Source organism: Heptranchias perlo, chromosome 5 (genome assembly GCF_035084215.1).
Source record: "Heptranchias perlo isolate sHepPer1 chromosome 5, sHepPer1.hap1, whole genome shotgun sequence".
Classification (NCBI taxonomy): domain Eukaryota; kingdom Metazoa; phylum Chordata; class Chondrichthyes; order Hexanchiformes; family Hexanchidae; genus Heptranchias; species Heptranchias perlo.
In genome coordinates, this window is record NC_090329.1 from 82,507,700 (window position 1) to 82,651,878 (window position 144,179).

Below are 144,179 nucleotides of genomic sequence, written 5' to 3' on the forward strand. Positions count from 1 at the left end.
TGGTGAGTATGGAGAGAGCTGTGAAACTGAGGGAGAGGGAGACCCGGTGAGTATAGAGAGAGCTGTGAAACTGAGGGAGGGGGAGACCCGGTGAGTGTAGAGAGAGCTGTGAAACTGAGGGAGAGGGAGACCCGGTGAGTGTAGAGAGAGCTGTGAAACTGAGGGAGAGGGAGACCCGGTGAGTCAAGAGAGAGCTGTGAAACTGAGGGAGAGGGAGACCCGGTGAGTGTAGAGAGAGCTGTGAAACGGAGGGAGAGGGAGACCCGGTGAGTATAGAGAGAGCTGTGAAACTGAGGGAGAGGGAGACCCGGTGAGTGTAGAGAGAGCTGTGAAACTGAGGGAGACGGAGACCCGGTGATTATAGAGAGAGCTGTGAAACTGAGGGAGAGGGAGACCGGGTGAATCTAGAGAGAGAGCTGTGAAACTGAGGGAGAGGGAGACCCGCTGAGTGTGGAGAGAGCTGTGAAACTGAGGGAGAGGGAGACCCGGTGAGTGTGGAGAGAGCTGTGAAACTGAGGGAGAGGGAGACCTGGTGAGTATGGAGAGAGAGCTGTGAAACTGAGGGAGAGGGAGACCCGGTGAGTGTAGAGAGAGAGATGTGAAACTGAGGGAGAGGGAGACCCAGTGAGTATAGAGAGAGCTGTGAAACTGAGGGAGAGGGAGACCCGGTGAGTATAGAGAGAGCTGTGAAACTGAGGGAGAGGGAGACCCGGTGAGTATAGAGAGAGCTTTGAAACTGAGGGAGAGGGAGACCCGGTGAGTATAGAGAGAGCTGTGAAACAGAGGGAGAGGGAGACCCGGTGAATATGGAGAGAGCTGTGAAACTGAGGGAGATGGAGACCCGGTGACTTTAGCGAGAGCTGTGAAACTGAGGGAGAGGGAGACACGGTGAGTGCAGAGAGAGCTCTGAAACTGAGGGAGAGGGAGACCCGGTGAGTGTAGAGAGAGCTCTGAAACTGAGGGAGAGGGAGACCCAGTGAGTGTAGAGAGAGCTGTGAAACTGAGGGAGAGGGAGACCCGGTGAGTGTAGAGAGAGCTGTGAAACTGAGGGAGAGGGAGACACGGTGAGTGTAGAGAGAGCTGTGAAACTGAGGGAGAGGGAGACCCGGTGAGTATAGAGAGAGCTGTGAAACTGAGGGAGAGGGAGACCCGGTGAATATGGAGAGAGCTGTGAAACTGAGGGAGATGGAGACCCGGTGACTTTAGCGAGAGCTGTGAAACTGAGGGAGAGGGAGACCCGGTGAGTGTAGAGAGAGCTGTGAAACTGAGGGAGGGGGAGACCCGGTGAGTATAGCGAGAGCTGTGAAACTGAGGGAGAGGGAGAACCGGTGAGTATAGAGAGAGCTGTGAAACTGAGGGAGAGGGAGACCCGGTGAGTGTAGAGAGAGCTGTGAAACTGAGGGAGAGGGAGACCCGGTGAGTCAAGAGAGAGAGCTGTGAAACTGAGGGAGAGGGAGACCCGGTGAGTGTAGAGAGAGCTGTGAAACGGAGGGAGAGGGAGACCCGGTGAGTATAGAGAGAGCTGTGAAACTGAGGGAGAGGGAGACCCGGTGAGTGTAGAGAGAGCTGTGAAACTGAGGGAGACGGAGACCCGGTGATTATAGAGAGAGCTGTGAAACTGAGGGAGAGGGAGACCGGGTGAATCTAGAGAGAGAGCTGTGAAACTGAGGGAGAGGGAGACCCGGTGAGTGTGGAGAGAGCTGTGAAACTGAGGGAGAGGGAGACCCGGTGAGTGTGGAGAGAGCTGTGAAACTGAGGGAGAGGGAGACCTGGTGAGTATGGAGAGAGAGCTGTGAAACTGAGGGAGAGGGAGACCCGGTGAGTATAGAGAGAGCTTTGAAACTGAGGGAGAGGGAGACCCGGTGAGTGTAGAGAGAGCTGTGAAACTGAGGGAGAGGGAGACACGGTGAGTGTAGAGAGAGCTGTGAAACTGAGGGAGAGGGAGACCCGGTGAGTGTAGAGAGAGCTGTGAAACTGAGGGAGAGGGAGACCCGGTGAGTATCGAGGGAGCTGTGAAACTGAGGGAGAGGGAGACCCGGTGAGTATAGAGAGAGCTGTGAAGCAGAGGGAGAGGGAGACCCGGTAAATATGGAGAGAGCTGTGAAACTGAGGGAGATGGAGACCCGGTGAATTTGGCGAGAGCTGTGAAACTGAGGGAGGGGGAGACCCGGTGAGTATAGAGAGAGCTGTGAAACTGAGGGAGAGGGAGACCCGGTGAGTATAGAGAGAGCTGTGAAACTGAGGGAGAGGGAGACCTGGTGAGTATGGAGAGAGCTGTGAAACTGAGGGAGAGGGAGACCCAGTGAGTGTAGAGAGAGCTGTGAAACGGAGGGAGAGGGAGACCCGGTGAGTATAGAGAGAGCTGTGAAACTGAGGGAGAGGGAGACCCGGTGAGTATAGAGAGAGCTGTGAAACTGAGGGAGAGGGAGACCTGGTGAGTATGGAGAGAGCTGTGAAACTGAGGGAGAGGGAGACCTGGTGAGTATGGAGAGAGCTGTGAAACTGAGGGAGGGGGAGACCCGGTGAGTGTAGAGAGAGCTGTGAAACTGAGGGAGAGGGAGACCCGGTGAGTGCAGAGAGAGCTGTGAAACTGAGGGAGAGGGAGACCCGGTGAGTCAAGAGAGAGAGCTGTGAAACTGAGGGAGAGGGAGACCCAGTGAGTGTAGAGAGAGCTGTGAAACGGAGGGAGAGGGAGACCCGGTGAGTATAGAGAGAGCTGTGAAACTGAGGGAGAGGGAGACCCGGTGAGTGTAGAGAGAGCTGTGAAACTGAGGGAGACGGAGACCCGGTGATTATAGAGAGAGCTGTGAAACTGAGGGAGAGGGAGACCGGGTGAGTCTAGAGAGAGAGCTGTGAAACTGAGGGAGAGGGAGACCCGGTGAGTATAGAGAGAGCTGTGAAACTGAGGGAGAGGGAGACCCGGTGAGTATAGAGAGAGCTGTGAAACTGAGGGAGAGGGAGACCTGGTGAGTATAGAGAGAGCTGTGAAACTGAGGGAGAGGGAGACCTGGTGAGTATAGAGAGAGCTGTGAAACTGAGGGAGAGGGAGACCTGGAGAGTGTAGAGAGAGCTGTGAAACTGAGGGAGAGGGAGACCGGGTGAGTGTCGAGAGAGCTGTGAAACTGAGGGAGAGGGAGACCCGCTGAGTGTAGAGAGAGCTGTGAAACTGAGGGAGAGGGAGACCGGGTGAGGGTCTAGAGAGCTGTGAAACTGAGGGAGAGGGAGACACGGTGAGTGTGGAGAGAGCTGTGAAACTGAGGGAGAGGGAGACCCGGTGAGTGTAGAAAGAGGTGTGAAACTGAGGGAGAGGGAGACCCGGTGAGTATAGAGAGAGAGCTGTGAAACTGAGGGAGAGGGAGACCTGGAGAATGTCGAGACAGCTGTGAAACTGAGGGAGAGGGAGACCTGGAGATTGTAGAGAGAGCTGTGAAACTGAGGGAGAGGGAGACCCGCTGAGTGTTGCGAGAGCTGTGAAACTGAGGGAGAGTGAGACCTGGAGAGTGTAGAGAGAGCTGTGAAACTGAGGGAGAGGGAGACCTGCTGAGTGTTGCGAGAGCTGTGAAACTGAGGGAGAGGGAGACCCGGTGAGTATAGAGAGAGCTGTGAAACTGAAGGAGAGGGAGACCGGGTGAGTGTAGAGAGAGCTGTGAAACTGAGGGAGAGGGAGACCCGGTGAGTATAGAGAGAGCTGTGAAACTGAGGGAGAGGGAGACCCGGTGAGTGTAGAGAGAGCTGTGAAACTGAGGGAGAGGGAGACCCGGTGAGTGTAGAGAGAGCTGTGAAACTGAGGGAGAGGGAGACCCGGTGAGTGTGGAGAGAGCTGTGAAACGGAGGGAGAGGGAGACCCGGTGAGTATAGAGAGAGCTGTGAAACTGAGGGAGAGGGAGACCCGGTGAGTGTAGAGAGAGCTGTGAAACTGAGGGAGACGGAGACCCGGTGATTATAGAGAGATGTGAAACTGAGGGAGAGGGAGACCGGGTGAATCTAGAGAGAGAGCTGTGAAACTGAGGGAGAGGGAGACCCGGTGAGTATCGAGGGAGCTGTGAAACTGAGGGAGAGGGAGACCCGGTGAGTATAGAGAGAGCTGTGAAGCAGAGGGAGAGGGAGACCCGGTAAATATGGAGAGAGCTGTGAAACTGAGGGAGATGGAGACCCGGTGAATTTAGCGAGAGCTGTGAAACTGAGGGAGAGGGAGACCCGGTGAGTGTAGAGAGAGCTGTGAAACCGAGGGAGGGGGAGACCCGGTGAGTATAGAGAGAGCTGTGAAACTGAGGGAGAGGGAGACCCGGTGAGTATAGAGAGAGCTGTGAAACTGAGGGAGAGGGAGACCTGGTGAGTATGGAGAGAGCTGTGAAACTGAGGGAGAGGGAGACCCAGTGAGTGTAGAGAGAGCTGTGAAACGGAGGGAGAGGGAGACCCGGTGAGTATAGAGAGAGCTGTGAAACTGAGGGCTAGGGAGACCTGGTGAGTAGAGAGAGAGCTGTGAAACTGAGGGAGAGGGAGACCTGGTGAGTATAGAGAGAGCTGTGAAACTGAGGGAGAGGGAGACCTGGAGAGTGTAGAGAGAGCTGTGAAACTGAGGGAGAGGGAGACCGGGTGAGTGTCGAGAGAGCTGTGAAACTGAGGGAGAGGGAGACCCGCTGAGTGTAGAGAGAGCTGTGAAACTGAGGGAGAGGGAGACCGGGTGAGTGTCTAGAGAGCTGTGAAACTGAGGGAGAGGGAGACGCGGTGAGTGTGGAGAGAGCTGTGAAACTGAGGGAGAGGGAGACCCGGTGAGTGTCGAAAGAGCTGTGAAACTGAGGGAGAGGGAGACCCGGTGAGTATAGAGAGAGAGCTGTGAAACTGAGGGAGAGGGAGACCTGGAGAATGTCGAGACAGCTGTGAAACTGAGGGAGAGGGAGACCTGGAGATTGTAGAGAGAGCTGTGAAACTGAGGGAGAGGGAGACCCGCTGAGTGTTGCGAGAGCTGTGAAACTGAGGGAGAGGGAGACCTGGAGAGTGTAGAGAGAGCTGTGAAACTGAGGGAGAGGGAGACCCGCTGAGTGTTGCGAGAGCTGTGAAACTGAGGGAGAGGGAGACCCGCTGAGTATAGAGAGAGCTGTGAAACTGAAGGAGAGGGAGACCGGGTGAGTGTAGAGAGAGCTGTGAAACTGAGGGAGAGGGAGACCCGGTGAGTATAGAGAGAGCTGTGAAACTGAGGGAGAGGGAGACCCGGTGAGTGTAGAGAGAGCTGTGAAACTGAGGGAGAGGGAGACCCGGTGAGTCAAGAGAGAGAGCTGTGAAACTGAGGGAGAGGGAGACCCGGTGAGTGTGGAGAGAGCTGTGAAACGGAGGGAGAGGGAGACCCGGTGAGTATAGAGAGAGCTGTGAAACTGAGAGAGAGGGAGACCCGGTGAGTGTAGAGAGAGCTGTGAAACTGAGGGAGACGGAGACCCGGTGATTATAGAGAGCTGTGAAACTGAGGGAGAGGGAGACCGGGTGAATCTAGAGAGAGAGCTGTCAAACTGAGGGAGAGGGAGACCCGGTGAGTGTGGAGAGAGCTGTGAAACTGAGGGAGAGGGAGACCCGGTGAGTGTGGAGAGAGCTGTGAAACTGAGGGAGAGGGAGACCTGGTGAGTATAGAGAGAGAGCTGTGAAACTGAGGGAGAGGGAGACCCGGTGAGTGTAGAGAGAGAGATGTGAAACTGAGGGAGAGGGAGACCCGGTGAGTGTAGAGAGAGAGCTGTGAAACTGAGGGAGAGGGAGACCCGGTGAGTGTAGAGAGAGCTGTAAAACTGAGGGAGGGGGCAACCCGGTGAGTATAGAGAGAGCTGTGAAACTGAGGGAGAGGGAGTCCCGGTGAGTGTAGAGAGAGAGCTGTGAAACTGAGGGAGAGGGAGACCCGGTGAGTGTAGAGAGAGCTGTAAAACTGAGGGAGGGGGCGACCCGTTGAGTATAGAGAGAGCTGTGAAACTGAGGGAGAGGGAGACCCGGTGAGTGTAGAAGGAGGTTTGAAACTGAGGGAGAGGGAGACCCGGTGAGTATAGAGAGAGCTGTGAAACTGAGGGAGAGGGAGACCGGGTGAGTTTTGAGAGAGAGAGCTGTGAATCTGAGGGAGATGGAGACCCGGTGAGTGTGGAGAGAGCTGTGAAACTGAGGGAGTGGGAGACCCAGTGAGTACAGAGAGAGCTGTGAAACTGAGGGAGAGGGAGACCCGGTGAGTGTGGAGAGAGCTGTGAAACTGAGGGACAGGGATTCCCGGTGAGTGTGGAGAGAGCTGTGAAACTGAGGGAGAGGGAGACCCGGTGAGTGTCGAGAGAGCTTTGAAACTGAGGGAGAGGGAGACCCGGTGAGTGTAGAGAGAGCTGTGAAACTGAGGGAGAGGGAGACACGGTGAGTGCAGAGAGAGCTCTGAAACTGAGGGAGAGGGAGACCCGGTGAGTGTAGAGAGAGCTCTGAAACTGAGGGAGAGGGAGACCCAGTGAGTGTAGAGAGAGCTGTGAAACTGAGGGAGAGGGAGACCCGGTGAGTGTAGAGAGAGCTGTGAAACTGAGGGAGAGGGAGACCCGGTGAGTGTAGAGAGAGCTGTGAAACTGAGGGAGAGGGAGACACGGTGAGTTTAGAGAGAGCTGTGAAACTGAGGGAGAGGGAGACCCGGTGAATATGGAGAGAGCTGTGAAACTGAGGGAGATGGAGACCCGGTGACTTTAGCGAGAGCTGTGAAACTGAGGGAGAGGGAGACCCGGTGAGTGCAGAGAGAGCTGTGAAACTGAGGGAGGGGGAGACCCGGTGAGTATAGAGAGAGCTGTGAAACTGAGGGAGAGGGAGACCCGGTGAGTGTAGAGAGAGATGTGAAACTGAGGGAGAGGGAGACCTGCTGAGTATGGAGAGAGCTGTGAAACTGAGGGAGAGGGAGACCCGGTGAGTATAGAGAGAGCTGTGAAACTGAGGGAGGGGGAGACCCGGTGAGTGTAGAGAGAGCTGTGAAACTGAGGGAGAGGGAGACCCGGTGAGTGTAGAGAGAGCTGTGAAACTGAGGGAGAGGGAGACCCGCTGAGTATAGAGAGAGCTGTTAAACTGAGGGAGAGGGAGACCCGGTGAGTCAAGAGAGAGCTGTGAAACTGAGGGAGAGGGAGACCCGGTGAGTGTCGAGAGAGCTGTGAAACGGAGGGAGAGGGAGACCCGGTGAGTAGAGAGAGCTGTGAAACTGAGGGAGAGGGAGACCCGGTGAGTGTAGAGAGAGCTGTGAAACTGAGGGAGACGGAGACCCGGTGATTATAGAGAGAGCTGTGAAACTGAGGGAGAGGGAGACCGGGTGAATCTAGAGAGAGAGCTGTGAAACTGAGGGAGAGGGAGACCCGGTGAGTGTGGAGAGAGCTGTGAAACTGAGGGAGAGGGAGACCCGGTGAGTGTGGAGAGAGCTGTGAAACTGAGGGAGAGGGAGACCTGGTGAGTGTAGAGAGAGCTGTGAAACTGAGGGAGAGGGAGACCCGGTGAGTGTAGAGAGAGAGATGTGAAACTGAGGGAGAGGGAGACCCGGTGAGTATAGAGAGAGCTTTGAAACTGAGGGAGAGGGAGACCCGGTGAGTGGAGAGAGAGCTGTGAAACTGAGGGAGAGGGAGACACGGTGAGTGTAGAGAGAGCTGTGAAACTGAGGGAGAGGGAGACCCGGTGAGTGTAGAGAGAGCTGTGAAACTGAAGGAGAGGGAGACCCGGTGAGTATAGAGGGAGCTGTGAAACTGAGGGAGAGGGAGACCCGGTGAGTATAGAGAGAGCTGTGAAACTGAGGGAGAGGGAGACCCGGTGAGTATAGAGAGAGCTGTGAAGCAGAGGGAGAGGGAGACCCGGTGAATATGGAGAGAGCTGTGAAACTGAGGGAGATGGAGACCCGGTGACTTTAGCGAGAGCTGTGAAACTGAGGGAGAGGGAGACCCGGTGAGTGTAGAGAGAGCTGTGAAACTGAGGGAGGGGGAGACCCGGTGAGTATAGAGAGAGCTGTGAAACTGAGGGAGAGGGAGACCCGGTGAGTATAGAGAGAGCTGTGAAACTGAGGGAGAGGGAGACCTGGTGAGTATGGAGAGAGCTGTGAAACTGAGGGAGGGGGAGACCCGGTGAGTGTCGAGAGAGCTGTGAAACTGAGGGAGAGGGAGACCCGGTGAGTGTAGAGAGAGCTGTGAAACTGAGGGAGAGGGAGACCCGGTGAGTCAAGAGAGAGAGCTGTGAAACTGAGGGAGAGGGAGACCCGGTGAGTGTAGAGAGAGCTGTGAAACGGAGGGAGAGGGAGACCCGGTGAGTATAGAGAGAGCTGTGAAACTGAGGGAGAGGGAGACCTGGTGAGTATAGAGAGAGCTGTGAAACTGAGGGAGAGGGAGACCCGGTGAGTATAGAGAGAGCTGTGAAACTGAGGGAGGGGGAGACCCGGTGAGTATAGAGAGAGCTGTGAAACTGAGGGAGAGGGAGACCCGGTGAGTATAGAGAGAGCTGTGAAACTGAGGGAGAGGGAGACCTGGTGAGTATGGAGAGAGCTGTGAAACTGAGGGAGGGGGAGACCCGGTGAGTGTAGAGAGAGCTGTGAAACTGAGGGAGAGGGAGACCCGGTGAGTGTAGAGAGAGCTGTGAAACTGAGGGAGAGGGAGACCCGGTGAGTCAAGAGAGAGAGCTGTGAAACTGAGGGAGAGGGAGACCCGGTGAGTGTAGAGAGAGCTGTGAAACGGAGGGAGAGGGAGACCCGGTGAGTATAGAGAGAGCTGTGAAACTGAGGGAGAGGGAGACCCGGTGAGTGTAGAGAGAGCTGTGAAACTGAGGGAGACGGAGACCCGGTGATTATAGAGAGAGCTGTGAAACTGAGGGAGAGGGAGACCGGGTGAGTCTAGAGAGAGAGCTGTGAAACTGAGGGAGAGGGAGACCCGGTGAGTATCGAGAGAGCTGTGAAACTGAGGGAGAGGGAGACCCGGTGAGTATAGAGAGAGCTGTGAAACTGAGGGAGAGGGAGACCTGGTGAGTATGGAGAGAGCTGTGAAACTGAGGGAGAGGGAGACCTGGTGAGTATAGAGAGAGCTGTGAAACTGAGGGAGAGGGAGACCTGGAGAGTGTAGAGAGAGCTGTGAAACTGAGGGAGAGGGAGACCGGGTGAGTGTCGAGAGAGCTGTGAAACTGAGGGAGAGGGAGACCCGCTGAGTGTAGAGAGAGCTGTGAAACTGAGGGAGAGGGAGACCTGGAGAGTGTAGAGAGAGCTGTGAAACTGAGGGAGAGGGAGACCGGGTGAGTGTCTAGAGAGCTGTGATCCTGAGGGAGAGGGAGACCCGGTGAGTGTAGAGAGAGCTGTGAAACTGAGGGAGAGGGAGACCCGGTGAGTATAGAGAGAGAGCTGTGAAACTGAGGGAGAGGGAGACCTGGAGAATGTCGAGAGAGCTGTGAAACTGAGGGAGAGGGAGACCTGGAGATTGTAGAGAGAGCTGTGAAACTGAGGGAGAGGGAGACCGGGTGAGTGTCGAGAGAGCTGTGAAACTGAGGGAGAGGGAGACCCGCTGAGTGTTGCGAGAGCTGTGAAACTGAGGGAGAGGGAGACCTGGAGAGTGTAGAGAGAGCTGTGAAACTGAGGGAGAGGGAGACCCGGTGAGTATAGAGAGAGCTGTGAAACTGAGGGAGAGGGAGACCTGGTGAGTATAGAGAGAGCTGTGAAACTGAGGGAGAGGGAGACCTGGTGAGTGTAGAGAGAGCTGTGAAACTGAGGGAGAGGGAGACCCGGTGAGTATAGAGAGAGCTGTGAAACTGAGGGAGGGGGAGACCCGGTGAGTATAGAGAGAGCTGTGAAACTGAGGGAGAGGGAGACCCGGTGAGTATAGAGAGAGCTGTGAAACTGAGGGAGAGGGAGACCCGGTGAGTATAGAGAGAGCTGTGAAACTGAGGGAGGGGGAGACCCGGTGAGTATAGAGAGAGCTGTGAAACTGAGGGAGAGGGAGACCTGGTGAGTATAGAGAGAGCTGTGAAACTGAGGGAGAGGGAGACCTGGTGAGTATAGAGAGAGCTGTGAAACTGAGGGAGGGGGAGACCCGGTGAGTATAGAGAGAGCTGTGAAACTGAGGGAGAGGGAGACTCAGTGAGTATAGAGAGAGCTGTGAAACTGAGGGAGAGGGAGACCCGGTGAATATAGAGAGAGCTGTGAAACTGAGGGAGAGGGAGACCCGGTGAGTATAGAGAGAGCTGTGAAACTGAGGGAGAGGGAGACCTGGTGAGTATGGAGAGAGCTGTGAAACTGAGGGAGGGGGGAGACCCGGTGAGTGTAGAGAGAGCTGTGAAACTGAGGGAGAGGGAGACCCGGTGAGTGTAGAGAGAGCTGTGAAACTGAGGGAGAGGGAGACCCGGTGAGTCAAGAGAGAGAGCTGTGAAACTGAGGGAGAGGGAGACCCGGTGAGTGTAGAGAGAGCTGTGAAACGGAGGGAGAGGGAGACCCGGTGAGTATAGAGAGAGCTGTGAAACTGAGGGAGAGGGAGACCCTGTGAGTGCAGAGAGAGCTGTGAAACTGAGGGAGACGGAGACCCGGTGATTATAGAGAGAGCTGTGAAACTGAGGGAGAGGGAGACCGGGTGAGTCTAGAGAGAGAGCTGTGAAACTGAGGGAGAGGGAGACCCGGTGAGTATCGAGAGAGCTGTGAAACTGAGGGAGAGGGAGACCCGGTGAGTATAGAGAGAGCTGTGAAACTGAGGGAGAGGGAGACCTGGTGAGTATGGAGAGAGCTGTGAAACTGAGGGAGAGGGAGACCTGGTGAGTATAGAGAGAGCTGTGAAACTGAGGGAGAAGGAGACCTGGAGAGTGTAGAGAGAGCTGTGAAACTGAGGGAGAGGGAGACCGGGTGAGTGTCGAGAGAGCTGTGAAACTGAGGGAGAGGGAGACCCGCTGAGTGTAGAGAGAGCTGTGAAACTGAGGGAGAGGGAGACCTGGAGAGTGTAGAGAGAGCTGTGAAACTGAGGGAGAGGGAGACCGGGTGAGTGTCTAGAGAGCTGTGAAACTGAGGGAGAGGGAGACGCGGTGAGTGTGGAGAGAGCTGTGAAACTGAGGGAGAGGGAGACCGGGTGAGTGTCTAGAGAGCTGTGATCCTGAGGGAGAGGGAGACCCGGTGAGTATAGAGAGAGAGCTGTGAAACTGAGGGAGAGGGAGACCTGGAGAATGTCGAGAGAGCTGTGAAACTGAGGGAGAGGGAGACCTGGAGATTGTAGAGAGAGCTGTGAAACTGAGGGAGAGGGAGACCGGGTGAGTGTCGAGAGAGCTGTGAAACTGAGGGAGAGGGAGACCCGCTGAGTGTTGCGAGAGCTGTGAAACTGAGGGAGAGGGAGACCTGGAGAGTGTAGAGAGAGCTGTGAAACTGAGGGAGAGGGAGACCCGGTGAGTATAGAGAGAGCTGTGAAACTGAGGGAGAGGGAGACCTGGTGAGTATAGAGAGAGCTGTGAAACTGAGGGAGAGGGAGACCTGGTGAGTGTAGAGAGAGCTGTGAAACTGAGGGAGAGGGAGACCCGGTGAGTATAGAGAGAGCTGTGAAACTGAGGGAGGGGGAGACCCGGTGAGTATAGAGAGAGCTGTGAAACTGAGGGAGAGGGAGACCCGGTGAGTATAGAGAGAGCTGTGAAACTGAGGGAGAGGGTGACCCGGTGAGTATAGAGAGAGCTGTGAAACTGAGGGAGGGGGAGACCCGGTGAGTATAGAGAGAGCTGTGAAACTGAGGGAGAGGGAGACCCGGTGAGTGTAGAGAGAGCTGTGAAACTGATGGAGAGGGAGACCCGGTGAGTATAGAGAGAGCTGTGAAACTGAGGGAGAGGGAGACCCGGTGAGTGTAGAGAGAGCTGTGAAACTGTGGGAGAGGGAGACTCAGTGAGTACAGAGAGAGCTGTGAAACTGAGGGAGAGGGAGACCCGGTGAGTGTGGAGAGAGCTGGAAAACTGAGGGAGAGGGAGACCCGGTGAGTATGGAGAGAGCTGTGAAACTGAGGGAGAGGGAGACCTGGTGAGTATAGAGAGAGCTGTGAAACTGAGGGAGAGGGAGACCTGGTGAGTGTAGAGAGAGCTGTGAAACTGAGGGAGAGGGAGACCCGGTGAGTATAGAGAGAGCTGTGAAACTGAGGGAGAGGGAGACCTGGAGAGTGTAGAGAGAGCTGTGAAACTGAGGGAGAGGGAGACCGGGTGAGTCTCGAGAGAGCTGTGAAACTGAGGGAGAGGGAGACCCGCTGAGTGTAGAGAGAGCTGTGAAACTGAGGGAGAGGGAGACCTGGAGAGTGTAGAGAGAGCTGTGAAACTGAGGGAGAGGGAGACCGGGTGAGTGTCGAGAGAGCTGTGAAACTGAGGGAGAGGGAGACGCGGTGAGTGTGGAGAGAGCTGTGAAACTGAGGGAGAGGGAGACCCGGTGAGTGTCGATAGAGCTGTGAAACTGAGGGAGAGGGAGACCCGGTGAGTATAGAGAGAGAGCTGTGAAACTGAGGGAGAGGGAGACCTGGAGAATGTCGAGAGAGCTGTGAAACTGAGGGAGAGGGAGACCTGGAGATTGTAGAGAGAGCTGTGAAACTGAGGGAGAGGGAGACCGGGTGAGTGTCGAGAGAGCTGTGAAACTGAGGGAGAGGGAGACCCGCTGAGTGTAGCGAGAGCTGTGAAACTGAGGGAGAGGGAGACCTGGAGAGTGTAGAGAGAGCTGTGAAACTGAGGGAGAGGGAGACCGGGTGAGTGTAGAGAGAGCTGTGAAACTGAGGGAGAGGGAGACCCGGTGAGTATAGAGAGAGCTGTGAAACTGAGGGAGAGGGAGACCCGGTGAGTGTAGAGAGAGCTGTGAAACTGAGGGAGAGGGAGACCCGGTGAGTATAGAGAGAGCTGTGAAACTGAGGGAGAGGGAGACCCGGTGAGTGTAGAGAGAGCTGTGAAACTGAGGGAGAGGGAGACCCGGTGAGTATAGAGAGAGCTGTGAAACTGAGGGAGAGGGAGACCCGGTGAGTGTAGAGAGAGCTGTGAAACTGTGGGAGAGGGAGACCCGGTGAGTATAGAGAGAGCTGTGAAAATGAGGGAGAGCGAGACCTGGTGAGTATCGAGAGAGCTGTGAAACTGAGGGAGAGGGAGACCCGGTGAGTGTAGAGAGAGCTGTGAAACAGAGGGAGAGGGAGACCCGGTGAATATAGAGAGAGCTGTGAAACTGAGGGAGATGGAGACCCGGTGACTTTAGCGAGAGCTGTGAAACTGAGGCAGAGGGAGACCCGGTGAGTATAGAGAGAGCTGTGATCCTGAGGGAGATGGAGACTGGGTGAGTATAAAGAGCGCTGTGAAACTGAGGGAGAGGGAGACCTGGTGAATATGGAGAGAGAGCTGTGAAACTGAGGGAGAGGGAGAACGGGTGAGTATCGAGAGAGCTGTGAAACTGAGGGAGAGGGAGACACGGTGAGTGTAGAGAGAGCTGTGAAACTGAGGGAGAGGGAGACCTGGTGAGTATAGAGAGAGCTGTGAAACTGAGGGAGAGGGAGACCCGGTGAGTATGGAGAGAGAGCTGTGAAACTGAGGGAGAGGGAGACCCGGTGAGTATAGAGAGAGCTGTGAAACTGAGGGAGAGGGAGACCCGGTGAGTATAGAGAGAGCTGTGATAATGAGGGAGAGGGAGACCGGGTGACTGTATAGAGAGAGCTGTGAAACTGAGGGAGAGGGAGACCTGGTGAATATAGAGAGAGAGCTGTGAAACTGGGGGAGAGGGAGACCTGGGGAGTATAGAGAGAGCTGTGAAACTGAGGGAGAGGGAGACACGGTGAGTGTAGAGAGAGCTGTGAAACTGAGGGAGAGGGAGACCTGGGGAGTATCGAGAGAGCTGTGAAACTGAGGGAGAGGGAGACACGGTGAGTGTAGAGAGAGCTGTGAAACTGAGGGAGAGGGAGACCTGCGGAGTATAGAGAGAGCTGTGAAACTGAGGGAGAGGGCGACCCGGTGAGTGTCGACAGAGCTGTGAAACGGAGGGAGAGGGAGACCCGGTGAGTATCGAGAGAGAGCTGTGAAACTGAGGGAGAGGGAGACCCGGTGAGTGTAGTGAGGGCGGTGAAACTGAGGGAGAGGGAGACCCGGTGAGTATAGAGAGAGCTGTGAAACTGAGGGAGAGGGAGACCCGGAGAGTATAGAGAGAGCTGTGAAACTGAGGGAGAGGGAGACGCGGTGAGTATAGAAAGAGCTGTGAAACTGAGGGTGATGGAGACCCGGTGAGTGTCGAGAGAGCTGTTAAACTGAGGGAGAGGGAGACCCGCTGAGTATAGAGAGAGCTGTGAAACTGAGGGAGATGGAGACCCGGTGAGTGTAGAGAGAGCTGTGAAACTGAGGGAGAGGGAGACCGGGTGAGTATAGAGAGAGCTGTGAAACTGAGGGAGAGGGAGACTCGGTGAGTGTACAGAGAGCTGTGAAACTGAGGGAGAGGGAGACCCGGTGAGTGTGGAGAGAGAGCTGTGAAACTGAGGCAGAGGGAGACTCGGTGAGTTTTGAGAGAGAGCTGTGAAACTGAGGGAGAGGGAGTCCCGGTGAATGTAGAGAGAGAGCTGTGAAACTGAGGGAGAGGGAGACCCGGTGAGTGTAGAGAGAGCTGTGAAACTGAGGGAGAGGGAGTCCCGGTGAGTATAGAGAGAGAGCTGTGAAACTGAGGGAGAGGGAGACCCGGTGAGTATAGAGAGAGCTGTGAAACTGAGGGAGAGGGAGACCCGGTGAGTATAGAGAGAGCTGTGAAACTGAGGGAGAGGGAGACCCAGTGAGTGTAGAGAGAGCTGTGAAACTGAGGGAGAGGGAGACCCGGTGAGTGTAGAGAGAGCTGTGAAACTGAGGGAGAGGGAGACCCGGTGAGTGTCGAGAGAGAGCTGTGAAACTGAGGGAGAGGGAGACCCGGTGAGTGTCGAGAGAGAGCTGTGAAACTGAGGGAGAGGGAGACCCGGTGAGTGTAGAGAGAGCTGTGAAACTGAGGGAGAGGGAGACCCGGTGAGTGGAGAGAGAGAGCTGTGAAACTGAGGGAGAGGGAGACCCGGTGAGTGTAGAGAGAGAGCTGTGAAACTGAGGGAGAGGGAGACCCGGTGAGTATAGAGAGAGCTGTGAAACTGAGGGAGAGGGAGACCGGGTGAGTTTTGAGAGAGCTGTGAAACTGAGGGAGAGGGAGACCGGGTGAGTGTCGAGAGAGCTGTGAAACTGAGGGAGAGGGAGACCCGGTGAGTGTCGAGAGAGCTGTTAAACTGAGGGAGAGGGAGACCGGGTGAGTGTCGAGAGAGCTGTGAAACTGAGGGAGAGGGAGACCCGGTGAGTGTCGAGAGAGCTGTTAAACTGAGGGAGAGGGAGACCCGGTGAGTATAGAGAGAGCTGTGAAACTGAGGGAGAGGGAGACCGGGTGAGTGTAGAGAGAGCTGTGAAACTGAGGGAGAGGGAGACCCGGTGAGTGTAGAGAGAGCTGTGAAACTGAGAGAGAGGGAGACCGGGTGAGTTTTGAGAGAGCTGTGAATCTGAGGGAGATGGAGACCCGGTGAGTATGGAGAGAGCTGTGAAACTGAGGGAGAGGGAGACCGGGTGAGTTTTGAGAGAGCTGTGAAACTGAGGGAGAGGGAGACCCGGTGAGTGTAGAGAGAGCTGTGAAACTGAGGGAGTGGGAGACCCAGTGAGTACAGAGAGAGCTGTGAAACTGAGGGAGAGGGAGACCCGGTGAGTGTAGAGAGAGAGCTGTGAAACTGACGGAGAGGGAGACCCGGTGAGTGTGGAGAGAGCTGTGAAACTGAGGGAGAAGGAGACCCTGTGAGTGTGGAGAGAGCTGTGAAACTGAGGGAGAGGCAGACCCGGTGAGTGTGGAGAGAGCTGTGAAACTGAGGGACAGGGAGACCGGGTGAGTTTTGAGAGAGCTGTGAATCTGAGGGAGAGGGAGACCCGGTGAGTGTGGAGAGAGCTGTGAAACTGAGGGAGAGGGAGACCCGGTGAGTGTGGAGAGAGCTGTGAAACTGAGGGAGAGGGAGACCGGGTGAGTTTTGAGAGAGCTGTGAATCTGAGGGAGAGGGAGACCCGGTGAGTGTGGAGAGAGCTGTGAAACTGAGGGAGAGGGAGACCCGGTGAGTGTGGAGAGAGCTGTGAAACTGAGGGAGAGGGAGACCGGGTGAGTTTTGAGAGAGCTGTGAAACTGAGGGAGAGGGAGACCCGGTGAGTGTAGAGAGAGAGATGTGAAACTGAGGGAGAGGGAGACCCGGTGAGTGTAGAGAGAGCTGTGAAACTGAGGGAGAGGGAGACCCGGTGAGTGTAGAGAGAGCTGTGAATCTGAGGGAGAGGGAGACCCGGTGAGTATAGAGAGAGCTGTGAAACTGAGGGAGAGGGAGACCGTGTGAGAATAGAGAGAGAGCTGTGAAACTGAGGGAGAGGGAGACCCGGTGAATACAGAGAGAGCTGTGAAACTGAGGGAGAGGGAGACCCGGTGAGTGCAGAGAGAGCTGTGAAACTGAGGGAGAGGGAGACCCAGTGAGTGTAGATAGAGCTCTGAAACTGAGGGAGAGGTAGACCCGGTGAGTATGGAGAGAGCTGTGAAACTGAGGGAGAGGGAGACCGGGTGAGTGTAGAGAGAGCTGTGAAACTGAGGGAGAGGGAGACCCGGTGAGTGTAGAGAGAGCGGTGAAACTGAGAGAGAGGGAGACCGGGTGAGTTTTGAGAGAGCTGTGAATCTGAGGGAGATGGAGACCCGGTGAGTTTCGAGAGAGCTGTGAAACTGAGGGAGAGGGAGACCGGGTGAGTTTTGAGAGAGCTGTGAAACTGAGGGAGAGGGAGAACCGGTGAGTGTAGAGAGAGCTGTGAAACTGAGGGAGTGGGAGACCCAGTGAGTACAGAGAGAGCTGTGAAACTGACGGAGAGGGAGACCCGGTGAGTGTGGAGAGAGCTGTGAAACTGAGGGAGAAGGAGACCCTGTGAGTGTGGAGAGAGCTGTGAAACTGAGGGAGAGGCAGACCCGGTGAGTGTCGAGAGAGCTGTGAAACTGAGGGACAGGGAGACCGGGTGAGTTTTGAGAGAGCTGTGAATCTGAGGGAGAGGGAGACCCGGTGAGTGTGGAGAGAGCTGTGAAACTGAGGGAGAGGGAGACCCGGTGAGTGTGGAGAGAGCTGTGAAACTGAGGGAGAGGGAGACCGGGTGAGTTTTGAGAGAGCTGTGAATCTGAGGGAGAGGGAGACCCGGTGAGTGTGGAGAGAGCTGTGAAACTGAGGGAGAGGGAGACCCGGTGAGTGTGGAGAGAGCTGTGAAACTGAGGGAGAGGGAGACCGGGTGAGTTTTGAGAGAGCTGTGAATCTGAGTGAGAGGGAGACCCGGTGAGTGTGGAGAGAGCTGTGAAACTGAGGGAGAGGGAGACCTGGTGAGTATAGAGAGAGAGCTGTGAAACTGAGGGAGAGGGAGACCCGCTGAGTGTGGAGAGAGAGATGTGAAACTGAGGGAGAGGGAGACCCGGTGAGTGTAGAGAGAGCTGTGAAACTGAGGGAGAGGGAGACCCGGTGAGTGTAGAGAGAGCTGTGAATCTGAGGGAGAGGGAGACCCGGTGAGTATAGAGAGAGCTGTGAAACTGAGGGAGAGGGAGACCCGGTGAATATAGAGAGAGCTGTGAAACTGAGGGAGAGGGAGACCGTGTGAGAATAGAGAGAGAGCTGTGAAACTGAGGGAGAGGGAGACCCGGTGAATACAGAGAGAGCTGTGAAACTGAGGGAGAGGGAGACCCGGTGAGTGCAGAGAGAGCTGTGAAACTGAGGGAGAGGAAGACCCGGTGAATATAGAGAGAGCTCTGAAACTGAGGGAGAGGGAGACCCGGTGAGTATAGAGAGAGCTGTGAAACTGAGGGAGTGACGCGAGAGTGGAATCATGAAATGAAGAAAAGTCAAAAAGTGACATCGCAGCACAAGGCGGAGCGCAGTAAATGATTAGTTTATTGATTCATGTTTTTTGTGATTATTGTTCTTCGTGGTTAGTTTCTTTCGTGGATGGTTTGTACTGTTAGTGGATCGTTAATGTTTTTGGTGGTTAGTGTTTTAGCGTGAGCTAAATAGTAAATTGCCTTCAAGCTAAACAAACAGTTTAAATAACTGTAGCTAACATGGCAGGACAGCTGGGGCCCGTCGCACGCACATCCTGTGCCATGTGGGAACTCCAGAAGACTTCCTGTGTCCTGGAAAACCAGGTGTGCAGAGGATGCTGCCAACTGCTCGAGTTCGAGCTCAGAGTCTCTGAGCTGGAGGGGCGGCTGACGTCACTACAGAGCTTACTGGAAGCTGAAAGTTTTGTGGAAAGCACGTTTCAGGAAGTGGTTACCCCGCAGCTACAGAGAGTTCAGGCAGAGAGGGAGGGAGTGGGTGACCACCAGACAGATTAGACGGAACAGGCAGGCAGTGCAGGAGTTCCCTGGGAGTGTGGCACTCACAAATCGGTATGTTGAATCTCAGTGAGAGTGTTGGCACCTCGGGGGAGTGGAGTCAGGAGAAAATCCACTGCACCGTGGGAGATTCAGCTACACAGGGGAGCACAAGAAATGCAGTTGTTTTATCGGGAATTCAATAGTCAGGGGGATAGACAGGCGTTTCTGCAACCACCGACGTGAGACCCCCATGGTGTGTTGCCTCCCTGTGCCAGGGTAAAGGACATCAGTGAGAGGGTGCAGAACCTTTTGAGGGGGGAAGGGGAACAACCAGAAGTTGTGGTCCAGGTGGGAACCAATGACATAGGAAGGAAAAGAGATGAGGTCCTGCAGTCATAGTTTCAGGAGCTCGTGAGGAAGTTAAAAAGCAAGAACTCAGAGGTAGTAATTTCTGGATTACTCCCAGTGCCATGCGCTAGTGAGTATAGGAATAGTAGGATAAGACAGGTTAATGCATGGCTGGAGCAAAGGTTGCAGGAGGGCGGGTTGTAGATTCCTGGGGCATTGGGGCCAGTTCTGGGGCAGGAGGGACCTGTACAAGATGGATGGGTTGCACCTCAACAGAGCTTGAACCAATGACCTTGCGGAGAGGTTAACTAGTGTTTTGGGGGAGGATTAAACTAATTTGGCAGGGGAATGGGCACCAGGATGAAACACCAGAGAGAAGAAACAAGGTGCACAAAGGACTAGGAGGGAGAACTAGCACCAGAGTAAGGAATTGTTCAGAAATAGAAGGGATCAGACAGGGGGCAAATGCAAGGTCGTCTAATATGAGTTTGGAGTGCATGTGCGTAAATGCACGTAGCTTTGTAAATAAAGTTGGTGAGCTGCAGGCTGAAATCACCACATGGGACTATGATATAGTGGCAATAAGAGAGACTGGCTCAAGGAAGGGGAGGATTAGGTGCTTAATATTCCTGGCTACAAGGTATTCAGGATAGATAGGGAAGAAAAGAAAGGAGGGGGGTGGGAGTGTGGCAGTATTGATCAAAGAAACTATTATAGCACTGGAAAGGGACGATGGAGTTGAGGGGTCAAAGTCAGAATCTATTTGGTTAGAATTAAAAAACAAAAGAAGAGCTGTTACGCTCTGGATGTACACTATAGGCCACCAAATAGTGGGAAGGAGACAGAGGAGCAAATTTTCAGGCAAATTTCAGAAAGATACAAGAACTATAGAGCAGGGATAATGGGGGATTATAAATGAATTTCAACATAGACTGGGACAGGAACAGTATAAAGAGCAAAGGGCGGGGAGGGGGGGGGGAAATTCCTGAAATGAACTTTCTTGATCAATGTATTTCTAGCCCAACGAGGAAGGGAGCAGTGCTGGATCTAGTTCTGGGGAATGAAGTGGGGCGAGTGGAGCATATTTCAGTGGGGGAGCATTTAGGGAACAGTGATCATAACATCATTAGGTTTAGAATAGTTATGGAAAAGGACAAGGAACAATGAAATGTAAAAATACTTAACTGGAGGAGGGCTAATTTCAGTGAGTTGAAAAGGGATCTTGTCCAGGTATTGAAATCAAAAATTGGTAGGCAAAACAGTAATTGAACAATGGAAGGCCTTCAAGGAGGAAATGGTTCGGGAACAGAGTACCCTCTTTAAGGCCTTGACATCCTTCCTACAGTGTGATGTCCAAAATTGAACACAATACTCCAGCTGAGGCCTAATCAGTGATTTATAAAGGTTTAGCATAACTTCCTTGCTTTTGTACTCCATGCCTTTATTAATAAAGCCCAGGATCCCCTATGCTTTTTTAACAGCCTTCTCAACTTGTTCTGCCACCTTCAAAGATTTGTGCAGGTGAACCCCCAGGTCTCCCTGTCCCTGCACCCCCTTTAAAATTGTACAATTTAGTGTATATTGCCTCTCCTCAGTCTTCCTATCAAAATGCATCACTTCACACTTTTCTGCATTAAATTTCATCTGCCATGTATCTGCCCATTTCACCAGTCTGTCTATGTCCTCCTAAATTCTGTTACTATCTTCCTCATTGCTTATTACATTTCCAAGTTTCCTGTTGGCTGCAAACTTTGAAATGATACCCTCTCTAGTGCAGTTGATGTTGTGTATATGGACTTTGAAAAGTAATTTGATAAAGTACCACATAATAGGCCTGTTGGCAAAATTAAAACTCATGGGATTAAAGGGACTCTGGCAGCATGGATACAAAATTAGCTAAGGGACAGAAAGCAGACAGTAGTGGTGAATGGTTGTTTTTCAGACTGGAGGGAAGTATACAGTAGTGTTCCTCAGAGGTCTGTATTCGGATCACTACTGTTTTTGATATATATTAATAACCTAAACTTGGGTATAGAGGATATAATTTCAAAATTGGGCTGTGTAGCGTCTGTATTGTAGGCGCTACGTGGACTCCTAAGCCCCGAAAATGGCGTCCGAGATACACGCCCGAACTTCCAGCATGAAATGCACAGGACATCTTGGTAAAGGTAGTGCGCACACCTAACAACCGCCAGGAGCATGTAGAGTAGGGAGATTATGACATAAATCAGTATGCAGCCGGCGGCATTTTGGAATGACAGGCTCCAGCTGAACAGGACTGAAATGGCATGAAGGAACCCCCAACAGTGCTATTTAAAGGGATCACGCCGGAGTTACAGGTTGGCTGCTGGTGCAATTGTGCGTGTTTGTGAAAGTTTCCTATACTTGGAGAAAGTTGCAATATCCTATAGAGAGTGGTCTGGCTGGTCTTGCAATATTGTTAGTGGTATTTAAAATAGTGTGCTGAACAAAGTTGCTTCCAGGCATGGGTGGCCTGCTAGGGCTTCCTCTAGGAATTGAACATGACTGGGAGCATGCAAAGAGGCCATGCAGAGCAGGACAAGCTGCCAGAAGAGGAAGGAGGAGGAGGAGGCAGGGAGGCGACAAGGTAGACAGGCCCTGTCTGCCAGGGCTCTGCGTGATCAGATGATTAATGAGCGATACCAGTAACCTCAACGACAACTCCCGATCAACAGTCCCACAGTCCTTAACTTTCGTCTCCCACGTGACCATCAAATCATCCTCCTTATGATTACACATTGCTTCCTCCCTCAGCTCATCACAGAACTGAAAACCAACACCAAATACAAATTCATAACCACATTTATAGATTTACACAACAAACTGATACTATTCACACTTGTGCATTCCCTTAGTGCCTGATTAGGCCGCAGCTGGAGTATTCTGGGCAATGCACTTTAAGAAGGATGTCAACGCCTTAGAAAGAGTGCAGAAGAGATTTACTAGATGAGGGACTTCAGTTATGTGGAGAGACTGGAGAAACTGGGGTTCTCCTTAGAACAGAAAAGGTTAAGGGGAGATTTGATGAATGTGTTCAAAATCATGAATAGTTTTGATAGAGTAAATAAGGAGAAACTGTTTCCAGAGGCAGAAGTGTCGGTAACCAAAGGACACAGATTTAAGGTGATTGACAAAAGAGTCGGAGGTGACATGGGGAAATATTTTTTTATGCAGAGTTGTTATGATCTTGAATGCACTGCCTGAAGGGGTTGTGGAAGCAGGTTCAATAATAACTTTCAAAAGGGAATTAGATAAATACTTGAAGGGAAATTTTTTTACAGGGCTGTGGGGCAAGAGCAGAGGAATGGGACTAATTGGATAGCTCTTTCAAAGAGCCGACAAAGGCACGATGGACTGAATGGCCCCCTTCTGTGCTGCAACTATTATGGTACTATGATAATGTATTTTCATTCTGTGGTTTCTAATGAAACTATTTTATTGTTTGTGTATCTTAACCGGAATTAATGCTGACTACAATCCCCATCACAGAAAAATCTGGTAATAGAAGGTCTGCAACATCGAAGTGGGAGAATTACATAGGGATTTCTATTCAGTACAATACCGAACTATCACTTATGATTAAATCTGATGAGTTTTTGTTTAGTCAGACAATTAAAACAATTTAACTCTTTGATATTGAAATGACTTGCTCCTGAACCCAGGTGCCAGTTTGCTTGGATGTGAGTCCGGCTCTTGTCAGCAGTTACCTCATACAAGCAGCACTAGCAGCTTGTGAGAAAACATAGTTCCCTCATAGAATCATAGAATCATAGAAGTTTACAACATGGAAACAGGCCCTTCGGCCCAACATGTCCATGTCGCCCAGTTTATACCACTAAGCTAATCCCAATTGCCTGCACTTGGCCCATATCCCTCTATACCCATCTTACCCATGTAACTGTCCAAATGCTTTTTAAAAGACAAAATTGTACCCGCTTCTACTACTGCCTCTGGCAACTCGTTCCAGACACTCACCACCCTTTGAGTGAAAAAATTGCCCCTCTGGACCCTTTTGTATCTCTCCCCTCTCACTTTAAATCTATGTCCCCTCGTTATAGACTCCCCTACCTTTGGGAAAAGATTTTGACTATCTATGTAAAACACAATGACCAGCTCATATGCATATAACGCATGTCCAATATGACTGGCACTACTTACTTGCATTTGAAATAAAAGTAGAAAATGCTGGAAAGATAGGTTACCATTTCAGGTAGAGACTCTCAGTCAGAACTCACAAAGGATCTGTACCTTCATTTGTCTTTTCTGTTTTCAGACTGATAGACTTGCAGTAGATTTCCAACATTTTCTGTTTTTATTTCAGATTACCAGGATTTGGTGTATTTTTTTTCTTTTAAGTACTCTATTGCATTCCCAAAGTATGACAGGGTAACATTTTTCACGTTTTTCTAAACATACCTTTTGGTGAGGTGCATTACCCAATTTAATCCTCACATCCTCCCATGTAACAGAGCTGCTTTAATGTCTCTGGACATCATGGGAGGCAGTCTTGAAAAATCACTTTCAACTTAGCTAATTAGCTCTGTGTACTATTTTTATTAACCTTTTGTCAATATTGTACTTATTTTAAAATAATAACTTTTATCGATGAATTATAGGGTAGATGTTCTTATTTGGCACTCCTGGCACATGTTGGGAACACTGAAGCAGCAAATCTCCTCATTTCTTTCTTTCTGGCCTGGTCTGCCCAGTTCCACATCCCAAGACTTTTCTGGCCAGACATGCCCAAGCACTCCCTGGCCCAACCCACCTTTGTCCTTCCTGGGTCGATCCACATAGAGCCCTTCTGATCTAACCTACCCCAAACCCTTCCTGGCCCACCCTACTTGAACCCTTAAATAAAAACAGAAAATGCTGGAGAAACCCGCATTGTGGAGAGAGGAAGGCAGGGTTAACTTTTCGGGCCTACGACCCTTCATTAGAACTGCAAGATGTCACAGATGAACAGCTGAACCCTTCCTGGCCCAATTCAATGCATAATTTGCAATGAAAATGAGTTAAAACCACAACCCAAATGTACACTTGTAAATAAGGGCTGGTTTTATGAATGAGCGCTACTGGTCGAGAACCCAACAGGCACGACTCTCTACACATTTATAGAATTGGTTTTTATAATGTTAATTTTAAATTCCACATTTATTAGATCTAAAGAAAGAATTGCACAAATCATGACTTTGTAAGCATTTGGTAAATGGAGGCTTGTGTAATAAAGTTTTAATGTACAATACCCAGATATAAAGGGAGAGGGAGAGAAATTTATGGCATAGGAGATCAACCATTAATCTGAAAGAGTCTCATTGGGAGAGGTAAAGCTCGGGAAAAAAATATGTGCGCTCTAAAGCATCAAAGGACATACAGCACTGACGGGGTGAAAATGCAGCCTTTTCCTTTGAAGCTAATGTGCTTTGTGTAGCAGACATAATTTGTTAACAGATGGCTAGAGGTTTTAGGAGATGACACAGTTTTTCCCTTTCATTTACTGCACCAGATTTCTTCTGAATTAAATCAGTGCCACTGAATTTTCCATTAAGGACATCTGCTGGGATCTGAGATGTTTCTGTCTTAATGTTTGAAAATCAAACACTAATGCAAGCATTGGTGGAAGCTCTTTATAGGTTTTTGAACATTTCATTGCTTACTCATTTGGGGAAATAAATCAACCTGATCCAAAAGTGACAGAATAGTTTTAAATTTTGAGCCACAGAATCTTTTTTTCAAAATAGTCCAGTGAATTAGATTTAAATCTTTTGCTTGGGATTGGCTGTTGTAATTTAGTAAAGCTCTCATCACGTCACTACTAGTTGCTTTGAAGTGACCTTTCAACTTCATTGCTTATGTAAGGAAGATGCATCATCAATTAGCACGGTGATACTGCTTCGATCCATGATGGTGGCGGGGAGATCAAGTTCTCTGGGATTTTATTTTTACAGTGAACAGTTTTTACAGCTCTAACAGTTGTCGTTAGATTCCATTGACCCCTTATTGGAAGCTTTACGCTTTAAAATTGCTGTTTAGATGTACCATAAGAACAGACATTTTACAGATGAGTCTATTGCTAGTGGTACTGTCTTTAAATGATAGGAAATGTAGTATATAATATCTATGCCACTGACTCATTCCTATTATTTGCTGGGGATTTTCCAGCATCAGCCAACTTGCCCTATGCGATGCCATCATACATGCCATATTGGTAAATTGAACAGGTTACTGTACTTGTCTCCCTAGGATACCTGAGCAGCAACAGAAGTTCCAAACCAGTTCTATAATTTAACTTCTGCACTACAATATACCTGTGAAGCTTGCTTCCATACAGGGTCAGGATATTCTTAGAAAGAATCTTGTCAGGCTCCTCTGTGGGAAAGTATTAAAGTAGAGGTTGTGCTAAAAGTATGAAGGACAAGTTACATTTAAGGAAATATGGGTGGACTGGTGTTACAATGGTATGATTTTGACTTGGAACCGAGAACAGAGAGGGTGGGTAGAATTTTGCGTGGGAAACCCGGAAATGAAGTGAATGTGCAGGAATCTGCGATCGCAACTCAATTGAAGACAATTATTTTTGCTTCTGGGTTTCCCATGGGACAGTCAGCCAGATTGACAGGCTGGCTGTCTGTCAGGAGGGAAAGCAGCTGGGGATCGGAGAAGAGGGAGAGGGAGGTCGTGGGCCGTGGAGGACATCGGTGGGAGGGGTTGTGTGGAGGATATCGGGGGGTGGGAGGTGCGAGGCTGTGGTGGATATCGAGGGGGGGATACCATAAAGGCGATCAGGGTGGGGGTAGGGCTGATGCCAGAGGTGAAGATCGGTGGGGGGGGGTCCGATGCCAGGAGGACCTCGGGTGGGTGGGGGTCTGATGCCGGGAGGACGTCGAGGGGGTGTTGGGGGGAGGGGAGTGGGGGGGTTGCGTGGAGAAGGTCATGGGCCAGGAGGTGATCAGCTCGGCAGAAGAGCCGGAGGTCAAGAGAAGAGTGAGAGGTCGGGAGGAGTAGTTGGACATCGGTGGGGGTGGGGGGGGGTTTGGGTCGGCCGATCGCAGCAGGTAAACTACTCCTGGTCCACAAGCAGTGCAATGAAGGCATTTACCTGATGAACCAGCTCTTCTCGCCTCCTTTAAACTGACAAGATTTACGAACCCCAGGAAAGCTGTCTTGGAGGCGTTAAATTTAAATTAACATTAAATAATAAAAAACCTACCGTAACTGTTTCAATTAGGTTAATTGCCCCATTATTGACACGCCCGCCAGCACTACATTACTATTCAGCTGCACGCACGCATCCAAACATGTCCATGTTAAACCCGGAAGTGGGCGCGTTGGAGCTGGGTTGCAGTCGTGATCGCAAAAACAAGTATTTTCACCCAACTCCAACCCACACCTTCTTCGGGGTTAAGATTCCCCCCAATGTGCTGGTGTACCAATTTCATGAACCACAGATACGTTGTGATTTCTTTCTCATAATTCCCACGTGATTAGTTTTTCATTGCAAATGAGTTGTCAGGAAAAGTGCTGAACAGAGCAGAGGCTCTTCCTAAAGGGAGGAAAAGAAATTTGGAAGGCAAAAAAAATCTGCCATTTCAATGGATTTTATAGGGGACAATTGCAGAACATAAACCAAATGGTACAATTTTAAAGAGGGCGCAGGAACAGAGAAACCTGGGGGTTCACAGACACAAATCTTTGAAGATGGCAGGACAGGTTGACAAGGTTGTTAAAAAATCATACGACATCCTTGGCTTTATCAATAGAGGCATAGGTAAACATTTATAAATCACTGGTTAGTCCTCAGTTGGAGTATTGCATCCAATTCTGGGCACCACATTTTAGGAAGGACATCATGGCCTTAGGGAGGGTGCAGAAGAGATTTACTACAATGGTACCAGGGATGAGGGACTTCAGTTATGTGGAGAGACTGGAGAAGATGGAATTGTTCTCCTTAGAGCAGAGAAGATTAAGGGGAGATTTGATAGAGGTGTTCAAAATCATGAAAGGTTTTGATACAGTAAATAAGGTCAAACTATTTCCATTGGCAGGGTTGCCGATAACCAGAGGATGAAGATTTAAGATAATTAGCAAAAGAACCAGGGGGGAGATGAGGAGAATTTTTTTTTACACAGTGTGTCCTTATAATCTGGAATGCACAATCTGAAAGGGTGGAGGAAGTAGATTCAGTAGTAACTTTCAAAAGGGAATTGGTTATTTGAAAAGGAAAAGGAAAAATTTGCAGAGCTATGGAAAAGAGCAGGGGATTGGGACTAATTGGATAGCTCTTTCAAAGAGCCGACACAGGCACGATGGGCCAAATGGTATCCTTCTGTACTGTCAGATTCTATGATTCTATGAACAGCAATACCAGAGTCCTGGAAGCATCCTTCTGGTCAGGGAAATGGTGAATGGTGTAATAGAGAGGTTTGGATTAAGAATGCGATAGGTTCGAGGATTTCAGTTCCACATTCACCTGAGGAAGGAGGAAGCCTCCGAAAGCTTGTGGATTTTAAAATAAAATTGTTGGACTTTAACTTGGTTTTGTAAAATTGTTTTACAATTGGATTAAGAAGGTCTGGTGTCCCATTTGATTTTATCCTCTAAAATACTGACTCTACTCTCTTCCTAGTATAGCATCTAACTATTTCTTAAAGTTCATTGTCAACATTTACATTTTCTTTTTCTCCCTGGTTAAATAGTATTCCTTGTTCAAGGCACAGAATTATTGTTTTATGAAAAGACTAAAAATTTACAACTGTAAACTTGAAAAAACTTAACCATACTCAATAGTTCAGCAATAATTTAGAATATGCTCAGCCACTATTACACCTTTCTCAGGCATTCTGACTGAAAAAGATAGCTGACTCAAAGAATAGCAATTCAGAGGCAGATACAAAATCATGTGACCTTCATTTCTGGGAGATTAAACATTTTCAAATATGGATTACATTACTGGTTTGACAATCATCATGCTGGATGGTCTTCTACCAATATGCTGCTGGATGAATACTATAGTTTAAAGATCTAAGCCTAGGAATTGATGTTAGTATGCAATTCTGGGGTTAGCTGTGAGTTACTGCACATTTTTGCAAGCATTTTCTCCTGTTCATTAACCCCCACCCAATATTGCTGTTTGTGGCCAAAGGAATGAATTGTGCAATGTCCAGTCTACATAAGCTGATCAATGGTGTGGCATGAAGGCATAAAACACATGAGCTATACAGTGCCAGATCAGAGTCTTTGTAAACTTCTATCTAGAATGTACAGTACATTCCCCAATCCTGCATTCCCACCAGGGAGCTGCATTTGAATGGAGCACAGGACAGAGATATGTTTATAACAATGCAGCATTAATTCTCTGACCCCACCCTGGCCCCCACTCCCTTGAAGCACAGCTCCACACTGGGGCCACAGAATCAGTGGGGGAAAACAGTTGGATAGGGCCTATCATTGGGCGCGGGTAGTGCAATCCGCTATTACCCCGCGCCCAATGGCCCCCGTGCAGGCATACGAGACTTTCGGGAGGACTTACCTTCAAGCAGAGTTGCAAATCAGCGTTGACATAAGGATTCAATGCAATTTGCACTTTCCACCAGCAGGGGGAGTCCCAATCTATTAAAGGTAACTTTTAAAAAATATTCGTTCATGGGATGTGGGCGTCGCTGGCGAGGCCAGCATTTATTGCCCATCCCTAATGGCCCTTGAGAAGGTGTTGGGAGCTGCCTTCTTGGACCGCTGCAGTCCGTGTGGAAAAGGTTCTCCCACAGTGCTGTTAGGGAGGGAGTTCCAGGATTTTGACCCAGTGACGAAGAAGGAAAGGCGATGTATTTCCAAGTCGGGATGGTGTGTGACTTGGAGGGGAACATGCAGGTGGTGTTGTTCCCATGTGCCTGCTGCCCTTGTCCTTCTAGGTGGTAGAGGTCACAGGTTTGGGAGGTGCTGTCGAAGAAGCCTTGGTGAGTTGCTGTAGTGCATCCTGTGGATGGTACACACTGCAGCCACAGTGCGCCGGTGGTGAAGGAAGTGAATGTTTAGGGTGGTGGGTGGGGTGCCAATCAAGTAGGCTGCTTTGTCCTGGATGGTGTTGAGCTTCTTGAGTATTGTTGGAGCTGCACTTATCCAGGCAAGTGGAGAGTATTCCATCACACTCCTGACTTGTGCATTGTAGATGGTGGAAAGGCTTAGGGGAGTCAGGAGGTGAGTCACTCGCTGCAGAATACCCAGCCTCTGACCTGCTCTTGTAGCCACAGTATTTACATGGCTGGTCCAGTGAAGTTTCTGGTCAATGGTGACCCCCAGGATGTTGATGGTGGGGGATTCAGTGATGGTAATGCTATTGAATGTCAACGGAAGTTGGTTAGACTCTCTCTTGTTGGAGATGGTCATTGCCTGGTACTTGTCTGGCACGAATGTTACTTGCCACTTGTCAGCCCAAGCCTGGATGTTGTTCAGGTCTTGCTGCACGCGGGCACGGACTGCTTCATTATCTGAGGGGTTGCAAATGGAACTGAACACTGTGCAATCATCAGCGAACATTCCCGTTTCTGACCTTATGATGGAGGGAAGGTCATTGATGAAGCAGCTGAAGATGGTTGCGCCTAGGACACTGCCCTGAGGAACTCCTGCAGCAATGTCCTGGAGCTGAGATGTTTGCCTCCAACAACCACTACCATCTTCCTTTGTGCTAGGTATGACTCCAGCCACTGGAGACATTTCCCCCTGATTCCCATTGACTTCAATTTTACTAGGGCTCCTTGGTGCCACACTCGGTCAAATGCTGCCTTGATGTCAAGGGTAGTCACTCTCACCTCACCTCTGGAATTCAGCTCTTTTGTCCATGTTTGGACCAAGGTTGTAATGAGGTCTGGAGCCGAGTGGTCCTGGCGGAACCCAAACTGAGCATCGGTGAGCAGGTTATTTGTAAGTAAGTGCTGCTTGATAGCACTGTCGATGACACATTCCATCACTTTGCTGATGATTGAGAGTAGACTGACGGGACGGTAATTGGCCAGATTGGATCTGTCCTGCTTTTTGTGGACAGGACATACCTGGGCAATTTTCCACATTGTCAGGTAGATGCCAGTGTTGTAGCTGTACTGGAACAGCTTGGCTAGAGGTGCGGCTTGTTCTGGAGCTTGTACCTGTTATTTCCTGAAAGTAACAGTCTGCCATCTGCACAGAGTCTGAATGGGGGGCAGACATTGCACATGGAAAATACAGATGCAGGTCCCGTCCCTATGTTCACAAACTGATGAGTTATGTTAAAACACTGAATAAAGGTTGCGCACTACTAAATCACACATCCTCCAATTTGCATGCCAGACCTCACCAATCTGCCGATCTGTGTTTGTACCAGGCCTGTGAGAGTGCGTGCACCAAGGTTCTCTGCTGATGCACTAGAGGCCTTGGTGCAAGAGGTGGACAGAAGGAGGGACATCCTCTATCCGCAGGGGGTTGGGGGGCAAGAGGCCCTCCAGACATATACCCAAAAGGCAGTGGGAGGCAGCAGGGGACAAAGTCAATGACAGGCGCACAGCATCATGAACATGGATGCAGTGCAGGAAGAAGTTCAATGCTTTGACACGAGTGGTCACGGTGAATGAGGTCAACTGTCAAGTGACGTCTCCTACCAACTGCACCACTAGCCACATCCACTGCTTCAGGCACTATACCCCCCATCACCCACATACCAACAAACTGTTTCCATCAGTGCTCAACTCTGCCAATCAGATGCTTCCTCTCACCTTTACACATTACCACAGTTGCAAGGCGCCCACCCACAATTCACAGGCCACACACACTGGCAGCTATTCGACCATGATAGGCACATCACTCAGACATACGTCCCGCTTTCTTGCAGGAGAAGCTGGCGCATATCAGGAGGCAGCAAGTGGCAGTGGCATTTAGCCCCTCGAGCCTGTTCCGCCATTCAATGAGATCATGGTGGACCTGTGACCTAACTCCATATACCCACCTGAGCCCCATATCCTTTAATACACTTGGCTCACAGAAATTTATCAATCTCAGATTTAGAATTCACAATTATTGAGTGAGCATCAACTGCCATTTGCAGAAGCACGTTCCAAACTTCTCCCACCCTTTGAGTGTAGAAACAATTCCTAACTTCACTCCTGCATGTCCTGGCTCTAAATGTTAGGCTATGTCCACTAGTCCTAGTGTTCAAGTCTAGGAGCCCCCCAAAAACAGTTACAAATGTCTCGGCAACCAGAAGCAATAATCCAGCCACTAACCTGTAAATCATGCATGGTCCTTTTAAATAACGCTGGTGGGGGTCCTCCGGGCACTCTAAGACATGTTCAGATGGTCGAGTTTAAGACTGTGTGTTGAGTTTGAGCGTTAAGTCCCAAATTGGTGTCTATCACTTTAAATCAGTGTTGCACACTGATTGTATCCATTTTCTCCTTACTTTACATGCTTCTGGCGTTCGGTATTTGCGCATGCGCTAACCTCTATACCAAGATGGCGTCCGGCGCACATCACGCTAGAAACGTGTGAGTGCAACCAAGACGCCATCTTGGATGTTGGAAAGGCTGCGTAGCGCCAAAACAACGGGCGCTACACGGTCCAATTTAGCGCCCAGTATAATGTCACTTACAGTCATCTGAAGTTTCAGGAATTGCCACTGACTCCAGTACTGCTCCATGTACTTGCTTGGAGCAGACCAGATAATATCAAATTTATCTTCCCAAGCTCAGATGTTTAGTAAAGAAGATGAAAATGTTTATATCTTTGTGTAATTTTTTGAAAAGGAAGTGATTTTGCACAGGTCTAAAGATAAAGCATACAGGCTGTGGGCATTGTTTTAAAGTCAGTTTTAAGGATGTCACAACTCTTAACCTGTCTCAAAATGATACAGTGAGGATCTATTTTCATCCCAGGCTGAACTATTTTCATCCCAGGCAGCAAGGTTGAACAGGGATGTTAAGCAATTCATTATCTTGTCTCAAATGGCCAAAAAAAATATTTACACCCATTGTGATAGGATGATTCTATTCATGTGGGCATAACAGGAGGTCTTTGCGTAAGATGTAGTCCTGGAAGACACGTAGTCAGTTTAGTTGACAGATTTTCTGGTGAATTTCTGCACAGGAATGTTTTGCAAGCACTGCCCCTTTGTTTTCTTGGGCCAGAATTAGCACAAAAAATGGACAAAGGTGCAGTGAACCGAGACACAGCCCTTGGCACCTCGCCCTGTGCAAACTGCCAATGTAATAGATCCCAGAATCAGGACATCTCTCCTTCAAAGGAAAAGGACCCCGGAATGGCAATGACCTCGGAAAACCAACGAACAGAAAATGAACTGAAATCACATTCCATTGGCAGGGCTCCAGATTTAGGCACGATCGCAGGCTGAAGCTGCAGATTGTCTGTTTTTGCAGTTAGAAGTACAGTGAAACCTACAAATTACGGACACCTAAGGGACTTGCATCAGGTGTCCTTTTTTTGCAAGCGTCCTTATTTTCAAAATGGTCATTGTATAGTAAGCCGGATGAGCCAAGTATCCCGGCTGGAACTCCTGCAGCGTTCCTTCTTTTTTTCGCCCTCACCTGGGATCATGCCTGGATCTGGAACCCTGGCAGCGGGATGTTTTCAGTTCATTTTCTGTTTGTTGGGTTTCCCATTTCATTGCCATCCTGGAGTCCTTTTCCAGTGAGGGAGGGTTGTCCTGATCCTAGGACCTGCTACGTTGGCAGCCTGCACAGGGCAAGGTGGCTGCTGTCGGGCTGGAGTGCCTGGGAGATCCCAGCCCAATTGGGTGGATTAATATTCTGCAGACCCCTGTCCGAGACCTCCTCCCTCCGTGTGCTGCAGTTGCTAATGTTTGATATGGTGGAGGGTGGGGTAGAGGGGGCTGTTAGCAGCTGATCAATATCTGATGTACTAGTGGAGTGAGATGTGGTGTTACCTGGTGCAGTTCCCAGCTTTTGTCAAATGGGGAGTTCTTTACCCAGCATCTGTAGAGGCAGAGAAACCTCTCTATCTCTGGGATCGAGCCGCGCAAGCATTCAATCCCAGAGATAGAGCAGTTTCTCTACCACTGTGGATGCTGGGTAAAGAGCTCCTCCTTATACAAAAATCATTTCTTTCACCTGCTGCTGCCACGCACTTACTTGCATGTCCTGTGATTTAAGTAACAAATGGACTTGGTGCATTGAAGGCTGTCTGTAGTTCGTAATTTGCGAGTGTCCATGGTTTCATGTGCAACTTGTTTCTGTTACAATGTAAGTTATTTGGAACTGTCAATAAGTGGCCATTTTTTGCAGGTGTCCACTTTTTGCAGGTGTCCGTTTGTACAGGTTTCACTGTAATCTAAAAGACAGGTAATGCCAAAAACCAGTAAGTCATCCCATAAAAAGGGCAGGGCACGTGGTTTATTATTTAGAATCTTGTAGCACAGATGGAGGCCATTCGGCCCCTCAAGGAGCTGTGCCGGCTTCTTGAAAGAGCTATCCAATTAGTCTCACTCCCCAGCTCTTTTTCCATAGCCCTACAAATATTTTCTTTTCAAGTATGTATTCAATTTATTTCTCATGTTTTTGAGGAAAATTTGAACCAAGTGGAATTTACATTGACTGTGACTCTGTATGTTCACTTGCTATCTGTGAAATAAAGCTGCTTAATGATTCATATCTGGCCTTGTCTTAGTCCATTTTCAAAAAGATTGGAGAAAAGCATGGGTGCCAATCACATAATATCCAATTTAGATTACAAGGTTTTATGATGAGGCCTGTAGACTAATCAAGGACTCGGGACTCTCCGTTCAGGCACGTCTTGGTGATTTTGGCGTTAATGAATTTAGGCCCCATTATTCCCATTATCAGGGTTATAAAGAGATCATTTTGTGTAAGAAAAAATGTCATATTTTTTTATCTGTTCCATGGTTGTCGCTGCTGAAATGCTTCTAAGGGACAAGGAAAATGTAAATATTCCAGGAGCTTTGTTAAAGCAATGTCTACACCAACCAAAGCATTCTTGGTCTTCCCATGCACATAAGCTGTTAATGCTGTAACTACTCGTTGTTCCTTCTGTATTAAAATATTGGCTGCAGCTGTAGTGCAAGCTCCTTTGCCTCTTTACTTTATTTCTGCCCTACTTTTGCTCTCAGACTCTCTGCTCTCCTCCCTGATGTAGGACACCATATACACATCGATCTCCTATTATGGTGTCATACCAGGATCTTGTCTGTCCTGGATAGACCCAGGGCAACCTCCCTCACTCCCGCTGTTACACAAGCTGCTGATTGTTCCTAAGCAGCCACACTAGTTACCTCATTCAACTTTTCCATGAGCTTTTCCCTTCCACTACACTTCATGGGGTCAACTTCTTCAATTGTTTGGATTTCAACCTGCACATGAATTTTCCCTGCTCTGCCTCCTCATTTCTCTGTCCTTGTCTCCCTCAATTTCAGCCCCACATAAGTCATCCTTATCATCAGACAAATCCTCACCAACTTGGACAATTGGATGGGGCCATGTCAGAGGAATGTTGATGCCAATTTTTTAATTTTGCAGAAGCATATTTTTAAAAAGTGAATAAATTGTACATTTAATCCAACAGTGAATACAGGCTGACTAGTTTATGACCACGTTTACAGCCAATATAGCGTATGTTGTTAACAACTATGAAGTCTACCTAATCTCATGGAAACAACTAATGTTAAAATAGTTTTGAAAGTCACAACATATGGGAGAGGTCCAGATGTACTTAATTTCAAAATAGCTTTAAATCAATGTCTAACAATGTGCATTAAATAGCTTTAGTGCCTTTGCTTCCCTTCCCTGCTGTCTTGTAAAATTTGTGGGGGGAAGTTTTTGCATTTTTATGTGGGTCTTTTGCATGGAAACTCTGACTGTGAGAGTCGCCTGACTGGGTTTAATTTGTAGGTAACTGGTAGATGGAGAGATGTTTAAAACTTTTTTTTTTAAATTTAAAGGGCCAGTGTTACATACATGTCAATTGACAGTGCTTTGCACTGTCAGCCAGTGTTTTTGGGGTCCTGGACACCATTTCAAAGTTTGCCAACACAAATCAACGACACCTGGTCCACTTCTGCTCTCTGTCCCCAGTCCTCCTGCGCTCCCCCATTCCACTCCTGGACCTATTCCCTCTGCCTTGTCTCGCTCCTCCTGAGTCTTATACACCAGACAGGCTCCACTCTGAGTGCTAATGGCTGCGACTGCTGCTGGTGTATTAGTGTAGGTGGAAACTCTTGGGAGAACAGGAACCCGCCTACTATAAACACAGACAGCAGCCCCGGCTATTAGCGCTGGGAGCACACAGCCTGGAAGAGTGGGGTCTGTATAAGACATCAGATTCAGGTAGGAATGAGCAGAAGGAAATGGCTGGCAATGGAAAAGGAGGAAATGGTTGTTGGAAGGGAAGGGGGGGAAATGTTTGCCAAGGGAAGGAAGAATCGTTTGGCGAGGAATGGTGGAAATGGTTAGGAAGGGGGGATTGGTTGATAGGCGAAGGGGGAATGGTTCGCAAGGGGAGGAGAGAAATAATTAGCAAGAGGAGGGAAGGTGAGAAATAGTTAGCAAGGGGGGGGTGCAGAATATGTGGCAAGAGTGAATAGATTGAGGGGGAAATGGATTGGGAGGGGAGAAGAGGCGGGGAAGAGAATAGATATCAATGAAAGGGGAGTGAATGGCAGTGAAAAAGGGAAATGGAAAGAGAAAGGTGAAATGGCTGGCAATGAAGGTGGAGATACATGAATGACAATTAAAGGAAGAGGAAATGGATAGTAATGAAGGGGAGAAGCACAGAGTAGAAGTTGAGACCCATGCTTGGGGTGGGGGAAGAGGACAGAAGCTTGGAGATGGTGCTTTGTGATGGAGAGTGCCAGCATTAACTGAGAGAAGGAAGAATGCCAGTATGAAATGGAGTGGGGGTGGGGGGGGGAGTGCCGGGATGATCTCAGGTGGGGGGAGGGGGGAGTGAGTGAAGTGTATCAGCTTGAATGGGGGCAAGGGAGTGGGAGAAAAACACCAGCTGAACTGGGTTGGAGGGGGAGAAGAGTGTCAGAATGAACTGGGAGGGTGGGAGGAGAAGAAAGTGGAGTACATTTAATTTAAGCAATAAGGGCTTCTGCCACGCCAAGGTCTTATGCACGCGATGGGAAGCGGGGGGGAGGGGGGAGGGGAGGGTGGTTGGATGTGGAAGAATGACTGTTAAGGCAACTTTTGAGTAACTGATGGTCTATTGAAAATCTAAATGATTACTTTTCTTTCTTTAAGATAAAATTGTATTCATTGTGAAGTATGAAAGTGCTTAAAATGAACAATAGCGCATTATTTTTAATGTAAAAACGTAAAATTAGCATAACCTTTCATTCATTTATTTTTAACTTCAGTGCAAATTAAGGAATGTTTTGTGTACCTACAGTTTAAGGAACAAAGCTTATCAAACTACTTGTTTTCACATCCGAGCCATTCTTGAGTCATTAGATTTTGGGGCCTGTGTGGTTTGAAGCTGTTGGTCAGCTTTTGCTACGTTTTTAGATTGGCACATATGGCGTTATCTGGTTTGGGAATTTCTAGACAGGCTTGGATCCCAGAACAGGAATTCACGTTGGTCACTATGGAAATTTTCCACCACGTCAAATGGTCAGTTGGCTGCAGTTATTTCTATGAGTTATTTTTGGACAATTTTCATTCATTTCGAGGATCATTTCTTAACGTTCACAGTGCATTTTTGATCTCTGATGACTGATAACATCAACATGTTTAGTATACTTACTAATGCTTTATAATGTTTATTGAGTTTTTATTCAGTTATTGCAAAGACAGAAATCATAGCATATCATGGTTAGCATATTAAACAGTATATGAAACATCACCAGAGAATTGGCAGAGCTGTACAGATAAGATCGGTGCAGCTGATGTCTGGTCCAAAGGAGACCTCCAGTAGAGCTGATTAAATTACATTTACAGAATCTGATTAACAGGAGTGAAACACAAATTTAAACACAATTACCATGGGATACTGTGTCTGCATAAATAAATTCTATTATGTATTCCCCCAACTAATGCCACAAATACTTTCTTGACGATAATAATTGACCTATTAATGGCCAATTACTGAAGAGGCCTGCTAGTGAACAAAGCTTGTTGCCTGCGGCCATTAGAAGTGATCTAGCTTCACTGGGGACCAAAGCGTTAAAAAAAAATCTACCCACATACATAAGGTAAGCATAATCCTTTCCATTGCCAGAGTCTCTCATAGGAGGTGCAGCTATGTAAGTGGCTGTGGTGCTCATGTTTTCTTCCATATGTTATGCATTGGTGCATGGCCAGCAATACGCCTTGGAATCATATTCTGTTACATGTATTGGCTCCAAGGGGAAATCCAGCAGACGTATGACAGGGTATATAAGAACACACTGACCTGTCACTAAGGAGATAGTGGAAATAACCTCGTCAGAGCTACAGAATCAAAACATACAGCAGTGTTATAGCAATTTTAGAAGTAGGTGTACTATACATTATGGACAAGAATATGGGGGTTAAATTCGATAACCCCCAAATCCAGGTGCGGGTGTCGCGATCTGTGATTAACCTGCGCCTGGTGCTTCCAATGCAAGCAGTACGTGAGATTCGTGCTGCCTGGTCATTGACACGATTTGTGTGTGCAGCCAGTGCTACCTGCACTGTTGAGCGACTGCATGCACAAGCAGGAGGCCCGAAATGGGGTGTGGCCAGCACTAATTAAAGGCAGCCTGCACCTCTTAAAGGGGAGGTGCACTGTCAATGAGAGCAGTGCAGGATGGCAGGCAGGATTGCTGGACCGGCAAGACATCGTGCCCCAAGGCTCTTGGATGACACACTGGAGGCCCTGATGGAGGGAGTGGATGAAAGGAGGGCCATCCTGTACCTGCAGGATGATAGGCGACCCTCCAGATACCAGCTGCAGAAGTAGTGGGAGGCAGTGGCCCAGGAGGTGAATGCCAGGAGCGCTGCACTGCACACGTGGGTGCAGTGCCGAAAAAGTTCAATGATTTGACACAAGTGGTCAAGGTGAATAAATGCAAGTGTCAAGTGGCACATTCTACCAACTGCACCACTCACGACAACCCTAGTTACCCACCCACCAACAAACGCTGCCCATCCGTACGCAACTCTGCACTCCGCATAGTACCACATTTGCAGACCACACAACCATCACTCACAGGTCACATACACTGGCAGCTATTCAACCATGACAGGCATATCACCCAAACACCTTGCACGATACTCACTGACACACTTCCCTCTATCTTGCAGGAGAAGGTGGCATATAACAGCTGGCATGAGGAGAGACCTGAGGGAGGACAGGCATGCCTACATGTCGAAACCCCCCCTGGAGGAGACAGTATTGCGTGTCATTGGGCGGGCTGTCACTGCGGCCGTGGCCACTGGCAGCACTGGAGATCCCGATGAAGGGGGTCTCTGCATACCTAGTCATCCTTCTCGTTTCCCATATCTTCCTCATCCCACAATCTTATCTGACTCACATGCTGCAGACGGTGTCAGCACACACGTCTTACTTGCTCCTCTCCCCACTCCACAACTCAACCCATCTGCCTTTGTCATTGCAGATACATAAGAACTGGAGTCAGCATCATCCAAGGTGGAGGAGGAGGAAGACACCGATAATGAAGCCACATCGTCACTTGATCTGACACTCGCATCCACCAGCTCAGATACTGACACTGCCTGTAGTGTAGAGGCTAGGTTAGAGGAGGGATCTGCACATGGTGAGACACCGGGCACAAGTGCACAGGAGCCGGGGCAGGGGGTACAGTTACCACAAGTGCAAGCCCACCGGAGGGCGAGGTCACACAATGGTTCTGCTGTTGAAGGGTCAGATGATGAATTCGATGGCCAGACTGCAGAGGACGGCTGATGGGTGTACACAAACAAATGCTCGGTGCACTGGAAAGCCTACCAGAAAGCCTGCGCACAATGTCAAGGGGCAAGGAGGAGTCCACCTCGAACTTGGCACAGGGCTTTGCGCAGAGCTTGGAGCCCATCCTTACCCATATGGAATGGGTGGTCACCTTCATCAGCACACCTGGGAACCCACCATGATGCAGCATCTGATGGCCGATGTCGCGGCTTCCATTGCAGCACAAACCAATGTGATTAAAGGACTGCAAACTTCAATTGAAACGCAGACTGCTGCTATCATGGCTCTGGGTTCCACTGTGGAACGGGGCTTCCAGGGCATCACAGCACTCCAGCAATCCATTCTCCAGCTAATCACCAGGATTGCTGAGGCCCCAACCTGTGCGAGTGGCAGTGGCGCCATGGCAATCGAACCTGCTGTCCTCTGCCTGGACGACAGCATTCCTGCTCCCACCCCTGTCACTCCGCCAGTCCCCTTGTTGTTGCCGATCAGCCAGCCAGACCAGACTGCTGCAGCCCAGGCGAGATGGTGTAGTCTGAAGCCGGGCCCTCCCGGCCCAGAGCTGCTCGAGATCATCCTCCAAGGTCATCTGCACAATCCTCAATTGGAGGCCAGCAGCCTCCCATCACCCATGCTCCAGCCACTGGGGATGCACCTCGTAGGAGCACCAGGCAAGGTGAAGGCACACGAGCAAAAGGCACCGAGGGAATGCACAAGGGTGAATAGTCTTATTTTGTTTGCATCATTTCATGTGTTCATTTATAAATATGAATTTGAATTTGCATTTGATGGTGGTTTTTATTTCTGCGATGAGCTGAGGGAGGAAGCAATGTATAATCATATCGAGGGCGATTTGATGGTCAGGTGGGAGAGGATGGGTGGGGAGGGTAGGACTGTTGGTGACTTGGGAGATGTCAAGATGCCGTTCATGTTATTGATATCGCTCATGGATCAGGTGAGCACGCAGAGCCCTGGCAGACAGGGCCAGTGTTCCTTGTTGCCCCCCTGCGTCTTCCTCCACTTCCCTCTCCGTCTCCTCCTCCTCTTCCTCAGCCTCTTCCTCCTCCTCTTCCTCAGCCTCTTCCTCCTCTTCCTCTGGCTCAGGTCTTGCTGGATAATCGGTGGCAAGGGCTGTTCCCTCATAATGGCGAGGTTGTGCAGCATGCAGGATACCACGATGAATCTTGACACCTGCTCAGTTGAGTATTGCAGGGCTCCAACAGAATGGTCCAGGCAGTGGAAGTGTTGCTTTAGGACACTTAGGGTATGCTCAATGATGTTGCACGTGGCAGCATGGTTCTCGTTGTGGGCATGCTGTGCAAGTGTGGGGAGGGAAGAGTGTGGGGGGTGTGGGTAGGGGAGTGGAGAGGTGGGTGGGTGGAAGCAAGAAAGAAGAATTGGGAGCTGGAAGCCTTGGGGCGGGGGGAAGCAAGAGAGAAAGATTAGGCGCTGGAAGCCTGGGAGAGAGTTCAGCCCCCTGACTTGTGGAACAAATTGAAAAACAAATTGCAGAAAACGAATTGTTCCAGAAAACAGCCTGGCATAATGGACCATTATGGAATACAGATAGTGCAGAGATGGGCCACCAATGAAATGAGGCTGGAAAGCAGCACTTCAAAGTGAGACTACATGCACCACAATGGAAGAAACTTTGCTTCCATCCCAGTCAATTCCTCAATCTGTTCCCCCACCCCCCAGGCCACTCCCACATTTCCCCCTCTCTCTTCCCCTCCCTTAACTGAGCCCCACCATAGCATCATGAATCAGTCCTGTTCCACCCCTACACAAGTCCTGCTGGATCTTAACTTGTCCTGTTGCTGCAGCTGCAACGATTGAATCCTGCCCTCAATACATAGTCACGTTTAATCAGTTCAGCTTTTACTACAGCAGCAACAGGACAAAATAGGAACTGGAGGGACTTGGACAAGAGGTGGGACAGAATTAACTCAGAGAGCTGTGGCAGGTTTATTTTAGAGATGGGATGGGGAGTGATTGACTGGGGAGTCGTTCTACAGTAGCAGTCGATTGACAAGTGTATGCCGTCATTTCTAGCTCTTCAAAAATGAGTATATGCTTGTCAACAAAAATGTAAAGTGAATATATGCTATCTACCTGTGTATATCCTCCACTATACCCTTGAAAATACATGTAGCAGTGACCTTAACCTCCATAACCTCTCCAACAATCGACAGGAAAGTGACAGGTGTCCAATAATTTGTTCTCAGGATGTGGCCAATGCAAACAAGGCCACATTTATTGTCTATCCCTTGATGTTCTGAGAAGATGCTGGTAGACTGCCTTCTTGCATTCCTGCATTCCTTGTGGTGATGGTGTTCCCATGATAGTGCTAGGCAGGGAGGGAATTCCAGGATATTGGCCCTTTGATATATTGCAACAACAGTAAGAATTACTATATTCATATAGTACCTTTAATGTAATAAAAGATTCCACGATGTAAAAAAGAAATTGCAAATTTTTTGTCCTTTTTAAATCTCTGCATCTTCTCATTGATGATTACTTGCTTTCTATGAAGCAGCTGGCTGGTTATTTAACTTGCCTCCTTTCTGTGATTGGTGTATCTCTTGGTGATCTCCACTTCCCTGCCCCTTTTGTTCTCTTTATTTTCTTCTATCCTTACTAAAATGCCTGTCTATATTTCAGTCTTAACTTCTGACGAAAGGTACACATCCAAATTGTCACAACCTGTCTTCTCTTTAAAGATGCTGACTGATCTGCTGTGTATTTCCAGTATTTGATGTTTTAGTTTCAGTTTTTCAGCATTTACAGTTCTTCCATTTCATTTTGTACGCATTTAGGTTGATTTAAAAACTTTTACATAGTAATGAAATGATAATTCAACTCGCACTGAAGAGGGAACATGTGACAGTTATGAAACATTGGTAAAACTGTTTCATGCCTGAAAAAATAAAACATTTCTATTTAATATTCAATTTGTTGGCATTGTACAAATCAAAACTAGATCAGAATTTCATATTTTGGATGTGTTGATGACACTCTTCATTTCCCCCTGGCCAGTATTTTTCCCCCTTCCTTTCCCATGAATTTGCCTCTCTCTCCTTTCCAAGTATTTTGCCCCCTCTCCTTCCCTTTTCTTACCATGTATTTTCTCCCCTCCCCTTAGCATCCATTTCCCCCCTGTGCTCCTACCTGAGTCTGCTGGCTAATGTACTGGACATGAACTGCTCCTCCTTGTTTGTGTGCTTCTAGTTCAATAGTTTATGTCCTTTACTTGTTTTTGCACTCAGGTGAGAGTTCTCAGCCACAGCATACAGAGGTGACAATCTGGACCATATTCACTGAAAGTGGCAGGAAGAGGAAGAATCTGAAGAAGAATCGGATGTGTGTAATGCACCAGACTCAGGAGGAGCAGGGCATGTGAGGACCTGGTTTTGTTGATTTATGTTGAGAAATGCTGACATGCTGACCATGCCCACCAAATGCTAGTTATCTGGCATTTTAGAGGTTTCTGTAAATCTGCCTTTAAACCCAAATCTAATTTCTCCTGGAAGGGTTAGAGATATTTTAAATGTGAAAAGAAATGCAGTTGTATAGATGACAATAAGTCAAAATGAAAGGGTTAACAACATTTGTTAAAATAACAGATAGAAGAATGTCAAATTAACGCATTAAACATTCATCCACAATTATCACCAACAGTGACTTCTAGCCTGTGTGCTCTTTTAAACCTGTACAAAAAGGCTTATTTTCTAATACTGATAGTAAAAATCATTGAAGACTACAACCATTTAAAAAAATAAAACGCACAAAAATGTTTTTTCAGAAGCAGTGCGAGCTGCACTTTGTGCTTTCAGGTGCACCTGACTGATTGCCTCCATATTATGCCCTGATTGATTACTAATACCACTTTTTATATTTCCCCATTGGTATTGATCGCTTTAATATGATGGTGCGTGCTCTTTCCCTGGTTACACCATAGGGCCTCAGCCATGTGCATGTAAACAAAATGAAATAAAAACAAAGTTACAAACATAACCAGGCACCGTGATTCAAACACAAACAAGCTGACAGTCCACATCACACATCATAGCAGAACTCTGTAGCAAATCCTAAATACAGACATCTCAGTGTAATTTATTTAAATTAAGTAAAGCTTATCACCATTTACTCTACTCTCGAAGGTGAAAATTTCTTCCTTTATGTCCAAACCGTGGTGATTTCACCAGTGCAGTGACAAGAATGCCCAATAAAGCCAGTTAATGCTTTCACACCAAAGAACATTTTCCTTATCACTAAACAGCAGCTGCAACTAGTCTTGAAAAGCCAACCTTCATATAAGATATTAGCCAGGCATGCCCCAGATAATTTCTTTGAGTAGGATTAAATGTTTTTAAAAACTGTATTTTAGCAGCTCGTTTGTTACATATCACTTCTTTGGGGATGAACATTAAATAAAAATAAAAACCATAACTGTGATATTTAGAAACCATCAGCTCATCTTAAAACTTTGCTGCCTCAAGTTTATGCACAATGAACAATGACTGATCTGGTTGGTTCATATTCACAACTTCCAACCCCAACTGATTTTTCCTACTAAACGCTCATAAGCTGACAGTTGGGACGTATGAGGATATTGGATTTACTGAGCTGTTCTTCAAGGTTATCAAAGAAGAAAATAACATTTAGGATAATATGCAACCCAATCATTGCCAGATGTTGTATTCACGGGTTGCAATTTGGGATTTCTGCCATTTAAATAAAAGTGAAATTAAGACAAACTGGGAAAAAAGGGGGGGAATCTTTTTGCAAAAGCCTTCATCTTATGCCTGAAAAATTAAAAATTACTAAGTACTTAGGGAAAATAATGGCAGGCTGATGCAACTCTGCAGTGATGCATACAACATAGCAGAGCAGTTGAATGGAACAATGTATTTTCAGTACTCATAATACAAGTGGTATAATACTACCTGAACTTCTCTCCCAAATGATAAAAGAAGCTTAAATCAAACCAAATTCTGCAAATTTTCTTCTATTGCTGTTAATCTTTATACAATGCAACATGCTCTGGTATTTTAATATTTATGGCTATTGGAATTACTTAGTTCAGCATTGATAGATAAGCTTCTAAGAAAGTATATTATTTAGCAAATATTATCCTATAACATAATCCATGAAAATTATTTTCTAATGCCCTGTTAAATAGCTCACACAACCCTTTGTATACAAGAAGAATTCACTGGGTACATCCTAGAACAGGATAGTCAAGCACAGGGCTAGAGACAAGGAGGCTGATATTTCTGTGTCCTCAAATCTTCTCAAAAAAGTAAATTTGAGTGAAGGGTTGTGAAATATTGGGAGGTAGCATCAACAGACACTTTTCAAATGTTTAGTGCTGTTGCGACCATTCCTATACCTGAAAAGGAGCAAAAAAGTGGAGTGAAAGCAAGAAAAAGGACCAATTTAACCAGGTAAGATTTTGTTTGTTAAAGGTCACCTCATGATGAACTAATGCAGTATTCCACAGCTGCAGAATCACATTCAAAAACAAATATTTTACTCCAGCTCAGACCCTGCATTAGTGAGTTTAATAAAAGAGATGATTTTGAAGAATCACTACTGTAGTGAGAGAGGTCTGTGGGGGAGAATTTCCATGTGGTTTTCTCAATTCCCAACTGTAACCCTGGAGAAACAACTGTTTTTAGCTGTTTATGCTATTTCTCCAGGGGATCTGCTGATCTTCTTCAGAAGTTATGGCAGAAGACTGGGAGAAACCCCATGGAAATTTCAGGTGAATTTTGCACAGGAGTTTAATAAAAAGAAGAAACTGCAAACACTGGAAATCTGAAAATGCTCAGCGTGTCAGTTAGCCTCTGTAATGAGAAAAGACTGCTCACTGAGGCTTCAGTTGTGTAATCCTTCTGAAGACTGGAAGATAGACATTTTAATAAGGTTGAGAAAAAAAAAAGAAATGTAAAGGGGGATGGGGAGAGAAAGAGAGAATCAACAGATAGGCCAATCAGGGAAAAGGGGTTTTAGAGCAAAGTTTATTTGAAATGGCATTAAGTTTTTTTTTAAATGGCATTAAGGTGGAAGGAGATTAAAATATTAATACGTTGGTTCCACAAAGAATACAAATGATAAGGAATACACTAACCTGCTTCATTAATCAATAAACATCTCATGCCCATTGTGTTGAGAAGTCTCTAGTCCCATGCGCTTAGCTGAAGTTTTGTTCTGGCAGCTGATTGTGAACACAGGATAATAAAAATGAATCAGAGACACAGTCAGTCAGTCGGGTCATTAAACAGAAAGATTTGAGGACAGAAGAAGAATGTAATCAGGTAGTTAGCAACTATTTTGTTTAAGTCAAGCAAGGTGACCTACTGATGTACAGAAGCAGAGCGTGTTCATTATTTTTGTATTATTATGAAAGGCAAGTGCGAATACACTTTGCTTTAAAAACACAACCATACAAAGTAAATCTATTTTTGTGGAAAAAGTTTTTTTAAAAATCCAAAAATGTGACAAATGTCTTCCAGATCTCTTCCCTGAGCTGCTTGTCTATATCACCCCCCCCCACCCACAACCCCATTATCTACATCACTAACTATTAAAACACCAAACAGCATGGGTGAATAAATGAATAAACTCTCACTTCTGTGACCCCTGTGTAACCAGAGTCCTCCAGCCAAACTCCTGACCATGGATAACACTGTGGTCATCCACAACCCCGAAATGCAGTCTACGTTTCTTCACATGGTCACCATGTATTATCGTGAAAGAGCAGCCAGTGTCTCGCAACTCCTTTATGTGCATCTCATTCAGCATTTCCGGGTTAAGGTAAGGAGCAAACCTATCTATATCAGGGGTCACCATGTAAATGGCTGATTCATACCATCTGAGCTCACGTGGCCTCCAGGTTTGCATTGAAAGATTTCTAAGAGACCAGCTGCGGCCTTGTGACCTACCTCACCACTTTTGAAGCACTTGATGTTGACTTCAGAATTCTGCTTGGCTGCAGAACCACTCCAACCATGCTGAGCGCAGGCTGCACAGTTGGCTTGCTGAGTGCTTCATCCATGAGACTGCGTGAAGCATCTGGTCTCTCACCATGGCTCACCAGTGCTCAAAAGGGCATAAAATGATCAGTACACGTGCTTAGCTCCTTGAGAGTTTTACAAACCTGACAAAGTAACCAGATTCTTAAATCGTCTGGAATTCTTTCCATAAACTTGTCCCTTAGTGTTAAATGTGACAAACCTGCATAATCTGTTACGCCTTTGTTTTCTAACCATATATCTCCAAGCTGAATAGCCAATTCTTAATAAGTAATGCCAAGAATCTTACTTAGTTTCATAAATTTGAGCCAAATTGACCTGAGAAAATTTAGTGAACGCTTTTCTACGTAGTGACATTGTGAGTCAGCTGGCCATTATTTTTTGTCCCGCTTGGGTGATTAGATAATAATTCAAAAGCCCAGATAATACTATCAATATCATCCCTCTCTTTAAAATTTGAATTAAGATTTAATTGAATAAAATGGTGGGCCCCGAATTCCACAATCCCACATGCTGGATTCACTGTTGATGTATATTTCTCTGCCAGTTAGAGGGCATGAAACATTCATTTTACTTCTCAGCAGTTTCATGCTGGCAACAGTCTCATTCTTGTTGGCCTCATACTTAGGTTGTCTTGCTTCATTGTTGGCCTCAAATTTGTATTATTTACTCTCTTCTTCCTGTCTGTGTGGCTTTTCATCCTGTGTTATGTTACTTAATCTCTAATTGAAACTCATGCTCTTTTAGCTGAAACTTTTGGGGGAATTTTCAACTGATGGCCCCCCCACCCCATTTCTCACCAGGCAGAGGAAAATCTGGTGGGTACCTTGGACCTCTTTAAATGGAGACCCAGCGTTCCTGCCCAAAACAGGCGAGAGGCTATTTAAATATGCAAACTTTTTTTATTCGTTCATGGGATGTGGGCGTCGCTGGCAAGTCCAGCATTTATTGCCCATTCCTAATTGCCCTTGAGAAGGTGGTGGTGAGCTGCCTTCTTGAACCGCTGCAGTCCGTGTGGTGAAGGTTCTCCCACAGTGCTGTTAGGTAGGGAGTTCCAGGATTTTGCCCAACAACGATGAAGGAAAGGCAATATATTTCCAAGTCGGGTTGGTGTGTGATTAGGAGGGGAACGTGCAGGTGGTGTTGTTCTCATGTGCCTACTGCCCTTGTCCTTCTAGGTGGTAGAGGTCGCGGATTTGGGAGGTGCTGTCAAAGAAGCCTTGGCGAGTTGCTGCAGTGCATCCTGTGGATGGTACACACTGCAACCACCGTGCGCTGCTGGTGGAGGGAGTGAATGTTTAGGGTGGTGGTTGAGGTGCCAATCAAGCAGGCTGCATTGTCCTGGATGATATCGAGCTTCTTGAGTGTTGATGGAGCTGCACCCATCCGGGCAATTGGAGAGTATTCCATCACACTCCTGACTTGTGCCTTATAGCTGGTGGAAAGGCTTTGGGGAGACAGGAGGTGATTCACTCGCCACAGAATACCCAGCCTCTGACCTGCTCTTGTAGCCACAGTATTTATGTGGCTGGTCCAGTTAAGCTTCTGGTCAATGGTGACCCCCAGGATGTTGATGGTGGGGGATTCGGCGATGGTAATGCCGTTGAATGTCAAGGGCAGGTGGTTAGATTCTCTCTTGTTGGACATGGTCATTGCCTGGCACTTGTCTGGCGCGAATGTTACTTGCCACTTATCAGCCCAAGTCTGGATGTTGTCCAGGTCTTGCTGCATGCGGGCACGGACTGCTTCATTATCTGAGGGGTTGCGAATGGAACTGAACACTCTGCAATCATCAGCGAACATCCCCATTTCTGATCTTATGATGGAGGGAAGGTGATTGATGAAGCAGCTGAAGATGGTTGGGCCTAGGACACTGCCCTGAGGAACTCCTGCAGCACTGTCTTGGGACTGGGATGATTGGCCTCCAACAACCACTGCCATCTTCCTTTGTGCTGGTATGACTCCAGCCACTGGAGACATTTCCCCCTGATTCCCATTGACTTCAATTTACTAGGCCTCCATGGTGCCACACTCAGTCAAATGCTGCCTTGATGTCAAAGGCAGCCACTGTCACCTCACCTCTGGAATTCAGCTCTTTTGTCCATGTTTGGACCAAGGCTGTAATGAGGTCTGGAGCCGAGTGGTCCTGGCGGAACCCAAACTGAGCATCGGTGAGCAGGTTATTGATGAGTAAGTGCCGTTTGATAGCACTGTCGACGACACCTTCCATCACTTTGCTGATGATTGAGAGTAGACTGATGGGGCGGTAATTGGCCGGATTGAATTTGTCCTGCTTTTTGTGGACATATCTGGGCAATTTTCCACATTATCGGGTAGATGCCAGCGTTGGAGCTGTACTGGAACAGATTGGCTAGTGCGGCTAGTTCTGGAGCACAAGACTTCAGCACTACAGCCGGGATGCTGTCGGGGCCCATTGCCTTTGTTGTATCCAGTGCATTCAGCCGTTTCTTGATATCACGTCGAGTGAATCAAATTGGCTAAAGACTGTCTTCTGTGATGGTGGTGATATCGGGAGGAGGCCGAGATGGATCATCTACTCGGCACTTCTGGTTGAAGATGGTTGCAAACGCTTCAGCCTTGTCTTTTGCACTCACGTGCTGGACTCCACCATCGTTGGGGATGGGGATGTTCACAGAGCCTCCTCTCCCGTTAGTTGTTTAATTGCCCACCACCATTCACGACTGGATGTGGCAGGACTGCAGAGCTTTGATCTGATCCGTTGGCTGTGGAATCGCTTAGCTCTGCCCAGAGCATGTTGCTTCCGCTGTTTAGCATGCATGTAGTCCTGTGTTGTAGCTTCACCAGTTGGCACCTTATTTTTAGGTACGCCTGGTGCTGCTCCTGGCATGCTCTTCTACACTCCTCATTGAACCAGGGTTGATCCCCTGGCTTGTTGGTAATGGTAGAGTGAGGAATATGCCGGGCCATGAGGTTACAGATTGTGCTGGAATACAAATCTGCTGCTGCTGATGGCCCACAGCGCCTCATGGATGCCCAATTTTGAGCTGCTGGATCTGTTCTGAATCTATCCCATTTAGCACGGTGGTAGTGCCACACAGCACGTTGGATGGTGTCCTCAGTGTGAAGACAGGACTTCGTCTCCACAAGGACTGTACAGTGATCACTCCTACCGATACTGTCATGGACAGATGCATTTGTAACAGGTAGATTAGTGAGGACAAGGTCAAGTAGGTTTTTCCCTCGTGTTGGTTCGTTCACCACTAGCGATATGCCAATTCCAGAACCCTGATTGCAGTGATGATGGAGATATGAGCAGAGCGTGCAAATTGTATGCTCGTCCCAGTATTTCCAGCTGTTAAAGGGACCACTGAAGGCCCCCAGAAAAGTTTTGTTTTTTTAGAAGATTTTTGTGGGTCCATGGAACCGCATCCACCCCCAAGGGTCTTTCCTGTACTAATCCCAATATTTTATACCCGAACGTCAATCATAATCTCAATGTTTAAGCTGTATAAACAACTGTGTTTGAATGGATGCATAATCCAAGTGCAAGCAACCTCTATATTTCCCTAACCTGTAATTTTTACAAATGGTTGTCGTCACAATGTGAATGTAGGACCGGTTCAATTAAATCAGAAACCTGCTGGTTCTAGAAAAGTGTGTTGTTTAATCAGGGATTAGAACTGCAGGTTTCACCCTGCAAGAGGAAGGAAGCTGAGTGTGTACTGTTAACCAGCGGCTTCTATTTTCTAACACAACACGGGATTTTCAAACCCGTTTTCTTGGAAAATTGATTGAAAAGGAAATTACTGAACTGTATTTTTTTAATAACTGAAATGTATTTTGATATGAAATGTAAATAACATATAATTGCAATTTGGAAAAATCTATTTACAGGGTCCTTTTTGCTCAATAGACTGGAATATTGTTGGCCTTGCTAGCGACACCCACATCATGAGAATGAATTTTAAAAATATGCTTTTAAACCTGCTCCATAAGGCTGCATTTACACAGAAACTGTAGCATTGGTGTGAAGTAGTTTTGTTTCTCACCAACGCTAAAAAATTGTAGGCCCTGGAATTTCTAGGAAGGCCTTGGGGTGGGTGCACTTCTGCGGCAGAGCAGAACTTTGGCTGTTTCTGACCCTATCACAAATCCTGGGGTCAGACTATATTAATAATTTTGGGTAAGTACCCGGGCTGCTCCGGTGCAACTGGGGTGTTCATCTTATTAAGGGTAGGAGAGGAGAAACCTCTTTGAGGCCTTGAATGCTAGAGTGCCTCCTTCAGCTTTGACAGGCTTGCTGAGTGATTACAGATAACAGGGCTTCACTGATTTCATTTGGTACCATTAGGTCTGCATTCCAGCAGATCAGTGGCCATGCAGAGCTGGTACTCTGTACCAATGGCATGGCAGGAATACACACAGGTGACGTTCCTCTCTCTCCGGATAGCTACATAAGTGTGCCTTTCCACCTGCCCCCTTACATGCCCACACATGTGCCAGGCTGTCCGTGCAGCAGCACAAGAAGTGCAGCCTAAAGCAGATCCATCTGAGGACTTAGTTGCCATGAGATGAGGGCCATCTCAGTTGCAAAAGACTCATATTGAAATGCAGCAGCCAGCCACCTCACGCATTCCTATCACTCTGGTGGTAGCACCTAGGAAGAGCAGTAGATAAGGTTTAACAAGTTATAAATCAGATACTTGCTACAAGGGGAAGCACAGTGGTAAAATTCACCCCATTGTTTTCAGCAAGGTTTGGAAGTGGCTTTGATGACGTGCCATGAACGGGAGTCTTCTGAGTAGATACATGCAGAGAAGTTTCTGTAGATAATGACATAATTGTAATGGGAAGGGAGAAGATGTACATAGGGACATTCATACAATAGATTGATGTAGTAGTCAAGAGAGTGTCTGCTATATCAGATTGGCACCAATATCTCACAGCCACCCAAAAAAATGTCCTCTGCTTCCCTTTCAGGTTGCTGCTGCTCTCGTGACTGAGTCCCCTGCTGCCTTGTGAATTTGATTAGAATTTCTCTCTGTGGCATTTCCGTTTTAGTATATTTTTTCTACAAAGTGAAATGCAAATCAATGTACCCTCAAATCAAACGAGTATAATACAAGGAGACCTATAGACTGACAAATTCACAATGAGTCATTAATCCATAAGCAAATATATGAAATCAACAGAGGTTAACTTCACAGATCCTAGATAATAGTAAAAAAATTATGCAAAGGTTCATGAAACCACCTGAGGAACAAGAAACCTATGAACATTTTTCATTACAGCATTTGAATATCAATGCAACCTATGAGAGCTGGAGATAAACGAGATGTTGTGAAGAAATCAATAAACATTCTACCAAGTGGAAACTCCATGTACTATAAAACTTTTTTTTTTACAATACTGTATAAAGCTTGCAGCTATTATCTTATACTGCAAACACTGACAAATTATTACATAAAAACATCATCGTAAAAGTATGATTGGTAAATCTTTTATCATTTGTTAACAAACACATGATACGATGATGTAAATCATATTGAAATGCATCATTACACCAGTTGCATGTGATAATGTGAAGGAAATGTTCCATAGTTCCTCTCTCTCAAGCAGAAATCCTGATTTTTTGTGAAGCTAGTGCCTCTTTAAACAAAGAAAGTCAGATTTTTTAGTAAGCATTCCGAATTAAAGATTATTGATTTTGTTATTCTTTTAAGTATCTCCAAAAATCTGTGGTGTAGAATTAGTGATAGTAAAATATCTATGAATCAAAATAGTCATTTGAAAACTTTTGAGCAAATCATTTTATTAAACTAAGAATTTTATTTACAACTAAGTATAGCACAAAACAACTTGGATATATTCAGAAACAACACACACAAAGTTAGGTACTCGAGCATTATCTGCAAAGTTATGTACAACATGGAGACAATGCTAAATGTGTTTAATTATCCCGGTACATCATGGAAATATGCTTCATAATAACAAATACCATAGGAAAACAGATTGCAATTATGCAATGTAGTTTTATAGGGAATGTGCACTGAAATGCAAAAGTTCAATAAACACCAATGAACATGAGCATTGTGCATTAATTGTTGAATGTCTATACAGCTATAGCAGTTTATACTACAGGAGATGACCATTCAGCTCATCAATCTGTGCTAACTCTTTGCTGGAGCAACCCAAAACTAATCCCACTGCGCTCTCTCCCCATAGCCCTGTATCTTGCTGTACTTCAAGTAACATTGACATACGTATCATCAATTATTGTACCATTTCCTGTTCATTATTGCTATTATAACTTGGATGATCAAGGTTTGGTTTATTGTGCCACATTACACAAGTTTTCAACCAGTCATGCTTTTGGGCATTTTCAGAGGCAGTGCACAAGTTTAAAACACCTCTCATGCAAAATTCGTGCAAACGGCTCATCCAGCTTAATTCCTCTGGCATGAATTAATGCTCTAAATATGCAGCAGCAACTCACAGTGATGCACTGAGAATTTAGCATTTGTGAGTTCCTGTAGTTATATTCAATTATTCAACTATGAATTCAATGTACAAGATGATGTTGTATGAGTCAATTTGAACATACAAGGTGATATGCTGTTGATCAGCATGCTCCTTTAATAGTTGTGAGGCACCTTTAAATTAATTAGAGGTGAGCCAATGTTTGACTACGGAGGTACAGAGAAAGTGGTGAAATAATCACAAGGTTACAATGATCCCAGACTCCCAGATTAAAAGTGCAGTATGGCATTCACTTTAAGGGGGTACTTTTATCAATGCATACTGCCAGGAGAGAGTTTTACCCATCAGCAATGGAAATCATAAATTTAGGTGTGCGCTGCCCATGATTTTCCAAATATTAAAACCGTGGGCAGTGTACACTCAGATTTGTGGTGTCAGCAGACAAGACTCCCCATTGGCAACTCATAAAATAAGTCCCTGAAAATATAGATGTTACTATGCCTGCACATGCTGCTCACTTTAAGCACTGACTATTCTCAAAGGATCATCCCAGTAGAAGCAACTATTACTTACATTAACATCAAGACCAAAAAGGTAATGAACAGTTATTTTATTCTTAGCACATATTGAGAATTTGTTTGCAATGCGCATTATTCTTCCTCAAACTCATTTATTCCCGGATGTTAAAACTGGATCTTCTTGTCTCCTTCAGTCTTTTCTTTCTGTTGCAATATTCAGGGTTTTAAAACTCAACCTAATCATTACTGACTGGTTTATTTTGTCTTCTCTTTTACTTTTATCAACCTTGGTTTCTTGATAAAAATTAAAATATTTAGAGGATGTCAAAATCTGAGGGTGGGAGACTACAAACACATATAAAGAGACAGATATGTGTGCATGTATGACCTTGCAGGAAAGACAACTGGAAAAGAAGTTAGATGTAATTGATTCCAAATAAGCCAGTTTTTATTCATCAGGCAAATATCTACTATCTTAAAATGAATAAACTTCTGGCAAAAACACTTATTTTGCACCATTTCTCATGTTTGCCATCCCAGTCATATATTGTGCCTCCTGGATTAATTTCTTTTTTTATTTTTCTCAAAACTATATTGATCCCTGCAGATATAGTTCAAAAAATTTTGTTACCATCACCAGTTAATGAAATTCATATATTTACATCTGATATTACACTTAGATCTATTCTCTTAAATTCTGTCTTACATTTGCTGACATTTTAAACTTAGTATAAATCTTTTCAGCTCAATGTAACATAAAATATAAAACGTCTGATGTATGACTTAGTTGCTTAATATTGATGTAAGTAAATAAAAAGGTTATTTACTTAAAACTAAATAAGCACAAAAGAAACAAAGTCAGACACAGTAGACAGACAAATAAGTGTGTGCAGATGATCGCTTGATTGATGTATGTAAATATATTTTTAAATAAATGTACTTTGAGTGTAGATTATTAAACTGTAAACTTATTCACATCACTTTTAATTTTAAACATATATACATCTGAAATTTACACTATGTGTCCAGCAGACTGGATGGAATGTAATGTATGTACTTGTATTAAATTGTTCCTATTTAATACATATTGAGGCCTTCAGTGGCTGAGAGTTACACAAACTTCAGATGAGCCAGTCTTCAGTCCACTATCAATAGTAAATCATATAATATGATTGATTCATTATTGTGTGAATTTTGAATACTAACATAACTTGCAATGTTTGAGATATGTATTTTTCTGTAACATAATCATCTATGATTAAAGTCCTAAAAGAAAATGGGAAAAAATGCTTTGTTTTCCCCTCATATATTCCTCAATGTACAATCTATCAGTGCAGTTTCATTCCATTGAAGACTGAAAGTGTTGATTCCTGGGCAGGTGCAAGATGTTTCATTTCTTAATCTTACATTGAGTTGTGGAATTGAAAGTGCTATATGTGGTTGTATGCTTGTAAAGTATTTCATTTTTTATAAGCTTCAGTTCACTCTGCTGTGAAGCACTATGATTGAAAGTATACTCTGTCCTGATTATAGCATGCTCCTTGGAAGCAAAGCATTTTCGGCATTAAAGAGGGACATGCTTCTGTGAATACCTCATAACGTGGCTTAAAATCTAACACTAGAAAGTCAAAGTCCACGCACAATGGCCTTAGAGAGCAATAGTGCACTACCTATATTTTATGATTAATAAATTACAACTATTCATCAGCATTAAACAATAAATGAAAACAGTGAACAGACATGCTTTATAGTAACTTAGCAAAGATAAAATATCTGCCCTTTTGTCACCTTGATTACTTGACTTTTGATAGCACAATGCATCAAAATACTCAGAACGTCAAACACTTGTTATGTCCCCTGCAATGCAAAAATCGGCAGCCATCTTAATTCGATGGGGGATGAAAATAATTCTTAAATATTACATTTATGAAACAAGAAAGCATTTTTGGGAAATCAGCACTTCTTCTACAGTATTAGATATGTATATTTTAACCTTGAAAGGTATATCATGCAACAACAATTGCAATTCAGAACAAGTAGCAGACTCTTGGACAGAAACTAATTTATCGATTTATGGTTAGAGATTAAGAATAAGATCTGGTTAGGGATGAATGACGTACATGTATTTCAATTTTAGGTCAATCACTACACATGCACATAAAAGCCTTAAACCAATGAAGGATATTTATACTTCTACAATTTATTCTCTGACCCGTTTTTTTCCATATATGTACAAAATACTGTTCTTCCTGATTTATATTAATGAAAAAGGGCTGACATTGTGTTCCACTGATTCTACAGATGAGGAGGTCAATGCTATGTGGAACATAGGCAAACAGCGCAGTAACTGCTAGAGGCTATTGGATGGAGATAGAAAGAAAAATCAAACAAATCAGAACCAACAGAAAATGCCTTCTCAGTTCTAAGCAGAGACCGTACATCACGGGCTCTGACTGGCGTATGTCCGACAGATGCTTAATCTACATGTTTGTGGTGGGAGGAGTAGGGTTTCACCATAGTGGAGGGATGCATTTTTTTGCCGCTAGCAATGAGAGCTGTGCCAGCCTTTGCATCTCAGGTGGCTTTCACATACCTGGAACAGCAGACAAGGGCATGGATCTGAGGGGAACATTGATTCTGATCACAGCCTTTGTGGCACCCAAATTGTTTTCCAAAATGATTGTATAATTGCACCAATCTGCCCAGCAGTCATCCAAGAGGGGCAAGCAGAACCTATGAGGTTTATGTGGGCTGTACACCCCTGTCCGACTGTGGTGCTTCCACTCCATGGCACGATTTTAAAAGTGAAAAGTGGGTGGGTTGGGGGCAGGAGGGAATTCAAAATCACAACCATTTCAGGCTGGTCAATCGGACAGCAAACCGACAAAAAAAATTAAGACGCCCTTACGTCAAAATCGTAAGGATGTCCGGGAAACCCGGCTCAGAGTCAAAATCATGCCCCATGTCTGCAAAGATCTGAAGCACTTGTGACACAGCCATGCTGCTGCTGTGCTCGTCTGTAAATGCCATGTTGAGAATGCCAGTGTGTGATTTTCTCTCTTGTAGATTTTTAAAAATTAAATAAATGTTTATGCCTAGCCAGTTCACTGTTAAATATTAGTTAGTTTTCCTGTTTCAACTTGTAAGTTGTTTGCTGGTAATATTTGGCTTCTTGAAATGGAACATTTTTAGAGTTACGGAAAGGACAAAAAAAACGAAAATGCTGGAAATGCACAGCAATTCAGCATCTGACAGGGAAAGATAGGCGAACATTTCAAAATTACAAAGAAGTAATCTGAACAACCTGATGTAATAACATAGAATAATAGAGATAAATTTAATGCATCGCAAAATGCAAATAAACATATCTACCACACAAACACTTTCCTACAGCACAAATGCTGCACAACAATAAATTACAACTCCAAATGGGAAATTACCACTGAGTAACACTGTAGGAGTCTCAGTGTATCTTCATCTATTTTTGGAGACTTTGCAGTAGAGCTTGTCTTTTTATTTCCATTTAAATCGAGGGAGATGTAAAACGGGCTGCCGACTCGCTATCACCCATTTTACACTATTGCACAAAGTTAAGGTCTACTCCATTGATTTCAGAGCTCTTTATAGCTAGGAGAGACAAACATAGAATAAGGAGCCCTGTGCAGATTCCAGGACACTTGGATTCTGTTAGCTTAAATTACTGGACTTTGAACCTTAAATCAAAATATAATAGAGAATTTCATAATTATTAGATCCTTAATCCTAAAGTCGACCTTCTAAGTATACTGATGTTCTTTGACACTGTGGTCTTTTCCATAGTTAAATTATAACTATATCAGTAAAATACCAAACAGTAAAAGAAGCAATATCACCACAGATGAAATAAGAAAATTATCAAGCAGCACTTCATCAGTACCTCTCAGCAATATGCAACCATTTCCACCTCAATTTGCTACATTTTATTTACATTAGTTGTACCTACATTAGCAAAACAGTGTACATTAGTTGTGAGTTTACACATGTTTAGGTGACTGGAAATAGTTAAACTAAATTGGGTTAATTTTTGAACTGCTGCAGCGAGCCTCACTGCTTATGAATTTCTGATGTGTGCTGCCAGTCGTGTGAGGTTAGAAAATTACCACTAATGTGTGACCATTAAGATACCCAGTAACACACGTGCATTTTGCAGTGTCCTCAACTGTCAATAACCTGACACTATGGCATGGTTTACAATCATAAATAGCTTTATATCAACCATTTTAAAGTCCCAATAAAGAGAAAAACTGAAATCTGAAATAAAATGAGAACAAGCTGGTAATACGAAGCAGGTCTTTCCACATCTTGAAGGTTCCGCCAACAACATTAACCAGTCTTTTGTCTTTTTAGCTGTTGAGTATTTCCAGCATTTTCTGTTTTTAGTTTTCAAAGTCCTATTTGATTCCTATCGAGCTAATGGTGCAATAGGGGGACAAATTCATGATATATATTTCTTTAGATTATAATTTTATTTGATCCATTCGATCTCATTCTATTATGATTTTCACTCTATTCACAAATTAGGTTGGCAACAAGCAGTTAAGAAATGAGCACCACAGGTGGAAGTGACTCTTGTTAAAAAAAACCTGTCTAGTAATGTGTAATAAGATTTAATAGTTGAATGAGCTAATCCAGTCTGCAATGGGATGCTGAATTGGGCAGAAAACAGGGGAAAGTGGCATTCTTGATAAACTGTGGAAGTATTCAATTCATGTACAAGAATAAAGAGAAATCATTTTGATTTGAATTGGCTGACCCAATCAGCTAGCAATGAGCCATCTTTTTGTGAAATTATTTGTATAGTCAACCCCAAGTATAACAAAGGACAATTTGCCAAGCAAAACATTTGTTATGTGTGGGAGTTTGTTAAAGGTGGGGTCGATTGTATCATCTTGCTTCCTAAATTCAATTGGTCACCAGTTATACATAGAATGCACTCTACATTGTAAAAGTGCAAGAAAATGGTTATTAACCAAATTACTATTCCTGTAAGCAATTCCAGCATTGTGATAGTTTCAATTTTTTCTCTCCAACTTTTCTCCCCTCCTCCTCTCCTGGAGGTGCTGGCTGCTTGATGTAGTCCAGTTCAACTGTAGATTGTCCTTAATACCTCTTCCAAGTGGCCATTATTCATGTTCAAGCCTTGACAATGAGAATTGGCAGGTTATCCAACTACAAGAGACATCATGGAAGAGCTTGGTCATGTCCACACCCAGCATTTATATAAGCTCGTTACCAGTACTGAACGTTTCATAGTAATCAAAAGTGGGAATACTGGATGATTTTGCCTCAGGCCTCATTTCGATAGAGCAGGTGAGCTGCATAAAGCTGCTGGTGAATCGTAATTAGTGTCGCAGCGGCCCTCAGGTAAGTGAGGAAGAGTGGACGATCGGGCCTCGGGCCGAGAGCGAGGGCAATCACTAGCTGGGGGAGGATGTAGCAGTCGGCAATTGTGCCAGTAGTGGCAGCTGTGGCTGGGGGGGGGGTGGGGTTGGCGGAAGTGACCTGCGTCTTTAAATGTGGAGCCAGAGGAGAACTCCTGCTCCTCCCAGCTCCACATTCAGGCATCGAGACCTTTCTGCGGTTTAGTGCCACGATGTGCTGTGTGAGTTCAGCATGTGGTGAGTGAAGTGTTGGGGCATTCTAAAATCAAAAATGGGTCCTGTAAGATGCGCAGGACCCTAATTTGAATAAGTTACTCTGGCCTTCAAATATTCCCAACGTGCGCTCCTGCTACCAGCACCTCTACCTTATCCAATATGGCGGGTGGCGCACCTCTGGCTGGAAATGTGTGCACACTTCCTGCCCACCATATTGGGAGCTTAGTAGGCTGATAGCGCCCGAAAAATGGATGCTGCACAGCTGAATTTCTAGGCAATAATTTCTGAGCCCTCAGGAGCTAACTCTGCATCAAACTGTTAGTCTCACGCTCTGACTCCTGCCTTCAGTTTCGACTCCTGCCATTCTCTTTCCCTTGACTCCCGGTTTCATTCCAGGCTCCCACTCTCTGGTGTTAAAACCAGACATTTTGACACAAGCTTCAGCTTTGACAGATTTGAATATCCTGAACTGCATGCCAGCACTGCTCATTATATGCGAACAGTATTACCATTAAGTAACATTGCAAGCAATTTGAGAACTTTAAATCTGTACACTCTAGGTGGTGATTCATTCAGAGTATTGGTTAAGTGTAGTTGACTGTATGTCTCATGTTTATCCCAGGTGGTATTTAATCAGGACAAGCTGTAGTTTTCCAGTACCACTTCCTCGGACAGGTGCTCTTTTAAAAATTGTTTCCATCCCTGTATTTGCAAGTGTGTTAGGCGGTTTGTTTGCATACTTTCTCAAACTTATTAGTATGAAGCCCAAAGCAAACACCATAACTGATACGTTTCCATGCCACTTTTTTGAATAAACACCATGTGATTTTTGCCTGGTAATATATTAAACAAAATGGATATGGTCCAATTGACTTACTAACGTCTTAATTATGTACATGATATCCATTAATATCTGAATTAATCTGTCGAGTCTCTATTACACAGAACTTCTTCTTTTCATTAGTCCTCTGAGGGCAGACAAGCTGTGGAGTCCTGTAGACACAGAGCTAATAGTAGACCTGTGTAGATTACACACGCACCCATTTGAAAAGGTCTCAGGAAGCCTGTTTGGAGATGCATCACTCTGTTCAATGCAAGTGTCGGATGTCGATATGTCTCTGGGGATGATCATAGGAATTGAATAATGCAACTTCTCGCGACTCTTATACCAAAGACATGAACACATGGAGTGAAAATGAAGAACCTCTGCGTACATGTTCCGGAAGTTGCCAGAGGTTTCTGTTGTGCGGATGGTAGTTTGTCCATTTCTCATAAGCAAGGCTTTCTGCTCTGCATCACGTTTTTCATCCTCTGCATTCATCGTCATGAACCTCAGAACTACCAGGTTGAGGAAAGCTCCAATTACTGTCAGGCCTGTCAAAATGTAGACAAAGCTAAATGCTACATAGTGAGGGTTCTTTTGAAGAGCATCATGCTTCTGAAGAGCCACATAGTCCCCAAAACCAATGGTGGTGAGTGTGATGAAACAATAGTAATATGCATGGAAAAATGTCCAGTCCTCATAATATGAGAATGCAGCAGCCCCAATACATAGGGTGCTAATGCAGGAGAAAAAGCCAATGGTGACCATGTTTGCCATGGAGACCTCTGTTCGTTTCATCCTAAGGCACTTCTTGATTCTGTGTAGGAGATACTTGACAAATGTATTGATTCTCTCTCCCATGCTCTGAAACATGACCAGGGTGAGTGGAATCCCAAGTAGGGCATAAAACATACAGAAAATCTTCCCTCCGTCAGTGCTGGGAGCAGCATGGCCATACCCTGCCAAAGAAAGATGTACATCATCATCCATTTGTTATCATATAGGATTCAATATCAATACAAACTCATTTTATTAAATTAGTCAGGAAACTTAGCATTGAGGTACCCAATTACATGCTTGCCGCAAAGCAGTTTTCTCAAGAATAATAAACGAGACATATTTTCTGACTGATGACAGCGAAAAATTTGCTGTGTGTACAAAGCAGGGAAAACCCACTCTTATACATGTCAACTTCTTGTTAGCAATAGCAAACAGAAGCAATTATACCAGATTGAATAGGTACTAATTGCTAGAATTTGCACTTGGATTATTTAATTAAATCAATGGAAAGTTTAACATTTTTCAATTTTATTCACTTTACTTCATGATTGCAGAAAATGCCAAATTTAAAAGCAGCATGAAAGGTATTACTGTAATAGTTAAGTTATGAAAAAAGGCTAAAGTGACTAAACATATTTCCACTGGGGGAAAAACTGAAGAGTGACATGATATATAAAGATGAAATAAATTTAAAACAGAAATAGACAGTTTCCTAGAAGTAAAGGAATTAGGGATTACGGGGAGCGGGCAGGAAATTGGACATGAAGCTGAGTTCGGATCGGTCAAGGCCCTGTGGGTGGCGGAGCGGGCCCAGGGGCTGAGTGGCCGGGTCCTGCTCCTACTTCTTGTGTTCTTTAGATTTGATGTTAGGATCAGATCAGCCATGATCTTATTGAATGGCGGAGCAGGCTCAAGGGGCCGATTGGCCTACTCCTGCTCCTATTTCTTATGTTCTTATGTTCTTATGAAATAAGCAAAGCTATTAAACTTGTATAATGAGCAAAGGACTAGAAGACTCACACAAAACTCACAAGCCTTGCTTAAGGTCAGAGATTGGAAAAATACTTTTGTTCTGACAGGGTAGTGGATATGTGCAACAAATCCCCAGAGAAGTTGATTTGGGGTAAATTGACAGCTTTAAAAGGAGATAGATCCATATTAGTTGAGAATAGGGATGTGGGTTATAGAGATATTGGCAGTACTGCCTGATTTTTTTTTTCCAGAGGAAATAGTTGAACGCCCTTAAGGGGTGATTCCATGATCCAGCACTTCCAGCAGCAAGCCTCACTCACAGGTAATGCAGCTCAGGAAATTGCAGGCACACAGACCGTAATTTTCCATCTATTAAAATCCTTGGATGGAAAGTTATGGGCTGTGAGATGTGATTTCCCCAGATTCACTCCCAATAAATGCTGCTCTCCACTGGGAGTGTTGGATAATAGTCATCTCTCTAGTGTTCTTTAAAATAGGGGATCAAGTAGTGTGTCTCTGTGTGTGCGTGCTTGTGTGTATGCGGGAACGTGAACAGTGGTTGTTGTGGGGAGCAGGAACAAGCGTACATGATAGAATAATCATACATGGATTATATGGACTATGGATGTAGCAGATTTGAAGGATAAAATGCTCTTTTCTTTTTCTAGACTTTCTTATGTTCCTATAACAATCGATGCTGACATACAGGTCTGTAGACTACATAATTACCTGTTGTGTCGCATGTTTGGTTGGTTTGGAGTTGGGGAAAAGAGCAAAGAAACTACTTCTTCCATATATTACCATTTATTGTAAACAAAAAGCAGTTCCATAAAAAAATGAATCTGTGGGTTAATTAATGTAGTGATCTAACACTTAGTGAAGGTTAACATGACTCTTATTTAAAATGCTACTATTTGTCACTGTTTGTAACTGATATACTACTTGATGATACTAGATGCCAATTTACTGTGTGGTAAAAGGTATATAAAACAAGTGTGATATAGATTTTGAACAGTCTAAATAGTCTGGTATCACAAATGCAGAGCAGAGTTATTGTTGAGCTGGATTACACGCTAGAACAGCAGAATGATGTAGCTGATGGGGAATCATTTTCATCTAGTTAAAAGGATGCACAGAAGAGAGAAATTTTGTGGATGAATAGGATGTATGTTAGAGACACAGTGACCCTGAAGTTCCATGGATTGTGATCCCGACACTTCGATCAGGATCACGCCCAACAGTGGCCTCCAGCACTGACCTTGCTGGAGGGCACCTCACCAGCATGGGGCAGTGGGTATAAACACCATTTCGGGCACATTCCTGGTGCTCAAGCCCCAAGCAAGGGGACCGATTCAGGAAATATTTTCAAAAAAAATTGGTTCTCTCTTTGGCAAGGGAGGGGGGGAGGGTCCAGTCTTCTTGCCCTAAATGTAGGTGGTATCTCTAACCTCACTGTATGTACTGGCTGCCTCTGCAATGCCAGGTCCCTTCTATACAGCAGGCGTGGAAACTCCCAGCCTAGGGAGACCTTGCCCTGGCCCATCTTGTAATGGGTAGACTGAAGTTCCACACCTTGCAAGGCACTAAGGAAAGTCCCAGAGACAACAGAGACCTGGTGTAATTGATTCACCACCATTTCTCTGGGGGTTCTGCTAGTCTCCCACCAGAGTTACAACAGGAGACTGACAGAACACCTGAGGAATTTCAGGGCCAGTTAAAAAATTACAGAGATGATTGAAAAAATAAAAATATAACAATCTGTTTCTGATTAAAAGAGAAAAGAAACAAACTTCAGGTCCTACTAGAGTTTGGTGCTTGTTACATAATACATCTTGGACTTCAAGTAATTTGTTGTGGCTGTAGGATATGGTGATGGATAATAGAGCTGGAAAAGTGTACATTTTCACACTTTGCAAGCAGGATAAGCATCAAGCATATCCAATTTACACACAATGCAAAGCTCGTTAACATTATGGTTCAAGCACATTGTCAGAACAAGATAAGAGTCATTGCCCCTCGATAGAGACCATTCTCATTGTCCGTAGAAGTACTTGAAGTTCTTACAGGTATACATGTAAGGCTAAATTCAGTAATCCTGCACCCTCAGTGGGGATTCACTAACATCAGGACCTATGAATACAGCCGCATTTCTCACCAACTACCTTAATATGCATCACACACCAAAAGAAGTCTCAAGACAGAATATGAGTATTAGCAATGATTCTGCTGCAATTACAGCTTTTACATGTGATCAAGGAATCATATATAGATCTTCAGAAATAGTTGTGTTTTATGATGTGCAAAAAACTTTAGTTTTAGATCTTACACAGGAATATTCTTGACATCATGCTATTGTCTAAAGTTGGAATTTTCCAACTTTGTGTTGCCGACGCAGAGGCCCAGTGAGAATGGTGCATGGGAAGGAACAATTGGAATGCACCTATTGGGAAGTCCAGGCGATGCCAGGGTAATGTAAAGGGGACAGAAAGCTGGGCCATGATTTTAGCATGGTGGCGGAAACTCAGTGGGTGGGTAAATAGCTGCATGGGAAACCCGGAAATAACTTGAGCACATCGGATTGAGTGATCGCAGCTCAATTGAAAACACTTAATTTTACTTCCAGGTTTCGCGTCTCCAAGCTGTGCAGCGGGCATACTGCGCACCCGCATGACGTGATGTTAACTTCACTATTTAAAGGGCCAATGCAAAATGGATTTTGAAGGAGAAAGGAGGAAACATGGAGATGGAAGGGCATAGAGCAAAGGCAGTACCCAGGTTCATCGACACATCCCTTGAGGTTCTACTGGCTGGCGTGCAAAGCAGGAGGGAGGTGCTGTACCCAACTGATAGGAGGAAGAAACCTGCTTCTGCTACCAAGAAGGCATGGCTGGAGATGGCAGAGGAGGTGAGCACCAGGAGCAGTGCCCAGGTCTCCGCTGCAGTGTAGGAAGCGTTTTAATGACCTTACGAGGTCAGGAAAAGTGAGTACATTTGCTAATCCAACGACATCCTGTGGTTGCAACAAACCCCCACCATAACTCTGTGTTGGCACACCTACACCATCACATCACTCCTCACACCCACTTAAGTTTCAGCAGCAACCATCCTTCACATTCTATGTACTTCCTCAACTGCCCATTTATTCAACCATTACTGCCACTCATGCCAATCCTGCTGCAATGTGAAGCATCTGTCTGATAATCACCCTCTGATGCATGTCTTTCATGGTCAGCCTCACCCAAAGCAATTCATTCATTGGGTGAATATGTCACCTTCAGTCACTCACCGGTCTGTTGTTTGTCCCTTTAAAGGAGAAGAGAGCACAAAACGCAACAGAGAGGACCAGAACTGGAGGTGGTCCACCACAAATAGTGGAGCTGACAGATGTGCAGGAGGAGGCAATGGAAATAACTTGGACTGTTGCGTGCTAGGTCATAAGAGATGGAGAGACTGGCAACCCACAGATGGCTGGTGACAGAACTTTAACATCTTTCACACATGTGATGAATTGATTTTATCAATGAATGAACTGTACCAGACCTCATGAATAATTAATATCGGTTTCTGTTGTCTTCCAGGGCCATCACGCCTGCAAGAAGAATCTGCTGAAATAGAAGAAAGCGATTCCTCAGAGGATCTCATTCCTTCTGAGGGTGCACTGTCACATGACATACAGCCATGCACCAGCGCAGATAGTGGCACTTCAGTGGGTCCTGTTAGACAGTTATTTGGGTTGTCACCTGGTGATTCACCACTCACAAGTAAGCACGAGTAGATACAGGTGGCAGGGGCAACTGTGGAGAATCTACGTTGGAGGGCACGCTCCTCTCCGAGCTCTGCTCATCTGCACACAGATGCTGAACCCTGGGGGCCATCATTGAGAATGAGAATGATTGAAGTACAGCTGCACCTTTGCAAGGTATTAGAAAATGTGCCACACACACTCTCCACAATAGTGGAGGGGATGGAGGAGTCCAACTTTATCGCTAGTGGATTATTGGCACAAGTAAGTGTGAGATTGTCTGCAATGGAGAGAGTGGCAGCCTCTATTGAGCTTCAAACACGGATTTCAAATGAGTCTATGCAGGCCATGACAACGGCTGTGCAGACTCTGAATGCCAACATGTCTGTCGCCTTATACAGGATCTCGGATAACTTATCCGTGGCCTTACAACACGGCACATATGTTCACCATCCTGCTATCCAGTGGTGGGAGTAGTGTGGGCCTGGCATGGGAAAGGGATGATGGCGAAAGGGGACATGCACGTGGGGACTCCACTGAAAGCGCTCCCACATCTCACCCGTTGCCTCCTTCTCAACCAGTACCCGCAATGCTGCCACCTGTCCCGATGGCCGAGTCTGCCCCTGCACAGGTGCAGGTGGAGCAGTCTTTGGTGGGGCCCTCAGGATCTCCAAAACCCAGAGGACGTAGGCCAAGAGCATCTCAGAAATCAGAGCATGAATCTGATCAACCTGCCACTACCTCAGCTAAAGTCATAGGGGATGGACCACGTAGAAGAGGTAGAAAGAGAAAGGATATGCAATTGTAGTCCACCAAGGTATGCACAAGGGTGTGTGACACGATGTCATGTTGTTCATTTGTATATTTTGTTTGTTATGGCACGTTAAATTTAATGATTATCACCACTGCCACGTCTTGGCCATCATTGCATCCTGTGTGTGAATTTGCCCTTTCATTTGCTTCATCATGAATGCCAAAACATGACGACACCCACTGGGCAGATATGCAATGGGTGAACGTGTGGTTGAAGGGCTGTTTTGTGTAAAGGTCGGGGGGCGGGGGGTGTTAGTGGTGGTGGTTGTTCCAGGCGGCCTGAGTAGCTCAAAGTCTTCAATTTGTACATCTCATTATGAGAACCTGTTAGAGATGAGGGAATCCCTGGCACCGCGGGCAGCAATGTGCACCGCTGCTCCGGAGATGGGTTCCCCATCTTCATTTTTCTCCTCCTCATCATCCTCTTCGTCCTCCTCCTCTTCCTCTTCTTCAATGTTGCCACCAGATGAGGATACTTCATGAGCGCATTCAACCTCCTTCACCTGTAACCCTCTCTGCTGCGCTATGTTGTGCAGCACACAGCACACAGGACACGACGATTATTCTGGACACCCTCGCTGGCGAGTACTGAAGGGCTCCCCCAGATCTATCGAGGCACCTAAAGCGCATTTCCAACATTCCTATGGCTTGCTCAGTGACAGACCTGGTGGTGATGTGGCTCTGGTTGTATCGCTGCTGTGCCTCGTTGGTGGGGTTTCTCACAGGTGTCATGAGCCATGCCAGCAGGGGGTGTCCTTTGTCTCCAAGGAACCAGCCCTTGAGTCTGTCTTCTGTGTGGAAGAGGTCCGAGATATTGGACTTGCGTAAAATGAATGGAATCATGACAGCTGCCAAGGAATCTGGCACACACCTGCAGAAATCTCTTCTGGTGGTCGCACACCAGCTGTGCATTGATGAAGCGATATCTCTTTCGGTTTACAGAATCATAGAATGGTTATAACAAAGAAGGAGGCCATACAGCACATCGAGCCAGTGCCAGCCCTTTGTAAGAGCAATGCAGTTAGTCCCATTCCCCCAATCTTTCCCCATAGTGCTGCAAATTTTTTCTCCTCAAGTATTTATCCAATTCCTTTTTGAAAGCCACGATTGCATCTGCTTCCACCACCCTTTCAGGCAGCACAATCCAGATCATAACTAATCGTTGCATAAAAATTTTTTCCTTATGATGCCTTTGCTTCTTTTGCCAATCATCTTAAATCTGTGTTCTTGACCCTTCCACCAATGGGAACAGTTTCTCTTTATTTACTTTATCTAAACCTTTCATTACTTTGAACATTTCTATCAAATCTTCTCTTAACCTTCTCTGCTCTAAGGAGAACAACCCCAGCTTCTCCAGTCTATCCACATAACTGAAGTCCCTCAACCCTGGAACCATTCTAGTAAATCTTTTCTGCACCCTCTCTAAGGCCTTCACATCCTTCCTAAAGTGCGGTGCCCAGAATTGGACACAATACTCCAGTTGTGGCTGAACCAGTGTTTTATAAAGGTGCAACATAACTTCCTTGCTTTTGTACTCTATGCTCCTATTTATAAAGCTCAGGATCCCGTATGCTTTTTTAACCGCTTTCTCAACCTGTCCTACCACCTTCAAAGATTTGTGCACATATACCCCTAGGTCGCTATGTTCCTGCACCCCCTTTAGAATTGTACCATTTAGTTTATATTGCCTCTCCTCATTGTTCCAGCCAATATGTATCATTTCGCACTTCTCTGCTTTAAATTTCATCGGCCATGTGTCCGCCCATTCCACCAGCCTGTCTACGTCCTGTCTATCCTCCTCATTGTTTATAACAGTCCTGGCTCATGTGGCGGTCCTCGAATTGCTACGTGTGTGCAATCGATTGCTCCCTGCACCTGTGGGAAGCCAGCCAGAGAGTTTAAACCCACTGCCCTCTCAGTCTGGCTGATGTCGTCGCGGGGGAAGTTCACATAGTCAGATGCCCTGGCAAACAAGCCATCCGTCGCCTGTTGCATACACTTATGTGCAGACGATTGAGAGATCCTGGTGATGTCACTGGAGGCACCCTGGAAGGATCCTGAGGTGAAGAAATTGAGGGCAGGGGTGACTTTAACTGCGACGTGCAATGCGTGGCACCAGGTCCAGCCGGGAGCAGCTCTTCCTGAAGGAGGCTGCAGATGTCTGCGACTGCCTGTCAACTCAATCTCAGCCTGCATAGGCACTGCTCCTCAGAGAGGTCCAGGAAGGCAGCCTCTGCCTGTAGACCCTCTCACGTGGGTAGTGCTTCCTATGATGTCGGCCCCTTCATTGGTCCCCTTTCCGCTCTTCTACAGATCCTTGCTACGTACCTCTGTCTTGTGCAATTGCAGATCCCAGAACTGCACAACATGCCTGCCGTGGATGGTGATGTGCCTCCTCCTCAGATGTACAGTGGAATAGGTCCATTGAGGCCCCATCCTGATCGTGTCAGTTTGAGAGGCTCCAAAATGTTGGTAAATTTGTCTGAATACAAGAATTCTCAATCTCAACAAAGAACTCTCAGTCTAAACACAAAAAACTACCAGCCAAACGTTTGCCTGAGAGAACTGAGTGCCCAGCTACAATACCTCACCTTTTATTGAGACGTGTCAATCACTGGTTTAAAGGACCAAATGAGTTTCGGCTGCAACTCACTTCCGTTTCAATGGCGTGTTTCAGAAGCCATTGGAGACATGTTCAGGAGAAGTTAAATCTGTTTCTGTTTCAGAATACACAAAAAGTTAAATACCTCAAGTGTTTAAAGTACCAACCTTTAACTATTGGCCCATCAGCTTTAAGTAGGGACGGGATTTCAGGGTTCTTGTTGCACGCGCACATCCTAACGTGCCTGGGTTAAACCCAGAAGTGAGCGCGTTGGAGCTGGGATGCGGTCTCGCTCAAAAAAGCAACTATTTTTACTGCCCACCCGCCCCCAGCCCACCCATTCTTGGGGGTTAAAATCCCCCCCCCCCCACCCCGGTGTCACGGGTCACTGTCCCCTTTTCCTGGCCTTGGGATAGATGTTCCCTGGCCAGAAGAATCAGCTCTTATATGTACTGAAAAATCATCTGAATCCTATGATGATATAAAAAGTTGAAGCCTAACCATCTCAACCAAGATTAGGCATATGAAAAACTCGATCGCATAAAAGCTAACTGGACAACAATGGCCTAGATTTTGGAGGATTAGCTGTAACTCTGGGTTATCTACCTACTTTTAACCAACAGTTTGCCTGCAGTTTCTCCAAGACCGTCTGTTCTCTGAGCCAGCGTCAAATTCCTGAGATATCTGTCTCTGTTATAGTTATTTCCATCAAATGATGGGAAAAAACGAATAAAATGAAGAGTGTGAAAACTCAGTGATGGGCTATGGAATTCACTCCACATGCAGGAAAGGGCAACTCATGAGTGACATTTTTGGGGTATATACTGCTTCTGTCCTGGGAAAAGGCAGGAAAGTGGAGTTGAGGTAAAAATCAGATCCGCCATGAGCTCATTAAATGGCGGAGCAGGCTCGAAGGGCCAAATGGCCTACTCCTGCTCCTATCTCTTATGGTCTTATGGTCTGTCAAAGCCACAGTTCTTCACTTAGTATCTTAAGAATGTCCATAACCCACACAACAAATTTTATTTATGGGGCTACCTTGGTGCAGAATGGAGCATATTAGAGTAATGAGTCATAAAATAAAATTCTCACTTCATGACTCGATATGAAGACAAAAAAGTTATTTTTGTGCTGTTTTATTTCTGTACAGTGACCAAACTCTGATATTTCTCATATACAATTAAATCTAGTGTCCAGGGAATGGATGAATACTTTTAAGATCATATGTATTATATAACAGTATACATAGGTCTCTCTGATACACATGAAGGATATGAAAATTATATTTTAAAGTTGCTGTTTTAGGGAAAATATTGTTGCACATAGAATCATAGAATTTTCGAGCACATAAGGAGGCCATTTGGCTCATCTGACCCGTACTGGTTCCCTGAAACATATATCCATTTAATTACATTCGTTGTCTTTTCGCATAAACTTTTATTTTTGTTCTTTTTCAAGTATATATCCACTTCCCTTTTAAAAGCTAGTATGGATTCTGGTTCCACCATTGTTTCTTGTACAGCAGACCATGTCCTAACAACCATCCATGTACAAAAATTCTCATAATCATTTGTTCCCTATTCATAAATGACACAATAGTTATTGGAATGCATTTTTTTGTGTTTAATATCTTGCCTCAGGACAATGCCATGGAAAAATTGTGTTAGGCAAACAGTTATTGAATAGATTGGCTTCTGGTTCTCCTCTCTCCCTCCCTCCCTTTCTCTCTCTCTGTGCCTGTATCTCTCTCACCCTCTTCTTTGTCTCTCTCTAAGTCTCTTTTCTCTATGCTTGTATCACCTTTTCATTCTTTTACCCCATCCTCAATGATGGCAGAGCACAGCATGCAAGTGCAAAAGACAAGGCTGAAGCGTTTGCAACTATCTTCAGCCAGAAGTGCCGAGTGGCAAATCCATCTCGGCCTCCTCCCAAGATCCCCATCATCATAGAAGCTAGTCTTCAGCCAATTCGATTCACTCCACGTGATATCAAGAAACGGCTGAGTGCACTGGATATAGCAAAGGCTATGGGCCCTGACAATGTCCAGCTGTAGTACTGAACACTTGTGCTGCAGAACTAGCTTTGCCTCTAGCCAAGCTGTTCCAGTACAGCTACAACACTGGAATCTACCCGACAAAGTCAAAAAGTGCCCAGATATGTCCTGTCCACAAAATGCAGGACAAATCCAATCCAGCCAATTGCTGCCCCATCAGTCTACTCTCAATCATCAGCAAAGTAATGAAAGGTGTCATTGACAGTGCTATCAAGCAACACTTACTCACCAATAACCTGCTCACCGATGCTCAGTTTGGGTTACGCCAGGACCACTCGGCTCCAGACCTCATTACAGCCTTGGTCCAAACAGGGACAGAAGAGCTGAATTCCAGAGGTGAGGTGAGAGTGACTGCCCTTGACATCAAGGCAGCATTTGACCGAGTATAGCATTAAGGTTCCCAAGTAAAACTGAAGTCATTGCAAATCAGGGGGAAAACTCTCCAGTGGCTGGAGTCACATCTAGCACAACAGAAGATGGAGGCCAATCATTTCCAATCAGCCCCAAGACATCACTACAGGAGTTCCTCAGAGCAGTGCCCTAGGCCCAACCATCTTCAGCTGCTTCATCAATGGCCTTCCCTCCAACATAAGGTCACAAGAGGCGATGTTCGCTGATGATTGCACAGTGTTCAGTTCCATTTGCAATTCCTCAGATAATGAAGCAGTCCGTGCCCGCATGCAGCAAAATCTGGACAACATCCAGGCTTGGGCTGATAAGTGGGAAGTAACATTCGCTCCAGACGCTGACCATCTCCAACAAGAGAGAGTTTAACCCCCTCCCCTTGACATTCAACGGCGTTACCATTGCTGAATCCCACACCATCAACATCCTGGGGGTCACCATTGACCAGAAACTAAACTGGACCAGCCAATTAAATACTGTGGCTACAAGAGCAGGTCACAGGCTGGATATTCTGTGGCGACTAACTCCTCTCCTGACTCCCCAAAGTGTTTCCACCATCTACAAGGCACAAGTCAGAAGTTAGGAGTGTGATGGAATACTCTCCACTTGCCTGGATGAATGCGGCTCCAACAACACTCAAGAAGCTCGACACCATTCAAGACAAAGAAGCCAACTAGTTTGGCACCCCATCCACCACCTCAAACATTCACTCCCTCCACCACTGGTGCACTGTGGCTGCAGTGTGTACCATCTGCAAGATGCAATGCAGAAACTCACCAAGGCTTCTTCGACAGCACCTCCCAAACCTGCGACCTCTACCACCTAGAAGGACAAGGGCAGCAGGCTCATGGGAACACCACCACCTGCACTTTCCCCTCCAAGTCACGTACCATTCTGACTTGGAAATATATTGCCTTTCCTTCATCGTTGCTGGGTCAAAATCCTGGAACTCCCTACCTAACAGCACTGTGGGAGAACCTTCATCACACGGACTGCAGCAGTTCAAGAAGGCGGCTCACCACCATCTTCTCAAGGGCAATTAGGGATGGGCAATAAATGCTGGCCTTGCCAGTGATGTCCACATCCCATGAATGCATAAAAAAACCTCTTTCATTTGTAGTCCAAATTCATATAATATAGAGTACTAGCTAGCTATAGGTAAGAACACAAACTTCTATGATATCAGTAATCAAAAATTTTTATGGCCATCTTACCCCATTCATCTCCTAGTTCAAATCAATGGGCATATAATTCCCTAAACTTGCCAGGGATAAAAATGTGTATACCCTCCATTTTTATATTTTATTTTTCCTTCATATGTATCAAGTTGCAGAATTAAAGCAGCTTGACTAGATGCTATTTTGGGCTGAGATGCCTCTTATATATAGTTTTAAAAAAATTTTCACTACAGAGTTTTTAAAAATGTATGAGGTAAAGTAGATCCAATCATTATGTTGGTGATTTCCAACGTGGGATTGACAAAGTACATTAGATAGTTTTCTGATGGTGAATGCCCTAACTTGCCATGTAGCATCAAAAAACAATGGTCAGTTACAATACCCAAGTCAGGAGTTGATTGAAATCACTCAAATCTGCTGTATCAACAAACGAGAATGAGCACTTTTCATAAACTAATGTATTCTAACAAATATGCTGGTGACAGTAAAGATTGCGCAATGGAAGCAAAAGCCAAGCTCAAAAGGTGACTGTTAAATAGAAGCAAAACTGTACAGTCAAGTAGTTCTTGACATTAAAGGGGTGATTCTGTGATTCAGCGCTTGCAGCAGGAAGTACCGCTCGCAAGGGGCACATTTCGGGACATCACAGCTGTGCTGCTGTGATTTTCCGTTCATTAAAATTAATGAACAGAAGATCACAGCCAGTGGGTCTGACAATTCCTGAGATGCACCCCCTGTGAATGCAGACTCCCCACTCAGAGACCCTGATCCTAGAATTATCCCTTAAATGCTTTCTTTAGGATTAAATCAACACCACCGATAGGGTTGCCACCTATTCGATTTTTCACTGTACTACCAGATTTTTGATATTGCCATTGAATAATCGTTTTAATTGGCAAAGCAGTAGCCAATTTCCTTTTAATAGTGCTGGTGATAACTTTTTCAAGTAACAGGTAAACACAAGTTAAAGATGAGAAAGTTAGGAGTAAGAAGGGAAGTCAATAGAGGGATAGTTAATCAGACCTTTTTTTACCTATAAGAAAGAACTTGAATCTATGTGAGTTGAGGAAACAGCTATCAAAGAAGGCCATTAAAATCGTCAAAATAATGGGTTTGAAAGACAATTAGGTGTATTTCTGGAGTGAGAAAATGGATACCTGAGTTAATCTAGTGGGTTTTTAATGTTCCTAAACAAATTAGACCTGTATTCCCTTATGGGTGGCAAAAAGAACATAATTTCATCCAATCAATGTGACTTGAATTTAAAATAGGAGTTGGAAAGAACAGCAAACTAAGCCACTGCACCACCCAATCTCTTCTGGGATTGGTGTTAGGCCATGTTGTTGGAACAGATTGCATTTAACCAATGCCATACCTGGATTGGGCATATTTGGTTTTGACACTGGGTACGAAAAATCTTAATCATCTTTTTCCTAACACTGACATCTCTCAGATAATAAGCAGAAAAATCATCCAAAAATATAAGTTAAAAAGAACAATTTGAGAAGTATACTGAAGTATATATTTCCTAATAAACAGTATACTTTCAACATAGCAATTATAATCTTATGTTTCTTTTGGATGCATAAATACTAAATAAATGCCTTCCAATTGATATAATACATAATGTTGTTGTGCAAATGTACAGCATAACACTTCTGAATCCAGTCTGTTCCTTTCATCACAGTGTGTGGCCAATTACAGTGACATTTAAGAATAAATTGTTAGTATAAAGGCTAATGGACACCCAGTCAATTGCTTTGCATAAAAAAGTTTTGATCATACAAATGTAAGTACATGAGCAAAAAATGTGAAGGCCCAAAGTATTTCCTTGAGGTGTATTTTATCTTTAGTAGAACTTGGCTACGGTTCAACTCATGCCATTAAGATGAAAGTTTCCCTGTCTTTAAGGTTCATAGAGAATGAGAAATGGGAAGACCATACTTTAACCTCCAGACATGTCTCAAATTATTTGAATACAAGTTATAAAGCTGTAAAGTAGCAAAATCTGAACCATTTCTGCATCCTCTCCTTCACAACTTCTCTGCAGCCTTTGACATGGTTGACCACCCCGTCCTCCTCCAATGTACCTTCTCCGTTGTCCAGCACAGTCAGGATGGCATTGTCCTGTGTTTCTAAACTGGTTTAACCTTAATTCAAAGAATAATTTAAGGGGAAACACAATGCTGAGTAGAAAAGATTAGTCCACAGGAACTCGAACAGTTCATTTTGAACATGAATCAGTAATTAATTAAATTCAAAGTGGCAGATTTCTTAGCCTGAATTGGAATTAAACTAAGTTTATTCCTTACGGGGTTGAAAATCCTCAGTCCCACTCCGCCGGAGGAAGTGTAGTGGGTTAGGCCTTGGTGACCTCTGCTCCTTACCCCATCAGAGTATCCGGGATCAGGGTGGGGTCACTTCTTCTGAATGCTGCCAGTGGGCACTCTCATCACTATGTGTACATCATACAGGGGAGGGTGGGAAATTCAAGCAGCCAGGTGGATTGGGCCCCTAAATAGGAGGACTAATTCAGGCAGCAGCTTCCACTATTTTTGGGGTCTTCCATTCTATGACCCCAGCCTGCAGACGCCGATGGCCCCCACATCTGTCCCTGATAGACCGATATGCTGGATTCATCCTAGATTCCAGGTCACTGGGTGGCAGGTACGGTCGAGGCGTGGAAACTTCCTCCCCTTGTCCCAGCTCCCTCTGGCACCATGGGCCACGTTTAGCGCATATGGAAACTCTGCCTGCCCCAGGCCCCATCGGAAACTATCAGCAAGCGGGGCTTTGAGTGGAGATCCAATGTCCCCAGGTCTGCAGAATTCCTGCCTCGATCAGGTCTCCTGCGCCTGACTTGCACCCCAGAACTGCCGTTGGTCCTGAGGATCTTCTACCTCAATTTGTAGTGTAATCATGGTGTGGGATACTACTGTAAGAATGTCTTTCTGAAATTCCCCTCGCCATTATTTTAATAATTTAAACAGATTAACGCTTTCACTAAAATTGCAAAGGGTGGAATTTCAGACGACCATATTAAGTGTTACAGTAGTATCCTACAGTGTAACTTCAAAGCCAATACATTTAATGACTGGGTTCTGGATTCATTGGACTAGCAATCAGTTGAAGCACTAAAACTCCTGTCTCAGAATATGAATTTATGATTCATGTAGGCTGCAGCTGTTTTTTATTCCCTTGAATATGAATAAAGCATAGGTTTTTACTTTATTTTCTGGTTTTAAAATGGAATGGGTTAAAATTGCCGCCTTGGTGATAATCTGGTGGGCTGGATCGCTTGTCTGTTGTAGAACCCACTGATTTTCATTGAGTTGACGTCAATGGATAAAAATCGGATAGGTTCTATAAAGGGCCGGTGTTCCAGGCCACCAGATTCCCACCCACACAGGGAAGCAACAATCTAGCCTATTATGTTTGATTTGCATTTTAGAATGTAAGAATTATGTACTCCAGGGTGCCAAATAACATTATCATAATACAATATATACTAAGAGCTAATGAGACTCATCACAATTGAGGGTTTTTGGTTATAATGAGATTGAACTCCACACTTCAGTCTCATAGCACTCTTGCTGTGAGCACCTTATAGAAAGTAATTATATCTGTTGACTAATGTTTTCTGTTCAACAGTTACAGTTGGATTGTATACTATTTATTGAACCCAAAGCTATTTTCTTCATTAAAGCATGACATTTCAATGAATTAATTAACTTTTGGTCAATTTTGTTGCCAATTGGGTTGGTGCCCAGCTGTGGCTCAGTGGTAGCACTCTTACCTCTAAGTTGTGAAAGTTCTGGGTTCAAACCCCACTCCAGAGTCTTGAATATAAAATCTAGGTTGACACTCCAGTGTAATACAGAGGGAGTTTTGCACTGTCAGTGGTACTATCCTTTGGAGGAGTTGTTTATTAAACCAAAACCTGGCTATCCTGTCAGGTGGACATAAAAGATCCCATGGTGCTATTTCAAAGAAGAGCACAGGAATTCTTCCTGGTGTCCTGGCCAATATTTATCTCTCAGCCAACATCACTAAAACAGATTTTTTTTTCAATTCATTCATGGAATGTGGGCGCCGCTGGCAAGGCCAGCATTTATTGCCCATCCCTAATTGCCCTTGAGAAGGTTTATCTGATCATTATCACGTTGATGTTTGTGGGACCTTGCTGTGTGCAAATTGGCTGCCGTGTTTCCTACATTACAACAGCGTCTACACTTCAAAAGTATTTAATTGGCTGCAAAGCACTTTGGGATGCCCTGAGCTCGTGAAATGTGCTATATAAATGCAAGCCTTTCTTTCTTTTTCTTTTTCTAGTGCTTGGGAAATTAAATATTGTCCATTTCTGCATGCAATGCTAAAGGAAGGGCTTTTCTCCTCCTCTTGTGCACCCATTTTCTTTCCTCCCCTCTTCATTTCCTGCAGGTGGTAACTCTTGGCTGGGGTACAGTTCCATGAGCATCAGTCTCTCAGGCATGTGGGCCATTCTTTTTGTGAGAAACATGATAGTGAATTTCAGGCAGGTCATTTAACAGCAGGGGGCAATCCAACTGAGCCCAATCCTCTCCTCATTCGATTTCCACGCACAATTCCAACAGGGGGAAAGCAGGAATCCTGGACATTTTTTCTCCCTCTCTAACCCAGGTGCACTAAGGCCAACTGTAGCACTCTTACCCTCAATCCGGTTCAGATCAACCTTCAACATGTAATACTGAAAACTCAGCCACGGTATTGTCAATTCAACCGGCATCTGGCAACTAACAGCCATTTCAAAGACCTGACTAGGCAGTTAAAAATACAACCTAGTGACAACCCTGCTTCTGAGTGCTGCAGGTTCTGCACACAGTGCCGTAACTGATTGTGAGCAACAGAAACAGCCAAACGGCCCTTGGTCGGGTCCACAATCTCTGAAACATAAGCACATTCTGAAGACTCAACTCCAATTAACAAATGTGCTTACCAAATTGCAGTGCAAAACTACCGCATTCTTCCACCACTCAACAGAAAAACTGAGCCCTTGGTTTGTTCCTTTCTCATTTAAAGCAGCTTTTTCCACCAGAACTTTGACATCAGTAGTTAGCCATCACCATATAAATCAAACGCCATGATTCATGATGTGATGTGACATTTATGCAATAATAAGAACATAATAAATAGGAGCAGGAGTAGGCCAATCGGCCCCTCGAGCCTGCTCCGCCATTCAATAAGATCATGGCTGAACTGATCCTAACCTCAAATCTAAAGAACACAAGAAGTAGTAACAGGACCTGGCCACTCAGCCCCTGGGCCCGCTCTGCCACCCAAAGGGCCTTGACCGATCCGAACTCAGCTTCATGTCCAATTTCCTGCCCGCTCCCCGTAACCCCTAATCAAACCTGACCGGATATAACAACTACATAATGGTGTGACTTGTGCGTTATACAATTGGTTCCATTCTGGAGTCAGCCAAATGGACCAAAATGGTCTTTTCGGATCCAGTACTTCCAATGTTAGAATCATAGAATCATAGAAAGGTTACAGCACGGAAGGAGGCCATTCGGCCCATCGAGTCCGTTTCAGTTCTATGGAAGAGCAATCCATCTAGTCCCATTCCCCCGCCCTATCCCCATTGCCCTGCAAATCTTTTCTTTTCAAGTACTTATCCAGTTCCCTTTTGAGGGCCATGATTGAATCTGCCTCCACCACCTCCTCGGACAGTGCATTCCAGATCCTAACCACTCGCTGTGTAAAAAAGTTTTTCCTCATGTCACCTTTGGTTCTTTTGCCAATCACCTTAAATCTATGTCCTCTGGTGCTTGACCCTTCCGCCAATGGGAAATGTTTCTCTCTATCCAATCTGTCTAGACCCTTCATGATTTTAAATACCTCTATCAAATCTCCTCGCAACCGTCTCTGTTCCAAGAAGAACAACCCCAGCTTCTCCACAAAACTAAAGTCCCTCATGCCTGGAATCATTCTAGTAAATCTCTTCTGCACCCTCTCTAATACCTTCACATCTTTCCTAAAGTGCGGTGCCCAGAAATGGACACAATACTCCAGTTGTGGCCGAACTAGTGTTTTATAAAGGTTCATCATGACTGCCATACTTTTGTACTCTATGCCTCTATTTATAAAGCCCAGGAACCCTAATGCTTTTTTAACCACTTTCTCAACCTGCCCTGCCACCTTCAATGATTTATGCACATATATCCCTAGAGCTCTCTGTTCCTGTACCCCTTTTAGAGTTGTGCCTCTCCTTGTTCTTCCTATCGAAATGTATCACTTCGCATCTTTCTGCATTAAATTCCATCTGTCACTTGTCCGCCTATGCCACCAGCCTGTTTATATCTTCTTGAAGTCTATCACTATCCTCCTCACTGTTTAATACCCTTCCAAGTTTTGTGCCATCTGCAGATTTTGAAATTGTGCCCTGTACACCCAAGTCCAAGTCATTAATACATATCAAGAAAAGCAGTGGTCCCAGCACCAACCCCTGGGGAACACCACTGTACACCTCCATCCAGTTCGAAAAACAACCGTTCACCACTACTCTCTGTTTCCTGTCACTTAGCCAATTCTGTATCCATGTTGCTACTGCCCCCTTTATTCCATGGGCCACAATCTTGATGATAAGCCTACCGTGTGGCACTTTATCAACCGTCTTTTGAAAGTCCATATAGTTTCATGTTCCTATTATATAAACTTCTTATCAGACTGAGGACTGTGAGGGTACAGGCTTTTTCTCTCACTCCCCATCACAAAGCATATCTGTATAACCAATTGCCCCTAACATTTTTTGTGTAAATTCAATAAATCAGATAAAATGAATGCACAACATCAAATTACCATCAGATACAAACTACTCATGATTTCTATTCTGTAACTAGCCATACTCAGACTCTTTGGCAGGTTCTAATGACTTGAACTTGGGTGTACAGGGCACAATTTCAAAATTTGCAGATTACACAAAACTTGGAAGTGTAGTAATCAGTGAGGAGGATAGTGATAGACTTCAAGTGGACAGACAGGCTGGTAGAACGAGCGGACATGTGGCAGATGAAATTTAACACCGAGAAGTGTGAGGTGATACAGTTTGATAGGAAGAACGAGGAGAGGCAGTATAAACAAAAGGGTGCAACTCTAAAGGGGGTGTAGGAACAGAGAGACCTGGGGGTATATGTACACAGGTCGTTGAAGGTGGCAGGACAGGTTGAGAATGTGGTTAAGAAAGCATACAGGATCCTGGGCTTCATAAGTAGAGGCACAGAGTACAAAAACGAGGAAGTTATGTTGAACCTTTATAAAACACTGGTTTGGCCACAATTGGAGTATTGTGTCCAATTCTGGGCACCGCACGTTAGGGAGGATGTGAAGGCCTTAGAGAGGGTGCAGAAAAGATTTTCTAGAATGGTTCCAGGGATGAGGGACTTTCGTTACGTTGATAGACTAGAAAAGCTGGGATTGTCCTCCTTAGAGCAGAGAAGGTTGAGAGGAGATTTGATAGAGGTATTCAAATTTAGGAAGGGTCTAGACAAATTAAAGAAAGAAAAGCTGTTCCCACTGGCGGAAGGGTTGTGAACCAGAGGACACGGGTTTAAGGTGATTGGCAAAAGAACCAAAGGCCACATGAGGAAAAACTTTTTTACACAGCGAGTGGTTAGGATCTGGAATGCACTGCCTGAAAGGGTGGTGGAAGCAGGGTCAATTGTGGCTTTCAAAAAAGAATTAGATAGGTACCTGGAGGAGATAAATTTGCAGGGCTACGGGGAAAGAGCGGGGGAGTGGAACTAGCTGGATTGCTCTTGCAGAGAGCTGGCAGAGGCTCGTTGGGCCAAATGGCCTCCTTCTGTGCCGTAACCATACTATGATTCTATGATAATCTGACACTAACAGTTATTCAATTTCACCATCCAGCTGTCTCTAGGCAATATCTGTTTTGATCCTTTATTTCTCTCTGTTTTTCATGATTCTGATAGTAATACCCTGTTAGATAGATTGTTGCGCATAGTACCACATCCGATATGGAAGCCAATCAACTTCCACTCATCCAAGGAGACTACAACCATTAGACATGTAAGAAAACCTTAATACACTATATTTCACATGAATGGTTTTTATGTTATTAACAAACTAATTATGTAAGTAGTGTGGGCAAGCTGCAATTTTTATTTTTTGCAGCAAAGAATAAATTGTAATTTTAACACTTTTGGGGAATTTTCTATAAAATAATTTTTCATCTAAAGCAAAATCAAAAGTCAGCACTCCAGCAATGGTGGGGGGTGGGGGAGGGGAACTGGAATCAACATTAGTAGTATGAGACGTGGTATTGTATGTCAACTATACACTAGCCTAGTGTTTCGATTGAGCCAAGCTCATTTTACAAGTATAAAACAGGCGCCTCAGGGTCCAATATGGTGGGCGGTGCAAGGTCATTCCATGCCAGAAATGCGCCGCCTGCCATATTGGATCAGAGTGCTCAGAAAACATCCAGGATGCAAAGCCAAAGGCACTTAAAAGCCTCATTATAATATTTAAGGGTCCTATGCTTGTTGGAGGAGCTTTTTGTGAAACTGACTCGCCACATGATAAACTCATCCAACAAATCAGGAAGAACCATGTAGTAGGATTATTTAAAGGTCTCACTCCCTCCATACAGGTTAGCTGTTGGTTTGTTCTCTTAGGCCCCTGTCAATGCTGGCGTCCAGAGCTAAGATGGCAGCCACCTGAGCTTCCATGACAGCAGCATGAGCTGCCGTGGAAGTTGTCAGAGCTGTTACCAGAAGCTCCATCATGACGGACACCACTGTGTTGTTTATGGAGTTGACCACTCTCGTCTTCATGCTCTCCAAGAAGCCCCGGCACAAGCTGGAGCTGGTCTTCTCCATGCTCTGAGCCAGTGAGTGCAAGCTCACTGGCAGGCTGCCCAATGCACCGGGTATTTCCTGGTGCATGCCCATCAGCTTTCTTTGGTAGCCTGGGACTTCGAAGTCTGAAACTGAGTCCTCTGCAGCAGAGCTAGCAGATCTCGTCATCCAGTAAGCTAGCACCTGTGGCATCCTATCCGCAACCCTATTTCGTACATACTTGTGGCTGGTGATTCACCACTTGAAGACCCCTTTCCTCTAGTCTACCCTCTAAAATATGACTGATGCCAGTCTCTGATGTGGTGCTTGCTATGGTCAGATCGAGTGACGCTGCATCTTCAGGGAGGCTGGCCTCCTCTTCCTGAAGTGGCACTAGGGCCTCGACATTTCACAGAAAATGTTCAGATCTCAAAAAAATTATTCCACTTTGAACCCTTCAAGCTGGCAGAGAGAGGAAACATGTAACCCATTAGTCTAGACTGCGATTCAACTCAGGTAAAACACACAACCTACTACGTCAGCTTATTCCATCAGCTCTAATCCTAAAACCCTAAACCTAAACTTTACCAATAACAAATCTCACCACAGCCCTAATCTGATTGATTTATCAGGTCATTCAAGGTTTCTTGTTGAAGTTATGTAAGACTGTAGTGTATATGTAAATCCCGATTTTCCAATATGGAGCAAATGGGGTTCAGATGGTCCAATGCAAAAACTCACCTGCGCCTAGAATCACAGAATCATAGAATGGTCACAAGCACAGAAGGAGGCCATTCAGCACATTAAGCCTGTGCTGGCTCTTTGTAACAGCAATTCAATTGTTCCCATTCTCCACTCTTTTCCCGTAGTCCTGCAAATGTTTTCCCTTCAAGTATTTATCCTTTTTGAAAGCCACATTAGAATCTGCTTCCACCACCCTTTCAGGCAGCGCATTCCAGATCATAACTACTCGCTGCACAAAAAGTTTTTCCTTATGTCGCCTTTGGTTTTTTGCCCATCACTTTAAATCTGTGTCCTCTGGTTCTCGACCCTTCCGCCAATGGGAACAGTTTCTCTTTATTTACTTTATCTAAACCCTTCAAGATTTTGAACACTTCTATCAAATCTCCTCTCAACCTTCTCTGCTCTAAGGAGAACAACCCCAGCTTCTCCAGTCTATCCACGTAATTGAAGTCCCTCATCCCTGGAACTATTCCAGTAAATCTTTTCTGCACCCTCTCTCAGGCCTTCACATCCTTCCTAAAGTGCGTTGCCCAGAATTGGACACAATACTCGAGTTGTGGCCGAACCAATGTTTTATAAAGGTTCAACATAACCTCCGTGCTTTTGTACTCTATGGGCTCAATTTTCAAAGTAAAAAACAGGTGGATTGAATTGAAAATTGCCACCATTTCAGACCTGCCCCCAACCCACCTCCAACCCGCCCATTTCCGGTTTTCCTGGGGGCAGGACGAGGGGTGAGCGGCCAACCTGCTCCCAGGAGGCGGGTCGGGCCTTAAAACCTTTCAAGGAGGTTTCAGGCCTCCATTTATCACTAATTCCCAAATTCAACCCCAGGGGGCCGGATTCCCGGGCCTTCTGTTTCACGCCTCGTGAAAGGAGGCGAGAAGGCCCAAGGCTGCAGTTAAGTGCCTAGAAAGGCACAGCCTGTGGGCCTGGAGCAGCAGGAGTGCTTTCCCCAAGCCCAACAAGCTAACCTGCACTGACCCCCCCCCCCACCACCGATCCTGCCCCTCCAACCCCCGATCATCCGACCCCAATCCCCGACCCCGATCCTCCGACCCCGACCCCGATCCTACCCCTCCGACCCTGACCCCGATCCTCTGACCCAATCCTCCAATCCTGCCCCAAATCCTCCGACCCCCAACCCTGATCCAACCCCTCCGACCCCGACCCCGATCCTACCCCTCCGACCCTGACCCCGATCCTCTGACCCAATCCTCCAATCCTGCCCCAAATCCTCCGACCCCCAACCCTGATCCAACCCCTCCGACCCCGACCCCGATCCTCTGACCCCGATCCTCCCTCTCAACAATCGCGGACACCTGCAATGACCCCAGATCCCCCCCCCCCCTCGTGACTGACCCCTGATCCCATCCCCCATGATTCGCGACTGCCGTGCCCACCTATGCCCTTTGCCCACCTATGCCCCTTGCCCACCCATGGCCCATGCTCACTCATGCTCCTTGCCCACCTGTGCCCCTTGCCTGCCCATGCCTCTGTGCCCACCCGTGCCCCCCCAACCCCTCCATCCATGCAAACAAAGACTTACCTGCAGACTTACTGCAGACGTCCTCTCCCTGGTTGCTCTCCCGTCCGACTGAGACTAGCCTGTCAATCAGCCAGTCAGTCGGACAGGAAACCAACATAAAAAAATAAAAGACGCCCTTATGTCAAAATCGTAAGGACGGCCGTGAAACCCCTACTAATGGGTTTCCCGCCCCCTTCCCGGCTCCATTTGGAAATTGAGCCCAATGCCTCTATTTATAAAGCCCAGGATCCTCTATGCTTTTTTAACTGCTTTCTCAGCCTGTCCTGCCACCTTCAAAGATTTGTGCACATATACCTCCAGGTATCTCTATTCCTGCGCCCCCTTTAGAATTGTACCATTTAGTTTACATTACCTCTCCTCATTCTTCCTGCCAAAATGTATCACTTCGCACTTCTCTGCGTTAAATTTCATCTGCCATGCCTACCCATTCTACCAGCCTGTCAATGTCCTCTTGAAGTCTATTACTATCCTCCTCACTGTTTATTACACTTCCAAGTTTTGTGTCATCTGCAAATTTTGAAATTGTGCCCTGTATACCCAAGTACAAGCCATTAATATATATCAAAAAAGCATTGGTCCTTGTACCGACCCCTGGGGAACACCACTCCAGTCCAAAAAACAACTCTTCACCACTACTCTCTGTTTTCTGTCACTTAGCCAATTTTGTATCCATGCTGCCACTGCCTCTTTTATTCTATGGGCTTCAATTTTGCTGACAAGCCTATTATGTGGCACTTTATCAAATGCCTTTTGAAAGTCGATGTACACCACATCAACCGCATTGCCCTCATCAACCCTTTCTGTTACCTCATCAAAAAACTCAATCATAGAACCATAGAACCAAAGAAAAGATACAGCACAGAAGGGGGCCATTTGGCCCATCGTGTCCACGCCGGCTCGAAGAATAACCAGATGCCCATTCTAATCCCACCTTCCAGCACCCGGTCCATAGCCCTGCAGCTTACAGCACTTTAGGTTAATCAAGGTCAATCAAGTTAGTTAAACACGATTTGCCTTTAACAAATCCGTGCTGGCTTTCCTTTATTAATCCACACTTGTCCAAGTGGCTATTACTTTTGTCCCGGATTATCATTTCTAAAAGCTTCCCCACCACCGAGGTTAAACTGGCTGGCCTGTAGTTGCCGGGTTTATCCTTACACCCTTTTTTGAATAAGCAGTTTCCACCCTTACTTCCATCAGCAACCTAGGATGCATCACATCCGAACCAGGTGACTTATCTACTTTAAGTACAGCCAGCCTTTCTAGTACCGCCTCTTTATCAATTTTTAGCCCATCCAGTATCTCAACTACCTCCTCTTTTACTGTGACTTTGGCAGCATCTTCTTCCTTGGTAGACAAATGCAAAATACTCATTTAGTACCTCAGCCATGCCCTCTGCCTCCATGCATAGATCTCCTTTGGTCCCTAAATGGCCCCACCCCTCCTCTTACTACCCGTTTACTATTTATATGCCTATAGAAGACTTTTGGATTCCATTTTATGTTAGCTGCCAGTCTATTCTCATACACTCTCTTTGCCTCTCTTATTTCCTTTTTCACTTCTTCTCTGTACTTTCTATATTCAGCCTGGTTCTCACTTGTATTATCAACCTGACATCTGTCATACGCTCCTTTTTTTGCTTCATCTTACTCTCTATCTCTTTCGTCATTCAGGGAGCTCTGGCTTTGGTTGCCCTACCTTTCCCCCTCATGGGAATGTACCTAGACTGTACCCGAACCATCTCCTCTTTAAAGGCCACCCATTGTTCGATTATAGTTTTGCCTGCCAATTCTTGATTCCAATTTACCCGGGCCGGATCCATTCTCAACCCACTGAAATTGGCTCTCCTCCAATTTGCCTGCAGCAAAGAATGCTGCCCAGGCTGAATTTTCCAATAGGAGTTTGTCCCCCTATTTTGAATAAGCTACAGGCATAGGTAAAGCTTGCTCGGAGAACAACTGTAAGGATCGTAAGTGAAATAAGTCTGTGAGGTCTGAACATGTTTTCTAGTGAAGAGTTCACAGCACAACAACTGACCACTATTCAGCACAGCTTACTTTCTACTGTTGTTTGAAAAATATGGTGAGGCTCAGCTCTTAAAGGGCTGTAGCTAACCATAAAGGGAAAGGTGTGGGGGGGACAGAAAAATTGACTCTTTGCAATGGCACAGCACAGACATGTGGACAACGCTGCTCCCTTTGATGCTGAAGACTTGGAGGTCCTGCTGCAGGCAGTGAACCAAGTAAGGGTGGTCCTATTTGGGGCTAAAGACCACTCTATTACAAGCACAGGTGCAAGCTACAAGGAGGGAGGTCACTGACCGAGTCAATACAGTTGCACATGTCTCCCGCACCTGGATGCAGATGGGAAGGGGTTTGCTGGTATCGGGAATAAGATGAAAGTGAAGGTGAGTGTGTTCCTCACCTTTGTAGATCTTTCTTGTGGCACTCCTCACATGTGACATACTTAAGGTGGAACTTGCCACCCACAACCCCACTGTCCTTTTCCACAGACTCTTTAATTGTGTAAAAGCTGCATAGCACACTTTCCTTGGAGGGGAAGATGGTTAATATAGAACAGAAAATAGATGCTTAGGCTTCCAGCCTAAGGCCCTCCCTCTTGTGTAGGGAGTTTCTTAGTGAGGTCAGTAGTCATGGATGCAAAACTTAGCCCTCATTTCCCAACGGTCATTCCCCCACATCAGTGTTTCTTCTCCATTCAAAAATGCAATCACCATGGACAGCTGTTTTCTGATGCCTAGGCTCTAAGCTCTGCACTTTCCTCCCTAAACCTCTCTGCCTCTCTACCTCTCTCTCCTCCTATAAAATGCTCCTTAAAACCTTCCTCTTTGACAAAGCTTTTGGTCGCATGTCTTAATATTTCCTTATGTGGCTCGGTGTCAAATTTTGTTTGATAATGCTCCTGTGAAATGCTTTGGAACGTTTTATTACGTTAAAGGCACTATATATAAATGTAAGTTGTTGTTGTCATTGATGGCATCATGACTGCTTCCTGGGTAATAACAATACACATACAGATATTTTTGTGGCCAGATACCACCTGAACATTAATTCAATGCAAGCCCATTCTTTGCCAGTAGGTAGATATGGAGAACCCTGATGCCCACATGGGAGTCAGCTGTAATACCTTGCACTCAGGGGAGTCTACCACCCAATGAAAGCTCTACACGCTGTCCAGTTGATGGTTCCTTTCAATAAGGGAAATGATGAACCTGTTGTTCCTTGCAAACATTTATATAAGTGTGCACAACAGATTGCCTGATGAGGTACATGGCCATGTGGTGACTCAGAAGGAACCAATTGCATGAAAGCTTCATGCTGTGGTAACTTTTACTGTTATGAGAAGAACTGTCCCTGTTCCAATGTTGTTTGAAGGTCATCCTGCAGCAGATGGTCATGTGGAGCATAAACACCAACACAGACTGGTTTGGCCGAACGGCCTGTTTCTGTGATGTAATTTCCATGTAATTCCATGTAAAAAGCTGTGCGTCAGCATTTCTTGTGAAGCTGATGCACTGAAGTTAGGTTTGCTCTGACATGTCCAGGTGGTTATGGGATCTATAAACACAGATCCTGGAGTAGCAGTAGATGTGAACAAAGTACCTTTGGAGTAATTTTGACTTTGGGTGATAGTGTAAAACAAGCGATATCGATTCAGCTGCCCATTGACATCTCTCCTGATTTTGGGAGCAATGTATAACGGGCAGCTGAATCGATATCGCCCGTTTTACACTATCACTGACAGTCAAAATTACTCCCCTTTTGTGTCATTGCAGCTGCATTTGTGACCACTCGTGAATTCCTTTTCTTCATCTGGAGCATCTAGTATGTGCGGAACCCACTTTGAACAGAACCATCTAAATGCCGGCAGCAATCAACAATAATGAAGATCCCAGCAAGAGACTGCATTGACATAATTATACAATCTAATGAGGCCTGTATCTTCTGGTAGAGTGGCCTCCCTATTCATGCCAAAATTGCCTAATAAGAAATTGGATGCAGCGTGAATCACAAACCTAATTTTCCAACCCTCATCTACTGCTTGAAAGACTCCATGCCAGCAGTATAGCCTTGAAAATGTTACCCTATATTTCATAAAATTTGTTTCCATTGCAAAACATGCATAGGCATGGGCACTATGGGCCAACTGGTCTCCTTTTCTGCTGAAATTTCTTTTAACCTATATTATGTTTGATAGATCGTATCATTAAAAAGTATTGAGTTAGCAATTTTTTAACACCTAAAATTACATCAAAGCTGATTCTAGAATATATTTTTCTTTATTTGTAAATATGTTTTTACATTTTTGACCAAGAGTTAGTAAACAAGTAATTCTCAGAAGAAAAAAAGTCTCTTCTAATTATTAAAATAATCCAGGTTACATGCATCAATATAGTAGTCGACAGGGCTTTAAGTTTCACTTATAATAAAATGAAATAGCAATGCATTTTGTGGTAACTTCGACATAGATGAATACTTTCCAAATTTGTGTTGTTGAGACACTGAAGTCAATTACTCTAATTATTTTAGTTTTGCAGCTGGCCAGAAATGTATAATTTCTGACTCCAGGGAGCTTCTGACCATTAGTTGAAACCCCAGCACTTCCTCCAGAAGCTCTCTTGCCTCAACACTCGTGTTTTTCAGTGGTTTCTGAATTCCCACTTTAATTACCAAGGATTCAATCCAACAATGATTCATCAATCAGAGCTGTTTGTGATGTTAAAACTAAGGCAAGTTTATTTGCACTTGCAGCCATTTTTATACCAAGTGTTTCAGCTTGCCAGTATGAAAATATCTACATTTGGAAATTAATTTAAATCCTTAACACTGGGACTTACATTCATACCATGGTTTAAGTTGCTAGTGTTGAATAATACCAATTGGACATGATTTTTCCTGGCACTACATTATTCATGTAAATTGGCATGCGACCACAAAGTCTAATTTAAACAAATGTGATAAAGGTCGCTGTAAATCAATCCAGCCTAGAGTGCCACATGTTACAATTCCTCACTGCCATGACAACAATTCTTACTTGCATATGCACAAAACACTGGATAGATGGTAGTTGGAACATCACAGATGTTTGTCACATTTTGCACTGCACAGTAGTGTCTGTAATACAAGCACAATTTTCAACTTAAAGATATAGAACCATAGCAGTTAACAACACAGGAGGAGGCTATTCGGCCCATCGTGTCTGTGCCAGCTCTTTGCCAGAGCAATCCAAAATTATTTCCATTGCTCAACTCTCCCCATAGCCCTATATCTTTCTCTGCTTCAAATATTTATCCAATTTGCTCTGTGTCTAACATAAAAATATAGATACTGTTAGTCTGAACTCCTTGCCAGAGTCAAAATCTGCTTACTTGCTTCACACGTGTTACTTATAGATAAAAACTCATATCCAACTGCACCTCAAAGCTGAACTCCTAATGAGGCTAAACTCCACACTCTTCTGGCTTTTTATACTCACTGGCTTCTATCAGCTCGAGACTCAATCTAGATTAAATCTAATGTAAAATATCTCTACATGGTAAACAGAAAATATGGTGAATTTAGGTTGGATATGTTTATCTTTCATGCAGATCTGACTTCATTCAAATTATTCAGTCATATCATTCATCAGATAAATATGGTGGGCCCAACATCATTTGTGTATTCTTTATTTATTGTCACATCATTCCATAATTGCAAACTACTTGATAAGTCTGTGGAATGCCTGGGTTACCAACACTGAAGCCACAACATAAGGCTTCACAGCTTGTTAATTCAATCCACCAGAAACATCAGACAATAATTAACTCAAATGTGTGTCTGGCTCCAGTACTCTAGACATTAGAAAACAAATTGTCACAATCCATGGATACTTTGGTGCCTTAAAAAAATGGTCATATTTCTGAATTAATCAGCAACTTCCACTTTAACAGTACCCACGGAATAAAAGCTGACAATCTATTGGTAAATTTGTCAGCTTAGTTCATTCAGTGGTACTCTCACCTCTGATTCAAAAGGTTGTGGGTTCAAGCCCCACTATGAGCTTGAGCACATAATTTAAGCTGAGATTCCAGTGCAGTGCTGAGGGAGTGCTGCACCCAGCACAGGGAGACAGAAAAGATCCCATGGCAATATTCGAAGAAAAGCAAGGAATTTTCCTGGCCAATATTCTTCTCTCAACTAACATTTCCAAAAGCAGATTAACCAGTCATACATCTCATTTGTTGTTTGTGGGACCTTGCTGTGCCCAAATTGGATGCTGTGTTTGCCTATATAACAGTATATTTAAAAAGTAATTGATTACCTGTAAAGTGCTATAGGACACCTGAAGGATGCAACACAATGTCATGTCAATAAAAGTTGTTTCTTTTCTATATTGTACAGAAAGCTAACGTATGTCTCAGTTACACCTAATGTACATCCTGCATTGAAAAGGAGATGATATTCAAGAGCAGAATAGGATGCGCTTGTAATTGCCACCTGTATAAATGGCAATTGTTACATATATGTGTGTGGTTCATGTATGATATGTCCACCAGTGACAGCTTTTACACAGTTCATACTGTATACATTTTTAATGAGTTTTAGCATATTTCCCAGCTTATCAAAATCCTTCTATAATGCAAGCTTCCTGCAAAATTACTTTATTGTAAGGGACACTGAATTGAATTTAAGAAGCACTTCCTTCACTAAAAGAACTAGATATGGTCCTGGAAAATGTTGAAATTATAGATCAACCTTTAATCGACTCAGAATTCTTTCACATACACTGAAAAATCTCTTTTGATCCTCACACAAGTTAATGTTTGATATTAATACTTGAGCAATGCATTATAAAGCATAATCATCAGAGATAAAGCGAAGGTAAGTAGCAAAAGGCAAATTGTGAGATTTGTTAACTCAACTTTTTTAGAATACCAGGACAACAGTATTTTGAAAATTAAGTTATAAATATAGGCTTAATAATGTATTTTTTTAAAATCAGGAAAACTAAATATAATGAACAAGTTAAAAGAAAGTAGTTTTGATTTTTGAATATTAGATTAGGGAAACTTAATCTATTGTGTAATCTGTAAAGGATATGAGAAGGGAATTGATTTTATATTAAAAAACAGTGACCTGACACAATTTTAACCATTTCAGCAAAAAACTAAAGGTCCCTTATTCTGAAGCAGAGGTGTCCAAAATTATGCTCACAGTCCAAATGTGGGCCGTGAGCCCTCGTTATGTGGCCCACAGAGCTCCGGTACTTAACCTCCCACAGCACGACTGTCCACTCTGCTTCTGTTTGAATTTGGTGGGACTAGCAGCTTGGAAAGCTTTGTTCTCAGCACTTGTTTTTTTTGTTCAATCATAAAAGTTAGCGCGTAGAACGAGGCCATTCGGCAGAGCGCACCTGTGCTTTTGCTAGCTCTTCATTTGGAGCTATTTACTCTGATTCCATTACCCCTAAAACCCACATCCACCAGTGAGGGAACAGTACTCAAAGCAGTACATGAATTTCCCTTTGGGGCCCTCCGCTCACTGGACACAGCGTACCTGAGGTGCAGTCTGTTTGAAAGGGGAGAGATGCTTTTGAACTTCCAGGACTGGGGAATTCACATGGCCCATGCGCACTCCCGACACAGACCCACCTACTGACAGTGTCTTGGGCTGGGAAAGGGGGAAGGATGGAAACAGGAGGGCAGCATCAGGTCAGAGAGGCCTGAAGTTGTGCCCCGGGCATCAGCATCGGGACCTTTTCGGTGTTGCTGGAGAGCAGCGGCCAGCTGGCCCCAAGGCACAAAAGATATTGTAGGAGGTGAATCCCATAATAAAATTGAAGAGTACCCATTTCTCCCAATTCATCTTTAGGCTGTTCTAGCACCCCCCATAGATTTATTGGTCACAGGAGTCCGGGTTTAAACCCCTACACCAGATCTATTTGAGCACCCCTCCGTTTGGGTGCTCAATGGTCAGACAGAAAGAAACTGAGGTGGGAGGCTGAGAATGTATCTTCCCGTCTCATTGTATTATCAATGCTGGGCCTGCATCTACTCCAGGCACAGTACTGCTCATTTGGGGATGCCCAGGATATCTCAAGGAAGCATTGTGGGGGTGCATACCTGACATAGACGGCTCATTCCTCTTTTTTCCTCTTTGCTCCACCTGGTAACTGAGCTTTCCCTAAGTGCTGGGAAGAGGAAAATCTCCCTTCAGATCTTTCCAAACCATCTGTCACACTAAATTCAAGGGGCTTAAAAAATGTAACTGAAAATAGACATGAAGCAACAAATTCACTCACAAAATTATTCCAGGTGTGTTTGAAAGGATACGACACTAAGTAGTTTCAAATAAAGAAACAAAACAAAATTTTAAGTCAATTATCTTACTAATTACCTTTTCAAATTATTGCTAATTACTCAATGACTTTTCTTCCCCTTTGCCTTGCTTGCCAACATTGTTAATTGCCCTTTTGCTCAGGCACCATCTCTCTCCATTTCAAAGCTGCCTTCATCATGACCCTCCTTAAAAAGCCCACCTCTGATCCATCTGTCTTCTCCAACTGCTGCCCTTGTCAAAGTAACAAATGGCATCCTCTGTGACACGGTACATTATCGGTCCTTGTCCTCCTTGACCTCTCCACAGCGTTTGACACATTTGACCACTCCAACCTTCTCTATCATCTCTTGTTTATTGTCCAGTTTCTTTCCTTCCTTCATCTTCCCCACTTCACATCACCAATGGTGACAGAGCCCTCAATCACTTTGGCTACACTCTCTGGAACTCCCTCCCTAAAATCCTCTACCTCTCCTCTCTCCACTTTTAAAAGCTTTCTTTAAAACTTTCTTTCAACAAAGCTTGTGGTTTACCACCATGACTTGTTGCCTATTCCTTTTTAAATTTTCCTCCGTAAAGTGCATTGAGACGTGTCTCTACAGTGAAGGTACTATGTTGAAAGAGCCAGAGGGGAGATGAGGAGAATTTATTTTATGCAGCGAGTTGTTATGATCTGCAGTGCACTAACTGAAGGGGTGGCGGAAGCAGATTCAATATTAACTTTCAAAAGGGATTTCGATATATACTTGAAACGGAAAAATTTGCAGGGCTATGAGGAAAGAGTGGGGGAGTGAGACTAATTGGATAGCTCTTTCAAAGAGCCGGCACAGTCACGGTGGGCCGAATGGCCTTCTTCTGCACTGCACAACTATATAAATGCACGATTTTTTAATACAATTGTCCATTTTTCTTTTTAAGCTCACGGCCAAAATGAGGGGGACAAAAAGATGTCTTTGCTTGTTTTACATGATTTGATCTATGGCTTTTTGTGTCAGTAAAGTTAAGAAAAAAATACAAAGAAAAGGGGAAAAAGAATTTCGAATGAGGAAAATTTCTTTCAGTGCTATTTTTGCATAAAAAACAGCTACTTTAAGTCATGATTTGCAGTCATCAAATAGATAGTAGAAAAGCCACTGGGAAAAAGCTTGGGAGGTCATTAGAACCCTTCTAGATTTTAGTTTGAATTAATTTTTAATTTAAGTCTGTAACTTAGCTTGAGGCAAGTTGTTTTATGTGTTTTTAATTACATAGAATTAAAATTTAATCTACATCCGTAATGTAGCTCGGAGATAGTGTTTTTGCGTGTTCTGCAGGTGGCTGAGGAGCCTGCCTAAAGCAGACAGAGGCCTCATAAATGTATTCAAATTTGGTCCTTCTGCATTTGAACCTGGGCCTGAGAGGGGAACCCACCGCAGCTTTCCTGTCAGATGAAAGCAGTTCAGCAGCTGTCAAGAAGGAATAAGAGGCCCAAAAGGAAGTCGGAAACTTTCCTTTGCGGAGACAGAAGGAGCTCTTCCAGTCCCCGCAAGGAAAGTCACAGCCTCCCTTCCCCTGGACTCCCTCCTTTTCTCCCTCAAAACCTCCTCCCTGCAAACTTACCTGCAAGCCAGTGGCCAAGGGCCGCTCGATTTTCAGCAGCCAGCAGCTGCTCTGTGCCCTCTTCCCATTCCAGGCAGTAAGTGGACCAGCAGTATTTAAATGAGCACCTGCACCTAAAATCAACAAAGCTGCTGGTGGATAGCAAATTAACTTCTTTGAGCGATTTCCCGTCGGAAACACCTCCAAGTTAAAATCCACTTCACCATTTCCACTCAGGGAGAATCCTGGTACAGAGTATGCGGAGGCCCCGAAATTTGGGGCGCAACCCAGATCCACTAGGTTCCTGCTCTTTGACGGCAGATACAACACATTCCACCTGAGCAGGACTGGGTACTTCTTCTGATGGCCTGCACAGCAGTTTTGGGGCATGTTTACCTTCCTATTTCTCATCTACATGCTGCCCCTCAGCAACATCATCCGAAGACATGACATCAGGTTCCACATGTACGTTGACGACACTCAACTCTACCTCACCAGCACCTCTCTCGACCCTCCACTGCCATTGTGTTGTCAGATTGCTTGTCCGACATTCAGTTCTGGTTGAGACGAAATTTCCTTCAATTGAACATTGGGAAGACTGAAGCTATCTTATCCCCCTACCACAAACTCTGTTCCCACCGATTCCATCACCCTCCCTGGCTCAACCAGACTGTTCGCAACCTCGGCATCCTATTTGATCCTGAGCTGAACTTTTGACCCCATATTCTCTCCATTACAAAGACCTCCTACTTCCACCTCCATAATATATCGCCCCTCTCCAGCCCCAGCCTCAACCCATCTACTGCTGAAACCCTCATCCATGTTTTTGATACTTTCAGACTCGACTATTCCAATGGTCTCCTGGCTGGCCTCCCATCCTCCATCCTCCATAAACTTGAGTTCATCCAAAACTCTGCTGCCTGTATCCTAACTCACACCAAGTCCCATTCACCCATCATCCCTGTGATCACTGATCTACATTGGCTCCCAGTCCACCAACACCTTGATTTTAAAATTCTCATCCTCGTGTTCAAATCCCTCCATAGCCTCGCCTCTCCCTATCTCTGTAACCTCCTCCAGCACCTCCGAGAAATCCGAGTTCCTCCAATTCTAGCCTCTTGTGCGCTCCCCACTTCCTTCGTCCAACTATTGGTGGTCGTGCCTTCTGCCATCTAGGTCCTAAGCTCTGGAATTCTCTCCTTAAACCACTCCACCTCTCCACCTCTCCACACTCTTTAAAACCTACCTCTTTGATCAAGCTTTTAGCCACCCGTTGCTCCTGATGGCATCATAAACCTCTAGCATGATCCTTAATAGGAACATAGGAACAGGAGTAGCCCATTCATCCCCTCGAACCTGTTCCACCATTCAATCAGATCATAGCTGATCCATACCTTGCCTTTGATCCCTATCCGTTGATACCCTTACCTACAAAAATCTATCAATCTTGAAAATTTCAATTGACCCAGCATCCACTGCCTTTTGGGGGAGAGAGTTCCCGATTTCCACGACCCTTTGTATGAAAAGGTGCTTCCTGATTTCATTCCTAAATGTTATAGCTCTAATTTTGAGATTCTTCCCCTTGTTCTGGATTCCCGGACCAGAGGAAACAGTTTTTCTGTTTCTACCCTATTGAATGCCTTTATCATTTTAAACACCTCAATTAGGTCACCCCTCAACCTTCTAAACTTAAAGGAATACAAGCCAAGTTTATGCAACCTGTCCTCATAATTTAACCCTGTAAGCAATGTGAAGATTTTAATAAAGGCCTGTCCCGAGAAATCATGAAGAATTACATGCGGAAAGATATAACAAACGTTGGTCCCGATTACAAATTTTGGGTTGGTACTAGATATTCTCCAAGGTTCAGCATCACCAGTCACTCCTGATATCCAGACTTGGGTGAGCTGCAATTTCTTCCCATTAAATATTGGAAAGACTGAAGCCATCAACTTTGGCTCCTGCCACAAATTCTATACCCTTTCCGCCAATTCTATCCCCCTCCCCAGCTACTGTCTCAGGCTGAACTAGACTATTTACAACCTGACCATCCTATTTGAACCTCAGCTGAGCACCGACCCCATATCCTCTCTATCACAATGACTACCTACTTCCACCTCCATAACATCGCCTGCCTCTACCACTAATTCAGCCCGTCTGCTGCTGAGACTTTCATCCTTACATTTGTCATCTCCAAACCTGACTATTCCAATGATCTCCTGGCCGACCTCTCATTCTCCACCCTCCATAAACTTCAGTTTATCAAAAATTCTGCTGCCCCTGTAGTATCCCACACCAAATCCCAATCACCCAGTAATCTGTCCTTGATCATCTACATTGCTTTAGATTTGACATTTTCAACCTTGTGTTTAAATCCCTTTGTGACATTGTCTCTCCCTATCTCTGTCACCTCCTCCAACCCTACAACCCCCCCCCAGACTCTTCATTCTTCTGCCTCTGGCTTCTTGTGCAATCCCCCACCCCCCTCACTGCACCCCAGTATTGGTAGCCATGCCATCAGCAATCGAGGCCTCCTGCTCTGCAACTCCCTCCCTGGACTGCTCTGCTTCACCAATCCTCTCTGCTCCTTTAAAACTCTCCTTAAAATCCATCTCTTTAACCAAGCTTTTGCTTGCTCTTCCTAATATCTTCTTTAGCATGGTATCCATTTATTGATTTCGCTGCTGTAAAACACTTTGAAATGGTTTTATACATTAAAGGCACTTTATAAGTGCAAGTTGTTGTTGAATGCACAGAATAGAGTTTTCAGTGAGATTCAATCAATTGCCAATTGCTTTCTCATAACATAGAAAATGACAAAAATAAACAACTTTGCTATTTGGTATGGGCCTAGCTCACTTTGCAAGTCAGCATTCTCAGAAATAACTGGCATGAACCTTAGAAAGCAAAACCTTAATGTCTCACACTAACTGTTGCAAACTCAAAACTTAACAAGACTGCCCTTGTCAGAGAGACAGGCAGATAGAAGCTTGACCTCTGACTCCTCCCTCAGCTCTTTGTGTCAAGGATTGGCTTGCCAAGCCATCATTCAAAGCTACCATCTTGAATGAGAAACCTCATAATAGGATTTTTGCATTACAGACGTGCATATCTCTGGCATGTACTAACTTCACCCCATTGTCTCAAACTGATCTGGTATGCAATTCTAAGACAGCTGGAAGTCCAAATAATGCGACCTAAACATCATCCCCAATAACTTGTATCTCTCTGGAAGTTAACCGTTTGTAAACTAAATCTAACTTCACAACAACAAATTAATATAAATTGAAACAAAATCCCTTCCAGGCCAAATAAGGGAAAATCTCAAAACCTTACTGTCCCAAACACCCATTCAGAATGGAAGTTACTAAGAAAGAACAAGATTTGAATGCTTCTGTTTAGCATTTTCAGAAGTGAATAGTACATCATTTTATTCAGCTGCACAGAATGGGGGCAGTGGACATTGCTGGCTATTTCATAATGCAGTGAATGCAATGAGGAGAATGCAGTCCAGGAGTATAGAGGGCATAAGAAGTACAATATTCACACAATATTCGCACTAGGATCACCTGTTGGTTATGACAAACGACAATGGCATAATGAGAATCAGGTTTGGTAGGGACCCAGTGAGTAAGGTGTGCTGCCTGGCCCATGAAGATCTTCAAGCATGACTAATCATCTGCATTGCACTAATAATGGGGATGAGGGTCACCACTGCTCTCAGGTTTTAAGCCACAAGTGATTTCCAGGTATCTGCAACGGTAATAAAAGAAGGAAAGGCTTGCATTTATATAGTGCCTTTCATGACATTGGGATGTCCCAAAGCGCTTTACAACCAATGGAGTACTTTTGAAGTGTAGTCACTGTTGTATTGTTGGAAATGGGGTAGTCAATTTGCATATAGCAAGGTTCCACAAACAGCAAGGAGAGAAATGACCAGATAATCTGTTTCCATCCACAGCTGCATTGAACAGGTAATTGGCACCTCATTTCACATGCACATACACACACACACACGCAAGCGCATAAACACACACATACACACACACCCCTACATACACTTCTTCAGAAATGATCAGCAATAGCAGCAGATGCAGCAAGAGCTTTTTAACAGTGGTGATTTCCCCAATGTATGGGGCATCATTGAATGTAAACAATCATGAGCCTATCAACGGTCCAATGACATACCTTAATAGGAAGATCTATTATTCATTCAAAAATTTTCAACTGGTACGCAACCTCCACTAGAAAACAATGCATATTTCCCAGGAAATATACATGATGTTTTCATTCTGAGTCAATCAAGCGTGACAGTTCTCTTTGAAGGAATAGGTAGGTTGAAGGGTTAGCTCCTCAGAGAAATGGGTTATTAAGTGTAACTATAGCTCATGACACCTCTGCATAATCTTCAGACCCTGGGAGAGAGCAGATAGCACCAGGCTGATGAGTGAGCCAGGGTTGTCAGTGAACCGACATTCGGAAAGCTTAAAGCAATGGTTCAGATGATTGAACTGCTCAGAGAAAGTCAGAAAAATATAACAGTATGCTGCATACTGTATAATATTCACGATGCTCTGGCTGTGCTCTTCTCTTCCAAATAGAACCAACCTTCGCAGCATGAGTTCGTGGAATCTTTATAAAACTCTGGTTAGGCCTAAGCTGGAGTATTGTGTTCAATTCTGAGCACCACACTTGAGGAAGGATGTCATGACCTTTCAGAGGGTGCAGAAGAGATTTACTAGAATGGTCCCGGGGATTGGAGGGGGGGGACTTCAGTATTAGTGGAGAGACTTGAGAAGCTGTTCTCCTTAGAACAGAGAAGGTTAAGAGGAGATTTGATAGAGCTGTTCAAAATCATGAATGGTTTTAATAGAGTAAATAAGGAGAAACTGTTTCCAGTGACAGAACACAGATTTATGGTGATTGGCAAAAGAACCAGAGGCGCATGAGGAAATGATTTTTTATGCAGCGAATTGTAATGATCTAGAATGCACTGCCTGAAAGGGTGGTGGAAGCAGATTCAATAATAACTTCCAAAAGGGAATTGGATAAATACTTAAAGGGAGAAAAAATACAGGGCTATGGGGAAAGAGCAGGGCAGTTGGACAAATTGGATAGCTCTTTCAAAGACCCGGCACAGGCACGATGGCCAAGATATTATAGCCTCCAGAGCCTGGTTACTTAATGAAGCCATTCTGCCCCAATAATATTTCCATCCTAAAAAGATGCACACCTTGAAGGGCAGGGAATCCCATCTACCCCTCTCCCTCAGATCCTGGTGCACTCCCACTGCGTCAGGGTTATGCCACAAATTATGTTAAGAACTGACCTCACATTATCAGGCGAGAACAACTTCTTGGGGTACAGGCACCACCAGCTGTGCCAGGACTTCATTATTGGCCCATAATATTGGATAAATGCTCAATAAATTATTGCACTTGAAAACCACAGCCCTTTTCTTGAAAGTTTGTGAATCAGTTCTTTTTTCTTGCCAATTTTCTCTGCTAAATTTTCCCCTCCCCTCCTGAAGGGATTGCCTTTTGGCCAGGAGTGGTTCCACAGAAGCTGGCGGCCCTCCAGTTCCTCATCCAAATGTCCATTATTCATTTGTGAGTTTTGGCCGTGTCTGTAAATTGTTCAACCAATGGAGGAGGGAGTGGGCATTACTGCTGAGTCCCATCATGTCTTCACCTGACGTTCACAGACATGCACTTCCAGCAGAGGTTATTGAAAACTGATCATGAGGAGGAACCCTGGCTGATTTTCTCCTCATTGACCCAAAGATGCCATCTTCACAGAAATCAGCACGAATGCAAACCAAACCTGAACCTTCTTGATTTATATGGTTGTCAGTCACTGGATAATCTCACTGAACCACCATGGAAGCTGGCCAATTTTACAGTCTATTACATTATTAATCACAATAAAATCAAAAATACCTAAATCCTAACTACTGCTAAACAGCGTATAATGAAAGTAACTGTTTTCCTTACGTTGAAATCGTTTATGACAATTAAGCCAAGCTAAATTATTGTTATTCCATTTCCCTCCAGGATCATGTCTGTGTTACAGCACAATACCCTCATGTCTTCCCCCCACCCATTCTGTCTCTCTTTCTCACTCTCACCATCTCCCTTGGGATATGTTAAATGCTACAGATTTAAATTCTTCTCACATAAATTTATTACCGAATAAAAAAATGCATATGCTGAGTTTTTCATCCCAGCATATAGTATGATTCTGCTGTCATCTTATGCCTCCAAATCACATCTAGAAGTGTTGAAACCTAATCCTTCAGACATTGCAGTCGACCCTTGAGGCTTCGCAGGTTATAAAGGAAGCAGTGTAAAAGGCTCAAGTGGGATGAAAGCTGGTTGTTTAGCCTGGAGACTTATTCCATAGTTGCAAAAACAAAGAATAACATCATAAATACCACACTTAGTTGTCTGCTTAACTCTTTAACATCTTAACTAAAGAAAAACCTATCAGCTGAGAATGAAGCACAATTCACATCAGAGATAATTAACGAGTCTTTAGGGTAGAAATTGTTTTTCATTGTGCCTGTTTTCCGGGCGGAAATTGGGGTCAAAAAATACCAATTTCAAGGGTATGTCCCCTGCCCTAAGGATACATGACCGATGTCTGACCCCATATTGGGTCGAGCGATTTTTCAGGGGTCTCTGACTGCTAGGGTTGCCAACTCTGGTTATACATATTCCTGGAGGTATCATCACATGACCTCCTGTCTCCAACACCCTTGCCCAGTCAAAAAGCTTTTTTCCCCATTTTCAATATTTTTATAACTAATAAACAAAAGTGTTCAAAGAAAATGAAAAAAAAACGACATGTTTTTAATGCCTGAATGATTTTTCGCCCAGGTTGCTTGCAGCGGTGTCCAGAAAATTAATCTTTAATTCTGGGAGACTCCAGGACAATCCTGGAGGGTTAGCCACTCTACTGGTGGCCACCTGAAGCAAGCATTAGGCCCCTTTCATATGTTAATGAGGGTCCTCCTATGTTTAAAAGAAAACATTGATATTTTGTTGCAATTTTCATCTTGCATTAGTTTCTGTTCCTGTGAAGGGTGTCAATTTTCCCCAAAAACTGTTCTCCGGTATTCTTACTTGCAGCTACAATTCAAATTACAGCAAATAAAATGTTGAGAATGTGATTTTCTTTTAGGGTTTCAATAGCTGGCACACCAAATACAGGTGTAAAGATACCTGCGGTATTATGTCTGCACCTACCTTTATCCTAGGACCTGCATTTACAGACCCAGACACTTCCATCTGGGCATGTCAGAGGAGACTGCATATAAGACTCTATAAGTACCTCAACAAGGTTCCATGAATTTAGTGGGTTATCTGCTGGATCTCCAGATGTAGCTACATATACAGGGTTTGGTTCCTCACCTCCACTTCACGATGGAGGTACGCTGTCTGCTGCATGCTAATCTGGTAGACAACTTCTGCCACAGGGACAGTTGTTCCTGTAACTGTGAAGATCACCACTTTCACTGAGAAAAGAAGCATCAGCTGGACAGAGCACACAACTTTTACCTGGGTTCCTAAGAGCCCAAGGCGTGGTAGATGACACCTGTGCCGACATCCCTCCTGTGTGACTGCATTGCAATATAGCATGCATGCAGTTTTTAGTGGTTCTGAGCACACCTTTCAACATAGAAGGCGGCTCACCACCACCTTCTCAAGGGTAATTAGGGATGGGCAATAAATGCCGGCCTCGCCAGCGACGCCCACATCCCATGAACGAATAAAAAAAAATTTCTGCGACATAGTGCAAACTATTTGTGTGCTCCACAAAAAGTGTGCCGTTCAGCTTTTCTGCAATCAATGAGTGGGTAGAAAGGGGTAAAGGTTGTCTCCATGTTTTGCATGCTACTTCCCTGAGGGTGCTGCAACTTGCAGTTTTGGTGTGTGCCATATGTACTATGCCTCAATAATCATCCAACTTCCTGCATGTACACATTTTGCCAAGACACATTGGCCCCAAATTTCCATGGGGTCAGAAGCGCACTCACAGCATAAGTCTACCAGGAGGACAAGGTAGGTTCCGAGTCAGGCTGCAAATTTCCGGTGGAGCTTATGGGGTGGTGAAGTGGGGGGGGGGGGGGGGGAACTTCCATCTGCCCAAACCTGCCCCATGACATCAGAGAGGGAATGAACCAAGGGATGGAATTCCCACACCTGGAATTTCTTTGGCCGCATCCTCTCTAATGCCCAGAGACCTTTTCTCTGGGAAGAACCTGGCATTTAGGGCCTATGAGCAGCAAATGTGGGACTTATCTAGGGATCCAAGCATGAGTCCTGGCCTGGAGCCTGAATCAAAATCCAAGCTCCATTTGTAATATCGGCCCCTTACAAAGGGGGCCTACTGTAGTGATAAAAAATGTCTTTATACGCTGTGCCAGCTACAGAAAATGTGACTTGTTAACGCCATTCCTCCCAACTCCCCTCCTTTGGCAAGTGCCTGAGATGTGCCCATAATTGCACAGGTGCCCACCACTTACATGCAAATTAGATGACCTCCCTCTGACCCCATGTACTTTGGTGGTTGAGGAGCAGATGTCCGCGGCACCAACTCTGCCGTACTTCCATGGTGGAGTGGGGATGAGGAGTTTTAGCCCCACATATGCAGACTCTGGAAACAACAATCACCAGTTGTTGTAGAAACAAAACATGTTTGCCACAACAGAGACCAGGAGAAGGCATGAAACGGTCTGGAGCTCGACAGTGGGGAGGAGGGATAGGGATTTTAAGGCAGATGCCTGGATTTTAAATTTAACTAGTACACATAAAATATACAGGGGCCTTACAGTTGGTGAGAGAGAAGTTAGGCCAGTGGGCCGGAAACGACCCCTTCCACTTCACTGGCATCCTGTTCATGCAAACCCAGTCCTGCCCATTTTAGAAACCCCTGGAAATTCTCGGCATTGTTGTGGGGATGGAGACTTGATGCAATGGGTCTCTATCTTCATTTCACCTTTGTTGCGCCTGGGAACTGAACATTCCCCAGGTGCAATGAAAAAGAAAATCTATCCTTTAATGTATTACATAAATATAATAGGATTTTAAAAATAGAGAAGAAATTAGCTAAAAATAATTAAAAATTAGAAAGCTAAAAAGAAACAAAGTGGTAATCACATGCATCAGCTGTGTAATGTGATCAATAAGGACCAATGTTGGGATCTGACTGGTCCATGGTATCATGTTTTCAGAAAATTGGAAAGCTGCCAATTGTGTGCACTAATCTCGTTAATTGTCTGTTCCTTTTTTTTATTCTTTCATGGGACATGGGCGTCATTGGTAAGGCCAGCATTTGTTGCCCATCCCTAACTGCCCTTGTGAAGGTGGTGGTGAGCCGCCTTCTTGAACTGCTGCAGTCCGTGTGGTGAAGTTTCTCCTACAGTGCTGTTAGGTAGGGAGTTCCAGGATTTTGACCCAGCGATAATGAAGGAACGGCGATATATTTCCAAGTCGGGATGGTGTGTGACTTAGAGGGGAACGTGCAAGTGGTGTTCCCATGTGCCTGCTGCCCTTGTCCTTCTAGGTGGTAGAGGCCACGGGTTTTGGAGGAACTGTCGAAGAAGCCTTGGCGAGTTGCTGCAGTGCGTCCTGTGGATGGTACACACTGCAGCCACAGTGCGCCGGTGGTGAAGGGAGTGAATGTTTAGGGTGGTGGATGGGGTACCAATCAAGTGGGCTGCTTTGTCCTGGATTGTGTCAAACATCTTGAGTGTTGGTGGAGCTGCACTCATCCAGGCAAGTGGAGATTATTCCATCACACTCCTGACTTGTGCCTTGTAGATGGTGGAAAGGCTTTGGACAGTCAGGAGGTGAGTCACTCACTGCAGAATACCCAGCCTCTGACCAGCTCTTGTAGCCACAGTATTTATGAGGCTGGTCCAGTTAAGTTTCTGGTCAATGGTGACCCCCAGGATGTTGATGGTGGGGGATTCGGCGATGGTAATGCCGTTGAATGTCAAGGGGAGGTGGTTAGACTCTCCCTTGTTGGAGATGGTCATTGCCTGGCACTTGTCTGGCACAAATGTTATTTGCCACTTATCAGCCCAGGCCTGGATGTTGTCCAGGTCTTGCTGCATGTGGGTACAAACTGCTTCATTATCTGAGGGGTTGCAAATGGAACTGAACACTCTACAATCTTCAGCGAACATCCCCATTTCTGACCTTATGATGGAGGGAAGGTCATTGATGAAGCAACTGAAGATGGTTGGGCCTAGGACACTGCCCTGCGGAATTCCTGCAGCAATGTCCTAGGGCTGAGATGATTGGCCTCCAACATCCAGTACCATCTTCCTTTGTGCTAGGTATGACTCCAGCCACTGGAGAGTTTTCCCCCTATTCCCATTGACATCAATTTTACTAGGCCTCCTTGGTGCCACATTCGGTCAAATGCTGCCTTGATGTCAAGGGCAGTCACTCTCATCTCACCTTTTGTCCATGTTTGGACCAAGGCTGTAATGAGGTCTAGAGCCAAGTGGTCCTGGTGGAACCCAAACTGAGCATCGGTGAGCAGGTTATCGGTGAGCAGTAAGTGCCGCTTGATAGCATTGTCGACGACGCCTTCTGTCACTTTGCTGATGATTGAGAGTAGACTGATGGGGTGGTAATTGGCTGGATTTGATTTGTCCTGCTTTTTGTGGACAGGACATACCTGGGCAATTTTCCACATTGTCAGGTAGATGCCAGTGTTGTAGCTGTACTGGAACCGTTTGGCTAGAGGCGCAGCTAGTTCTGGAGCACAAGTCTTCAGCACTACAGCCGGGATATTGTCGGGGTCCATAGCCTTTGTTGTATCCAGTGCACTCAGCAGTTTCTTGATATGATGTGGAGTGAATCGAATTAGCTGAAGACCGACTTCTGTGATGGTGGAGATATCGGGAGGAGGCCGAGTTGGATCATCCACTCGGCACTTCTAGCTGAAGATGATTGCAAACACTTCAGCTTTGTCTTTTGCTCGGCTCTGCCATCATTGAGGATGGGGATGTTTACAGAGCCTCCTCCTCCCGTTACTATTGAATGAGGCTCCATGTGAGGAGCGTTAACTCATAAAATTTACCTCACGATTTTTAATATCGGTAGATTCTTATCCTGAAGACTATGATTAATTGATCTGTTTTAGAATAACATGCTGACCACGGTGTAAAAATGATCCAGCCATGAATTTCCTCCCATTTACTGCACCCTGCTCAATTAAAGCCTGCTGCAGTTTCCCTCCTACCCCTATGTAGCCAACTCGCAACACCCACCACCGTACCCACTTTCTCCATGCTCATTGCATTATAATGAGTTTCAAAAGATTTCCCTCCCCTCCCCTTGTCTACTCTGAAATCTAACACTTGGATATAAGAGGCATTGTTGATGGCTAGTTAACAGTGGCCAGGTCGAAGTAGTGCCATAGGCCATTAGATTCAAAGGATTTTTCTCTATTTGTAAGTATTTGTGGAATACTTGTGTTTTGCTGCTTTTTGCACCTCTATCACCCTAATATTTCCAGCATTGGTGCTGGAGTTCCATTTTTTCATTTTCTGTCTCTGCAGCTATTCTCTTCAGGATACTATGACATTTTCATTGACAATTGCAGTTCACCTGTTATGAGGACAAAGAAGAAGGTGACCAAGAACAGCGGGTTCAACAGGGAGCTGAGGCCATGCCTTAGGAAGAGCAAGGGCAAGAGCAAACTTTGCCAGATGCCACACAGATGTAAGCAGAGAGAATTACTGACACCATAAGCTATATAACTGCTCTGCCCACTGCTACACCAGTCCTGCCCTTTTGAACATGCATCCAATCATTCATATGCTGACATTCCACTCTGCAATCCAACTACCAATGCTAACATCATTCTGATACATTCTGTACCTCTTCCTCTCAAACTTTTCTCCATTATGCTACAAATCAATCTGCACATCAAACTTTTCTGGTACGTATTCTTTAAGGCACATGGCCCTAAAAATTAATTTACACCAATTTTCAAGCACCAAATGGGAGCAGAGGACAATCCCTGCACCCAAAAACGGAGGCTTGGGGATCGCGAGAAATTCCTCAATAGGCCTCATCTAAATAATTGTGGCTTAATTACTCATATTAGGCCTGGTCTCACTAAAGTATTTCTTAGTCTGTTTTCATAAAGATTGGAAAAGTATGCATGAAAGTGTGTGTGAAAGACACGATATCCAGTTCATATTAGTAGGGGGTCCTATTGTTACAACCCCTGGGCTACACTGTTGTATAATTAGATATTGGGCAGGATGGGCACAGTCCTAAATATAAGTCACTCAAACTGCATATGGGAGTGACCAGCACTGCTGTAGCTGAAAGAATATCTGAGGCTGACCCAATACTTGCAACACAAGGTACACAAATGTCACTGTCCTGAGAGACAGTATCATCTTTCACGTGCACACCTGCCAGGCCACTAGTACTTGGCTATGAATCTATTTGGCCACTGATTTGTGGGAAAGCAGACCAAATGATTCCAATCAAATCTCGGAAGCCTTGAGAAATAACCCCAACTGCTCGCTGCTCAAAGCAGTCAGCTACCACGCGGGGAGCTATGACTTACCTTAGATTGTTGTTGGGAAGGCCTCTGCTACAGATCAAGCTGGACACTTCAGGGTTTATCTACATAGTAGCACATACATCCACCATGGTGCTGTAGATGCAGCTAATGGACTCCTCCAACCAACCCACCATTTGCCGCTACTGCTGGAACACTGACTAAACTGTCTGCGTGCGGGTTTGATGTTCTGTAAACATCCTCTTGTTTTAAATAGTGGACCCTGAGATCTGTGTCCTAAGGTTCCTCAGTCAAGGGTGGTCATCTCCTGTCCCTCCAAGCAGTAATGGTATGTCGTCATCTGGCACCCTAAGCTCCTCTTACTTTGTGTATCTGTATGTGATGTCCCCTCAATCTGACAAAGCTCTCCTATGTGGGTGTCTCTGGGCTGCTGCTCGTGAGGGTGAGATATAATCACAGAATGGGTGAAGTGGTGTTAGGTGGAGCTGAAGCTGAGAACCCCGGTACTTCAAGCTACTTCTCCTTTGCTTGTTGCTGGGGTTCTTCTAGGTGGACAAAAAAAAGGAGAGGTTAATAGGAGTAGAAGAGCTGTGAAATGTCATTGTGCTTTCGGAAGAAGTCACAAGCTTAAGCATTGTTAATGCACTGCGATGAGTAATTGAATTTAAGTAGTAGGAACTGAAGAGAGATGTTACTAGAGTTTTCCTAGCTAACCTGTAGCTGGCAACTCACCTCCTACTTTTTCGTCTCACATTGCTTCCTCCTTGTGCCAGTCCAGCAGTTCCAAGCCGTCCTTCTCAAAAGGGGTGAAAGAATGAAGGCTTGGGGTCCTCTCCAGTGGCACTTTTCTGCCTGGTGTTATATGCAGTTTTCTCCTTTAAGAAGAAAGTAAAGTCTGAAGGAACTTTATTTGCCATCATACAGAATGCAACCCATTTGTGAGTAAGTATTGGTTAATGGGGGTGAGAACAGGTGCAGGAAGTGAGCAAATACAGAAGTGGCGCTTTTACACCTTTAGGCTGTGAATGAAGAACAATTGCAGGGGAAGATAAAGGGTGTGAAGGTCTCAAGTTTCCTCGTGGACATTTCAGGACATTAGCGCATATTGTGGAACACAGGGAGGGCAAGGGGCTGAAAGTGGAAAACACATTTTTAACTTTGTTTCAGTTCAAGTTATGATGGTCTCCCCTCACCTTGACAAACTTCGTGAGGTCATTAAACTTCTCACATTGAATTGCCATTTAAGGGATGCTGGAGGTGTCACTGATTGTCAATACCAATTCCACCAACTGGCCTGGGCCATTGCCTTTGTGGACCTCCTTCCCTGTGTCCCAAAGATGTTAGGCCTGCTTTTCCTAATTTCTAAAAGCAACACCTCAACCATCAGGTCAGAACCAGCCTTTGACATATTATTGTATTTCCAGTCGCTTTACTAACAAAATGGTGTTAAGCTGCTGCAGCCACTTAAATGTTGCAGCAGCAATAAGATCCCACATTGAATAGTTAATAAGGCTCCCTTGAGGAAAATTGGGTGGAGTCATGGTGGGGTAACCCCAGCAGACAGAGGTGCAGTGTTGGCACAGTTCCAGCAGTAACCCTGGCATAGAGCAATATTTAGTCCGATGTATCAGTTGCATTTCCAAATTTTTTTTCCTGATCTAGCATTTTATCACATTTGAAATATGTATCTAAATATACATACATATGCACAATATGCTATTTACAGAAGGGCTGGCTTCATAATAATATGTTCAAATCTTTCAGACAGAGAGGAGCCAGAAGAGCTTTATGTCATTTCTGTCATAATATCACACGTAATAATAAATTTTGGCATAAATGTGTCAAATTAGTAAACAAATTAAGAAATGATTTGCTGAACAATTTGTCCCTTTAAAATATTATAGGATCTGGTTTTATTAATTCTTTCCATAGTGAGGTAGAGTGAATAAAAGCGTAGAAACAGTAATTTGGTACAAGGATAGTGTAGTAAATTTAACTCTACATGCACTCTCCATCAAACGATTACATTGGAACTGTTCTGAAACAAAACTGCTCCCAGAACTACAAAAATAGAGCATTTGATTTATAGCATCATAAGAAAGAATAGAATAAGATAAAGTGCTTTGACCCATCAAGCTTACTCCTTCCACATATGTACAATCTACCTCATCATGGAATGTACCCCACCTATTGAGTCGCTCGAGAGAAAATTCATCATAAATATTCCCTGATCCCCCAAGGTAATCAAGCAAAACAACAGAAATGTTATGCATTCCCACATCCCCTAGCCTGCTGCACACATTCCAATTGTTTTCATTTGACATGGACAGTCAGCATTTTAAGAGCCAATCCAAATGTCCACATTTGCAGGCAAAGATCAGTACAGATTGTGGGTGGCAATTCCAGATCTGATGAGAATTCCCAACCACAGTGTGCAGCAGTATTCAATTGCCTTGACTTATGGCAGCAGCAGGGCTTAGGCAGGAGTGGCTAGAGTATCACTGAGGAAGGAGAGAGGGAAGAACCAGGGAGTGGTGTTGTGAGGGTGAAAGTAGAGGGAAGTGCCAGCATGAACCACATGGGGGGAGGTAAGGAGAGTGGCAACATAAACTGGGTCGGGAAGGAAAATGTTGCCACATTGAACTCAGGGGAGAGAGGGAGAAGACAGCCAACATCAACTGGGAGAGTTAAAAGGGGACAAAGTGCCTATGTGAATTGCGTGAGGTGTTGTAAGGGATAGAGTGTCCCTGTGAACTGTGGGAACAGGAGTTGTGGAAGAAAAATGATTGCTGAGATAGCTTTTGCAAAGTGATGATCTTGTTGGCATGTTAAAAACCCAAATATAACTTATTTTTGCTACATTTTTAGATTAAACATCAATCAATTGTGAAGTATAAAAATGTTCAAAATTAACCGGAATATACCATTTTAATGTAAAAATCCCAAATTTTCCAAATGAACATGCCCCCCCGCCCCCCCCCCCAGCCCGACTCCTCCTTGAAGTGTATAACCAATTTTCATGGGAGCAGAGGGTGGATGAGGGGAAAACATTTTTGCACCATTTAAGATTTTCTTCCTGCATCCTGCCTGGAATGGTTAAGGGTTTGAACCATTTATTGGCTGGTAGGCAACTTTAAAAATTGGCCTTTTCCTCCCAAATAAAGATTACTTATTGCTACTGGGGGAAAGAATTTTTAAAATATTTATAAAATAAATTTCTAAATGGCAAATTTTTCCCTCTCCAATATGAATGAAGGAATTTGGGTATGCTTAAGTTACATCCCAGTATCCCACCAGTTTTGGTGTATTTACTTGCTTTTCAGTTGTCAGCTTTTTTGAGGCAGTGCCATATTTTTGAAGACATTTGTCACTTTTGCTAGGTTTCATGTATGCTGCTGCACTCCATAAAAAACAGCCCCTGCCTCCACCCTGAGCCCAGCAGCACAAGAATCATCAGGGCCGATTTTGAACAGACCCAAGTACTTTAAGGTAAGTCAGCAGAATGCCCCTTTAAGGCAATTTAAGACTTGTACATGAATCCCTGACTCTTAATGGGCAAGCACTGAATCTGGCTGTGTATCTGAGTCCAGTTAACTTTCATGAGGTTGGCAAGCACCAAGCATGATGCTGCCTTATATTAGGCACTTGGGCTTTAGTAGGCTGGAATGTATGTCCTGCTATAAGTTTTAAAAGCCTGCAGTGATTTGAAGGGCCAACACTGCAATGCTATGTGGAATGCGTGCAATAGTTTAAGAGTATTTACACTAGATATTTCCTCATCTTCAGCAGCCTGGTCATTCCCGTAAGCGAATCCCATATTATCCGGCATGCACTTTTTTGCTGCCCAATATCTAACTAGACGATAGCGTGACCCAAGGATCATAACAAAACCTTTACTCCATATACCAGCTACTGAAATATAACATGTGCCACCACTTCTCTCTTTACAGAAGATGGACTGAAGAAGCATTGGTAGGAAATTGGTTAGAAGGTAGGAGGCAGAGAGTGGGGATAATAGGTATGTCCTCCAATTGGCAAGATGTGACTAATGGTGTCCCCCAGGAATCTGTACTGGGCTTCAGCTTTTCACTATATTGACTTAGATGAAGAAATAGAGAACCTTATATCCAAGTTTGCTGATGACACCAAGTTAGGTGGTACAGTAAGTAGTATAGATGGGAGCAGAAAGTTGCAAAGGGACATTGATAAATTAAGTGAATGGACAAAACTGTGGCAGATGGAGTTCAATGTAGGGAAATGTGAGGTTATCCACTTTGGACCTAAGAAAGATAGATCAGAGTATTTTCTAAATGGTGAGAAGCTAGGAACTGTGGAGGAGCAGAGAGATGTAGGGGTCCAAGTACAGAAATCACTAAAAACCAATGGACAGTACAAAAATAATTTATAAGACTAATGGAATGTTTGCCTTCATCTCAAGGGGGCTGAAATACAAAGGGTGGAAGTTATGCTACAGTTTTAGAGCTCTGGTTAGACCGCATCTGGAGTACTGCATTCAGTTTTGGGCACCGTAACTCAGCAACAATATATTGGCCTTGGAAGGAATGCAATGCAGATTCACCAGAATAATACCAGGTTAAATTATGAGAACATGTTGAATAGACAAGGCTTATATTCCCTTCAGTATAGAAGATTAAGGGGTAACCTAATTGAGGTGTTTAAGATGATCAAAGGATATGATAGGGTAGAGAGAAACTATTTCCTCTGTGGGGGAGTCCAGAACAAGAGGGCATAACGTGAAATTTAAAGCTAGGTTGTTCAGGAGTGATGTTAGGAAGCACTTCTTCACACAAAGCGTAGTGGTAAATCTGGAACTCTCTCCCCCAAATAGCTGTTGAGGCTAGGTCAGTTGAAAATTTCAAAACTGAGATTGATTGATTTTTGTTAGGTAAGGGTATTAAGGGATATGGAACCAAGGCGGGTAGATGGAGTTAAGATATAGATCACCAATGATCTAATTGAATGGTGGAGCAGACTTGAGCGGCTGAATGGCCTACTCATGTTCCTATGTTACTATGTTCCTACGCATTCTACCGAGACAAAGTACAAGCTTCAGATCAATAACATAAGAGCATAAGAAACAGGAGCAGGAGTAGGCATACGGCCCTTCAAGCCTGCTCCATCATTCAAATGGCTGATCTTCTACCTCAACTCCACTTTCCCGCCCTATGCCCATAACCCTTGATAACATAATCTATATGATGAACAGCATACATTTTCCATAGTGAGAAGATAAATTCTGCTACACTCCTCAGTTATAAAAACAATAAAACTCAACTTGCTTTCTCTCTAACATAAGAACATAAGAAATATGAGCAGGAATAGGCCATACAACCCTTCAAGCCTGCTCCACCATTCAATCAGATCATGGCTGATCTTCGGCCTCAACTCCACTTTCCCACCCGATCCCCATATCCCTTGATTCCCCTAGAGTCCAAAAATCTATCCATCTCAGCCTTGAATATATTCAATGACTCAGCATCCACAGCCCTCTGGGGTAGAGAATTCCAAAGATTCACAACCCTCTGCATGAAGAAATTCCTCCTCATCTCAGTCTTGAATGGCCAAACCCTTATCCTGTGACGATGCCCCCTAGTTCTAGACTCTCCAGCTAGGGGAAACAACCTCTCAGCATCTACCCTGACAAGCCGCCTCAGAATCTTATATGTTTCAATTAGATCACCTTTCATTCTTCTAAACTCCAGAGAGTATAGACCCATTCTACTCAACCTCGCCTCATAGGACAACCCCCTCATCCCAGGAATTAATCTAGTGAACCTTTGTTGCACCGCCTCTAAGGCAAGTACATCCTTCCTTAGATAAGAAGACCAAAACTGTACATAGTACTCCAGGTGAGGTCTCACCAAAGCCCTGTACAATTGTAGTGACTTTCTTACTCTTGTACTCCAACCCACTTGCAATAAAGGCCAACATTCCATTTGCTTTCCTAATTGCTTGTTGTACCTGCACGCTAACTTTTTGTGTTTCTTGTACAAGGACACCCACATTTAATAGTTTCTCACCATTTAAAGAATATTCTGTTTTTCTATTCTTCCTACCAATGTGAATAACCTCACATTTCCCCACATTATACTCCATCTGCCACCTTCTTGCCCACTCACTTAACCTGTCTATATCCCTTTGCAGACCATTTGTGTCCTTCTCGCAGTTTACTTTCCCACCTAACTTTGTATCATCATCAAACTTGGATACATTACACTCGGTCCCTTCATCCATGTCATTATTATAAATTGTAAATAACTGAGGCCCAAGCACCGATCCTTGCGGCACCCCACTAGTTACAGCCTGCCAACCTGAAAATAACCCGTTTATCCCTACTCTCTGTTTTCTGTCCGTTAACCAATCCTCTATCCATGCTAATGTGTGACCCCCAACCCCATGAGCCCTTATTTTGTGTAACAACCTTTTATGTGGCACCTTATCGATTGCCTTTTGAAAATCCAAATATACGACATCCACTGGTTCCCCTTTATCTACCCTGCTAGTTACATCCTCAAAAAACTCTAATAGGTTTGTCAAACACGATTCCCCTTTCATAAAACCATGTTGACTCTGCCTATATTATGATTTTCTAAGTGCCCTGTCACCACTTCCTTAATAATGGATTCCAGCATTTTCCGACGACTGATGTCAGGCTAACTGGCCTGTGGTCCCCTGTTTTCTCTCTCCCTCCTTTCTTGAATAGTGGTGTTACATTTGCTACCTTCCAATCCTCTGGGACCGTTCTAGAATCTAGAGAATTTTGGAAGATCACAACCAATGCATCCACTATCTCAGCAGCCACCTCTTTTAGAACCCTCGGATGTAGGCCATCAGGTCCAGGGGATTTATCAGTTTTTAGACCCATTAGTTTCTCAAATACTTTTTCTCTACTGATATTAATTACTTTAAGTTCCTCAATCTCAGTAGTCCCTTGGTTCGCCACTATTTTTGGAATGCTTTTTGTGTCTTCCACTGTGAAGACAGATACAAAATATTTGTTTAACTCATCTGCCATTTCCTGATTCCCCATTATAATTTCTCCTGTCTCAGCTCTAAGGCTGGACTCTAAACAAAGGCACTAAGAGGGAAGATTTCCCTATCTAGCTTAATCCTTCAACACTATGCTGGTTCATACTTTAAAAGACAGATAGCCTTTCCTTGCTGGCTGCCAAAATTATCGACATTCTGTGACAGAGAGAGAAAGACTGTCCCTCTGTGGACTGCTCTCCTTTAAATCTCTGAGATGGAGACTTAGCCCTCCAAGCTGTCAATATAAATTATTACCTTGAGGTAAGATATTATCTTTTGATAAGGCTCCCAAAAGTCTACCTGGCTAAGCTCCCTGATGTGTGAATGGATAAGAACGATGCTCTGGAACCGTTTGGTACCCACAGCTCACCTGCAGCATTTGAATGAGGACAAAACCTGAAAGTGGTTGGCTCACCAGATGCTAGCATTAGGTGGGCGCACAGCTGCTCTGATGATGTCATGCCCATTTCGGGTGGAAGTCAAAGATTGCCCTCTATATCTGCACCTTTCATTAATAATATCTACAGAGAAAGATCAGGCACATCTAAATAAAACAGCTAAAACGAGTTACAATAACTGTATAATAAAAATAGCCCATCTGATCACATGTATCAGATAGCACCTGCCTAAACAAAATAGCTAAATTTTCACAAAGCTGGCATCTTTCCAATTTAACATGACACACACTTGGATTAAGCAGTTGCTAAAAGGGGCAGATCTTCTGAAAACATTAGAGAAACAATACAAGCAAATTAGACCGGCACCTAATTTAAGCACTCCTAAAAATATGGATCATCACTAAACAACAACAGCAACATCAAGTTGCATTGATGTAATACCTTTAACATAGGAACGTGCCAAGGCACTTCGCAAATAGACGTAACAAGATAGACACCAAGTCAGGAAGGGAGCAATTAGAAGGGTAAACAAAAACTTGGTTGAAGAAATAGATATTGAGAAGGTTTTTAAAGGTGGGGAAAAAGGTGGAGAGATTTAGGGAGGCAGTTCCAGGGAGTAGGACATGGGTCACTGAAGGTTCTACACCAATGTAAGAGTGAACGGAGGGTCCCGATGACAGCTGAATTACATAGGATTCCATAGAATGTACTGCACAGAAACAGGACATTCAGCCCAACTGATTTATATGGGTGTTTATGCTCCACACGAGCCTCCATCTACCCGATTTCATCTAACTCTATCAGCATAACCTTCTATTCCTTTCTCCCTCATATACTTATCTAGCTTCCCCTTAAATGCATCTATACTATTCGCCTCAACCACTTGTGGCAGCAAGTTCCACATTCTAACCACTCTCAGGGTAAAGAAGTTTCTCTTGAATTCCTTTTTGGATTTATTAGGACTATTTTATATTTAGAACCCCCAGTTTTGGACACAAGTGGAAATATCTTCTCTGCATCTGCCCTATCAAACCCCTTCATAATGTTAAAGACCTCTATCAGGTCACCCCTTTTCTAGAGAAAAGAGTCCCAGCTTGTTTAGTCTTTCCTGATAAGTGTACCCTCTCAGTTCTGGTATCACCTTTGTGAATCTTTTTTTGCACATTCTCTAGTCCCCCATATCCTTTTTGTAATACGGAGACCAGAAATGTGCACAGTACTGTAAGTGTGGACTTACCAAGGTTCTATATAAGTTTAACATAACTTCTCTGCCATTCAATTCTATTCCTCTAGAAATGAACCCCAGCGCTTTGTTTGCATTTTTATGGCTTTGTTATCCTGTGATATTACTTTTAATGATTTGTGAATGTGTACCCCTCGATCCCTTTGCACCGCTACCCCATTTAGACTCTTATTTTCCAAATTCGCCGGAGTTTAATAAATAATCACAATATAACAGTTGAAAATATCTAATTCCCACATACTGAGTGATAAAATATTTCAAACAAATATCCATGTTCAGTGTAAATAATTTTCACTATTTCCGTGATTTCCTTTCCCCTGGACGAAACCGTCAATAGTTTAACATTCCCAGGTTTGATGGCAAGGTTTGTTCGTAAAGAGACGCTGTGGCTTACAACAGGCAAGTGAAGTTGATGTTATGTCTTCCTAAATTGGTGAGACAGAACCAGTCACTCCAGACTACCGTACCCTGCTCTGTAACTTAAATACAAAAGGTACCTCTTTGCTAGAGATGTCACTAAAACATTCCTACCTTGTATTGTGAATATTTAGTGCATGGAATTGGGCAACATATTTTAAACCTTGAAACTTTACTTCTAAAACTATGTGTTCACATACTAAAAAAATCCTTGAACTAAAAATAAATGTTATGAAATAAATATTTTAAACTGCTAGAGGTACTAACTTTTGATAGTAAAACAGCGCCAAGACGCGGTCTGATGTATCAGATCGATTTTTTTCCCCCTTAACTAATTAATTACATAAGAGCAGAAAGGAAAGTGCAGATCGGTAATACAGAATTTGTTTTAAAAAAAAAACACCCACCGATAGTTGTGATCACAGTGATGGCGAAATAAAAAGATCCAGCGAATTTCCACTGGACCCCAGCTTTATGCGGCTTGAGTTTCAAGACAACCAGCTCGAGTTCCTCGTATTTCTTCTCGCTGAGGTTGTATTTGGTCATGAGCTCGAACCTCCTTTCTTCCAGAGTCTTCTTCTCCGAGGTCTCCTGCTTGGACTCCAGGGCATCGAAGACGGCGGCTCCGACCAGCAGGTAAGTAAAGGTGCAGACAATGAGGGCGAGAGTCCGCACGTTCTGGCGCTTCATGGCGCCGCTCCGGGATCCGCTGCACTCATGATCACGATGGTTGTTGCACAGAAGGAAAGGAAAAGGCGGCTTGAGATCGCGGCGGAGCGACAACCCCACAAAACCTCGGCGCTGGGAGCTGTCTTTCAGCACCGCCGAGCCGTGTCGGCCACGCCTACGCGCTGCCGCTGCTGCTGCTTGCTAGCTGCTGCTGCTGGCCATATTAGGGGAAGGGTAACTGGGGGTTGGAGAGAGAGAGAGAGAGAGCTGACTCACACCAGGGCAATTGTGGAAAAGGCACGCACTCTAATTTGCATACGTATCTGTGCTGGGGAAATATAGATGCATCGAAGGGAAATTGATGTGTTATGATTGCAGCTGTGAGCTGCTGCACCGCTAATAAAGTGGACCTCCATAACCACCACCACCCCCCCACCTCCCCAAAACCACTACCACCACCTCCCCAAACAGTGGATTTTAAACACGAATGCGTATACAATGCCGCATGGGTTTTACACCTTTGAAAGAAAATATTTGCGTTGGTTTTAAGGGAGAGACGCAAACTATGTTGGTGATTGGTTAGACTGATGTTATACTCGAAAGTCGTAATCCGAGAAGTGCACGTAATTGACCAATAAACATTGTGTGATCATATATGATGTCAATCATTAGTCAGAGGTAATAAAAAATGCATCGATGTAATTATTGTTTCCACTCGCACTTCCTCGCATAACTGAACTGCCGGACTGAGGTCTGTAATTGTACACTGCACGCTTCCAACTATCCTTCAGCACCACACAGTCAGTGCTCGTTAAACAAGAGCATTGTAGGTTCTGTGTGTGTGTGTTAAAATATTGCTTAGCATTGAGTATTTTAACCTTTAGTCAACTAAGAATAGAAATACAGATTACTAGATAATTAACTGTACCGTGCGATTTCATATTTAATGCCAGTGCCTCACGAGGCGTTATTAGCTTTATTCGCTTTAGTCTAGTATGCATGAGTCTAGTTATTTATTCGCTTCTATGTGAATTGACAAGGGATTAAATAACAGTTGTCATTTAAAAATGATTGTCGATGATTTTGATCCATATTAACTATTGCAATCGTAAATTTACGGACTTAAGTGTAAAGCTTCGTAGAGCATTTTAGAGTAATTTTTATTTCTCTATCTATTGGGAGAAAATATTTGTGTCTTGCACCAATCTGTTAATTTTGAATCGTGCAGGCAGCTTTGTTTTCATCGTTTTTTTGTTTCCTCCATGGTCATGTCGATCAGCTTTATCCACCTTCCTTCAGCTGGAAGGACGGGTGAGTTTCAGACTCTTCCTTACAATACCTATTTTTACAACGATCTAGGACATTTGTGCAATCCTACTCCTTAAACTTTTAGCCATCTATTTTACTTGGGAATTCATTCATTTGAATTAGTCTATATAAATTTCTCATTTAGAACTTGCAAAAATTGAACCAAATCCTTCTATTTCTAAAATATAATTTGGTTAACAAAGGAAACCACATTACATGACACTGTCATTTAAGAGGGTAATCACCATTTAAATCAACTGTCTCAGTATTAACCTCACCCCTTAAAATATTTTTTTTAAAGTCCTAGACATGTCAGTGCAAAAGAACTACAGGGAAACTATTGCGGAGGAGCCTAGGTGAAAACATTGCGCTGGTTGCTATGTGTGGTAAGATTGTTGTTCTTCAATACATTTATTACATAGAAGGTACAGCACAGAAACAGGCCATTCGGCCCAACAGGTCCATGCCGGTGTTTATGCTCCACACGAGCCTCCTCCTACCTTACTTCATCTAACCCAACCAGCATTTCTATTCCTTTCTCCCTCATGTGTTTATCTAGCTTCCCCTTAAATGCATCTATGCTAGTCACCTCAACTACTCCTTGTGGTAGTGAGTTCCACATTCTAACCACTCTCTGGGTAAAGAAGTTTCTCCTGAATTATCTATTACATTTATTAGTGTCTATATTATATTTATGGCCCCTAATTCTGGTCTCCCCTGCAAGTGGAAACATCTCCACATCTACCCTATCAAACCCTTTCATAGTCTTAAAGACCTCACAGTCTTCTCTTTTCTAGAGAAAAGCACCTCATACTGTTCAATCTTTCCTGATAGGTATAACCTCTCAGTTCTGGTAACATCCTAGTAAATCCTTTTGCACTTATCCAGTGCCTCTACATCCTTTTAATAATATGGAGACCAGAACAGTACTCCAAGTATAGTCTAAACCAAGGTTCTATACAAGTTTCACATAACTTCTCTGTTTTTCAATTCTATCCCTCCAAAAATAAACCTCAGTGCTTTGTTTGCTTTATGTTATGGCCTTATTTACCTGCATCGCTACTTTTAGTGATTTGTGTATCTGTACCCCCAGATCCTTCTGCTCCTCTACCCCCTTAGACTCATATTTTCCATGGTGTATGTGGCCTCCTTATTCTTCCTACCAAAATGCAATACCTCACACCTATATTGAAATTCATTTGCCAATTATGATGTTGCACACAATTTCCCTCCTCAAGAGTTTCACCTTGGTGAAGGTTATTATTATATTACTGACATCCTTTAAAAAAATTGGAGCTCATTCCCCAGTTAAAGTGCAGCCACCAAGGAGTGGTGCTCACAGGGCATGTTGTTTGGGAAATCGCAGGCCCACAACCTTTGATTTGCTATCTGCCACTCCACTCCAAGTTTTCCTGCCAGAAATGATGGGAATACACTGCCCTCATATGAGTGGGTGTCTTCAAAAGGTATGTAAATGAGAGGAATCTGCTATCTAATTAATTCCTCATCATTTACAATCGATTACATAGGCTAAGGCAGGAATTGGGCCAAAAATTAAAAATAAATACATTTTGGGCATGCCAGCCATGCTTTGCCGTAGCAGATGCCCAAAACTTACCACAGCTATTTTCTATCCACTCCTCCCCACTCCCCAGTGGCTTTCCCAGTGGAGGTGAGTATCCTTCTGGGAGTCCACCTAAAATATGCAAAAGAGCCTGACCCTGGATAATCAAAATCAATGGACAGAAAAGCATGAGCAGTGCACCCATGAGACTCTGATGAGCCACTCACTCTATGTAAGGCCTTGTTTGTGGCACAAGATCTTGGAAAATTTACTATTTTCACTATTTCACTATTTTAATACAGGCATTCACCTGGGTGGTTTTAATTGGTTAATGCATTTGCAAAAATAACAGACAGTGAAATATTATATGAATGTGTAAAAATCATTCATCTACTAATATCACCAACAGTAATTTCTAGGCTTATGTCATCTAAAATGGTACAATAGTGCATATTTCCTATTTGTCACATTACATTTCCTGTGTCAGACTTAATGGTACACTTTCTGATTCATTCCCACTTCCACACCTCTTTTTAATTTGCTTAAATGTCACATTCAACAAACCTCAACACAAAGGCTAAGACATGCAGCCAAAATCTACCAATAAAGCCAAGTCGAACTTGAACTAACCAACCCAAACAGTAAACAAATCCAAATCATTTCAGCTTCAACCAATCAGCATTCCTAACTACAAGACTGCGCAAAATCTACCAATAAATAGACAGAAACTAAACATTTCATTTTATCCCTACAGCTTTACTTGTGTCACAGTTCTGGAGCTTAAGTTTGTGTTCCACCCCAAACTGTTGCACACTGTTCCCAGCCCACAGCACCCAATTCCTGGGCCACGCTGATCTGTTCCAGCCTACCCAAAACCTGATATTTTTTCGGAATTCAGGAAAAAGGTAGGAGCGTATATGGAGATGGGACTACAGGCCAGGGATGGTTCTTGGCTTGGTTCCCGTAATGCTAACAAGTTTGGGGCCCACCTCCATCAATACCGCAAGTTCCTTGGTGCCAGCATACTCCAGTAATCCCACCCAGTGACACCAGATCCTGGGAACTCCCCCTGCTGCCATATTCTAGAATTACATCCTCCCACAGCACTGCCAAAGCCCAGGATTCCCCCAAGCTGCTAATTCCATGGACTCTCCCCTGTGTTACAAGATGTCAGGTTTTGCCAATGACCAAACCGAGAACTTGCCCCAACCTGGGAACACCATCACCACAATGATTGCAGCAGTTCAAGGAGAAGGCTCACCACCTCCAACTAAACGCAACTAAGGATGGGCAATAAATGTGGTCTTGAAAGCCTTTCCCACATTTTGAGAACAAAAATCAAGATCATCCTTCTGCAGTGTTACCACAATCCAAACTCCCGGAGTGTTGCTAAACCCTTGACCCACATGCTCCACCGCCCCCCACCCCCCCCCGCCCCCCCAGTGCTGCTAAATGTATCCAGGGACTTCTAAAAAGATAAAAGGAAACAATTGAGTACACAGATAAAGAAACATATAATAACAAAGGGCACTGATTTATGGTTTTCATACACAGGCTATGGGATTTCATCACTAAAATACTTAAAAATTCCAGAATACCATATAAAAAATTTGCAGTTTGACTTATTCAATCACTGTGAATCATTGATAATACATTGTGCATTACATCCTTGTTGTTATTCTGACTCATTGTCACTAGATACACCAGTGGGACATAACAACTGAATGGACTTTAGATCATAGAATCATAAAACGTTATGGCACAGCAGGAGGCCATTTGGCCCATCATGTCCATGCCTGCCGAAAAAAAACTATTCAGCTTAATCCCACTTTCCAGCACTTGGTCCATAGCCCTGTAGGTTACGGCACTTCAAGTGCACATCCAAGTGCTTTTTAAATGAGCTGAGGGTTTCTGCCTCTACCACCCTTTCAGGCAATGAGTTCCAGACCCCCACCACCCTCTGGGTGAAATAATTTCTCCTCAACTCCCCTCTAATCCTTCCAACAATTACTTTAAATTTATGTCCCCTGGTCACTGACCCCTCTGCTAAGGGAAATAGGTCCTTTCTATCCACTCTATCTAGGCTCCTCATAATTTTATACACTTCAATTAAATCACCTCTCAGCCTCCTTTGTTCCAATGAAAACAACCCCAGCCTATCCAATCTTTCCTCACAGCTAAAATTCTCCAGTCCTGGCAACATCCTCGTAAATCTCCTCTGTACCCTCTCTCAATCCAATCACATCTTTCCTGTAATATGGCGTCCAGAACTGTACGCAGTGGTCTAACTAGCGTTTTATACAGTTCTAGCATAACCTCCTTGCTCTTATATTCTATGCCTCAGCTAATAAAGGAAAGTATCCCGTATGCCTTTTTAACCACCTTATCTACCTGTCCTGCTACCTTCAGGGATTTGTGGACATGCACTCCAAGGTCCCTTTGTTCCTCTACACCTCTCAGTATCTCCCCTTTTATTGTGTACTCCCTTGCCTTGTTTGCCCTCCCCAAATGCATTACCTCACACTTCTCGGGATTGAATTCCATTTGTCACTTTTCTGCCCACCTGACTAGTCTATTAATATCTTCCTACAGTCTACAGCTTTCCCCCTCACTATCAACCACATGGCCAATTTTTGTATCGTCTGCAAACTTCTTAATCATGCCCCTTACATTTAGATCTAAATCATTAATACATACCACAAAAAGCAAGGGACCTAGTACTGAACCCTGTGGAACCCCACTGGAAACAGCCTTCCAGTCACAAAAACACCCATCGACCATTACCCTTTGCTTCCTGCCACTGAGCCAATTTTGGATCCAACTAGCCACTTTCCCTTGGATCCCATGGGCTTTTACTTTTCTAACCAGTCTGCCATGTGGGACCTTGTCAAAAGCTTTGATAAAATCCATGTAGACTACATCAAATGCTCTACCCTCATCAACCCTCCTTGTTACCTCCTCAAAAAATTCAGTCATGTTAGTCAGACACGACCTTCCCTTAACAAATCCATGCTGACTGTCCTTGATTAATTCGTGCCTTTCTAAATGACGATTTATACCATCCCTCAGAATTGTTTCCAATAATTTGCCCACCGCCAAGGTACAGCTGACTGGCCTTTAATTACTCAGTCTATCCTTTTCTCCCTTTTTAAACAACGGTACAACATTAGCGGTCCTCCAATCCTCTGGCACCATGCCTGTAGCCAGAGAAGATTTGAATTTTTTTAAGACTTTGAATTTTGAATTTTAGATGCATTTACTTCTGTTTAAATAACTGTAGAGAGCTCTAAAGACATTCACTTGATGCAATTTGTTTTTAATTTCATAATTAAATGTAATAGAGAAATGCATAATGGTCATTTGTAGAGTGAAAGAAACTTGCACATCAACTTAGAAGATAAATTTTCAATGAAGACAAAAGGCTGCCCTGTCATCGTGTAGAAACAGGATAGTCTCCTTCTAACAGTTGTGCCAGGAGTATTGGTTTTCAAATGAGGAATTTAAAGTTGATCGACACAGGTTTTAAATGAGTTTATCGAGAGGGAACAGGATTGAGATTTTGAAAAACAGTTAAACTTTAAAGACACTAAGATTAAGCTGTAGGATAATAGTTCATAAGCCAACCCTCTGCTAAAATAGAGAGAACAGGAATTTCAGGTAAACACATTAAGAATTTACACACTACTTTCCTATGGCAAAATTTCAGAACCAAAGTATACAAACTGTAAAGCATATTAAAAAAACAAAACATGCTGGACTCTACCATGGCTGACTACTATCCCCTTGGACTCTGCCAATGGATCAAATACCACCCTCTCCACATTTTCCTCTAGAATGTCCATTCACTCATGAGTAAAGCCCTTGTCATCTGTAACCTTATTGTGGATGATTGCATTGACATCCTGTCTTTGATTAAAGCTTGGCTTATTTTTGGCAACACCTTGCCCCTTACCGAAGCCTCCCTGCTATACATTCCACCACTTACCCTGCCCAAACCACTGCTGTGGTTGTATAGACCCTTACCACTGTTACACCTCTCCCCCTACTTCTCTGGCACCTTTTCCTCCTTGTTCCACTCGTCTCGCCTCTCCTTTAAAATCCTTGTTTACTACCGCCCCACCTTCCAAGCCCCACCATGAGTTTCTCACTAAGCCTCTGCACTGGGCAACTCCTCATCCTCAGTAATTTCAATCTCCATCTCAGCTCAACTTGCCCTCTCTCCACTAAATTCACTGCCCTCCTGTCTCTGTTTACCTCTCCCTCCATATAAACTCTTCAACACAGATTCACAACCACCTCCTCGACCTTGCCCTCTCCCGAGGCCTCACTAATCCCATAGTTTCGATCATTGATAAAGCCATTGCTGACTACTTCCTAATATCCCTCACCACCCACATTCCCCTACCCCTTTCTAACTCCACTTGTTTCTGCATCCAAGCCTGGAATAAACTCTCACCCAGGTAAGGTACAACTGCACTGTCAAACTCCCAACTGCCTAGTCTTTGGCCTTTCACTCACCATAGTACTTCTGAAGCTGTTGACTTGCTTAACCTTTTCCTCACCCCACCTTTGATGCCTTTCTCCCCACCAAAACATTTATTCTATCCCATCCTGGTCATTCCTCCTACTGTGATCTCCATCTTCACTCCCTTAAGGTCAAAGGACACAAACTTGCGCCATCCATCACCAGACCTTGCTGGACCATATCATTGGGACTTACTTTCCTCTGCCAAATCCATCCACTACTCCAGGATCATCTTGGATAGCAAAGCTAACCCCCGCTTCGTTTCTCCACTACCGATCATCTCCTTAAGGCTAGCTTCCTTGCCCCCTGCACCCTCACCTGCAACAAGAAATGTGAGGAGATTATAGACTTCTTCATCATAAAGGTTGAGACCATCTGTTCAGCTGTCTCTGCTGCTTCTCCCCCTTCTCTTTTCCCACCAAGCCAAATCTCTTCTAGGCTCCCTCTACCCTAGCCCTGAACCCATGTCTCTCTCGAGTTTCTCTCCCATCTCCTCTAATGTCCTCTCTGAGCACATCTCATCCAGGAAACCCACCTCCTGCTACCTTGACCCCATTCCCACCAAACTGATAACTGCCCAACTTCCTTTCCTGGCCCCCAAGCTAACTGACATTGTAAGTGGTTCTGTCTCCTCAGATATTGTCCCACTGCTTCGCAAAACCACTGTCCTTACCACCGTCTTTAAAAAAAAATTATCCTTGACCCTTCTGACCTTGCAAACTACTGCTCCATCTCCAATTTCCCTGTTTCCTCTCCGAAGTTCTTGAATATGTTGCCGCCTCCCAAATCCATGCCCAGCTTTCTCTCATCTCTATGTTTAAAATCTCTCTAATCAAGCTTCTGCCTCTGCTACAACATTGAAACAGGTCAAACCAATATAACAAATAATATCTTCTTTGACTGCAACCGTGATGCAATATCCCTCGTCATCCGCCGTGACCTATCCGCAGCATTTGACATGCCTGACGACACCATCCTCTTCCAATGCCTCTCCTCCATTGCCCGGCTCAGTGGGATTATGCTCGCTTGATTCCACTCTTACATATCAATCTTCAGCAATGGCTTTCTCTTCTGAGCCTGGAACGTAATATAAATTAACATTTTTAATCCTAATTGCAAATTGCTATTCAGTTTGCTAAGCTGCAGATGAAGCAAATTTTTGAATCCATTGGGCAAAAATAGGTGTGGGACTACAGAGAAAGCATGATATGCATAGGATAGCACAGAAAAAAAAAATAAACAGAGTACTTCCATTCGAAGGTCAATTAAGGATGCTTTCATTTGCTGCATCTCATAGTCTTGCCACATTGATGTGGCAGATACTGTGGGTGTCAGCTGCCCATCTGTCAGTTACAGTGTTACAGTGTGACATGTATCATAATAGTCCTTCTGGAAAAGGGCAGTAGCATAATTCAATAAATTACCTTCAGACAAAACTTCTGAGTGTTTTAGAGTCTGACCAGCAGGGCTGAGCATAGAAATAGTGTAAAATGCATTTAAACAGCATTGTTTATGTTTGGCAGAATGACGTGATAAGGTTTGCACAAGACTTAAAAAAATATTTTTTTCTATAACCTGCTCCATTCCTGTTAAATACATAACTTGCTTGACACAACACTTTACTCCTTTGGCTGGAATGTACATGTAAAATACTAATAAAGCTTGGAATGGAAAAATGGAAATTGTTTAAACTATCGTTAGTTTGAATGCTTTGTGTTTTGGTACACTGTAGTACAATGATGGAAGAAACAATTTATTTAGAGGGCGGCATTATCGTTTGTGTCATAGCCATAATGAAATATGTAAGATGTGCAAGAAAGTCATTAACACTTAATAGGAATAAGCAAGTACAATATATATGCTGAGAGAAAATACTTTGGAAATTTTAATTTTTATACACCTATCAGATATCCATTTTCATGGCATTGACTATATAATGCTCATTATAGTTAGGTAATTGGAGGCCTGAGCTCTATCCTCTGAGTTTTGTAATTTAATGTCTTGCAGATTTTCAATTATAGGGGAAATTTTATTTTGTAATCTACCTTATTTGCTTATGTGAATCATGTATAATTTGTATAATTAATCATAACATTATCCCTTATTACATAATAATTGTACTCATTGAGTTTCATAGATAGGATGTCTTTGAGTTATGGGGAGTCTACTTTCTAATTAATATAATTTAGATATTCAATTTATGTCTAATTAGCAGAATTCATAATTACACAATTTGTGGTATTGTGTAACTGTGAAGATGTTTTTCACACTAGCAATGCTATAAATTTTCAACTCTGGATACTAAAACTATACTCCTACTAATCATCAGTCACTGCACCTAATCTTTCCCTAGTCTGTTTAAAGGTACAAAAGATTGGACATTCTTTACCACCAAGTATAAAAGTTAGACTCACCAATTAGTCGCAGAGCCATTGTGAATTTTAATCCCCTGTACTCTATGTTATAAGAATAAGCTTGTTGATGTTGAATGACTCCAAGGTAACAATTGGGGCATTGTGCCAAATTCCTTGTTTCACAACAGATTGGAATAAAATGTCCTGCATCTCAAAAAAGCACTCAACCAAAACATTTTCTAGCGTCAATCTGTTAAACCTTTCATGGACAATTTAAGCTTTAACTACTTGATTTTGGGGAACTGTGGGGAAATTGTTCAAAATAGTTTTATTACATTTGGGTGTGACACAAAACTAATGATGTGGTATTAATTTGTATCTATAAGAGATTTTCATCCTCCATCATCTAACTTCCTTTCATATGGCTTTTATATAGTGCCCCCATGTGGTCTGTCCTCAGTTCTTTTTACCTGGAGTTTCGAAGTATTGTAAAAACTTGCAAGAAAACCCAATGCAGAGATTTCACTTTTTTAGTGTTCAAAAAAAAGCTTGTTGAAGAAGCTGTCCTGTTTCCTGTCGCAGAATGTATGCGTTATCCACAGGCCATCTGTTTGGTCTCTTAAGCACCAGTAGGTTTTTTTTTAAGGTTAGCACTGCGACAATATTGAAGCATTTTTGTTGATGATGTATTGTGATTTGAGTTTTTTTCTTTCTGCCCCAATGTATATGGGTTAAAAATTAGGCTGATGCAAGGAAAATGGTCCAGAATATAAATGTTGTGTTTGGCCAGGTGTCTCAGAGAGGACCCAAGCCAATTCAAATGCAAACATCTTAAGGTTTCTATTTGTACAAATGTTTGATTGGTAAATCTTTTGGAGTTAATACACACATATCTAAGTTTCTTTGCTCAATGTTTTTAAGGATTTCTCAGTCTATCTTGGTAAATTGAGTAGTCCATCTGAAACAAACATGGAGAGATGAATAGGCTGAAGAGACTATATGGACATTTAACAACAAACCATTACCTAAAGGCTAATACTAAGGAACCATGTGCCCAGTCCAGTTTACAGTGCAGTTTAAGGCAGTGCATCCTTCTGTTTGTTGTTTTCTATCTTATGAAGGAAGATGGTTAGAACTATATTTACTGTGATTTCACAACTGGTTAATATATTAGGGTGGAGGCAGACAGTGTAACAGAGATGGAAATAGATGGTTTTTAGCATGGAGATGACATGGGTTAGAAACTCAACTCAGGGTCAAACAGGATGCCAAGATTGTGAACAGTCTAATTCAGCACGAAACAGTGGCTGAGGAGGGAATAGAGTCAGTGGCAAGGGAGCAGAGTTTGTGTCAAGGGCTGAGATAGCTTTGATCATCCCAATGTTTACCTGGAGGAAGTTAAGACTGATACAAGATTGGATGTTGGACAAACTGATGGCACAAAGACAGTGGAAAGGTCCTGAGAGGTGGTGGAGAGATAGAGCCGGGCCGCATCATAGAACTCCCAGAATCATTCAATTAGCATATGATGGGCAGGCATCCATTTGGTTGGAGGGATGCAGGAATTTGTGGCAGTGAATAGCTGCTTAGGTCAAGAGCTGGCAGGATCCAAGTGGCTTCCCACCATCATATATTCCTACCCCACTACAACTAGCAGATGCCTCAGCTACGCCAATGTGGCATTGGTGTTTGTCCACTAGACTCTAGTTTTGCTGACCCCGGGAATTCCAACAGGGTCAGTCACTTAAGTCACTGATGAAATGGAAGACCCGCTTCGTAATGTTCATAGTGGTGGAGTAGGATGATTGCAGGTTTTCGAGCCCAATTTCACACATATTTAATGTGGTACTGACATTATTGCATTCTGTATTTACAAAGAAAGGAACAATGCTAATGCAATGTGTTTCCAAAGAGAATGTTCCTTTTAAAAAGCTTCGTATGATTGATCTGCAAATAAGCGTGCATTCAAATTCAAAAATCCTTCTATATTCAGTGATGAATTTAATGAATATTTGCCAAATATCATGGCAGTTTTCATTGCATACAATGAACAAATATGTACATTTGAAATGGGAGGAAATACATTCATGTACAAAGTGCAAATACATCCTAATGATAACTATTTTGTTTAAACAACATTATTGGGAACTGAGTCAGTGTGATGTGTGCAAACATAAATGGCCAAGTTCAACATTCATACGTAAATGACTTTCACATGTTTTGATCTTCATTTGTTTAATGTAACAGTTGGTGCTACTGCATGTGGAAAATGTTCAGCAAAAGTAAATGATTGTTACCCATTGTAATTAAAAGGTACCAGATGGCACAACTGAACAAACAAACAAAATGTTATTTGTTTGACATGCAATATCTCATAGCTGATTAATATCCTCTGCTTCAATGAAATCAAATTCTGCCTTCATAAATCATTCCAAGATTCACTGGTGAAAAGTTCTGGGAGTAATTATATGATGTGTGGAATAATAATATACGTAAGTCATGGTAGCAGCCAATTTAAGGATAAAAGTAACTTGATAAAAAATATGTTATCTCTAGCAGTAATCTATAATTATAAACCATTATCATGTTTTCAGTTCTTATCTTAAATGCCATTCATTATTACTTCGCACCCATTCTCAAGTAGAATACTGTTGCTTAGAAATTTCACAACAATAACTCAAAATTGAAACGTATTCAGGGAAAATTTTTCAATATGGTCTCCAATCAGACATCAGTTGGCCGTTATGAGCACACACACAACCATTAGTACACTGACCCCATTTATATAATGTGGGGAAGTTCCCAGCCTATACTAGGAGCTTGCCAGAGAGAAGGTGCTTACAGTGAATGATAGGTGAAATTAAAAGGATGTAGTCACTTAAAGGTAAATGGCCACATATGGGAATGGAAATATAAGTTGTTTTTACAAAGGTTTCTAATATTTTTAATGTATATTTTAATCTTTCACAAAGACTGTTTGGGTAGAATAAATGCTACCAAAATTCATAGACTTGCCCAATAAATGTAGACACAGGATGGAGCGGTGGAATACTCAAAACACCCATTAAATGGCTTGCAAAATGGAGATCGTATGAGGTGCATTGGATGAAAATGAGGAAAGTGGCCTTGTTTGTTATCCTGGCACTCTCCTCATAAACAGAATTGCAGCATGCCTGGAAGGAGACAGAGGCAGATAAATTGAGGGCACAGATAATGCTACCGGGACTGGCAGTGCCAGCCTTAATGGTGCTTATTAGCAGTAGATGTCATTGCATCAGATGGCATAGGTCTGTTGTGCCTTCCTGATGATGCAGAAAATTGGCAGGCAGAGCTCTTCTGAGAAATGCAGGCAGGTGTTCCTCTGTATGTAAATATAGGTGGGGGAAATCTACCTCTGGTGCAGCCTGACATGCCTGGCATCTGCCTATTGTTCATCTTGTTCCTGCAAAAAACATAAGTAAAAGGGGATTCCCTTGGGGATCCCATTATACTAACATTGTTCCAAACAAAACCTCTGGAACAACTAAATGCTAACAGGGAAGAAAATGAACAGAAATCAACAAAAAGTTGCAAAAATATGTCTCGAAACAAAGCTATAAGTATTTTTCTAGGGCCTTTCAAGTTTATTTCTGCATGCAACACAGTCCCTCGCAACCCTGGCTACCCATCTGATATGGACAGGTCAATGACTTGGTGCAATTCCGAGCAAACTCCAGGAAACTGGGGATGTCTAAATGACATCACCAGGGCTTCATTAGAATATTGCAACAGGACACTTCTGGCACCAATTGAAAGCCTGAACTAAAAATAAAGTGGGGTGCTAAATGGACAGAGATCTGGCATAACCAGTCTCCACCCATATTTGTATTTATTGCTCATAATCATTCAGAAAATCTACCATCATGTTTAAATTGAGGTTTATTTGTTTTTTGAAAAATGTACATTGAATTACGACTGTGAATTAATTGAATTTACAGCAACAGCAACTTGCACTTATACAGCAGGGGTCAATTTCTATTTAAGCTGCTTTTCTAGTTTCCCTGGCTCTTCTGCTGAAGTCACAGTGGATGAGTAGGAGAATTCCCTTGGAAATGTGCCACCAGCATCTTTAAGGTACAAAATATCCCTAGGAACTTCACAGTGTAATAATGGAATGCCAGGACAGGGAGAGTGTTTAGGAGGATTGACTGAAGGTTTGGGTGAAAAGATTGGTTTAGAGAAGGTTTTTAATTGATAAGCTAGACAGAGAGTTTTAGGGAGGTAATTCTAGAGTGCAGTGCCTGGGCAATTGAAATTTCTACCACCAATGATGGTATGATGAAGATGGGAATACACACAGAGCCCCAGAATCGGAAGATCAAAAGATTTGGGAAGGGAAGTAAGTCTGCAGAAGGTTGCAGCGGTAAGGTTGATCAAGGCCATGGAGGATTTGAAGTTGAGGATGAGGATTTTAAATTTAATGTATTACAGGACAAGCAGCCAGTGTAAGTCTATGGAGTGATGGGTAAGCGGTGCTTAGAGCGGGACAGAATATGGACAGGTATGTTTTGGACAAATTGGAGATTATGGAGGTTAGATGTAAGAAAGTCTGTGAGGAGTTTTTTTTTATTTGTTCACGGGATGTGGGCGTCGCTGGCGAGGCCAGCATTTATTGCCCATCCCTAATTGCCCTCAAGAAGGTGGTGGTGAGTCGCCTTCTTGAACCGCTGCAGTCCGTGTGGTGACGGTTCTCCCACAGTGCTGTTCGGAAGGGAGTTCCAGGATTTTGACCCAGCGACGATGAAGGAACGGCGATATATTTCCAAGTCGGGATGGTGTGTGACTTGGAGGGGAACGTGCAGGTGGTGTTGTTCCCATGTGCCTGCTGCGCTTGTCCTTCTAGGTGGTAGAGGTCGCGGGTTTGGGAAGTGCTGTCGAAGAAGCCTTGGCGAGTTGCTGCAGTGCATCCTGTGGATGGTGCACACTGCAGCCACAGTGCGCCGGTGGTGAAGGGAGTGAATGTTTAGGGTGGTGGATGGGGTGCCAATCAAGCGGGTTGCTTTATCTTGGATGGTGTCGAGCTTCTTGAGTGTTGTTGGAGCTGCACTCCAACAACACTCGACACGAGTGTTGTTGGAGTGCACAACACGAGTGCATTGGAATAATCAAGTCTGGAGGTGATTTAGGATTATTAGAACTGAAAAGGAAACTTTTACCATCTTTGTCTAAGCTATATGCAAATTCAGTTTTTAAAACAAAATTGTTCTTATGATGAGGGCAACACTGGCAAGGTAACATTTAATGCCGGTCTCTAGTTACCCTGAGGGCATTTAGAGTCAACCACATTGTTTGGGCCTGGAGCCACATGTAGGCCTGACCATATAGGGGTAGCAACTTCCTTTCCCTAAAGATATTAGTCAATCAGTTGGGCTTTTACAACAATCCAGCAGTTTTCATGATCATTCTTCTGGTGCCGAGTCCTTCAGAAGGGATGCGGGCATAAGAGGGGTGATGATGCCAGGCAGCGGAGGCACTCAGGTCAAGGCCTCCCTCTACATGGACAACATCGCCGCCTTTTGCTCAGATCAGCTGTTGGTCTGCAGATTGATGAGCATCTGCGACCAGTTCAAACTGGCATCGGGGGCCAGGGTAAATCGTAGCAAGAGCGAGGCCATGTTCTGGACCGACCAATCCTTTGTCCCCTTCACCGTCGGGTCGGATTACCTGAAGGCGCTGGGGATCTGGTTCGGGGGGACCGGGGCGTGCACCAAAAACTGGGAGGAGCGGATTACCAAGGTGAAGCAGAAACTGGGACTGTGGGATCGACAATCCCTCTCGATCGTAGGCAAGAACCTGGTGATTAGGACCGAGGTGCTCTCGGTGTTGCTGTACGTGGCGCAGGTCTGGCCCATACCTCGCTCCTGTGCCGCAACAGTCAACCGAGCCATCTTCCACTTCATCTGGAGATCAAAAATGGACCGGGTCCGCAGGGACATGATGTACAAATCTCCAGAGAAAGGGGGGAAAGGCGTGCCCAACGTGGCCCTCTTCCTGATGGCCACTTTTGTGTGTGGCTGCATCAAGCTGTGCGTAGACCCTCGGTACGCAAACACAAGGTGTTACTATGTGCTGAGGTTCTACCTGTCCCCGGTGTTGAGAAGGATGGGCCTGGCCACGCTCCCAAGGAACGCTTCATCCAGTTGGACCTTTCCGCCCACCTGTCCTTCGTGGAAAAGTTTGTGCAGAAAAACACCTTTGACCACAAGGCGATCAGCAAGTGGTTAGCATGTAACGTCTTTGAGACCCTGAGGGAAAAGGAAATGGTGGATCCTGTTGGTTGGTTCCCCAAGCAGACTGTCAGTGTCATTTGGCAGAACGCCTCATCACCAGAGCTTTCAAACAAGCACCAAGACCTAGCTTGGCTGGTGGTGAGAAGGGCCCTTCCCGTCAGATCCGTCATGCACTCCCAGAGTCTCAGCGCCACCGCGCGCTGTCCCCGAGGAGGCTGCGGTGGAGACGAGACCGTCACCCATCTCCTTCTGGAATGTGCCTTTGCAAAGAAGGCCTGGAGAGAGATGCAGTGGTATCTGTCCAGGTTTGTCCCGAGCAGTTCCGTAACACAGGACTCTGCGCTCCACGGGATGTTCCTAGGGACGCACACCGAGACGGATATCAACCGCTGCTGCAAGACCATCAACTCGGTGAAAGACGCCCTATGGTCTGCCCGAAACTTGCTGGTTTTCCAGTGCAAAGAGCTGTCCTCAACCAAGTGTTGCAGACTGGCACATTCCAAGGTCCAGGACTACGTGCTCAGGGACGCACTGAAGCTGGGTGCGGCCGCCGCAAAGGCTCTGCGGGGAAAGGCAACCGTTGAGAGCCTTCCCGCCACTGTATCCCGAAGGGATGCAACCCCCCTCAGGCAGAATGTAAAATTCAAATTGATGTAATGTAGCTGTAATGAATCTGTAATGTACCTGTAATGAATCTGTAACGTACCTGAAATCACTAATCTGTATTGAGTGTAATGCAATGAAGCACCGCAGAGTGTCATGAACTGTAATTATGTACAATGTGTTCATTGAACTGTACTTCATGTAACCTGCAAATTGTATAATCTGTATTGTGTACATTTGGAATGTGATATGACAACTGTATTGTATGTATTGTTGCAAATTTTATGAATAAAGTATATTTTTTGAAAAAAAAATTCTTCTGATGCCAGCCCACTGATTACCAGATCTATTGAATTCAATTATCACAACTTGCCATGAGGGGATTAGAACTCACAATCTCTAGATTACTATTCTAGTGTTAGAACCACTGTACTTGCCTAAAGGCGAAATGTTAGTAATCACACTGCCACTTAACGTTTCATTAAACTTTAACTGAAAGAAGCAGGTTAGCCTACTGTTATGAGATTGTAACCATGGGAATTTTTCTTGTTTTCAAATCCTTGGCCTAGAAATTTGTTGGCACCACATCCTTTTTGCAGGTATAAAATGGGTGCCTGAGCATCCAATACGGTGGGTGGCGTGCACGCACACACATTCTGTGCCAGAAGTGCACAATCCAACATTTTGGTAAAGGCTCCAGGTACAGATGTCCAGGGCCCATGCCTGAAACAGGTGTTAGGCCTTTTGCTTTTGCATATGCAAATAGGGGGTCTAACTCCTGTTTTAGGACTCCTTCCCAAAATTGGGCAGCCCTGAATACAGCTGGTGCAGGGCCTGCTGCGCTCAAGGCTGTTTGAGGCCAATACCAAAAATGTAGGATGTGTAAAAAATACTTACCTGAATGTGAAGCAGGATCAGGCCCCTCCTGATCTCCTCGCTCCCCTCCCAGGCAGCAGCCTGAAATTGATGTCCGCTTCATTGGCAAGTTACCTGTGGATGACATGAGACCTGACATTGAATTTCGATTGGGCCTCGGGCCTAACTGTTCCGTTGCACAGACCATTCCCTGTTGTCAGTTCTTGCCGGCAGGCTGGCGTGATCCAATTTATCGCCCCTTGTGTTTAAATCCCTTCTTGGCTTTGCCTTGCCCTATCTCTTCAATCATCTCCAGCTCCATATTCTCCCCCATACACTCTGCTCCCCTGACCATAGCTTCCTGTACATCCCCAACATTTTCCCTACTATTGGTGGCAAAGCCTTCAGCTACCTTAGTCCTACTTTCTGGAACTCCATCCATAAACATCTCCAGCTCTCTCTCTACCTTTAAAAATCTGTCCAACAGTCCAAGCCAATAAATGTGTGTCAGTTCAACCACTTAACAAATTAAAAGTCTTTGGAACTTTACATTAAAGTTACTATAGAAATGCAAATTGTTGTTGACAGTAACAACTTTTAACTAGGTTTGACAATATGACAACAGTAATCAAATTGTTACTATTTGATGTTAATCTATGCCAACCAGTAATTATAGTACATTCTTAGGCATTATATATATGCTTAGTATATTCCTAAATTACTTAGAATATAGCATGTAGACACATAAAAACTTAAGCATCAATATAAAAGCCAATCAGTCCATCAAGCCCATTCCTTCCATTTACAATTTTCCCTATCATTATTTCTACTTAACTTATTTAATTTTCTCAGGAAAAGTTCTGCACACTTCTCCCTCCCTCCCTCCCTACAAGTATTCAAGTGAAACACCAGAATATCCAGCTAAACTCATAACCTACATCTTTCAACATTGATCAATTGCTTTACATGCCATGTTATGAAATGACAGGGCCAGTTTACCGCATGTGCATCCTTGGTGTGGAGCCTTGCCCCTCAGGAGCACCTGTTGGCACAGTCCTCACAAATTTCTACTCATTTTCGGACAGAAAATCATGGGGAGCACTTCTGAGATTTCCCAATATGTGAGGCTTCACCCTAGGAGCATGTATTCCCATAGTCCCAGCATCTCAGGAATCGTCATGTTCCGTTGAGTGTTTGATCAACACTGTATGTACCTACCCTTATCACCTTCAATACATTCATCCAGCTCTTCTTTTCCCCCAATTTCTCCCTTTCTAACATAAAGCAAGTGACTTATGCTGAAGCATGACAGTGAAATAAGCCACCATTTATTGTAACTTTCAGCATCCCCACTTGGGCAGTAAATAGCACTTTCTACTGCATTACTGTCAAAAATTGCCACATTCTAGACAGTTATGCAAAGTATTTTTTTAGTGCCCACATTAATTTACTCAAATAAAAAGATTTGTAATTCCAGTTAGATCAGATTTGCATCTTCTGTTCCTTTAATTTCCCCAATGATCATTAACTCTTGTTTCATCCCATTCAACATTTCCCTATTTAAAATGCAGCCTGTCATCCCCCTCCTCCCTCCCATCCCCCCCAAGCTGTCTGACTATGCTACACCTATCTAAAATCAGCAATCATTATAGCAAATGTGGCAAAAGTCCCCAGCTATTCCTATGGGGTAATTGATTTTGACAACTTACAAACAGAAATAATGCTCCACTGGAACTTATTTTATACATTGAAAACAATATTGTTGTACTAAATCTTCATCATAGACATTTTAGCTTCCTTTCTTCTGAACTCTAATGTAACTTTATAATATACATATAACTGTTCAAAGATAAACAAAATTCTTTTACAAAACTGGAGAAATATCAAATATGTGCAAGAAGTTTTTTTTGTTGGAATACAAGGGTAACTGAAATTAGGAGGAATTTCTTCATTCAGTGGGTTGTGAATCTTTGGAATTCTCTACCCAAGAGGGCTGTGGATGCTCAGTCATTGAGTATATTCAAGGCTGCAATCGATAGATTTTTGGACTCTAAGGGAATCAAGGGATTATGGGGATCAGGTAGGAAAGTGGAGTGGAGGCCAAAGATCAGCTATGATCTTATTGAATGGTGGAGCAGGCTCGAGGGGCCGTATGGTCTACTCCTGCTCCAATTTCTTATGTTTTTATGTTCTAACTTTCCAACTTTGTGCTTCTGGCTCGGAACTTTGCCTCCACAAGCCCCTATCAGAAGCACAATTCACAAACTCAAGTAGATGTTGTGCACAATTTTTCAGCCACTCTCGGTGGGCAAGGATCCCCACTGGAGGTGTAGAGTCAGAAAGACAGGTATGTGAAAGATTATAGCAAAACATAGAGTAGTATCAATTATTCTGGAAAGATTACAGCAGAAAAAGTAAACCACTGGAATCATAACAGAAACATTCACCATTCCTGTGGACAGCCAATTATATAATAATATTATTTCTGTAGTATGATGAATGGTGGTTATGTTTGCGGGTATCATTGTTCAAGGCAAATAGGAAGCACTTTATTATAACCCACTTTAATTTTTGTTAAAGATGAATAAATGTTTTAGAAGATGAACAGTGATTGTGGTTGTTGCACTACTACGGCCATCAGTGTTACAATTTGAACCTTTGCTTAAGTGGCCAATTTGATTCAACAGTAAAGTGCAAATTATGCAGGTTTGTTTAGCAACAATATATGCACTCATTAGATAGGTGTGTTGAAACACTGATGGATTGAGCAGACGGCAGAACAGTTTGTTAGAACAAATAAATAGTCAGATTAAGGAGGAAGTCTCACCATCTGCAATCCTTTTAACAATCAAATGATTGAAAATAATCATAATTACCCTGAGACTTTTGTCAGGTCTGGAATATGACTAACTCCCTGTGCTGGCTGGATTTTAACTCACATATTGTGACACTGAACAAAAAGTAATATTACAATAATAAAACTACTTAAATTTCTTCCATTTTCTTCTCCTCCTCTCGGAAAGACACTGGGGGAGAAATTCAACATCATTAACAGTCGTAAATCGGGCACAATAATGACAAATTCAGCAGTGCGTCGGCCCACGCTCGACCTGCATGTGCATTCGGGCAACTGCTAAATTCATCAGGGTCTTTTTTTGGCATCCCTAGCAGCCGCCTGAAAAATGCGCATGCCTCATTTTATTATTGAAACGAGGATCCTGCACTCTTTTCCAGACATGCTTGCTAAATTCGTTAAGACTAGTCAGAATTTGCACTGCGCACTTGCAGTGGCCTAACCAGCGGTCATTAAAGGTATTGCTGGAGGCCGCCATAGAAACCGTCAGGTAAGTTTTTACGTTTATCTCAATGTGGAGTCAAGTGGAGCACGAGTGTTCCTCCTGCCTTCATATTAATACTGCTGACAGCTGCTGGCTTAGGCTAAGCCCATTCCCGATCACCTTCCCCCTCCCAAGACTTACCTGAGCACCGCGGCTGGCGTATGAGCTGGCCAAAACTCGTCAGAGCCCGCCCTCAACTCACCGGTCAGAAGATAATGAGGCCCAAGGACCAATTGAGGATGGTGTATGCGTCTGCATCTTATAGCACATAATTCCAGAGCAGTGCTTGGTTCGTGCCAAGAAACATTCACTAACAAATTTTGCTCCCACTGACTCACATGTCCGGTTGCCCCCTGTAGTATCTTGCCCAAGTGGCATATTTATTTCAAATTGGTTAATGTCTGCATACAAATAGTGAACAGAGGAATGTGGTATGAGTGTTTAAGTGTTTGAATGTGAACTTCACTTATTGAATGCTCTATCTTCTAATATTCCATTTTTTTTGATTGAAATACAACAAATCTCTGTTCCATAACAATCATTTCTTTTTTTTTTGGTTGATCTGGCATGGACATACCAGGTTTTATATTGACATTCACCAGACTTTTTCACACTGCTGGCTTGTTTGGAAGCTTACTCATGTGGATAAAATGTGCTACAAAATCACCGCACACCACTGCCACCAGTCAGTTTCACTTTCAGATTCCCCCTACCACCTACCCCAATTGTGGCAGCTGGACAGAGAGCAGACAAGATTTTAGAGCACAGCGACACTGCATGCATTAAATTATCGGACTGAACATCACGGGCAATGGGTCTGCAATTTTCCAATGTGCACTAACAATGTGCGTATGAGTCTCATAAATAATGTCATTATTTTCAGTGTAAAACTGTAGTAAGCGAAGTATGGATGGAACTTGTTAACCCACCATGAAGATTTAGAGCACTGATATCTAAGTTGCCCTTTTTATTTGAAAAGAAAGGAAATTTAAAGAGAGACCAAATATAAAGAAGAGGATGGGGAAGGAAGGAAGCAGGGAGAGAAGGGGAGGGGAGGGGAAGAGGGAGTGGATGATGTGGGGAGAGGGCAGAGAAGGAGAAAGTCAAGAGGGGAGGAGAAGAGGAAGTGGAGGGAACAAGGTGAGTGGGTGAGGTAAAGCAGAGGGGGATGGGAAGAAGATATTACAAATCACCCGATTTTCCAATATTCACTGCACACAGGATATGGGCACAAGCCCAAGAAAATCTCCCTGATGTCTTTACCAGGAGCTGTGGCACTGTCAGCCAAATTTGAATTGTGCAATCGGAGCATGTGCAGTGTACCCAATTTTTCAGAATGCACCAGTATTGATCAGTCAGCTAAACTTCTGGAACATTTATTTTCAACTTCTAGGATTTACTGCTCATTTATTTTTCAAGATTATTTGAAGAAAAGTTAGAGGACAAATTTCAAAAACCTTATTCAGGTAAGTTTATATTATTTTATTTAACAAAAGGTTGTGCATACTTTGAAACAAAAAAGCAGAGAGGCTGTGTGTGTGGAAGAAAGAGTCAGAAAAAAAATGACAATATTTTGATTACACACCTGTAGCAGCTTTTGTTTTGTAGTTTATAAACTTCAGAAAGTATATTACAGTGTGAGAAGTGCAGAGGCCTGGATTTTCCTCGGAACTACCATTTTCAAGCCGGTTTGGGTGTTAAACTGGGTAAAATGGGGTGGGAATGCCTTCCCTCAAATCCACCCCAAAAAATGTTCCCAGAATTTTCCTCCTTAAACCCATGTTTCTCTGCCCATCAATGCCTCAGAAGGCTGTGCTTCTTCCTTGCAGATAATTGGGGAGACATTTAGCTGCTGATTGAAGATCTGCATACCATTTCCACCTGGAGAACAGCATTGTCTGTCCCAGTCAAAGACACCGCTGCCTTGAATTTTTTTGCAACTGGATCCTCTCAGGCAGCATCTGGTGTCCTTTGACACATTAGTCAGGTAGTAGTTCACTATTATATACTCTCTTTAGGCGGGCTGTGCAGTTCATTTCCTTCTCAATGGAACCAGATAATCCAAGGGAGCCAGCTATCCAATTCTAAAGGCTAGCAGGAAAGGAGTGAGGGGTGGAATACATGAGGCATTCAGAGTCCCATGTGAGAACCCCCTCAGTTTCATGAGTAGGCAAGGCTTTCATTTGAGTAATGTGCAGCTAGTATACAATGCTAATGATCTTACCCTGCATGTCAATGCCCAAAATGCTGGAAGCTATCTCAATTTCCCCTGCCATCATCCAACTCCAGAAAGTTGCAAGTACACACAGAAATGAACTCAGAGTTCTATGTGGTCAAGCTGTGTTTACTTCCCATAACAGCATTCACCAAAATGTGCCAAAAAAATCTGTATCTATCTGTATCTATAATTATTTCTTAACACCTGTGTCTACCCTTTGTGCCAGCTAACTTACTTGCTCTAGCTCCTAGACTACTAATTTGATGAGGTGCTCCCTGAGTGCGATGAGGTCAAGCAGTTGAGAAGTGCTGGGTGATCATTGGATTGGCTGAGCTGTTCCTCCATGGCACACTCTATGAAAATTAAAATTAAAATTAATATCATAATTAAAATTAGAGCTAAAATTAAAATTAGTGCTAGGCTGTTCAGGGGTGATGTCAGAAAGCACTTCTTCACACAAAGGGTAATGGAAATCTAGAATTCTCTCCCCGAAAAACCTGTTGAGGCTAAGTCAATTGAAAATATTAAAATCGAAATTGATAGATTTTTGTTAGGTAAGGGTATTAAGGGTTTCGGAACCAAAGCGGGTAGATGGAGTTAAGATACAGATCAGCCATGATCTTATTGAATGGTGAAACAGGCTCGAGGGGCTGAATGGCTTACTTCTGTTCCTATGTTCCTATGTGAAACACATAAGAACTGTACACACAATAACATTTCTCCTTGAAGAAATAGTGGCTGAGTGTAAGGGCATTGCAATACTTTGAGAAAGCACATGAAATCGACATTACCTATGATGATCCTTGTCCAGCTTTTACCAACCTTCTCTTGCCACCTCGCTTCCAACCTTGCCATCTGCCGCACCCTGTCCTATTACCTGTAGAGCTTTCCCTTTGTGCGGACTCAGAGTTTTCAGTAGTGGTGTTCCTCCCCCTGTTGCATTTCTCTGGCGCTGGTTATGCGCAACCTTTTCCTTTGAAGCGAGAGAACCCAATGTTAAAGAAATGTGAGTGGCATGGACACTTCTTTTCACCCATATAAGCATCTGCATCCCATAATGATAAGAGCCGCGGGTGCATTGCTCCTTTAAATCAACTACCCTTAAAGACTGACAAAATCCCTTGTGGCAGGCAATGTAAGTTCACGGTGGTTGTGAGTTAGCGTGGTGCTCCACTGTTTCCAGAGGTTACCCTTTACATATGACAGTTTCGATGACAACCAGGTGATGACCCAGAAAGAGCATGAAAGGTAAAGCTGCAAATGAAGCATCTATTATTTGTACAGAATGTATATCAGGACAGTGCCTTGACATAGCTTGGCTACCCTTGTGAGGTAATTCAACCTCTTACTGCACTGTGTGTCAGGTCTTGGGCTGGTGGAGGTTGCAGTCACTGATTCAGTAACTTCCCTCATATGGCCTGAACCACCCTCTAATGGGGCATCCTGCACTCAGTCCCCAAAAGTCTTTCCTTTCTAGTGCTTACTTCAGCCAATTAAACATCCATGTATCTACCTGGATTTGAGATCCTTTCCATGCTGCTGACCCCTTCGAAGCTGCACCCTCTTAGTCATTGTGGTTCCTTCTCTCTAAAAATATAGGCCCTGCTTTAATTAGTTGTAATATTTTATATGCTGCAACACCACTCTAGTTCCCTCCTGAACTTCCAAAATGCACTTCCGGTAGTGAAGCTCTGTACCAAGACTGGAAATTATTAAAATTACGCCATTTGTATCATTTCATTTCCAGCTATATTTGTAAAACTTTACTTTCATTGGATGCCAAATATTATGTCGATTTCCTAAACCAATATTAAAACTAAAAATGAAGGGCCTGAACATCCATGGTTCCATAATCCCACCATAAGGGTCAGGATGCACCCGCAGGCAATCTCCACCACTGCCCCTGCAGGACTTTCGGTGTCAGGTGGAAGTTCCCTAATCTTCCTTTCCCTGGTGTACTGGCCATCCAGCAGATCCCATGCTGGGGCCGAGGAAACTCCTGGCCTGGGAGATCCCTCACCCCGACCATACCCTTCAAAGTTTCTGTCCAAACAAGGCCCTCTGGATACTCTCAGCAGAGGTCAGGACCCAACATATCCATGTTCTGGCCTAATTTACAGAACTTCCACCACTGTTCCAACCAACTTATGGCGCAAGTGCACTGGAAAGCCCACGGATTTTCAGAGCTGAAATATTTCATGTACTGAATGAGCTTGTGGAGATTAAAAGTTTATTGTTCATCAGGAGACAGTTGTGAATATGTTTAGTTGACTCCTCATACCAGACAGCAGAGGCTAATTCCTCTGCTTTGGAGTATTTAATGGTATTGCTGTTTTTAAAACAAATCATTAGTAGCTGATAGCATGACTCTGATGGGGGTTGTGACTTCTATTGGGTGATAGGTTAGTCCCCCTTTGCAGTCATGTTAGCAGAAAAAATGAAATAAAGCAGCATGCAGGTTGTTTGGTTCCTATTAAGTGTCTTAACAGCCATAATAATTGACATACGAATGGCTGTAGCCATTGAAAGAAGCTGCACATAGTGGAGGAACTGTAGATGGCCACCCCATAGAAGGAAAGCATGCTTCAGGGACTGCATTGTGTCTGTTCTTGTTGATGAAACGCTGGCTCAGTAGCAACTTATCTTCAGGTTATACTGCATACGGGTTACACTATACCTAATGCCTATGGACTTGATGCATAGGAAGAGGTAGCACAGTGTTTCATTGCTGTGCCTGAACTGATAAGAACAATAAAGGAGATGCAGGAAGAATTTTTCTGACATCAAAAAGATCACCAAGATAACTGATTCCAAGTGAAATTGTATTTTGTACTGTAGAGAAACCTATTTTTTTTGTTCAGACAATAAAGTTAGAAGAGTCCTGTTACTATAGCCTCAGCTGACAATATGTCATTCCTTAACAGTGAAAGAGTGTCCTCTCATGCCAGATAATCAGATGAGATCAGCATTTGTGAATAAGTAAGCACATAAACCGTGGAAACCTGCACCATAGAACAGCTGATGACCTTGTCCATATGTGGAAGTACAATGTAATGAAGATTTGGGAATTCAGCTGAACTTATCATCCCTTTATTGTTGCTGCTGAATTCCAAATGGCAAAATGGAACTGTATGAGAAGTTGCAAGAGAGCAAACCAAGCAGGAGAAATTTATAACTAAATAGATGCAAGGTGCAATCTGTGTACCATAATAACTATTACAGTAACCCAGGGGTGCTGAGGCCAATTGTAGCACCCCAACTGCTATTACAGCTGCGATCACCCACTCAGCACAGACCAGGGATCAAACTTGGGACCTTCCTAATCCAAATGACTCAGTTGCTCAGCTGAGCCATCAGGGGAGCTATCAAACAATCTGTAAAGCTGAGTAAAAGAGGTTGGGGTAGAATTGTGTAGCAGAATTGTCATTTTCATTGACATTTATCCACAGTAGTTTGTATGTTCAATATCTACTGAACAAAACTGAATTTAGTAAAAGAGAATATTGAATATAATTAGTTCGAGTATTCCAACATCATAGTATAATGATGGGTTATATATTGTTAAAAGAAATTAAATGAAAATGAGTTTGCAGACATAAGAATAAGGAACTGTCATAATTATAGCTGGAGCACACATTGATAATGTAATATATAGCTGACAAAACATTTTCTTTGGTAATTATTCAAACTTTACAATGTATTAGGCATCTTCAAAGAGGTAGAGGCCTTTTTTGATCTCGGCTATTTTGAGCAGTCTCTTTTTAATTCTTTCAGAGTTACTCATTTATGTAAAAATACTTGTCTTTCATCCTGTCATCAGCGCTAATATATGCACGGTGCCAAATTGCTCAACCTCTTTTGACTCATTACAAAGATTTATGCACATCACTGAGCCATTTTAAGAACAGGCCAAATAATACAATGACGTATGGGTCGATTTTGAAATGTTGGTGGGTTGGCAGTGGTGGTGGGGGGGGGGGGTGGTGAAGGTGCGCGTGGCAAACCCGCATGAACAAAACTTACCATTTCTGGCTGCCGTCAGAAGCTGCAAAGCGAGGTGGGGGGGTGTGGGGGTGGAGAGAGAGAGAGAGAGAGAGATGTCATCCGGCACTGGAATGGAAGACCGGGGGTGGGGGGAGAGTTGAAGATCTGGGGGGAGAGGTGGGGGAGAGGGGAAGATTGGGGGTGAAGAGGGGGACATCGGGAGGACATCGGGGGGGGTGAAGAGGGGGCCATCGGGAGGACATTTGGGGAGGTGAAGGGGGGGACGTCGGGAGGACATTGGGATGGGATGAAGAGGGGGAGATCAGAGAGGGAGACATCGGACATCGGAGCAGGGTGCAAAGGTAGGTTCTTTTTGTGTTTTAACTTCCTTCTATGGTGTTTTATGTAATTTATTTAGTTTATTTTTCCCGATCCGGCCCTTTATGCCTGGTTTCACCAGGCATGAATCAGAAGTGGTGGGTAAGCCGCCCAGGTAAGTTAAAAATCATTACAATTACTTCATATGTCACAGGTGAAGTGCCTTAAGTACCTCAATGAGGTACATTTGGCTCTTTAACTGTCAAAGCCGGCGGGACTTCCATTTTCGGGTTGCCCTCGTGCACACAGGTGGGTCCCTGGGAAACTCGGAAGTCGTCGGGTTGGAGCCGGCTTCCGAACCCAAACGGGATTGCCGCGATATTCAGAGCCCCCCCGCCCCCAACGCACCTGCAATTGCCTCTTAAAATTGAGCCCGTAATGTGGACTTTCTGGAACATTGGCTGCATGTAGGAAATGTAAAATATTAATGTGCGCATTAAGCTATTTTTATGATGAGTATAGAAAGCATTATAATTGGTAAAATTAAATCTAAAATCTGATTAGCTGGTCAACTGATCCTAATTTATTTAAGCAACTAGCAATGTAGGAATCTGGAATACCATTTGTGTAACACAAGCACTGACAATGACTTCTGTTAATGCTTGGATAACATAGAATGGTGGTAATACTCAAGAGAAACAAAAATATTTTCTAAAAGGTCAACAAAAAAACAGCAAACCAAGACACTTTACCTGAAAGAGATTTAAAATGTATCCTTTCATATACGGCGTAACTAAGTAGTAACAATGGTTTCAAATTCAGATAAATACCACTTCAACTAGCAATCTTTGAATAAATGTAATTTTTGGATTTAGGTCTCTTCCACCTCCCATTATAGCTAACATTTTAATGCCAGATTTTATGGAAAAATGTATTTCAATCAATCCTGATGTTGTAAATTAAATAATAATAATGCCTTTGGTGTAGAGGGAGCTCATGTTCGAATGTTATCTGATCCGTAAGACACCCCATGTGTCCAATCAGGAAATGTCAAACCGGTCAATATCTGATTGTCAATTAATTTGAATCCAAAACAGAGGGAATCACTGAGTTTGATTAATCTTCAATGTTTACTCAATTGCATGTTTAGTTGCTAGCTAGCCTTGCCTGCTTTCACTTACATTACATAACATAGTCTCATATTCACATATACCTATGTCTACACAGACCAGGATTTCTTCTTTTTCTTCATCTTCTGGAGATGGTCATCTTCTGGCATGGCTTTGGCTTTTCTTGTCCGACTACAGTCATTTCATTTTATAACCTGCTTGCTTATTATCAGTTTTCTTCCTTATCTTGTTTTTAACTATCCTCGATGTTCTTATTCCTTGTTATTTTTCAGTAGTCCGTTATTTTCAAGAGTTAATCACAATCAAGAGAAATCAATGGGAAGAAAATCAGGCGAATTCTACAAGGGGCAGGTGATCCATTCCACCAGGTTACTGCCCAGGCGGCAAAGTTGAAAATTACTTCGTAATGTTTTGACACTGAAAATTGCAGAAGGTGCTGCTGGTATGGTTATGATGAAGATTAAAAGATATAAATTAACAACATTTAAGTTAAGAAATCATGTAACTTTCTTCTCCATTAAATGTAGATTTTAATAAAAACAACAATTTGCATTTATATACCAGCTATACCATAAAGAAAAAAATCTCAAGTGCTTTCCAAATAAACAGAAGGGAAGTGAACACTGAGCCAGGAAGGAAGTGATTATGAGGGATGTCCAAATTCTTGGTCAAAGAGATGGATCTTAGAGTCATAGAGTCATAGAGTTATACAGCACG

General features: G+C 44.3%; 1 protein-coding gene across 1 annotated transcript; it reads right to left on the minus strand.

Moving 5' to 3' along the window:
- Window positions 1–59,186: 59,186 nt before the first annotated feature.
- Window positions 59,187–115,017, minus strand: kcnk3a (potassium channel, subfamily K, member 3a). The gene is made up of 2 exons (XM_067983827.1): window positions 114,735–115,017; window positions 59,187–60,031 (listed from the first exon to the last, which is right to left on the minus strand). Exons 1-2 carry the CDS (start codon window positions 115,015–115,017, stop codon window positions 59,187–59,189), a joined length of 1,128 nt encoding a protein of 375 aa, XP_067839928.1.
- Between the last annotated feature and the right edge of the window lie 29,162 nt (window positions 115,018–144,179).

Bases quoted from the DNA above. Each gene is read 5' to 3' on its own strand.
- kcnk3a (XM_067983827.1), bottom strand. From the start codon at position 115,017: ATGAAGCGCCAGAACGTGCGGACTCTCGCCCTCATTGTCTGCACCTTT. The intron at 60,032-114,734 runs GTGGGTGTTTTT...TTTCTTTGGCAG, and splicing joins CACTGTGATCACAACTATCG to GGTATGGCCATGCTGCTCCC.